This window comes from Hippichthys cyanospilos, chromosome 8 (genome assembly GCF_059441005.1).
Source record: "Hippichthys cyanospilos isolate Australia breed blue-spotted pipefish chromosome 8, RoL_Hcya_1.0, whole genome shotgun sequence".
Lineage (NCBI taxonomy): Eukaryota > Metazoa > Chordata > Actinopteri > Syngnathiformes > Syngnathidae > Hippichthys > Hippichthys cyanospilos.
Window position 1 is genome coordinate 9,399,995 of NC_142376.1, and position 144,179 is coordinate 9,544,173.

At 37.1% G+C, this 144,179-nt stretch overlaps 5 protein-coding genes across 7 annotated transcripts; 3 read left to right on the top strand and 2 right to left on the bottom strand.

Moving 5' to 3' along the window:
• The first annotated feature begins 786 nt into the window (after positions 1–786).
• rin2a (Ras and Rab interactor 2a) lies at positions 787–25,614 on the top strand. 2 transcript variants are annotated; one of them, XM_088422073.1, is made up of 13 exons: positions 787–1,042; positions 1,137–1,219; positions 4,261–4,341; positions 6,127–6,224; positions 7,711–7,921; positions 8,351–8,462; positions 8,880–8,952; positions 9,494–9,585; positions 14,637–16,241; positions 21,297–21,605; positions 22,413–22,544; positions 22,852–23,015; positions 23,652–25,614. In XM_088422073.1, the coding sequence occupies exons 2-13, from the start codon at positions 1,157–1,159 to the stop codon at positions 24,042–24,044; spliced, it is 3,333 nt and encodes a 1,110-aa protein (XP_088278199.1). In that variant the 5' UTR covers positions 787–1,042; positions 1,137–1,156; the 3' UTR covers positions 24,045–25,614. The 2 variants fall into 2 exon arrangements, with proteins under 2 accessions (XP_088278199.1, XP_088278200.1); XM_088422074.1 differs by lacking the exon at positions 1,137–1,219.
• Positions 25,615–26,425: 811 nt separating this feature from the next.
• On the bottom strand, positions 26,426–78,234 carry slc24a3 (solute carrier family 24 member 3). The gene is made up of 17 exons (XM_088421567.1): positions 77,924–78,234; positions 61,287–61,412; positions 42,043–42,119; positions 41,264–41,338; positions 41,080–41,164; positions 40,323–40,426; positions 38,859–38,933; positions 37,657–37,682; positions 37,497–37,550; positions 37,257–37,384; positions 35,234–35,394; positions 33,427–33,667; positions 32,958–33,124; positions 31,143–31,257; positions 30,703–30,815; positions 30,151–30,216; positions 26,426–29,794 (listed from the first exon to the last, which is right to left on the bottom strand). Exons 1-17 carry the CDS (start codon positions 78,102–78,104, stop codon positions 29,645–29,647), a joined length of 1,944 nt encoding a protein of 647 aa, XP_088277693.1. The 5' UTR covers positions 78,105–78,234; the 3' UTR covers positions 26,426–29,644.
• A 10,121-nt stretch (positions 78,235–88,355) lies between these two features.
• LOC148420089 (antihemorrhagic factor cHLP-B-like) lies at positions 88,356–91,313 on the top strand. The gene is made up of 7 exons (XM_088421712.1): positions 88,356–88,609; positions 89,448–89,558; positions 89,621–89,705; positions 89,932–90,101; positions 90,207–90,323; positions 90,931–91,011; positions 91,085–91,313. Exons 1-7 carry the CDS (start codon positions 88,409–88,411, stop codon positions 91,250–91,252), a joined length of 933 nt encoding a protein of 310 aa, XP_088277838.1. The 5' UTR covers positions 88,356–88,408; the 3' UTR covers positions 91,253–91,313.
• Positions 91,314–91,678: 365 nt separating this feature from the next.
• On the bottom strand, positions 91,679–94,689 carry LOC148420090 (heme-binding protein 2-like). Its single transcript, XM_088421713.1, has 4 exons — positions 94,531–94,689; positions 94,238–94,376; positions 93,995–94,160; positions 91,679–93,839 (listed from the first exon to the last, which is right to left on the bottom strand). Exons 1-4 carry the CDS (start codon positions 94,657–94,659, stop codon positions 93,668–93,670), a joined length of 606 nt encoding a protein of 201 aa, XP_088277839.1. The 5' UTR covers positions 94,660–94,689; the 3' UTR covers positions 91,679–93,667.
• A 2,197-nt stretch (positions 94,690–96,886) lies between these two features.
• LOC148420091 (uncharacterized) lies at positions 96,887–115,183 on the top strand. Of its 2 annotated transcripts, none has more exons than XR_015866293.1 (4): positions 96,887–97,396; positions 98,448–99,524; positions 110,922–110,979; positions 112,443–115,183. XR_015866293.1 is itself a non-coding variant. In XM_088420648.1 (4 exons), the coding sequence occupies exons 1-4, from the start codon at positions 97,163–97,165 to the stop codon at positions 112,456–112,458; spliced, it is 1,374 nt and encodes a 457-aa protein (XP_088276774.1). In that variant the 5' UTR covers positions 96,887–97,162; the 3' UTR covers positions 112,459–115,183. The 2 variants fall into 2 exon arrangements, 1 of the variants encoding a protein (XP_088276774.1); XM_088420648.1 differs by having other exon boundaries at positions 98,448–99,513.
• Positions 115,184–144,179: the final 28,996 nt, after the last annotated feature.

The following is a 144,179-nucleotide window of genomic DNA, read 5'->3' on the forward strand; positions in this document are numbered from 1 at the left end:
CCTCTTTATACAATCTCAAGATCACCCAGAATACTACGCTTTTTGTCACACTGTAGCCACCTCCACAGGTTTTTCAATAGGGTTTAGATCTAGGGACGGGCATGCCCATGGGAGGAGCTCAATTCTATCTCTGCTGAACCATTTTTATGATTTTCTATATGAGAGTATGCCTCTGCAAAATAACTGAATTCATTCCAAAGTTTAGTCAGGGTAATAATACGTGATTGTGGAGGACACTAAGGCCTGCATAATTGGTGACCATCCAATCAAAAATCAGATGAATTTTGTGCCATCCAGCTCACCTGTGACACTAATGAAAGTAAGTATTTCACCATGGAAGCAATTAAAATAGACTAGCAGGTATAAATCACGTTCAAGTACCACTATGAACCCACATTTTTCAATGGATTTGGGGCTATTTTATTCCCTGTGTTTGTGTATATGGGTAGATGATTTTTACACGTTAGTATGATGGTTGCTTATTCAGATATTATAAGGGTCAGGCAGAATAACCGCACCTTTAAAATCACTTCAGGAGACCCCCCCCCCCCCCCCCCCCCCCATCCAAAATTGCATGTATATCCAACCAATTATATTGCATCGTTGTAGAGAGCAAGCCACCTTCAACACTTTTGATTGGTTGATTCTTTAAAAAAAAAAAAATCAAAATGCGACATAAGAAATCTTAGCCCAAACGTCATGACATCGCTGATGAGCCCAGTCAGCCGGAAATGAAAAATACATTTTATTGTGAAAGTGTCTTGGCGGAAGTCTCTGGGTATTCAACACAAAAAAAAGTTCCACAAAGAGGTCAACGTAGCCAAGTCTGGGGAAGAGGACCTAAATACAGTACAGTCCAATATAATGGAAAGAAGCAGCCGGCGGTGCGCCGCGATCTTGTTTACTTATTTGGCTTCGAGGAAACGATGTTAATTTTTTAACATCCATTTTGTAAAGCGACCACGATATGGATCCTTAAGGATTTCTTTTTCAGCTTCTTCTAGCAGTGGGGTTTTCTTCTGACAAATTTACCCACCACAGAGTAAGTATCTTTGAAATTCGTAAGTTATTGGTATGCTGACATTTCGTAAGTGGTCGTTGTTGTTTTTTTTCCCTCCATCCCGTCTTTCTCGTAGTAAGCTGTTGTTGCGCGGTTATGGCATCAAGGAATCCTGTGGGACTTGCTGTTCAACTTGCTACCACCTGTCTTATCCGCTGGGTGAAAACACCGTTTATAAGTGACGACATGGAACCATTTGCACGAGCTCATGTCTTTTTGCAAATTAATATTATTGAAAATGTCTGAAGACGGAATAAACTTCGCGTGCGTTCGGCATGCCACGAACTGCCTGAAACAGCACTAACTACCTACGCGACACCGATTGCGAATTTCTATAGCAAATTCGATCATTTGTTCCATCAATCAACATTCAAGTTTTAATTAACTTGAATTAATCTGTCCTACTGTTTCAACCGGTATTTTATTTCGTTAATATGATCATCAATCACGCTAGAACCATTAAGTCTCGACAAATGCATTTGCCAGAGCAAGTGTGATATTTCATCAGCAGAAAAAACCCTTCTGCAGTGTTTGTTTATTTGTTAGTAATGACCTCTGAATGTTTTCCAACTCAAAGAGCGATGTGTAATGTATTGTTTGCAAGGTAATTACACTGTTGTTTAAAATGACATTTCTGAGCCAAGCACATTTTCTTCTTCCTTTCATCCACAGACGCTGGTACTGTATTTCTCAAACACATTTATAATCTGCTCAGAAAGTCTCAAATCTGTTAATATTCTTACTTCTTATTGTTGGGTACCAAGGGGAGCAATATCATGACGTATGCTAACCCAAACCTTGGTCACAGCTCAGGTCACTGTTATACAGGTCACTACAATAACTTTTCTCTTTATACATCTTATATTATAGAATTACTCATAAACATGCCGGGTGATGTTGAATTCATATATGAAAGATGTTTCAATTGTAGTGCAGTGGTTTAGAGGGGCAACAAAATCATATTTGTCAGGATTTGAGTCAGAAGGTTGAGGTTAAAGTCATCTTGGACAAATGTAAAATTAGCAATTAGGTGTTGGAGGGATACTGTTTTGATTCCTGGCTACTGCCTAGGTGCCTTTCAGCAATGAACCAGTCTCAGTGTTCACATTGATGTCTCCTTGCATGCTTGCATGTGTGTGATGTATTTTCTGTGTGACGCGTCACTGTGACACAAAATATACCAAGTGTTAGATGAAATTCCCCTTGTGGGAATTCAATGAGTAAAATAATAATTATTTAAAAAAAACATTGTGTGCAATTTTTGATTGACTCATATAGTGTATGCACTGGATAATGTTCCTCATGTTATGCAATAATGGCTTTTTAGCCACTTATTCACCAAAAATGTTGATTTTTCAGGATCAATTGTTTAGCCAAACCACTTGGATCAAGGCTTGCTATATGAAAAGTATTGGAGGATAATCTTTTGGCTCAAGTGTCCTGTAGCATGACATTTTTTCCTTTCACATGCTAATAATTTAGTATCCTTGGCAATGGCCTTACCTGTTTTGGGTTTTCTTTTGATGTGATTGAAATGTGACATTTACCGTTTATGGTCATTTGTAGAGCACTATCAGATTTGAGTAGAGTGACATGACAGCAAATGTAACTCATTTAAATTAAATGAGCTGAAAAGGGAAAAAATGCACAATAACCTGACAGCACAACATATTTCTACCCAAATGAATAGTCCAAACATATAAAAAAAAAATGAGACATTGTCACATGTGCTTAATTGGCATTACTTGCAAGGATTTCTCGCAGCTCCGTTAATGTTGCTATCAAGCTCTTGCCAGCCTCCCTTTTTTGACCTGCTGCTCTTCTCTTCCTCCTCTACCTCCACTATAACCTTCTCCTCCTCGGCATTCACAAGTGAAGTCTGGGTTTTTGTTATAACAGACTGACAAATGCATATTGCAAAGCTGTGACCCATGTTGGCTTGAATACAACCAAGTGTAGTTTGCCTCTATTAGTGTATTATGGACTATAATAGACACATAAAGGTCATAGCGATGGCAATGCTATGTCAATTTTTTGGGATGTCAGTTGAATGCAAATGGCAGTTTGGGTTTTTTACCAGGGTGTCAATTTCCATGGATGTAGTGGTATGCCTGATCAAAAGGAGTTTGGCAAATTGGGGCTTTTGTGAAAAACCATAGGGTGTGGCTGAAGGTGTAATGTGCAGTGTGAATGCTTCTTAGTTCTTTTAGGCCTTCCTGATGAGTAGGTGTTTAAATGGAATGGCGCTCATGAATTTTGCCCTGTTCTCATTAAAGGTGTGTTTTTGTGCAGAGCTTGAGGTTGTTCAATACCATATTTACCTTAATAAAACTAAAGACTATGTATACAATTGTGCAATTCAAATATATAAACTTTACTGTTGCCGAGAATACAATTCAGCAACTGCTGGCACAATGTTTCTTTTTCTTTGACAACCACAAGGCACTTCCTGGTTCTCTGACTGAGACATCGAGTCACATATACTGTATGACTCACACAAAAGGAAACACTTTTGGCTCCTGAACTCCCCAAATTCCCAGCACGTGCATTTGTTTTGATAGAGGTGTTAGTATTGCAGTTCAAAGTGTGGGGGTATTTAGCGCTGCTCACTAACGGTTATTTTAACCATCTATTAATGTGTCAGTTATTTATTTATTTTTTAATTGATGGTTTAGATCAGATAAAATAAAAAAATCCATCCACATTTGTATATCTTTATTATAGACAAGCAGGGCATTTTTTTAAAATTAACTACAGAAAATTCACTATCAAATATTATGATTCAGTCACTGGTTTGGTCTATAATATAGTTTATTAAGGGTGAGGGTACTCTACATGCATACATGCTAGTCTCTAATTGGCTGTAGTTTATAAGGTACTAACTACAGGGGATCTTTTTTTCGTGATGCATGCAATAAAAGGCATTAATTGACAGATGCTGATCATGCACAATATCCATGGAAATTGTCTGATCGTAATCAGTGGCTGATCCATCAACACAACATGGATTTACTGGATGTTTAAGTACTCAATGTAATACAAAAATCTCTTTATATTGCACTTTCACAACAGCTACACCTGTAACAAAGCACTTTACAAAATGTAACACTAAAATCTATGTATTAATACTGTACCCAATTGTACAGATACTGTAGCTTTTCCACTCTAATTATTCTGGTTTAATTTTTCTTCCACAATAGTTGTCCAGGAGGTCCGACAAGATGTCCACCCCTAACATCCACCAGTCCTACAAACGGGAAAAGAAAAGCAGTTTCTTCAAGGTACATGTTGGAGTATTACTGCTATTTTTCAAAAAGGAAGTGAGTTGGAGTCTAACTTGGTGCTTGTTTCTCACCCTGTTTTCCCGTTGGCTGCATATTTGCTGAAGTGGGTTGCTCCACTCAAATGTTTTTCTTCTTTTTTTTAAAAAATGTTTTTATGCATTTTTCCAGAAAATCCTTATATGGCTTTCACTTACTCTTGGTTAACACCAAGTAATATCAAACTGTGTGAAACTAATAAGTACTGATTGGAGAATGATGCTTCATCTTTGCTTCATGAAAACGTTGTAGTCGACTTTTTAAATGGCACTGATTGTTTAAATGAAGGGGTTTAAGGAATGTCAACAGTGTATTTCCAACTCAATGTTGAACAGTGTGCCAAGAGAGGTAAAAAAAAAATAGAGCTGGTTCATGAAGCTTGTTGAAATTTCATTTTCCCATTACTACTAATTAGGCGTGACTACATTCCAAGCTATTACTGTCACTTTGCTTACATTTACCAGAAAAAAAGAAACCATTGAATCTATGTAAACCACATTTTCAATTGCATTTACTGCAACGGAACACAACCGTTCTGCTGTTGGTCTTTTTTTTTGTCCTGTTAGTGGTCCTGGTAGGCTCTCATCCAAGAAAGGCTTCTGCAGTTCTAGCAGTTAAACTTGGTTAGCATATACCAGCCTGAGTTGGTGTTAAAAATAAATAAATAAATAACAGCTACTTGTATTTTTGCTCCAAGTTAGAGGTGTGCCCCACCACCGGAAATTGTGTCATTATTTTGGGATTCAAACAACCATCATTAAGATGCCTGGCAGAGAGGCCTCTGTTGGTCAAAAAGTCGTTGCAGGAGTAGGGTAACTATCCTGTCTCACAACAGTCTAAACCCAGCTCACAATTTGAGAGTGAACAAGCCCCAACACTCGGTGAATGCCTGGATGATTGTTGTGTTATTCATGCTAGCCCAACAGAAAAATTGCAAGATTTTACTGGGAAATGAAACAAATGATTTCACACTGTCAAACAGAAAATGTTCGCTGTAAGTCTAAATTTAAGGAAATAAAGCATTCCTGTAAAATGAAACACAAAGAGGTTGGTACTGATTTCAAAACTGCATTTCTCCGGGTCACCATTAATGTACCTCTGACTCATGTTGGTCATTGTTTTTTCTTTTTTCTTTTGTGGAAACACTGATATCCTAATTCTGAATGGCTTTTGTTATTAAATCCTTTTCAATCGATTTTTCAGTTAAAATTACTATCAACACACATAAATATAGTGTTTTTTTTTTTAAACATGCAACTAAACCCTTAAAAGTGCATATTTAAATACAAAGAGCACCAAAGACGTAAATATCCAATTAACAGCCACAAACACGTCAAGCCTACATTTCAATACAAATTTGTTTTTTGATGCTAGCAGCTAAAAAAGGCTGGCACTTCAGGTTAAACCACACAGCCAACTAAGGCACCATTTATTATCTTTTTCTTCATAAACAAATGATATGGTTGTCTCATGGTCATGTAATCACAACAAGAGCTAAAATAATGGTTGAGTCTTTGAAAAAAATGTCCTTGAGACAATACGCAGTTTTACTATTTAATTGCACCTTTAATAAAAAATTCAGATCTTTTTATTTCATTTTAACAATATTTTTTAATAATCGTTTTAATTAAAACAAAATGCCGGACCAGGTTGCCGGACAGCTCGACATGCCATGCTAACATCTATTAACTTTTTCCTTGTCTTTGCACTTCTTTCCATTAATGTGTTTGCTTCATTTTTTTGTAGCTGATTGAATCATTTGCCTTGGAAATTGGCACTTTGAAAAAGGAGATGGGGAAAAAGCCTGAGATAACAGAAGACCACAACACAGATTCAATGCATGGGTGAGAAATTCTTTGGCTGTCTGATGTTGTGTACTACAGTATGTATGTAAGGGCAGTTGCTCTCATACAGTGCACTGGCAGAATACAGACAGTAGAGAGCACAATTGAGAGTTTTTCATGTGTGCTAATATGGAAAAGAGAGATGATCACCAGATGTTTACGCATTTATGTCAGTCTAGTTTTTTTGCTTGAATCATCCCGAAAAAAATGCTTTAGGAGGCAACTGTTAGTACCCTCTTCTTACTGAAATAATTAAAACAGACAAAGGTACAATAAATGATTGAAAATAAACTTAAATGTGACCCAATACACAAAAACATATTTTGGCCCACTCTTTTTTTTTTTTCACACTGCCATAGATGTCTCATTGTTGGAGGGGTACCTCCTTCAGACAAAAATATTTTAGCTTTTTGGATCTACTGTATCTTAAATGGGATTAACAGTAGATGAGGGTTTACCAAAGGCCACTTTGGTAAAATGCAGTCATAATTTTTACCTTCCATTAGTGAATGCTTTTAAGTGTTTATTTATTTATTTATTTATTTTGATCACGTTAGAGGACTCACGACTTGAACCTTTAATTTAGCTGTGACATCAAGCAGTGCAGCAGATTTTTGCTCCAGTGTCTCCAATGTCTCCATGATCTTTAAATTTAATTATATTCAGCATAAATGGAAGACATCCTGGGTATTTCCTGGAGCAGTTTGCTCATGAGAAGTGGACCAAAATATTTGTTGTCCTAAGTTGATTCAGAAGTCTCGCAGAGAAGTACAAAAATGGAAGGAAATTTGTGGCCTGTTTTCCATAAATTCATTCTTAGTAAAAGTTTATTTTCTGTTAGTTTTGCCCTTGTCAATTTCTGGATTTGTTTTTTCTTTGTTCAACAACAGTTTACTAGGAATTTATTTATTCATCTAAAATTTCCTCATATTTTACCATATTTAAATATAGTAAAGGTTAAAAAAAATCATTAGCAGGAGGAGGAATATTGTCCAGAGCTTTGGAGAGTTGAGCTCTTAGTGCTGTTATAATCAAAAACAGATTAACAGATTGTTTTTCCTCTTCAAACTTGTTTGGGCCTGTTCTTGCACTTTTGATGAGACAAAAACGTGTTTATCCAGTCGTCCTTGTGGAAACAAAAACCCTGTGCCTGGATTTTTTACCTTCGGCTATGATTTAAAATCTACTGGGAAGAGGTCCCTTAAATTTTCTCAATAAATATTTTTGTTTTTTGGGATTAGTACCTTCTTACTGGTATTGCCCTCCGAAAGTATGGGAACAGTGAGCTCAACTCATTTATTTTTGCTGCTGTGATTTGGAATGAAGCTCAAAAGATGAATATAACATTAAAATCACCCTTTGCACCACCCTCCTTTACTCTTGTGCTCGTTTATTTTGCTGTGTGTGCACCTCTTACATGCTCCCTGTGGATGATATACTGTACATACACCCTAATGCAACTCATATGATATTGTTTGTTTTTCAGGATGGGTGAAGAAGTAGGGGGTCTCTTCCTACAAGCATCGCCCTGTGCCGACATGGGGCCTGGACTGGCAGGAGTCAGAGATTCTGGCTATGACTCTCTCCATCGGCGACTCAGTGTTTTGGACAGATTAATCAATACACATTCCGTGTGGCTTCAACTTGATCTAAGCCATCAGAATGCTGTAGAAAAACTACAGAGACATGCACCTGGGGTAAGGAACTAGTTCAATACAATATGCCATGTTAATGTTAACTTTTTTTTGAAAACAGGATAATAGTCAATATAATCAAGTTAAAAACAATGTGTGTACAAAAATATGCGAAATGCACACAGGTCTAAATATTTGCCGTAGTTTGCGAAATGCCAGCTTAATTTGTACTTCACAAATCCAATATTAAGCAGAATACCTTTTTTCGACCGGTTGAGGCACGTAGACCCTATCACTGGCATTGGGTGGACACTTGTACCTCCCAAGTTGGCACTTTTCAGTAGATACCAAACATTCCATGCTTCTTCAGTTGTTATCACTACATTATCAAAGAGACAAGCATTTTCGGTACCTTTGTAATTAAAACAAAAGAAAAAGGAAACACTGTTTTACTGGATCTTTTGTTTGGATGTTTCTTCCTCTGGTCTTTAGACATTTTTAGTGAGGAAGTCATCAAGCCTGCAGAAAAAGGTCATATCATTGCGCATGGACAAGAACTCCACAGTTCCTGTGAAAGACTTTGTCGTCAAAGAGAGCCAATACAGTAAGTTTAAAGACACTGCAAGACGTTCTGGTTTGGAATGTGACTGACATCAGTAGAATAAAACATCAACACTAACATCAGTCAATGCTAGTCTACAATATTGACTGATTATAGACTATTATCTTGTTAGAGGGGTGTTTCCCTTGCAATGGTGCTGAAAGTTTCATTGAACTTAAATAAACCACACAGTGTTTTTGACTTCTGTTCTGTCTAGTTTATGCAATCGTTTAAACAAACACAATATGATCTGAAGGCCTGGCCCCAGTTCTGACATATCTCTGGAAAGTCTGTTGCAGGCCACAAATTTCCAAGAAATGTCTTTAGATAGCATTAAAATATTAAAGTCTTGATTGCATTTCACTGTGCCCTTTGATTAATTTCCTCTTTTGATCAAACTGTACTATTGCTGTCTTCTAGCTTTCTCTTTGGAAGGATCCGGCCTAAGCTTTGCAGACCTGTTTCGTCTAGTGGCTTTCTGCTGCATCAGCAGGTAAATCCATTCTTCGGAATTACTCATGTTGTTCTTGCTGTCCTGCTTTTTTTTGGAGGGGGGATGGGGGGGGGCAGCTCATCTTCTCTCTCGTTTTACTGCGTAATAAGCTTTTTTTTTGTTTGATTTACTATTATTAACTCAAGACTGACATTGTAACACATATACTGATCTCCTAAAATATCAGAACATCCCTTATCAGATCTATCTTCACATATAGGTTGCGAAATGTTTAAGTCTGACATTGAAAGACAAATATAATCATGTATAGATATAATTTTCTAGGTACTGTGAATCATTACTTCAATAACATGATTTTTGCTAATAAGAATTTTTAGGTAGACAGGACTGAATGTGTTGTGATACTTTCCGGGATTGGCTCCAAACACTTTCTCGCTTTCATTCCTGTGGGTTTGTGGGATGGTCAAAGCTAAGCAATGCTCAGCAGTGACTCATATGGTTTTTTGCTACAACTTGATTATTCTTTTCTCTCATATGTAGGTTTGCTACATTTCATTCCGCTTGTGTTGCTTTTTCTCAGGGATGTGCTTCCCTTCACCTTGAAGCTTCCAGAAGCCATCGCTTCAGCCAAAACATCTGCTGAGCTTTCTGAGGTTGCTAAACTTGGAGCAGGTGTGTTTGTTTTTATTATGTTTAGTTTACTTTAATTATGTTTTATTGCCATACAGTATATCAAGAATGCAGTAAGTGCTGGAAATGGACACTATGATATTAACCATTGTGCAATATTTTTGTACTTTGATCTTGACAGGAAGTTAGTTTCATATCAAAGAGAAAGCATTGAAAGAACGCAATAGGGAGCTGAAATCTTACCCAGATGGTGACCAGAGATCAACATGGCACGATCACTTAGTTATCACACTACCAGGAGTGTGCCATCCCTTGGCTAAAATACTGCAACAATGTGGAAGAAATTGACCCAAAAATGATCAGAATACTGCACAAGTGTTAAATATTTTCTGTTATCTTGGACTACAGACAGACATGTTGTTTTTAGTTTTTATAGTCTTACGGCTCTAATATCAGCACACATGCCCAAGGTGCAAGCTTCCGCAGCTTTTGGGATTTAGCCAGAACATGTTGCGCCATACTGGTTGTTCCAATGAACAATAAGTGTTTTCTTTTACATGCTTGACAATATAGTGGCTAAAAATAGACAAAATGTTATGTCTGCCAAAAGCAAGTCTAAATTGTGGTGCAGGTGGTGTCACATGATTTTGCTGTATTTGAGCCAAGTGCATGCAGATTCTGCACTCCGAGCATGTGTCCCACTAGAGGGGCTCGGACACCAATGCCAACTTCACAGCAGCCACATTTACATCATCCACAATTAGAGATCTTGCAATCCCTGATAGACATACTCCAGTCAAGTAAATCGTGAGCCTCTCCTGACCTTAATTTAACGGGAATGAGAGGAGCCCCTTTAATTGGCATGGATGCAAGCCAACTGTGTTCACGCCCTTAAGGGCATACATCCGTTACTAATGATGCGTGAAAATACCAAAAGAAAAACTTGTGTTGGGCATGAAAATACGATGCTTAGCAGCAGGGAGAGAGTTAGCATGCTAACTCTCCTCTCTCGTATCAAGTTTACTAGCATTCCAGGACTAAATGACTCAGACAGAGGGACAAAAGTCTTGCCGGCTCAGATCAACAGGGTATTGAGTCAGAATTGGGCTATTGTCAATCTTTCCCTCTCTGCTATAGAAAGTATTTTTCATAATTTAAACGTTTATTACATCTGTAAAATTGTTCCTTACCAATAATTATCTTGTTTTTCTTCTTAAAATGACATATTTATTTGGGAGACCAGAATGAAATTTCTACACATTTGAAATGTTCAGACATTATTGTACTTTGTGCACTGACAAAGACAACTCTGTGACGCAGAAATTGCTGCGTGGAACTCAACACCTCAAGAGTGACCTTTCTGTCTATTGAGGCTCACAGGCTATGACTCAGTTCACATGTAAATCTGCCAGACTTCCTCCTGCTGGCCTCTTATTAAGGTGTCCAGTGTGACACATGCTATCCCATTCTTTTTTTAATGTGGTTTCTATGGATTCAAATGGCAGATTTTCCCATTCTGTGACAATGGTGTGGTTTGTCACAGTGTATCTAAAATATATCTAAAAGGAAGCTCTGATGTACACAGACAGGTGTGTATGTATGAAAGGTGAAAAGAGATTTGTGTTTTGGGGAATCAGATCATGTGACGCTGTAGAGAGGCTTATTCATGAAGGCATTACCAATCAATTTTGCCAGAAACCAATTCGTACACCTGAAGTTTTTTGGGGGGATCTTTTATAGACGAGAGTCTACAGTCAACCAGTGTGTTCTCTACCACATTGGAATATTATTAGATTACAAGTATTATCTATATCTATGTTTTGATGTACCTTAGATAATGTCCCTGAACAGAACTTGTTTGACGTTCATTGTTGTTTTTTTTTTCCTTTTGGTATTTCTATGATCTCAGACAACATGACGGCAGAGTCTTATGGTTCAAAGTCAGAGGGCCTGGCTCATCTTGACCTGTAATGTCAAATCACCTTACTAGACTTTAAAAGTGAATGGAAGCCAGTCAAATCTTTGTCACGGACCATTCTTGAAAGTTCATAGGTTAAGATCTGATTTTTTAAATTGGGGTCTTAAAAATCCATGCTAACTACCATCTACGAATCTGTGGACTTTTGGAGCTTTGATGTTTACAATTTGCCTTTGATGCAATTGTTTAAAGTACAGCACCACACACCAAGGCTACTAAAGTCTTAAAGATAATCACATTCTGATTTCTGATTTAGATTTAGAAAATATCCCCTTACATAGCTTGTTCAATGTAACTGCCATTCCACTGTTTAAACAACACACACTGAAAGGGACTACGCCATTCTAATATTCCACCTTAAGGAGATACTATCAAAGCTATACTAACAGCTGTGTAAACGGTGAATGCCAGGATAGTGGGGCAGAGGAATCAAGTTTCATCAAAGGGCAGTTGTATTTAACCTTTGATATACTGTGTGTAAAAAGGCAAAGGCTCCTAATTCCTAGATCTTTTATACAGTTTCTCTCTCTTTCTCTTTTTTATGTTTGTATCGTAAGAAGTGGTTACCGTATTTTAAAGTGACTTCCATCCATTAATTTTCTCATCCTTTGTAGTCATTTATTTGGTTATTAAAAAAGTACGTTTTTGGTCAGCAATTCTTTTGCATGAATTCAAGCAGACCATGGCAAAAACCTAAAACTAATTTGTATTCATTGAATTAATTTTGATTGAACACGCTAAGACTAAACTATTAAAAAGAATATGGTTTATATACTAGTCAAAACGTCAAACATTCTTTATTTTTATGTACTCTGAATACGATGCTAACTTCAACTATGCAATAAACATTTTAATAAGAACACAAACAGAAACAAAGACATACACATCTATAACGTAAAAAAAATAGACATGTCCAAAAAGATCACTATTGTGAGAGATTAACACCGAATCATTTACCTTAAAGCTAAAACATGTTCACATTATAACTAAAAATGGGGCAAAAAGATAACAAGGTTTTCTACAAATCCCCCTTTAGGATCAATCTTCATTAGATCCCCATCTTATGTACAGAGACACTGCTTTGAGACATTTTTTCAACAAAAAAAAGGAAACATGAACAAGGAAGAACGAAGAGAGAGTGGATAGTAAACAAGTGTAGCGTGGGAGAGCAAATGGGGGTTGGGCATGCGTCATTGAAAGAACTACAGTGAAAGACTTCTGAAAGGGAGGGAGAGAGGCGGAGATACTCTGCTAACATCCCTCCCAAACACACGAGGGATTCATCACAAACATAGTGTTGGAGTTGAGTAAAAGACAGTCGAGTTTCATCTTGCGCGACGTAACCATTTTACCCAGTCTAAAGGTCTTGAGATTTTGGACCCAATCCCATATAAACGTCACATCTGTTTGTCGTCAAGCTTCAGGATCACAGTGAGTGTTGTTGTCATCTTTTTTTCTCTAGTTGGAAGGAGTTGCTCTGTGTCTGGTACTCACATTGTATTGTCTACGTCAGTCTTTATAGTCCTCATTATACATCCTAGGCACAAGCAGAACTTTAGAAGGTTATCAGTATGGGAGTCCATGTTTGCCAAAGGGAACAGCTGTTGTTTTAGTCTTCATTTATAGAACATTGAGTCAATCCTCATCAGCATATGCTGGCCTTAGAAAATAGGTAACACAGTAGAAAAATATGTTGTTGTATGAAGATAATAAGTTTTATAGCTTTGAAATTTTGTTTTCTGAAGTCTTTTGGAACTTTGGCTTTCTAGTTCCTTCATAGATCCTGTACTTGCATATGCAGTTAGTCAGCAGAAATCTGCTGATCAGTATACATTCCAGAGCCATGCATTAATTGGCTTCATCTGGCTTGTGTGTGCATGTGGAGAAGTTCTTTACACAGATGCCTTCAACACTTGTAGTTATGGGACTATTAAGTATAATCTTCTGGTGATTTGTGTGTAATTCCGTAAACTTTCATTGCACACACCCTTTGTTAATGCCACAAACACAAGGTCACAGAAATACTTCAAACTGATTAGAAAGAAATAATAATTTGTTATCATTGCTCTTGCGCCCAAATAAATATTTGACATTTAAGTGACCCTCTGCAACATAACTGAGCCTCTTCTTTGTTTCACTCCATGTAACTTTTCTTTCTAATTTTTGAAACTGGAAATGGCTGGCTAAGTTGAGAGGTTTAGCAGTTCTAAGAATTCTCTCAAAGCAGCGCAGTTCACTATTAAGAAAAAGTATAAGAAAATGCGGATCAATAAATCCAACTTTGTATTTTTGTCCTTTGCTTATTGAGTAACTTTGTTGCCTTTCATGTATTTGTGACTTTCTTCAAAGGCATACTAATTTTGAAAAAATATTTGATTTGATTTGAATGTACATTGTGCAATATCAAATACTCTAAATATCTTTGACTGGAGCTTCGTTAATTGTAGTTGTAACTTAAGTCAGACATGTAGAATTACATTCTGAACATAGTGTTAGGCTTTGTTCTGAATTATGAAGCTGTTCTTGATCAATCAAAGGCATAGCACTCTTGTTCATATCAATTTACTTCTTGATCCAATAAAGAGGCTAAATTAATTGATCATCAAATTAATCCCTACCTATTTTGATTATTAACTGTTTAAATCCATGATTTATCCTAAAATTGTCAAAATCCTCTGATTTCAGCCTCTGAAAAGTAAATATCTGATTTCTGTACTACATTTTTTTTTAATTTGTTACATTTACGGGTTTTATTTTTAATTTCAGTGATCACAATAGCAATTTAATGAAACAAGACAATATGCTTTTCTAAAACAGCGTATGTCCCGTTCAGCAGTTTTTGCTCTTTGTTTGCTTTGTTGAGTGTTTCTTTGATGTCTTTGATCACAAAAAGGACAACGAACGTTGGTTGAATTAAGCCAGTTGTGTATGGAGTGACTCGGTGTGAGTTGTGGCTCATTACAGCTCAAACTGCTTTTGAGGTATATTTGAAACGTATTTTCTTCGGATCTTGACCTTAGTACCAAATTCAGTGTTAATTTTTGTGACGCTAACATTTTTATCACATCAAAATCAGTGTCACTTGCTATAATAACAGTACTTTTTCATCATGCAGGTTTGTGGGACACTGAAGTGTGCCATAAGAGGAAAGGTCCCTCCTCCTTCTTATTTGGAGTCACAGCTCCTGACAGACCACCTCCACCTGGTCAGCGACCGCTCTCAGTTGCCCCCACCCCAGGCCGCCCCCGGCTACATACTCGCACCCCTTCCGAGCTTGAGTGTTGCCAATCTAATGGAGCACTCTGCTTCATCAATCCACTGTTCCTGAAGGTTCATCAACCAGATAGTAACCACAGCCCTGAATTGAATGCTTCTGGTCTGAGCGATAACATTCAAAATCAAAGCCGAGAAAAAAGCACATGCCACTGCAGTGGTGACAGGGCAGCAGGTTGTAACTGTCCTATCAGTGACAGCGGACAGTCACGTGAAAATACATCTTTTAGCCTCGGCAGCGACACAGAACTACAAGGTGAAAAGAAGCAAAGCGGTGAAGACGCTACGTCACGGTCTCCACCGACACGTCCACCACCACCTCGCTTCACAACACTGCAATCGGGCCCTCCTGTTCGGCAGCACAGTATGCCTGAGAAAATTTCCTGGATCAATCTCCCCAAGGAGAAGGTGGAAGAAAAGGAGCGTAGCAGTAGTCTCTTGTCCCGTCTTGGTTCCTCTCTTAGTATCAGCCCCTCATCATCCCCTCCTAAGAGACTCAACATTAGCTCTCCTATTTCCATCCCCAGACCATCCCTCCCCATATCTTTATCATCTCTATCCTCCTCGCCTCGAAAGGCCAAAGCCTCAGCAGCGTCCTCCCTGGAGGATGCCCAATGTCACTTGGCACTAGAGGACCAGACTATTGAAAAGGCTCTTCTTAAGGCCAAACTATCCCAGCAGAACAGCGGCAAAGTTTGCACCCAGCCCTGCAGCAGTCTTACAGATTCCTCCCCTGTGACTATAAACAAACAAGCAGCGGTGCAAGGAGAAGGGGGAGGAGAAGGGGGAGATGAAAGCAAAGGGGTTAGCCAGCGTCTGAGCGACATGAGTCTTTCAACAGATTCTTCAGACTCCCTAGATTTCTCTCAGTCGTCAGCTTTCTTCCTTCCTCCTCTACATGACCCAAGTCCACCTACCGTGGCAGATTTCAACACGCACCTCCCTCTTTCGCTGCCCTCGTCTCATCTTCTTTACTGTAGCATGGAGGAAGACGACGACGAAGAGGAGGATGAAGATGAGGAGGAGCCTGACTATGGCGTCGGCCTGGAAAGCGACCAGGACCAAGACCAGGACCTGACAATGATACCGCCCGGGCACAGGGTGAGACGAAGGCCAAGTGCCAGTGCTTTGGTGCTCCAGAAAGCACTGCGGGGTCATCTGCGCAAGATGAGCGGCGTTTTTAACTCACTGTTAACGCCTGAAAAAAGAGCCATTCGCAGAGTGGTTGAATTATCCAGAGATAAAAGCTCCTACTTCGGCTCGCTGGTGCAGGACTACCTGAGCTACATGGGCGAAGGGGCAGGAACCCCAACTTGGCAAAACTTCGCCTCTGGACTGGAGCTACTTCAGACTCTCCGTCAGTTTATCACACAAATGAAAAGTTACCTGCGACAAAGCTCAGAACTGGGTTTGCCCATTGAGAGCCTCATACCTGAAGACCAAATCGGTAAGTTTGGGAATAAGTCTTGATTCTCTCAAAATGATTGTTCTCACCAAGATTTGACAATTTGTGTAGAGTGGGAGAATGTGTCTGAATGTTGTAAGGCAGTGGCTATCAATCTTTGTTTCATCATTTGACCTGTGAATATTTTTTTTTTTTTTGTCAAGTACCCCCGACCAATGCAGGGCAAAACCAGAAACCTGGATCGCTAATGATAATACCCATCTGTATACAACTAAAGAAACTAAAGGCACAGTATTGTACAAAAGAGTTACTATACGTTTAGGTATAGTATAACAAGTTGCTTCATGTTACAATTAATTTGCTCTTAATTTGAAAATATATTATTTCTTTCACAGCATTAAAAAAGCTTGCACTTACACCAGGGATATTTGAGGACCACTTTTCTAAGACACTGTGTGACACTCAGCATCTTGGAAAACAGAATAATGCTTTTTGTAGGAGTATTGCTATTGTCGTCTGGATGGATGTGCTCTACTTCTCAAACTAACCTCAAGTTGTTGGCTTCAGACTGCAGTAGGAAAAGTGGTAGCTATGGGTTAAATGGATGGATGATATCTTTGATGTCCATAGCCGTCGATGGCAGTGATGATCAACTCTCTCAAATTTCTCAAATGCTGATTTTCACATTTAAATGCTTAAAAATGTATGAATTCACTGACAATTGTTACCATAATTATCTTCGGTCTTGCTTGTGTTTGCAACATTTCTACAATGTAAGCATAATGACCTCATTGTCAAGAAGGAGGAAGTTTGGGCCTGACTTTTTATTGCTTGTAATGTGTTCGCATGCTAATGTGTAATCTTAGAATGTTTCAAAGTATGATTACTTAGAAGATACATTGATAGAGATAATGTAGGTCAGCCAGAAGGAATTGCTTGCAAAAAAAACTGGTGATTTCATGTTGACAAATGTTTATCCAATGCAGTTTGCCGTTCTTAGAAGGCCATCTCATCTCTCTCTCTCTCTCTCTGGTTCCCACACACACCTATTGAAACAGCTGTGTGAACCATTTGTGTTGTGGCTGCTTAGACCTTTTTTACAGATTGCCAAAGAAAGAGCATGAATTTTTACCTCAAGCGAAAGAAACAGATGACAATAAAATTGACTCAAATGTTTCATTTTTCGATTTTCAATTCTGAAGTTTTGATGAAAGCTACTAAAGACGGTGTTTTATTTACAATAGGTGTTATGCTAATGTCTGATTTAGAGGTGTATTTGAATGTGAATGACACACTTGGAACTCTTGGAGTTTTAGTTTGTGGAATTGTTGCACAATATTTTGTTGTGATGAGCCCAGCTGGCCCAAATGAATCCAAGATGCAGTTTGCCAAGGCAAGTAGTCGTACTCCACCTCCAGTCCTTTCATACAGACACACTAGTCAGAGAGAGCATTTGAAGCAAGGCCCCTCCTGTCTCTTTTGCAGTCTAGAGTTGCTGACTCTCACTTGGCATTTTTTGTTAGTGACTCTTTCTTTTCCTAACCCTTTTTCCAGATGCTGTCCTACATTTACTCCCCATATATACAATCAGAAGCATTAATGCTGTAAATGAGGATTTTTTTGCTTTTATTTCTTGCATTTCACAATTGAACATAAGTAACATTTTTGCATGAAAAATAATTGCATGGTTGTTTATTAAGAATGTTTGGTTGTTCCTATTTTGTTTGAATTCCATGGATCTCTTTGGAATGAGGATGATTAGTGTGCTGAAACCTGCGAGGGTGGGGGGTGGGTGGGTAGAATAGACCTCCTTGTTTTATACTCTAACTCACACAGACCGATGCATTTAATCTTATGAACCTGCATTTGTAAAAACTACCATTATTGTTTGGAATCTATGGATAGATTAGATAACAGTTGTAATACTGTATGCTGATATGAAAGCACACAATCCAAATGTCATCATAATGTTTTTGATCCAAAGTGCACCATAACATAAGAATGCTTTAGTTGCTTGCTTTTTCTTGTCTTCTGAAATCTTCAGGATTTTGTACTCTCTGATGCTGTAAATTTAGAACACTGCAAACACACACGCGTGTGTGTATATATATATATTATATATATATATATATATATATATATATATATATATATATATATATATATATATATATATATATATATATATATATATATAATTTTTTTTTTTCCAAATTGTGATCTGTGAGTATGTAATACGTACTGAATAAGTTTGTCATCTACTTACAGTACATGTAGAGATGCCAATCCTCCTCGAATATTTCCTTAACTGTTGACATGCAAACAGTACACAACATTGATGTGTATGCTATATGAACAATACAAAAAATGTGCATTTTCTAGCTATAGTCAGTATTCTAAACACAAAAATATGTCTGAATTTTCATTGCTTACTTAGTTTTAAATTAATCTCTCCATGGGCGTCAGATGGTCTGTTCACTTCAACCTGAATTGTTGTTGTTTTTTGACCTAAGGGCAGGTAGAAATGCTATTTTTAAGGCTGTGTCACTTCAGGAGGAAGTTAGCAATCTCTGTATCAGGAGAGCTTTGACAGATCCCAGAAACGCCTCTTCTCTTGATTGCAATAGGCTATTTTTAACCCCGAAACATTGACTACTTGTCTTGAGTGGGACTTGCAAACACAAGTCTATATGTATACGTGTTTACTTCCAATGTGTACAAAAATCCACATGGATTCTCTAATACATTATGTATTGCACCCTAAAATAATGTATTCCAGACTTAAACTTTACAACCACAAAGTCTTTTTTGAATTATACACACAATTTTTATGTTATGTTTACATTTTAATAATTTGAACTCCAGCATACCACTACAAACAGAAACCACTTTAAAGTACAATAATATGAAAGTGCAATAAATTAAACTAGCTCTGAAGTGTACTAGTCAAGAAAAAAAATCATAGAGAAGAATTAAAAACAAAAAACAAAAAAAAACACCAGTTGCTCTGGAGTAAATGTTATAAGTAACCATTTTGGGGGAAATTTATTTTATATAAACCAAGACCAGTAGAGCTCAGACTCACCTGCCAAACCCTTCTTCTGGAATTGCGGGTAGGTTTAAAATATGCTCTGCGGGTGCAATGCTTCACTCCCATCGTTTGGAAACTCAAAAGCAATATTCACATGTGCTGTTCAGTTGTTATAGTGGCACAAAAATGTAGTGCCAGAGCCCAATGTGTCAGGCAGAACAAGGCAAGCAAACAGTCTCAGCACAAACTTCTAATTGCTTTATAACGTAGGCTGCATTCAGAAATGAATGCCTTTCTGAATATTCTCACTCAGGGTGGTTTTACCCTTTGGCAAATTCATACCTTATATGGAAAATACCTTCTCAATCACCCATCCTTAGGTAACAGCCATTGTGCTGGTGCAGTTCAATACAAACCACTTTTCACTGGCAGCTGTTAATTCAGTTTGTAGTTGAATAAGAAAGCGAGAATGCGCTGTTTGTGTAAGTCGTGCACATCTATCTCGCGAGAGCTTTCAGTTTAGCTGAGGCAGCAACAGAAGGAATTAAAAATGTAAGATGATCATGGTGGAAATGAATGATTCAGAGAGACAAGAATGGATAAGTGGGATTTATGTGATTCACCGATGAAGTCTGCTGAGTAAGAATTAGCTTTAGCGCATGTCGAGGTAAAAAATAAAACAACTGACTAGATCCTATTCTGAAGAGTAGAGTCAGCAACACAAAAGATGCACACGTTCCTCCTTATTCAGCACTGCTGCGGTTTGGTTTCCATCCTGTCTGGATGATATCATGGCATGTGTTCGTCAAACTGCACGAGTTGAGATGCAAAGAAAAAAAAAGTGATGTTGGCACGTTCCTGTTTCACATGTGCTTCCTTCCCTTGCTCTCTTTTCCCTTCAGTTCTTCCTCCCACGATGACAGTCAGTTTTAGTTTGTCTGAGCTTCAAGTCGGGGAGAATAAGTTAAGCATGTGACAGCAAAGGCATAATGTAGAGTCATGACCTGACCTTGGCTGCTTTGACTTCTGCTTTTGCGGCTAATTCTGTACATTAGACCGATAAGTTTGGTTTGTTTGTTTGCTTTTCTGAAAAGGGGGGTTTATTCTTATTGGTATTTGTTTTTGTATCGGTGGATAATTGAGTACCATAAATTTCGGACTATAAACTGCAACTTTTTCTTAATGATTTAAGCCTTGCGCCTTATAGTTCAGTGCAGAGCATCTGCAGTTTTTTTTTGTTTGTTTGTTTTTTTTTACTAGCCACCATGGTGGCCACCAGTAAAGCTAATGTGTGTTTCTGTTCAAGGTGTCAATTTATGGAGCATCTGTTAAATAGAACTGAAAAGATGTGAATCAAAGGTTAATCAACATTTTCAGAAAAGGGTTGAAAAATATAGTATTAAAAATATCAATATTGTATTAAAAATATAAAAATGACATAAGTGTTGAGTAAGATATTTTATGAATGTTTCAAATTGTGTACAATCATTGGTTGTATACACTATATGATTTATGTGCAGTTTTCAAAAAAATTCCAGTGCGCTATATAATCCAAAATTTACAGTGACTTGTATTGCTATTGGTCTGGAAAAGTGGTATTGGACATCCCTAATTTTTGCATTACATAAAGATTTTTTCCAACTGTATTTACTTATTATGCATATATGCAAAGATAATGTTTTTGCCTTTAGAATTGCGTTTAACCATTGTTATTGCATTTACTTGTATAATCACTCTCATCCATGCAAACTATAAATCCATGAAGATCGTCAGTCCTCTGCTTCAAGTAGCAGGAAAAAAACATAAGTAATTTACACCCTCTTAAAAATTGTAGAATTGCCTGTAAATAGAGATAATACTCAAAAGAAATCCAACAACAGGCTTTTTAGTGAATTAATCTTGATTTGAAAAAAAAAAAACATACTATATACATGGTTTGTCCTAAAAAAGCAAACTGTTTTTTTAAATCGATTTTAACAACATATTTAGAATATAAAATAATTTTTAACTCTTGAGATCAGCGTAAAGAAAGAGCATTAAGTTGAATGATTTCCTTCTCTTTTCAGATCACGTCTTAGAGAAAGCCATGCACAAGTGTGTCCTGAAGCCTCTCAAAGCGATGATTAGTGCCGCTCTGCAGGAGTTCCAGGTGCGCAGTGGGGAATGGCAGGAGCTGAGGGAAAACATGACTTTGGCCAAAGCTCGCCAGCCACAGGAAATGGGCGTGGAGGACACGGTGCCGCCTGATCCGATAGCTATCGAGAAGATCAAGTACAAGTTTCACACCATGTGCAAGCTGTATTCTCCGGAAAAAAAGGTCACCATGCTGCTGAGGGTTTGCAAACTCATCTACACCATCATGGAGGACAATTCAGGTAGTGCGACTTCACTCCTAACAAACACGCAAAACTGAATGATGGGCATCATTGCTGCAAACGCAGAGCTGCCGAGTGTTCTGGAAATCAATAATTACTCGTTAACAAGTCATGACAGCTCAGAATATTTATTTAAATAATTATTTGACTGGAGACAGGGAACACAGCTGCACCAGTGGCTCCCTTATTGGGCAAGCAAGTCTGCCTCATGAGTTAGCCAGTCTGAGGTCAATGGTCGGTGTGTTGCGCAATTCTCGCTACCAGCTTCCTTTCCAATGCTAATCACCGTTTGGGTATCTCAGGCGGCTTGTGACGTCAGTAAGCAACACAGAAGGGCTTGAACGATTGAAAAAAAAAGATCTAATTGCATTTTTTTGTCTTCATTGTGATTTAATAGCTCTTCCCATGTTTTTATCAGGCAAGCAACAAATTTAAAGATTAATAAACAATATCAAATGTATCATGCTTTATCTTAATTATCTCACACACACACACAGACACATATATTTATATATAATATATATACACACGCACTCACACTGTATAAAAAAGCCCACCAATTGAAATGAAGAAGAAAAAAACAAGCCAATTGTCAATTTGATTATGATTAACTTATCAGCCCAAATCCTGTGACAAAAGAAAATGTCTGGTGTCAATGAAAGTTGCAAGATCTAAGAATCATACCGGAGACTATACTACAGCTTAAGTCTAAATGTGCTAAAAATGCCTGGCTACATTTGGGGGTAAAGTAAAACGGTTGGAAATAGATCAGATCCTGATGTGTGCCTGGGTCTTTGTGTGTCTCAGGCCGTCTGTATGGTGCCGATGACTTCCTGCCGATGCTGACCTACGTGTTGGCCCAATGTGATTTGCCGCAGCTGGACAATGAGATACTTTACATGATGGAGCTACTGGACCCCTCGCTGCTTCACGGAGAAGGTGTGTTTACTTAACAAAGGAGGTGGGGGGGGCGGGGTTAGCTTAAGTAGACTTTTGTCCTTATATACTGTTGTCAGCTTGTCAAATTTACTTTTTGCTTTATCACAACAATATGTTTCTGTGATGTCAAAAATTGAATTGAGTAAAGGAAAAAAAAAAAAAAGGAAAACAAAATCAAGTTGCACTTGTAAGACAAGGCAGAATGTGAGCATTTAGAGGCAGTTTTGATCACTGCCTTTGGAGCCTGTAATTTTCTGTCCACATATATATACAGTATACAGTAAGTTTTTTTGTTTCGTGGTCTTAGGTGGCTATTATCTGACAAGTGCATATGGAGCGATGTCATTGATCCGGAACTTCCAGGAGGAGCAGGCAGCCAGGGTGCTGAGCTCTGAGACCAGAAATACACTGCACCAGTGGCACCAGCGACGTACCACATTGCACTCTGCGCCATCCTTTGATGACTTCCAAGTAAGCCAAACAGGCTCTGTCCTATGCTATATATTGAGCGGCCTGCCACGCGTTGACTAACTCGCTAAGATGACTGAACGTCACAATCGCAAGCGCATTATACCGATTATTACACTTTCATTAAACATGCAAACATGTTACAATGGCAAAATTGCACCCTCTAGTGTTCATATTGAGAAACAACAATTCATGCGCGTGCATGAATGCGAGTGCCAATAAAGAAACCGATAACGTAGTGGGAATCAATACAGAGAGAGGAAATGAAGGCGCGCTTGTGAAGATTGGCTCTATTCATTTCATTTTGTGCTTTTTTGGCAACACGAACTCTCTGCTTTTTAGCCACAGGTACATAAGAAATGATGAATTTATAACGATTATACAGGCTTCCTCCCACACTCCAAAGACATGCATGGCAGGTGTATTGAACATACTAAATTTACCTTAGGTCTGATTGGGTGCACAAATGGTTGTATGTTCTAAATGTCCAATTGATTAGAACGCCGTAAATTAATTTTAAATAATGCCCTGAAAGGAAATGATGGTCAATTATTTTGCAATCCATTTGTAGATGAATACAAAACAGCCTTCGTCATAAAATCTTGTTGTATTTTTTTAACGCTTTATTAATTCTCCCAGAATTACTTGCGAGTGGCGCTACAGGAGCTGGGCAGCGGCTGCACTGCCAAGACCCTCCCGGTCGGACCCTACGCCACGGCGGAGGAGGTGTGTCAGCTGTGCGCGCTCAAATTCAAAGTGTCGGACCCCGGCAGCTATGGCTTGTTCCTTTTGATGGAGGGCAGCAGCCAGCAGCTGGCAGGGGACACCCACCCTCAGAAGATCAAGGCGGAGCTCCACAGCCGCCCGCAATCTCCCCCCTTCCATTTTGTTTACCGCCGCCTGGCCAATCGCGCCGCCTCACCGGCGACGCCGCTTGACTCTTCACCCAGCAACGAACGCCAAGCCAACTCGAACCTCAGTTCCGAGCCGGCCGCGCCCTCCCCCGATTCCGACCTCAGACTGTCACGTTAACCTTATCGGGAGGATTACAGGCGGACTTTATCCCTCGCGACACGGTTCGCCGAGAGCTGGCGTGTCCGTCAGAGCTTCGGACTGCGGACAACGACTTCTCCTTTTGGATGTCACGCTCGACATCCTGTGTGTAGAAAGTCTAATCAGACAAGACGAGATGGAGGAAGACGGCGGTGACAGAAGTGAAAGTTTCTCCGTTGCTTCTTCTTCTGTGAACCATCTATGACAGGCATCACTTTTTTTTTTTTTTTTTTGCTCAGAGAGCAAAATCACGTTGTTTTTTGGGGGGTTTAATTCTATTTTCATTTTTAAATAACGATACGCGTGTCAGCTTTATGCTAGACCTAGCCGCAATGCTAGCACGAGATGTGGATTCTAGATCTAACCGCGCTATTTAAGTGAAGGTAGAGGGGAATTTAATTTGAAATATGTCACCGATATTATATCAATATTCAGCACCTTGTCAGTCAATTGTTTTGGGTTTTGTCTTACAGTTGCTGGTAAACTGTTTTGAACCCTGATTGTTGTCTTTGATTTAGAGACACCTAGTGGTGATGGAGGTGCACTACCAAGTCCATAATATTTGCACAGTTTAGTGTTCGATCAAGGAAAAGGTTGGGAATAAAAAATGTTTGATGCTTTTTCCTGCAATCTTTCAATGTAAAGACTTTGATTTCTGTATTTACTCCCAATATGCTGTGCATAAACTTGACATTTTCATCCTCTTTTTTTCTAAGAATATAATGATTCATAGAAATGTTTAAGAAACTGTACTTCAATATGAAATCAATGATTGACACGTAATAACTTTTGTAACAGCATTTAGATTGTAATGTCTATAATATAGGCAATTCTGCCAGTAATATTTGTTTTATATATTAACTAAATACTCTCTTGACACTTTTGGAGCAACGTTGCTATTTTCCTCGTCAAACTAAATAGTGGCATTATTGCAGTTATGAGATGATCTCTGCTACTGAAAAATTGTATTTGTAAAAAGCTTTTGAACATTTTTAAGGCCAGTTTAATCTAAAGCGTCTTGTGTGCTTTGAGATGGTGAGAGTCTACGATGAATGATGGTGAAGACAAGGTCGTTGGGAGACATTTTGAAGGACAAATGCACGTCTGGAGACAACAGAAACGGACACATTCACGTTCAGTATTAAGTTAGGTACTGTTTGTTAAAACTACTTGAAATGTGTTTCTTTATTTTTCCAATACTGGAAGTTATGTCAATTTACAGCACAAACAAACAAAAAAAAAGAAAAAAAACTAACACTATGCCTTGTTTGAATTGTAAAGTGCTGAAAGAAATCTAGCATAATTTTTTGTAGCACACCATGCTTATTTCTGGAATTGTTGACATTTTCAAATTGAATTGCTACATTTTTTTTTCAACAAAATTGATTTATCTCTTCAAAAGTAAATACTGTATATTTAACTGCAGGGATTTTTCACAGATTGCTTTATTTCCTATAATGTTCTTTGTGGTGTAATTTTTTAAAATTTGCACCTGAGAAAAGCATTTGTGGCCATTTAATGCTATAATAAAGATTGTTTTGCACAAGTAGTTTAAGATGAAATATTTAAATTACAATGATGTCGCATTGAATCTTTCACATTTGTAAGTCGCAAGCTGTGCTGGGTTGAATTTAAATGTTTAAAATACACACTTTCCAAGACTGAATAAAATTGAAAACAAAAAGCATGACAATCAAGACGTTTTGAGTGTGTACACTTAAGCATCTAAACACTTGTAAATGTTGCCGCTCCACGTTTCTTGCTCAACACAATTATTCATGTTTGATAGGGCTGTGCAGATTGAGCCGATAATCACGAATATTAATCACGTTTGGTCAAACATGTCTATGTATTGCCCTTTTTTAAAAATAAATAAGCAGTATAAACAGTATAAACTAAAATATATAACGCAAAGAATAATTATGGCAAAAAAGACATAAGGCAGCACAGCGAACTTACTTGCTGTGTGAAAGGCAATGAAAACAATGGAGCCTACTTAGATCCAAGCACATATTTACTTTTAAGCTAATTTTAATTAGCAGTCAAGATGCCATTTTTCTTCATTTCAAACTGAATTTATTCCCAATTTTTTGCCAATTAGAATTTTCAAAATGGGTCTCAATTGACAGCTAGTACACTGTATATTAGGAATCTGGTGAGAAACTCGATGCCATTTCACATTGGTAAATAATATATTAGGGTGGGAAAAGTCGAAGCTTTGGTGATGCAAAAATTGGCCCCTGGAGGTAGGATGAAAAAGCGCTTGATTTGACATGTAGCGTATCCAGCTTTTTTTTCTTGGGTTCTCCAGGGTTAAGAACCTCCACAATTGATACAACGAAAGAATAATGCCAGACATGTTTAGCTGACTTGAGCAAATAAATATTTATTAATGCTCTGGTAGCAAAATGATCTCTAAAATGACATCTGAAACATCTAAACACAAAGTAAAGCATTCAGTTGAAAAGTTCCTTGTTTCAGAATCCGTAACCGCTTGCACATGTACACAAATGTATTCTTCAAATAGCTCTCCACTTCAGTCCCACTACAACCAAGCAAGAGCATGCATGTCTACTGGGTAACAGTTTGAAATAAATCCAGTGCCAGGAATGAAGTTTAGTTCCCTCCAAATATACATTAAGAAGTACTATAAATAATTTATTATATTGAACATGAATCTCCATGCGAGTAAACAAATAGCTTCAGAGATCTCACAGACATCAAAACAAAGGAGTACAAGGGCAGCCTACATTCTATGAAAATATATTCAACAAATATACATATGGAGACAAAAATATATACATTTACACCTATTATATACATACGTATCATACATCTGCAATATATCATCTATGTGGGTATCACATTTCAGAAAATCAATGACAACATTTTGTTTCAAAACGAGCATTGGAATGGTGGTTTGGTTAGTTTAAAATGTGGTATATTGTTTTGGTTTTACAATTATACTGTATTATAAATAGCAGCTGAAAAAAACTTTTTTTTTTTCAAAACAAACCTGTAACAATTGTTGTATGATAAAGTGCATGGTATAAATATTTTTTTTCTATAAGAATCTAAAACTAAAAAAATTCACATACTATTGATAATACTAACTATTCTGACAAAGATTGGAATGTGCACGTCTTTGATCAAATCAAGAAAAACGACTAAATAATCCACACTTCTGGGATCAATTCAGATTTTTCTGAATTATCAGTGCCTCCCATTCCATTTTGTATCCCATTTATCGTTATGAAAACACAATACAATCGGTATTAGTGAAATATTGAAATACAGTACTGTAACAATACTGGAAATAATATTTTGCTATAGGACAAAAACAGAGAAACATGGTGTCCACAAGCACAAATTTCTGGTCAAATATGTATATATATATATATATATATATATATATATATATATATATATATATATATATATATATATATATATATATATATATATATATATATATATATATATATTAGGGATCCTCAGTGTCGTTATAAGTTATATCTCACATTAGGCAGGTATATAAAAAAAAAAAATGCAACCAGTCGGTGGTTGCAATTTGATTGTTTAGGTGCCAAACGCATCCCTGCAAAACAGTCACGTTTGAAATAATCCTGGCATTAACTGTTTTTAAATGAAAAATCAGCTGTTAGGTTTCCTATCACATATAAAACAACACTGATCCTTTCTATAACTTTTAAATTATAGTCTTTCGTATTTAAAGCGGGATATTAAAATTACCATTATTATTGCATTCTTTATGTTCTCCAATAAGTTTAAACCCTGTTTTCCTGTAATAGCACAATTGACTCTGCTTGTAATAAATAAATAGGCATCACTCAACAAAACAAAAGAAAAATAAATAAAGAAAAAGAAAATTGAAATACAATTAGAAAATACCGGTAATTGTTTTTTATAATGACTGATTCAAAATAGAACAAATAAAATAAAATCCCTTTATAAATCAGAAACTGATTTTTTTTTTTTTTTACGGATACTGTGCAAGAGTCAACAGCTTTTAACAGTTGTGGAAGTCTTTTAAGGAGTAAGTGCGAATATTGAGCCTTTTGTGGACTCCTGTAGTGGAGTTAAAGTCCTCAGGATTGTTCACAAACATCCATTTGACATGCTCTAAAATCTAGTAAAAATATTCATTTAGAACAAAGCCACCAAATTGGGACAAATCCAAACGTACAAAATACAAAGTTTCTCGACAAAAAAATAAAGTCATCAAAGTAGGATAAATGTCCTGATGTATATTATTTTACATCTAAAAGCGGGACATCGATCTACCCCCCCAAAAAATGGCTCGTCAAATAATGCCATCAGTGTTTTTCTCTCTATTTACGAATCTCTTAAAGGAGCAAAAAGCAGCAGTAAGTCATTTTCTGTATTTTGCGACTACGCTCACTCTAGCAGTGTTCTACTAGAACACGTACCACTCAAAAAAACTGCTTCATCTTACAAGGAAAATGCATCCCTATAATCAGCATGGAGCATTTGGAGGACAACAAAGACTCACCTAGACCAAAAAGGGTCTGCCTCTGAAGCAAGTTTATGTTCTACAGTGCAAGCTATTATTATTAATATTTTGTTTCCTAACACCAACACGCGGTGCGTCTAAATCAAGTCATTTAAAAAAAAAACACCCAAAGCAATTGTGCTTGTCGTTACACATCTGTAAAGAAGTGTTTTTCTCCTAAGAGTGGATTGCAGCGACCCTGGCACCATAAATACATCTTTTGAGGGTTCTGTGACCTCCAGAGGAGAAATGTGCGTATGACACCAATAAATAAATTATGAGCCATCCGGGGGCTATTTACAGACAACTATTTACAAATGGGAACCAAAAGCTTTCCGTAACGCTCAGGAAATCATTTTAAGTACAAAACCTAGGTACATGAGCTGCGATGTCGAGACTATAAGATACAAAATATGACGAGATAGTAACGTTTCGGTGTGTTGTTACGTAGTTTTGATGTGATAAGACAACGGTATGAATTGTTGGTCTGTTATGAACAAAATATAATCCGGGATATGCTTGGATAATGACAGCTGAGACATGGTCTCATCTGCAGTAGAAATAGAGTCCTTCGGAGCAGATGCCAGTTTACTGACTTGGACTCAGATCAGTGCCGCGGTGCCAAACTCCCCCACTTCCACTCGTGTAACACGTTGCCTACAGAATGATTACCGTCGGCCTAAAAGGAAAAAAAAAAAAGTGCTTTCGTCCTTGGCGCCGTCTCGTCGACAGTCACTCGCTCATTCTTATTTCTTCCCTTTAAACGTTGATAGATAAAACGACAAAATAATAAAAGTGACATTTCCACTCAAGAATGCACATCAATCTTCTCGTTAACTCATTCCACCCCAAAGACTCATTTATACGTCTTTTCAGTGCCCGGCGATTCATTTTTTTTTCCCCAAACATTAGGCTAAAGAAGGGTCTGAAAATAGCAATTTGCAATTTCGGCTCTCATTCTGGTACACGGCCATCTCTTTCGAATCCAAATGCCACGTCTCATTTGAAAGTGTGTGCGCGTATCTGATGTGTTTGCGTGTGCGTCTTAGTCATCCCTGCAGGTGGGCAGGTTGACAAAGGTGAAGATGTTGTACTCAATGAGGCAAGAGAAACACAGGAAGACGGAGTAGAGGAGGAGACACATGAGACCGAGGCGCTTGTCCAGTGTCCACTTGTTAAGGTGAACTCCGATGACCTAAACGCACAGATAGTTACATGAATCATTAGGCCATCAAATCTCTCTCTCTCTCTCTCTCTCTCTGTCTATCTATCTATCTATCTATCTATCTATCTATCTATCTATCTATCTATCTATCTATCTATCTATCTATCTATCTATCTATCTATCTATATCTATATCTATATCTATCTCTCTCTCTCTCTCTCTCTCTCTCTCTATATATATATATATATATATATATATATATATATATATATATATATATATATATATATATATATATATATATATATATATATATATATATATATATATATATTTATTTATTTATTTATTTAGACTTTTTTGGAAGTAATGAGATGCACACTCACCGTCAGAAACACAGACCCCAACAGGAGCCCGACAGAAAAAATCAATCCCTTGCTGTACAATTTGATCTGCAAGAAAGAAATACTTTTTTAATACGTGAAACGTTACGTACAAGTAGAAAGAAGAAAACAAACCTCACAATTGTCAGGCAATTATTAGCAGAATTCTAAAGCCATTTCTGAACGAAAATGAAATATTACTAAAAAAAACAGCTTTAATATTTTATAATGAAAAAACAGTATTGCGCAATTTACCAATACATTACTACCGTCAATCTTAACGAGATCCAAAATGGGATTTAGCTCTCTGTCCCTTTTGAAAGATGGTAAAGCTCAATTTCAATCGTCAAAATCGTAATTACTGTCATTTATGAATTTGTTACTTATAGTGGTTTTAGTTTCGCATCATATGAAAATCTTGTTCATATTTAACTTACTGAATTTAGAATTATATCGCACATATAACAGTACAATCGGCTCTCTCAAACAATAGCAGTTCCTCCTTTTTTCTTAAAGTATTGTGTAACCACATTTTGATTTTTAGGCGGCGCTTACGTCAGAGCCGTAGTTAATGGCGAGCGTCTTCAAGGCCCAGGGGAGACCAAGGCCCACCAAGATGTCAAACACATTACTACCGATGGAGTTGGACACCGCCATGTCTCCCATCCCTGCACAGAGCACAGAGACAAATTCCTAAGCTGATGGAGAAACATTGAGCAGAAAATGGAGGTTACAAAGAAAGCGCGGACAGCTCGTCCAAGGTTTCAAATGTTTGACTGATATCCCAAAGAAAAGGTGACGAGATAAGAGCATAAATTGAAGCGGAGTGATGGAGCCCAGAAATACAGAACTGTTTAAATATTTGATGACAGGAGCTGCAAAAGCAGACATCAAAAGATAGTTGAAGGACCCCTGTTGAGATATGTCCCTTCACCACCTCCAAATGTTAACGTGAGGAAAAAAAAATTGACGTGCGTATGTGTGTGTGAGACCACCTTGTCTTGCTACTATGAGGCTGGCCATACAATCAGGGACGCTGGTCCCAGCTGCCAGGAAAGTGATGCCCATGATGACATCGGGGATACCAAGAGTGAAGCCAATCACTGTTACCTGAGAAACACATTTTTTTCAGTTAAAACCAACAAAATGCTGTGCTTACTGCAAAGCAACTTTCATAATGACGACAATGATTCATATTTTTTCCAATACAAAAGTACTTAAAGTAAGAGGCGCAGTACAATTCAAATCTCGCCATAGTGAGTCAGAGGGAGAGGATTTTTTTTTTCCCACCACATTATGTTGCCACTTGCTAAGCATTGAGTTCTCGGTGATGTAAACAAACACTTTTGGAGCGAGGAGGAAACAGATTACATTATTACTGTGGTGAGCGGCATGAATATAATGTGTTTTATTGACGGAAGAAAGTAGGGCTGTCACTATCAAATCGATTGTCCGATGGACCTTGTAACAGACCCCGACTATGCACACAACCCATTGCATTTTTAAAATTATATTTCATTTATATTTTAATTTATTACGGTTGAAGATGACTTGAAGAGAGCCGATATAAATACTCATTGTTTATTATCATTTGCGCATGGTGATTAGATGCTAACAACATTTTCCAGGCCAATTGCGATTTGTATTAGCATACTAGTGATTACCATTTAAGGTTAACAAACACTAACAACTATTTCATTCAAACCTACATAAAATTTTATGTAAAGTCACTTACTGACAAGTCAACCTGCTGCCTGTCAGCTACAAAAAGGTCAATAACTTCCTGTTGGCATTCTTCCTCTGCTTGACTGCCTTCTCTAATTTGAACACCTAAAACTGAACAATTACAGATTGATTGCAGTGACTCTTATATTCTTGGATAATGCAGCCAAGGGCTTTTTGGTAAATTCAAAATATTCTTTTTCTGTGCTGACATTGTCTATAATGAAAGGACAATAAATTATAGATGAATATGTGTTTTTTGGCACACAAACAACAGCCAATCGGGCAATAGGTGACAGTCAAGACTGTTTAAGTGTGACAACAGTTGAATTGCTGCTGTGGTATAATTCCCAATAATTTACTATTAATTTAGTTTAATTTTGTCACATTTTTTAATTGGAAATAATTCAAAACTTGTGATTTCTTGTGTTTTCTTTTTTTTTTTTTTTGGGGGTGGGGTCTATTGCAAATTCCATTTTTTTTTTTCATTCAAACATGTTTCCAGCAACAGAGCTTGAGGTGGCTCTTTCAGTGGCGCACACCCAACTTGGTCAACGTTTCCCCTAGCTCTAGAAGAGCAAGAAGCAAAAATTATGTCTATTTCCATCATGAAGTTTCCAAATGTCATGGTCTCAATTGGGGTGACACAATTAATGCAACCCTTTTTGCTAATCCAGGTAAATGGAGATAATGCGAATGTTTCAGAAACCCCTATTTTGTCATTAACCCGAATATTGACTGCAGGTATATATGGTCAATGTTTCATCTGACATAATTGAATAGCTCACCAGACACGGCATTATTTGCGCATTATTTGCGCTTTGATGTCACTTTTGGTCTGCAGTTATAATGATTTTACTCTTACATTGAGAAATTATTCACTTTAATTTCTATTCCACAAATTTTATATAAAACCAAAGTATCAGCTTTCTACGTGTGCTGGCACATACAACATAAAATACAAAAAAAGTATTGGTTTAGTTCTACTTAACTCCATTGAATTTGGTTCCAAATTTTTAAACATGTAATGATTCTCACTTCACTATTGGAAAAACGGTTCACTTGGGCATACATTTTGAAACTCTCACCATCCAAACCATGATGTAGGAGAAAGCAGCGATCCACAGGGTTGAGGAGACGAAAGACAGCATGAACCAGTTCTCCCAGCGAGGCGTTGAGCAGTTGGGAACAGTGAAGTAAAGCAGTAGACACAGAGGCCAGGCCAACAACCACTTCAGTTTGTTGCATATACCGGCTGCAATACAACAAACGTTCCATGTATTATATTCTTTCAAATTATGACAACGTCACAGGAGAATTAATTCCAATTTAGATTAAACATGGATTTTTTTTTTCCATATTTAACTTGATGAAATCTTAGTTGGTAGGTTGCAATCACAGTGTAACTTCACGCTTGATAAATGATGAGACTCTCTTGTTGGATTGGAACTAAAAAAGTACATGACTCAATGCATTATTTTGTTGCCAAAAAAATAACTGCAGTTATTGGATGGATGAATGGAAAAATGGAATAACACAAAGATCTGTTTCAGCCACCTGGACATTGGAAGGGCACTAAAGGTCCTTCTCCATCTTCTTCTTCTTCCTCCTCATCGTTTTCGTTATTGTCATTGTCTTCGTTCTCCGTCTCATTTCCCGCCTCGTGATCCTCGCGCCGCATGCTGACACCGCGTTCCGCTCCCGACAGCCCGTTTTCGATGCTCCGCTTACTTGTTCCTTTCAACGGCCCATCCGAGTCGCCGTTGGTCAAAGTTCGTGTATTGATCAGACGCTGCCTCTGTGCCCAACATCAGATATTGGTACGACACGTTGTATTATATTATGTTAAAAAAGTTGAAATAAAAATAAAAAAAAACCTCCATGTACCATTTTTTGCAGAATTATCTAATGTTACAACTTGTGGCTTATAGTCTGGTGCTGTCTATACTACATGACAAAAATAGATTTTGTATTAAATTTTTGATGTTGCGGTTTATAATCCTGTACATTTCAATAAATAGAAATTTAAATCTTATACTCCAAAAAATAAAATAATAATCATTCACTACAGGTTGTCTTCTGTTTTTGACAGTGTTTCACTCCCACTGTGGATCTACTTTCATCACACTGCGTCATAATATGTAATTATTTTACACTGATACAATAGTACAGAAATAATTTGAATAAATATTTGTATATAAAAAGCAGTTTTTGGTTGTAAATATAAAACAACCAAATTAAAGTGAAAGTGGCGGTAACTAAAGTAACGCGCCTTCTGTGCTGCTCGTTATAGTCGTCATATCATACCAGTCAAAAGTTTGAAATGAGAGTTTAATTAAGATCTTTAATTAATTGATCTAGTTAATCTCTTTCTATTTTCATCTAAAAAGTGATGGGTAAAACCCACAACCAACATTTTATTTTTTATTTTTTGGGGGGAATACGCTTTATTATTGTGGCTGAAAGATTGATATACAATAACAAAACTGTGACATCAGTTGTAACTTGTAACCATTTACATTTTGCTGCATTTGAGACAAGTCCCAAGCGCTGGTGCAACCTTTGGTTTCGACCGTCAGGAGGAATGGTGCTGTTTTCTTTTGTCACTAAACAAATGTTTAGCGAATAAAAATAAAATAAAACCCAAATTAAAATTGACCATCCTGTTCATTGCACACTTCAAAATCATGATGTTTTAATCTAAAACATGCTCTCCTATTTTCATGTCTACACTTTGCCCTCCCACCCACAACAGAAGCCAATTACATTATGCCCAACACAATGACAGCCAATCAATGTCCACTTAAGGATGTGATTGACTGTGATTTATTTTTCACCCCCCAACAACTCAACACAAAAAGCCTGATTCATAAAAACAGATCTAATCAGCATGGAGAAAGCATAAAGCTAGAGCTTAAAAATGAGACTGACGTGATTAAAAAAAACACCAACTCTGACTGTAATTAATTAATCACAATTAATCTGTGACGGCTCGGTGGAAGAGTGGTTAGCAAAGTTAAGGGGACGAGTGGTTAGCCCAGTTCAGGGTATTCCCTGCCTACTACCCTCAGACAGCTGGGGTAGGCACCAGCAAGCCTGCAACCCTTGTGAGGACAAGCGGCTATAGAAAATGGATGAATGGACAATTCATCTGTTAAACTCATACCCCTATTCAAAAAGAAAGAAACAAAGGGTGTTTCCAAACTTTTGACTGGTACTGTGTGTTAGAAGACCGTCGCCTTCTTGGAAAATGATATGAACAAACACTTTTTGATTCAATGGGTATCAAAATAACGTGCAGAAATTCAATTGAATGTGGAGTTGTGTGTGTGGCTTGTGTGTGTGTGCGCCGTTGTGCCCCTACCTCAGTAATGAGCATTCGGGATGCCATGGTGAGGCGTGTTCTCGGGGAGAAGTGGCTGGTGATCATGATTCTCATGCCGGCCTCTGAGAAAGACAGCTGGTGGGGGTACGCCGAAAGCAGCTCGTCAACCATCAGCACTGATGTTTTCCTGTGGCGGTTAGCTTCAAGATACAAACACGTGCATGTGCATGCACACACAGTAAATCCATGTAATCGCAGTACATTATATACACTACATTGTATATATAGTTGGCGTAATACTTGTAATCATGACTAGAAATACACTGATGTTTGTTTTTTTCCATGGCCAGTACCAAAACTGATTATTGTTAAGGAAGGCGTTAATTTTCTATAAATGGGAAAATATTGGCGCCAAAATAATGAAAAAAAAATCAAACAACTCATAATTTGATAATCTCATTCACTAACAGCTCATTTTAAGTGAATTTTTGACTTGCATAGTGGTCAATGGCGGATAATGATTAAATTTTCTTATTTTTCGGACTATAAGTCCGACTTTTTACTCGTTATTTGAGCTCTGCGTCTTATAGTCCAGTGCGACTTTTCTGCGTTTTTTTTTTTTTTTTTTGCTATCTGCCAGGAGACATTACACCGGTCAAGCAAATGCGCGTATCTGTTCAAGGTGTCAATTTAACTGTAAAATAGAATTGAAAATATGTGAAAATAATGGCTGTGCTCTAAAATTGTTTGAAAAATATATTATTAAAAATAATTTAATCAAATGTCTAAACTGAATAAAATCTTGTTTAAATGTTTGTGATGAGTATATTTGCTTTACAGTATATATGACTGTATTTGTATATTTATGATTATTTATATATGAATTATGTGCAATGTGTTTATATTTTTACTAAAATAATTTTTCAATCTTATTCAATCAATTAAAGAGAAACGATCCTATGGAAGTACTGATTTTGAGTTTTAACTGCTATTTAACTGTTGACGTTATGCTGAAAATATTCATCAATCCATCCAGTTTCTATAAATATGTTGGGACTTCACTCTTTTGAAGAGGATGTTGCTGTTGTTAGGCAATTAAGAAATAAAAATAAAAAATTGAAACATTTCCATTTAGCATCTTTCTGCGTAAACATCTGATGTTATGAGCTGCGGCTTATAGTCCAGTGCGGCTTATCCGTAACAAAATTGTTTTTTGGCTCAATTTTTGCTTCTATTGGCTAGAAAATATGGTACATTGAGCCAGCCTAGTAGTCAATGGTTTTGTTATTGATTTAAAATGCATTTGAATGCATTTAAACATGTGTTTGTTAGTTTCATTAGTTTCCTGAACATTTTAAAAACTAGTTTCTAGATGTGAACAATACTGGCCGTCAGATTTTTAATGAAGGCAGACGTCGGTATTTGTCAAAATGCAGAATATCAGAAGATAATGGGCTCTGCCGATTATCTTTTAATCCCTTATCGTGACCCACCAAATTATTCTGCTATCAGTCACCCTACCCTACTTCTATTATCCTGCTTACAACATACACCAAATAAACCGAACAAACGTATTGGTGTAGCTGTTCAATATAATAAAAAAAATTGGAAATAAATGCAGTATAACAATTTTTCTTTCATTTTCTCTCAACAACAAGCCGGCAAATTAAATGTAACTTAGTATGTGGACCTCTCTAAAGTCTGGACACATCACTTAACTCAAACCGCCCCTACTCCCAATACTATGTTGAAGTGAATTGGGGAGCTTCATTTTGACGAAAATAGTGCTTTGCTGTTATAAACAGAGGTGTTTGGACATCAGACTTCACTATTCACAGCATGACATTGTCTCTGTGAGGTTGTGTTGAGTCACACAAGTTTGTGTGCGGTGCTGCACATGTGTTGACACATGCAATAGGGAGTGTTTTGTACAGTGACAGCAGTAGATAAGTCAGTTAAGATGAGTGCATGAGCCGATGGCATAAGTCGACGCCATGTTAGTTTAAGAATGTCACCTAACGCCACTATGTAACAGCTACAACTTTCATCAAGGACCTTATACCTTTTTTCAACAGGACGGCAGTTGCATCGGAGCCGTCGTCGACTTCACCGTTATTAGCGGCTCCATTTCTTAAACTGGATGAGTTCTTCTTCCTCCTCTCCAGGAAACGAACAACGTGGGAATTGAGTCTGCATAACGACAACAACAAAAAAAACACTTAAAACTGAATCATCATATGGCGAATCTTCAAAATCACTTGAGTTTCATCTGGCTTCATATGTATTTCAGTATTCGGCTTACTTCATTATCAAAATATAGACGAAATACATCAGAATCAACGTGAGTGCTTCCCACCTGAAAAGCATAAGAAATCAAATCAATTGTGCGAACATTTTTTGGGGATAAGTAAATGAAAGACTGGTGCTTAATTCTGATGACCAACAACATAACTGACACTTACCAAACCACTTTTTCATCATATATGAACTAAAAAAAAGAAAAGAATGGAATATAGTGTTAGGTCGTTGAAACATTTCATTTGGATATGCATGAAACAAATAATGCCGCAAAATCTTTAAACAAGTAGCACACGGATACTGTCTAACGATTTTCAACAGGGCTAATTTGCAACATTTCATCATTCCCATTCTGCTCACTAAATAGACGCTTGAAATGGTTGAACATTGTCACTTATGGAACAGGTTTGTTTGTGAAAATGACGTTTACACTAAAAATATTGAAAACTGAGAAGTGATCGAAGATGTTATTTTGTGCGGCTTCCAACAAATTCTGGGACGGCCCAAAATTAGGAGTCAGCGTGATTCCACACAATGTAAGGCGAGCGTTGTTACAGTTCCTAGCTTGGTTTGTCACCTTTGGTTATCAACTAAAACGGTGAGCAATTGCCACCAAAATCCATATGCACAACTCCTACCCTTGTATACTTTAACCTGTAAAAAAACTGTCACGGAATTTAGGATCTTCTGACAGCAAATGTGAGCTTACTGTAGATGAGGAAAAAATATTACCAGGTGACAAAATCAGAAATATAGTGTTGATCGTTGTTATGTTTTTACACGTTGAAGAGGACAAGCGTGTGTGAATTTTGGTGGCGATTGGTCATAGATTTCAGACACTTAGGGATGTTTTTGATACAGAAAGAGAGCGGATCTCTGGCCTGTATGCTAACTCCTGTGGCTAACTAGCTAGTACAGCTAGCTGTCCACGGCCTACCACCCAGGCAATAATCAAGTACCAATACAACCAAACTAGCGGTGAGACAAAACTATGGGCCGCTGGTACAGCGTTAGCATGATTATCTTAGCCCATCGCAAGATACTTTTACGATGGCCTAATCATCATAGCAAAGCATATTGCTTTAATCATTGATAAAATATTGAGGGCAACATAAAATCAGCTGGAAAAAAAGTGTTTTTAATCCTAATAATAACAAAAGTGTTTTTGGTCAAATAAATACTAAATATAACCTGTTACATGCAGTTAGCTTTAAGTCCCATTGTTTAGGTGTGTGTTCATTTATTGTCTTTACGTCATCTGCCAGAACTAGCCTCACGATCGATGGGTGTAACGTGATCGATACATTGAGCGCTTCTCATGTAGCACAATCAAATTTTTGTCATATGACTTAAAGTAGTAAATTACCACAATAAGAGCAGAGATCGAAAGCGTATAGTAGGTAGAGTCTCTGAGCAGAGGCCAGCAGGACAGACGGATGGTCTGGGAAAAGAACGAGAAAAATCACAATATTCACTGGCACTAAAGTTTTGTTTAACTTAATAATAAAACCGTAACATTATTATTGATAATCATACAGCTAATACATATCGGAATATAACGGAATAGTCATGTTGAGTAACACGTTCTTTCGGGCACTGACAGTACATTTCTAACGAGATAAACAAGGCTCTGCGTTGCTCTTGCATAATGTGTAATCTAAATAGGAAAAACATTCTTGCAAGTATGTTTCTCCGTTGCTCGTGGGATTAAAGGGGCGGAGAGGGACAGGCGGGATTTTCTGAGTTGTAACACGGAATAGGGCTGAAAACACTCTTTCCTTGTGAACTGTGATGTGCATTCATTAAAGAAAAAAACTTGCCTGTGGAATGAAAAAAAAGCAATAAACAAACAAACAAAACAAAACAAATGACCGTTTTTTTTTGAAGAACAGATGTGATGTCAGTGATGTTTGCTTTATCCAGTCCATTTCTCCTTGACTCAATGAGCTCAATTATTATGCTGGTGACAATTGAAGGCTTTTATTACATCTTTTACATTTTGGGAATGACCTTTCCATTCTCCTTGTTGAACTTTTTTTTTACACTCATTGCCCTCATCTGGAACTGTCTTCAGTGAGCTTCTAGGGGAGTAAATGTACTATCTCAAAGGAAGCTTGATTGCCTTACAAATGAGCCTTCTCAATGAAAGCCATACAAAATTTCACAGGGATTGTAATCACCTCTATTGTTTTTGTCCTCAAGATCCTTATCTTCATTTTGCCTAATACATTGTAAATTATTGCCTACAAATTGCCAATTATTAATGTGCTTAAATTCTGGTAACCAATAATAGGTTTAATTATGAGAATGAAAAATTGGTACAAAACATTTAAGGGCTTGGAGAAATGAATATGATGTTGACCAAGGTCAATATATCATACCAAAAAGTTTGATAGAAAGGATGAAAGGAGAATTTTTACTTTGAAAATTGAGTGAAGTTTTAATGCTGTCTAAAACTTGAAAGGCACATAAAGGTTTTGGGGAAAAATCAATAAATCGATCAATCAATCATTCAATGATTGATTGGAGAAAAATCTTATTCAGGGATGCAATAACAGGGTGCGAGAACTCGACTGGCCTGCCAAAAATGCTTGACACATTGTAAAGTGCAAAATATGACAACTAATCATGCACATCGGGCAGAAATGGAAAGGAATTAAACTCACGATACTTCAATAACTAGTTGTTGAAAGAAAGGTGAACTAAAACAGTGGCAAACATGATCACGTTCTAAATTGAGAGAATGTATGCAAAAAAAATAGCAAAAAACAATACATTTGAACAATTTGAAGATGAAACATATTTTGTTACTAATAATAATGTACTTTACCTGCATAGCAAATATCCCACATACTCCAATAATGCAGAGGATATTGAAGACAGCTGAACCCACAATGGTGCCAACACCAACATCCCCTTTGGTAATGAATACTCCTGCAAAGCAGATGTATAAACAATGTTTATTGGACGTGAACAAATATTTGTTTACTTTGTGAGGTCAACCTACGAGGGGCTGTAAGTTTGCCATACAGTTTTTATTCTTTCAAATATCTGTCACATTTTCCGTTTATTATACGGTCTAAAAATCTAAAAGTGACTGAGATTATAGGCCTTAATTCTTGCACAACCAGTTGGTTTTGACAAATTGGATTTCTTGCTCAAAGTTGAAAAACGATGAATTCTAAATGTTCACGCTGCATCACATCTGTAGTTATACTTACCTTGAAAGATATGTGGAAACCTCATTATTTACAGTAAATTTAACATTTATCGTAGTGCATTATTTGATCATTTTGTGATCATGTTGAACTTTCACCATCTGGGTGAAATTTCAGCTCTCTTGTGTCTTCGTTCAATGATTTCCTTTTGATGTGAAATGCCTTTGATGTAATAATCCCATAAGCATGGGACAGAATGCTGCACAATGGTTAAAATACATGATTTTGTACAGTATAATGTGCTTGAGACTATTTATTGAACAATTTAAAGCATGCAAAAACACTATCAGTTTGATTTAGTGATTTTTCAAGATTCAATCATTTTTATTGATTCATGGGTGCGCATGTTTTCGTGTGTGTGATTGTCACCTATGACGGAGGTGAACAATTCTGGCGCTGAACTTCCTGCAGCCATGAAAGTTGCCCCTGCAACATCCTCACTAAGATGAAGGCGCTAGAAAAAAAAAAAGAAGCAAACAATATGAAAGAAAGATGTGATGGCAAATTTTTGCAGCAATTCAAAACTCTTTCGAAACAATGATAAATCAATTACCTCACAAATCTTGTCCAGCGAGGGGACAAAGTAATCATCGCATACAATGGCCAAGGCATAGAACATATAGACTGCCTGCAAAGACATAACCACGCACACATATGCATGAAATTATTTTCACTCAATTATTCAGATTTATGTCATCCTTCATATCTTTTGCATTTAATCAAGATAAGACGTTTCATTTTACCTTTGGAAAATGATAACGGAACCAGTGATTGAATCAGTTTCAAAAGATGAAGCGAGCACATCATCAATTCCTCCTGTGTAATATGGCTTGTTTTTAAGACGTTCTTTATTCACTAACCAATACAAAATAAACAGCAATGCTTTTAAAATATACTCTAAAAGAGAATGTAAAATTATTTTTTATCCGAATATTTGATTGTCTGTGCATGTATGTATTGATACATTTTACATTCTCCTCCCCTGTAGAGGGAATCAAAACTCTTGTTGAAACACATCTACATGCTTTAAATATCCCCTTTTAGAGGGCACATCATATATGTACATATTCACAGAATTATGCAACTAAACACTCATGAGACATGAGCACGCCATGCTTATTAGCACATTCTCTTATGTTTTAATCATAATTACGCCTTTAAAGCTGGCGAATCTGCAAGTGATTTCTAGAAAACTACACTGTTACTTCTGTGTCTTGAAACTTGAAACATGTTAAAAATACAACCTACTATATACAAAAAAAGAAGGAATACTTTGATTGCAGATCAATATTTTATTGTGTGTAGAAGCTGGACAACTGAAAAGACACTCACACAGAGGACATGCAATCCCACGGCTCCCTCGATGCGCTCTTGGTTTGTGAAATAGTCTCTGGGGAACTCGTGAATGGCTGCACACAAAACAGAGAACAAAGAAACAATGGGGAGGGTGCTATTATTTTCAAGTACAAGACAATATCCATACAAACATCACAATGGCATAACAGTAAGCCTTAAATTGTGATATATACTGTATATTTATGAGGAAAAAAAATCATCATAATATTTTTTTTATACTGAGATGATCTCAAATAAACTCCAAATGACTGTACAATCAAATCAAGCAGTGTGCCTAGCAAAATTATTGTGCCTTTTTTCACATGCATTCTATAGTTTTATGTGGTTCTCTACTCAAATAATAATCTTGAGCATTTCATTAGTGGCTAATGCTTCTTGTTTTCTCCCCCAGCTGTTCACATCTCTATCATTATTTAGTGACCATCCTTGAGAAATAGATAAATGCATTACGTAAAATAAAAAAAAAAAAAATCATAGAGCCCCCTTTCCCACACGCACACCTAATAATTCCATTTCTTCATTTTGATGACCCCGATGATGAGCCTGTCCAACCAGCTAAAAAGGCAAACATTCAAATTAAAGCAAACTTTTTTTTCTCAGAGCCATATAAGGAAAAATGAACGGATGGAAGGGTCAATTTGAATTTTTTTTCTTACTTAAATTATAAAGGCTGTGAAACACATGATATATTTTGGGGTTTCAAGACGCAATGAAAGTTTAATACATAACCACTACAGTCTTTATTTTCAAACAATGAGCACCATCTGGAGAAGTAAAACAATATCACAAGTGCTTCATGAGGCTTTGTTTTCTCATCACTACTAAACAGAGCAAAACATGGAGAAAACCAATTTTTCTTGAAAATATGTGTTATTCACCTTAAAGGAACCTGCTCGGTATTCTCTCCTGCTTTTTATTTGTTCCTGTATACAAATCTAAGAGATTACCAACACTGACATTTACACATGGTTGTTAACGTTTGGTGGTCGGTTCTCGCGGATACATTGAATACATCGTTGTCTGATATCAGAGGCCATTCCACGGATATTCCATGTGCATACAAGCAGTTGGGTTAAAAATAGCTCCAGCCCAGCATGACCCACCCATGTATGTGTGTTTTGTGTGTATTTGGAATTTGCTTGGCTAGCTCCACTATGTCGACTTAACTTGCTGCATGTTGGTGTCTGTGTGCGTTTATATGCCTGTGTTACAAGATAGCAACCCAATGTGCAGTGACATTCTCTCTCTCTCTCTCTCTCACTCTCTCCGCATCGCCGAGAGCTGGTGAGTCAGGCGATGGCACCTGCAGCCTGCCTTGTGTGGCCGGAAAACAGGCTCTCCAAATGAAGTGTGAACAGCAAAGATGAAAGAACAAAATGAGGGTAGCAGTGAGAAGCGATAAATAAAAATGAAAGGAACCTCAGTCGTATGGAGTAGCTACTGATATATTAAAACTACAAAGTCAGCTGGGATAGGTTCCTGCACATCCATGCCCGTAATGGTGGATAGGTAGCAGAGAAAGAGGATAAATGGATGAAAGGTTAAAAAAAAAAGGCAAATACGGCAGGTAATTCTTACATCACATCTGGGTGGACTTGAAAGTCAACAGTCAACTTAATCATTCTTTCAATGGTTTGGGCCCAATTTTTTATTTTCTTCACTCTAAAAACAGTTGACTCAAAAATAACCAGGTTAAGAGTCGAAAAAGAACCAAGTGCTACTTGAATTTGAACTCATCTTTTTTTTTACAAAAAAAAAAAAAAAAGGTTAAAATTTACCCAAATAGGATTCGGTCGCCTTTTGACCAACAATTGAGGTATTTCTTACCCAACAGATTTCAGACTGCAGCAGACAAAGTAAATATATATTATATTGGTTTCACGTGAAATTAATTACAAAGTTGTATTTGTTGGTGAATTTTACAACTTAAACTAGCAAGAATTTGGTCCAGACACAACAGTTTTCGAGTACCCAACCCAACTTTTAGGGTTAAACAATTAAACCAAAACAAATGGATCAAAATTAATGACACACAATTAGGGCGGCAAAATTGATCCCATTTTAATTGCGACCACAATATATGTGTACATCAGTGGGTTTATTGATGTTTAAATGATGTTTCAATGGTTTAGAAAATAGCCTGTATTGTACACAATTAAGGTGACGCAACGCCCAGTAATGCGTACGCGTGCTGCTTCTGTATATGATTTCTCCAGCCGTGGTGTTGATATTATGAGGGATATTTATTCGAGTAGGACATCACTGAAGGCCTAAGTGTGAAATGCATGGACCGCCTCTGATATATATGTATACCTGGGATTAAATGTCTCTTCTCTTACACAACTTAATAATATGTCAATATGTCTTAAGGATTCATTAAATTTTAATGCAATCACTAACTTGCGGCAGCCAATATTGTGATTGCGATTGAAATTCGATTAATTGAGCAGCCCTTATTGTGTGTCATTCATTTTTATCGATTGTTCTGGTTTCAACGTGTAACCCAAAAAGTTGGGTTATGAATACCGAAATTAATATATACTGTAATAAGATTAATATATATAAAAACTGACAACTGATTACTTACCCTAAATTGATTGGTTAAAGCTTGTTGCAGTCTAGAGCAGAGGGAACACACAAACTAGTCATTGTGGGGTGTCATAAGTTTCTTTCATCTTAAGTTCATCTAATTTATTGATTTGAAATGAAGACCGAACAGTTCAACATTTGCTTTTTGTTCTCTTTAACAATGTTTTTTCAGACTTGTAAATACTTTTATTTTTTTTGTAGGATGTCTGGGGTTTAATTTGATGTTGATGACGGTAGTGAGCGATGGATTGACCATTGGCTGATGGAGCAACGGACCAACGATAACCGTTTCCTGCTTGAAAAATGTAGGACTGACGATGATGGAGGGGAGGGGTGCACCGACGACTGACGGCAACAAAAAACTGTAAAATGCAGACCTCTCGCTCTCTGACCATTTCAGTGAAAACTACTTACATTACCAGATAAATATAAAAATTAAAGCTATACTCAAACTTAAGGAAACTAAAGGTAATTATGTCCATTCTATAATGTCAATGACTGTAACAAGAAAAATATTCACAATAAAACTGGTGCCATGGTTTTTATTACACTCAAGGATTTTATGGCGTAATTAAGCCCTACAGTTTTAGATTGAAACATATATAAAACTGTCCAAAACTGAAACTGTGCAATGCCTTTCACATCTCATAAAGATTCAGTCAGATATAAGCATCTGACAGGATTTAGGATTATGGTGGAGGATATTTAAACAGGCCAGCAATGACGTAACCTTCGAGTACTGTGCTAATCTCATTAAGTATTCTGTGAAAAAAAAATGCATGTAAGTGAGTGAGTAAAACAAAAAGCATTGTATAATCTTTGCGGTTACAAATGAAGGTGGGAAATGAACGGGTTTTACAGGATCTCATGCTTTATCATACAGCCATTTCTATAAGTATATAATCTGATAAAACGGTATTAGATCATCTCCTTAAGGCTACTAAGAGAATGATGTGTCACCCCAGGGGAAAAAAAAAATCTCATATTGGATGTGCAGATGTGTCTGAAATGGAGATTTGTGGGCTCCCAAGAAAAAAACACAAGTGTGTCTCTGTGTACTAGAATCAGCTGCTCTGTTGGAGCAGTTTTAGAAGAACACAAAATGTCACAGGGGCAGGATGGAGGACCCAAGAGCACACGCAGACAAGTATGTTCAATGAATGAAAGTTTATTGACAGGACGGGGACTTTGATGCGCTGGCGAGGAGGTTGGCAGTGTAGCGGGTAACTGGACACAGTAAAGTTGAAGCACAAGTGATTAAGGGAAATTGGCAGGCAATCGGCTAGTCGGGGGGCAGGCAGAGTCGATACACGGGCAAACAGACGGGATGGAATGCTGGAAAACTCGCTACGGCGCATGGAAATAATCTGGCAAGGGCGGCGAGGAAGAGACCGGGTTATATATTGAGGTAATTAGCAGGAGCTGTCGGTGTTCAGGGCTGATTGGCAGAAGGGTTGAGCAGGTGCGGGTGAGGCTGGAAATGAGGTGGCAGGACTGGAGGATTGTGACAGAAAATTGCCATTTAGTTTTTGACATTTTAAGAAAAATGCAACATTAAAAAATGATCAGTGATTGTTGTTGTTTTTTTTTTGAGTAGCGCCATTTTGCATGTATTAGTGGTATCAGTATTCTCGTTTTTCTTGAGTTAGCTGATTGTTACTTGCCTTAGTTTTGATTTTAACAGGTGTCCATATTATGAATATTAACAGCTGTCCAATAGAGTTGACTGTGTATTAACCTGATTCTGCTTAACACCAACCCCACTGATAAAGCAAAAACATTTTACTAATTAACCCTCAGGCACAACAGTGAAATGAAAACCATTTCAGGTGCCTTGCTCATAATATCAAGCGTGTGCAAAGCAGTAATAAGAGCAAAGGGTGTGTACTTTGAAGAAACCATAATATATTAAAAAAAAAATCGTTATTTCATCAGTTTTTGTTAGGTACTTCACACATCTTTCATGCCTTCAGTGAGAATCTTCAGTGTAAATAGTCATGAAAAAAAAAAACATGAAATAAGGTGCGTCTAAAATTTTGGGCTGTACGGTAAGAAAAGATTTTTGTCATGGTCAATAAATAATTTCAAGATTGAACCATTTATCAAAATAGTCGTGAGTTGCATCCTGTGTGAACTGATGAAGAAATCTGCGGTGAAGGAGTAAAGTCAGCTGCCAAATCCCCAGCTTCGTGAGATCAACGTGGATTGACCCAAGCAGAGACGGGCGGCTTGTCACTTCAGGGGCAGAAACAACAGTCAGCCCACCCCCCTTGCATAATACTACAAGCATTACATAAGAGTTGTGTGGCACTGATACAGACACAGACAGAAAGAGAGAAGAATCGGACAAATCCTATAGAGTATTAAAGGCGTAATGGGAGACCTTAGTGTTTAAAGAGCAACGAGGAAAAACACTCTTCATGGAAATGACAGATGGTGTTTCCTCTATCCACAATAAGCACGGTGTAACAACTGTTGAGACACACAGACACACATGCACACTTACACTGTAAACACAATAAACAGGATATACCGTAGATCTCAAATGAGGGCCAACTTATCAAGAACGTTTAAACTTTAAGGTGATTTGACATCAGTTCCTTCTACATTACCCTTATATCAATACATTAAGAAGTTCACTGTCCTACTAATAGCTTTCTATGACATGCATAAATTAAGCAACAGTGGTATTTAAAGTGGTACTACTTGAATCGTTCAACAGGGAAACAAATCAAAAATATACTTTATATGATAAGCATATTTTTTTTTAAAGCTGCACAAATCCTGCAAAGTTATTTTGTGACCATGAAAAGATTTTAATCTGATTGAAAAGCTATGACATATGAGGTCCCTCATGGGTCAGAGACAATTCTGTTCACCCTGTACAAAGCCATTAATAACATTTGCGTCCATTACAATATATACATACATACATATATATATATATATATATATATATATATATATATATATATATATATATATATATATATATATATATATATATATATATATATATATATATGTATTTTTTTTTTTTTTTTTTTTCGCCAATCCACAAAACTTCTGCGGCTTGAAATATATTGATTAAGTCAAACTAAACCTGCCATTCTTTGAACGCAAATGAGCTGTCATTCAAAATCCGTTTGGGTCCGTTGACCGGCACTTGATTCTCAGTTTAAATATGCCATGTGCGCAAAGTCCAAAATATACTGGGTGAACATTAAACCGCTTATATCGAGCCTTTAGATAAAAATTCGTAGTCTACCTTTTGTCACCAAATTGTCGATTGTCTTCCGGCATCTTTTGGCTTTGGACGGCACGATCTGTCAAATTTCCGTACACGCTAAAAGATGCTTGAAACCTGCACCAAAATCAAGATGTTCTAGGTCTTATGTCAAGCATACATGGGCTTTTCAAAAATAAAATTGAGCCCTAAGTTCAAAACCTTGGTGTATTGAAAGATTGGGAACTGACCTTCAGCAGTCATATCAAATCAATCACTAAAACAGCCTTCTACCAGCTGAAGGACATATCCACAGTGAAGTGTTGCTTGTCCCAAGCAGACCAAGAGAAACATCCATGCTTTTATCTTCAATAGACTTGATTATTGTAATGGCCTTAAAAAAATGAAAAGCATTGAACAGCTGCAGCTCATTCAGAAGGCTGCTGCTGGGTTCTGACACCAGAACAAAGACATCAGAGCATGTACTCCAGTATTAGACGGCTGTAGAAAAGTTGTTTGTATGTGCGTGTGTTTGTGTGTACCGAAAGGCTGTGGGTTTGATCCCCTGACCATCAAGACCATGTCTAAGTGTCCTTGAGCAAGAGACTTAAACCACAGTTGCTCCTGATGCTGTGTCATCAGTAGGCAAATGACTAGTTAGTGTAAAGCACTTTGAGTACCTAAGGTAGAAAAGCGCCATATAAGTGAAAGTCAATTTACCATTTACCATTAGGAGAGTTTGTGTTCTTTGGCTTTTTAAATATGATTTGAATGAATAAATCGCATGCAAATAGTTGAACAAAGCTTTCTGGGCTGGGCAAGTTGGTGACAGCATTCAAGTGACCAATGTGGACATTGCAAAGTGAGAATCTTACTTTGATTGGCTTTTCGCCAGAAAATGCTAAATGAAGTTTTAAAATTCACCTCAAAAGGCATTATCTAGTAAACTAATCTTAGCAAAAACTTGTTTTTTACCTGTAGTGTATGTGACACATGACATGTGGTCAAATGTTAAAAATGGATGTGCTGGAAGTGATGATGGAATAGCCAGAAGTAATGACGGAACTGCCTTTACCATTTTACAAACATACCGACGATTACAGTCTGGGTATAATTCCAAAAACGAAGGGCGATGATGATGGACGTGGGTCTATGTACCGACGAGACTGTAAAGGACTGACCCCCAAAAACAACATAAAATGCCCATCTCTGGTAGAGTAAATACATCCACCTACTTACAGCATACCATCCACATAGCATCATGGAGGTTCAGCCTTTAATGTACTGCAAACTGTCTTTACATCATACGTTATTTTCTCTGAAATGAAGAGCTTAAAGTGGACACATAAGGACAGAGAGGTCAGAGGCTATGTCCAAGGGAGATGCACAATGTGCACAATGAAATCCACAACGCCAGTTTAAAAGCATGCAACTGCAAGGCACACACTAACAAACGGACGCACATACACATAAGCAGCAGCATGTGGTTGCATTTATTTTCTGCCACAAGTTAAAACTATGCGGGTGGTATTACCTAACACATCAACCATTCGTGAATGGAAAGAAAAAGTGCAGAATGGCGAGAGGACACACAGGAAGAAAGATTCTCTATTTGTGGGGTTAACAGTATTTCTCCTAACTCAATCCACTCAACATCAGAGATAAATGACAAATATAAACATGTCTACAGTATGTAATGGGCCCTGAAACATTTGCTGAAAAAAGAAAAAAAAAACCTCACTTATCGCTAACGGAGTAATTGAGATCAAGGCAAAAAAAGACCCAGAACTGTTGAACAGTTAAGGTTGGCCTCCACTTTATTTGCTTTTTATTAGCCTGAGGGCACAATTATCCGTAGACTGCGGACTAAATGAATACAGAGTTAATACAAGTCTGTCTTTGATCCTTCTGTGCATTTCACAAAAATAGACAAATTAACACATTATAGAACCTAATTTGTGATGTATGGTCCAACTCATTAAAAAAATCCATTTGGCTCTCATTTTTATATGTAGCTTCTGAAACAGCAGCAAAACAAAACCATTTGTAGCTTCTGGAAATCTCAACAGAAGCACTTTTCAAAAACAACAGCCTCACAGTGATTTCTGCCCGTAAATAAATAGCAAATAAATCTCAATCTAAGTTATCAAGCCTTTATTCTGTGAAGACACAGCACACAAAACATTCGAAAGTGCTATTTCCTTATTGCTATTCCTTATTCCAATGGCACATCATAATCATGGGTTAATCATATATATAAATGTATATATATATATATATATATATATATATATATATATATATATATATATATATATATATACATATATATATATATATATATATATATATATATATATATATATATATATATATATATATATATATATATATATATCAACAAATAAATACGAGACATGCCACTTTTGTCGTGCATGGTTTCGTAGTAAGCAAGCAAGTGTATTCAACTTGGTTTCTTTTGTCTCTGTAACAGTGAGATGACATAGTGACACTGGATCGATAAAGTGCACACCATATGTCTCTGATCAATTACTTTTATGGCCAAAATAAGCTCACTGCTGCTGCAGGTTGTGTAATTAACCTAAGTCTCTCTCGCTCTGTCTCTCTCTCTCAGCAGTTGTCTCCAAGGAGCTCCCCAAGCATAGATAAGTCATATTCAGGGAACGTATCTATTTCTGACTCAGGAAGCAGTAGCAGAAGAAAGATCACCGGGAGAGAAAACTTGAGAAGGGAGAAATAAATCATGCCCCACAGAAAGCTGGGCCTATTACAAGTAAGCAATCCAGTGTGTGAACACAAGAGACAAAAGCGAAAATCTTCTTCTGAGGGATGTGAGTGACAGGGGGAACTGCATTGTGATGCAGATGGAGAAAGCTACACACTGAAAACCTGTTGCCTCTGTGTTTGTGTGCGCACGTGCTAGCTCCAAGCTAAAGGTTACATGGTAATAGTGGCATTTAATCAGAGAGGGAGCAAGAAATCAGATCATGACCCGTGATGGTTTGGGACTTATTATACAGGAGACACAAAATCAACATAATCTTTCTTCAGTGTGTCACCTGAAATGACGACATGTGTTACGCAGGTATGGTCCTAAAGATTTTCTTGTTCAGCTGTAAAGATGTACTAAAATTGATTTATTGACTTGGGAGTACATTTATATTTAAAAGATTTCTTACAATACATTTTGGATTATGGGCCCTGTTTTGGTAGATTGGCCCTAATGCACAGCGTGTAAAAACAAGTGTGTTTCCATTTTGGTCTCAGCGTGAGTTTACCATGTGTTGCCTGATAGAAGTAGACATTTCGTGTTAAAACATGTGGTCAAATGTGAGAAAGCCGAGGCAAGTGCAGTCCAGCAAGTTTGTGAATTTGGCTTATCAAAAAAAAAAAAAAAAATCATTTGGTTTACACTGGAAGTCATGAACACAATTCAAACCAAGGGTCACAGGGCATAGGAATTAGTTGGATAAACATACTTTGTGTGTGTGTTCAATTTACTGCATCAATTCAAGTGAGTCCATTTCTGCTTCCGCTATGTCAATGGCTGTGTGTGCCTCTCACACTGAATGTATAGCATCTGTGTTCACTCCCACAACGGCGCAAATGCCCATTTCTAATTGTGATGAATATAATTTACAAAAACCCTCCAACAATATGCGTAGTTAGACCACGCTTTGTGCCAGACTTTGCACTGAATATGAAAATAAGACCCTATGTCCTTAACGTACAATTAACATAACAATCCGTCAACCGCCCTGCTTTGTCTGTTTTTCTTTTGTAATCCTGCTCCCTCAAATGTTTACACTTTCCAATCTCTGCAACCTGCCATACACAAATGGTTGAGGCCAGTGGTCCTTTTATAAAACTTGACATTGATTTTTTTTTTTAATTATGTGCCCTGTTTATGCCCTTGAGTGTCTCTTTCACTATTTTAATGTCCTTTTTTTCATCTTTTTGTATTCTTTGTATAAGTGTAGTGTGACTAGCAAGTAAAAATGTCATTGCTCAGTGCTACTTTTATGCTTTGACTGTGCATATGGCAAATGTAATTCTCAAATCGTTTGAATCCTGTGGAGATGGAAGACATTTTTCATTTCATACGACAAAGTACTTGTAAGCCAGCACCTGCACTACTCAAGACTCACATGTATTGTCGCTGATGCATTGCAAGCGCTGACCCCAAACCACACACATTAGCCTGTGTCTTCATCATATATTTAACATGACTAAACAGATGTCCTTGATATTAATCCCATCACACAAACACACGCACACACATCACACAGCATGTTACTGACAGTAAATGATGCTTTTAGCCGAGATCTGATATGATCTTGGTTTTTATCCGCACTACACAGTAAAGCATGACATCACTCTCTTGAGCATACACTACATGTCTGCTGCGTATCATTTAGTTCTAACCTGTGAAACCCTCACCTACCAAAAGGCTGACAAGTTGAAACATGGACATTAAATCTTAAACTAATATTTTCTAGAATATTACATTTAATAGTTACGCCACAGAACAATAACAACATACGTATACCAGTTTTAGCTTGATGATTTAGAGCATGAAAAACAGCTGAGCATAAACTAAACATCATTAATAAACCAAGCAGGAAAGGAAAGGAACATTTGGGTTGCTTCCATTTCAGCGATTTCATAATCTTGGCATACTCTTCATTCATTTATCCACTGCTTTGTGCTTTTGGCTGCCATGGAGTAGGCGAGTGCTGCCAAACAAGTTGATTTGACATATCACAGTTGGGCAGTGGGCTGTGCGATGAAGGATTTGAGAGAGAAACACACAACTTGTATCATGTGGCAATGATGTAGATGACACATCAACAGCGCACAAGAGAACACAAAGTGAGCAACAAATTCGTGGACTCAGGAGACCATGATGATAATCAAGCACATTCACACAATTTGTGAGAAATAAGGCATAGTGTCAAAAATCCCTGAATAATTGCCATACGCTACACACATACAATAATTGCTATCTTTGCAAATGTAATAACCTATAGATGTCCGAAGATGCTTGCAAACCTTATCAAACAGAGGATCATAAGACATCAACACCACGTTGAAGATGTACAAGACTGGAGCGGAAAAGTGTGGCCTTTGGATTTTAACCTTTGACCACAAACCCATTCATGCATTCAGTTATTGTATCAGAAATTGTTTATGAACAACTGTTTTTAGTCGTTGAATAAAAGTGATAAAGTCATAATAAACACAGTTCACTGACAATCACTTCCATAGTTTAGTATTAGCTAGCGCAAAAAAAAAAAAACACACTAAACAAGATATAAGTTGGTTAAGAAGCAAAAACATAATATCAGTTTTGCTTGGGCTATGAATGTGGTGCATTCAATGACCCCCAACAAAACAGTTTATCTCCAAAACATCTCAGACACCATCAATGAATTAGACCTAACAATGACAAAAACAAGATTTAGTGATAGTGCAAAGTAAATAATTGTATTTGCTTGGCCAGAGCACAAAAACAATGAATAATCATTTTTAAAAATGTGATTATCAGATGATAGGTTCGAAAAAAAGGATCAGGGGGTTACAGTAAACACTGGCCCAACTGAAATGGAAGAATTCCGATATTAAATAACTTGGCCAAAAATTACAATATGGTTCGAAAAACTAAGCCGTTTATACTCACAAGGGTTGCAAGCTTGTTGATGCCTATCGCAGCTTACTTTGGGTGGGAAGAGGGGGACATCCTTTTTAATCATCCCAGCAAAGATCACCACAATGTCCCTATGTCTAAAAAGGACGCTTCTTTACTAGCAACATGTACACCACAGTATTTTGTAGCTATAATTAGAACCAAGGAGTCCACTCCAAAGCTTTTGACTTGTTCTACTACAGTAAAAAAAAAAAAAAAAAAAAAAACATTAGTTGTTGCACTTTCAATTTTCAATGACATACTTCAAAAACATCATTTGGTAAGACATGTCACATTAATTTTTATGGAAATGAAGCAAAAAACGTGTTAGGCTAATTCCACTTCCATCTACTGGGACTTTTACTGAGTTCACACAGTCGGCATAAGGCTAATAGCAGTGTGGCTTAACAACGTTATTTCAATCACCGTGAAATCTTGGTGACTGACCTTTTCCGGAAATAATTATTTGACTGCCTGTTCGAGGCTCATTAGATCAAGTTTTTCAGTTTTGAAATGGTGACATCCATGCTGATGTTGAAGAAGAGAGAGAGAGAGAGAGAGAGAGAGAGAGAGAGCGAAAGCAAGAGAAAGTAGACTATATGGCATGTTTAAACTGTATTTTGTAGTCAGACAAGTCATCAATGTCCCCATAAACCTGGTTTCTGGATTCTACTGCTGTGTACGAGTATTTTGTCCAGTTTTTGTGTCACAGTCAGAAATGATCACGACGAGTAGTCATGTGTAAAAGTGTTGATTCTGTTAAGTGATACTGAGCACTGTTTTGGGGTTTCTACTTCCTGTTTTCCTTCGATAACACTTGGCTTTATTGGGTTAGCTATCTCAGGCAGGTTTCACTTAATCTTCCGTGATTGGTGTCGCACATTTCAGTCCCATGTATTTATGCGGTCTGACAAAAAGGAACCCTGAGTGATGATGTAGAATATGCTTACATTAGCTTTAGCACAAGCCCGCTGACTGGTTAGCAACTATAAGGTTGTCTGTGGCGATTAGAACATGTTCATGTGTGTTATGTGTTTTATGTCATTTTATCATTTATATTTAAGGAAAACTGTTTTTTGTTGTTGTTTTTGTTTTTACTTTTGACAGTGTTAAAAATAGATTGCTTGATGCACTGCATCAAGTAGCTATTTTGCATGCCCTAAAAGAGTGACCAAAAAAATAAATACATGCATAATAGTTTTGTAAAACGCACTGTTATATGACAGTGCGGACACCCACATAGGGTATATACACATGTGACACAGTTCATTGGTTTCCATGGCAGCAGGGGGCCGGGGTTCCATTCTTAAAGCTAAAAAACACAGAATTGCCTGATCAGCACGATGGTTCAAAAGTGTCTACTCTCTTTTCACAGACATGGCTGCACACAGGCCACCACACTGCTTCGCTCTCGTTTTTCAAGAAATATGATGGTATTATATGAATGCACACATGTTTTTATGCATGTTGCATGGCCATGTGGGCAACAATTCATGCTGAATTGTTTTGGGGGAACATTTACGCCCTTGGTATATGATTCAGCAAAGTGAAAAGGCTAGTTTGTATTGGTGGCACAATTATTTTCATTGAGCCTAATGAATTCCAGAAAACACTGAAATGACTAAAAGACAAAAAGTCAATAATTCATTATCGTTTTGCTATCTTTGTCCCCCCCTTTTTTTTATCTTCACTATATCAGCATCACAAAGTGTATTCTTTAGAGAACCAAATGTGTCCGAACAAGAAGAACAAAAGAAGGGCACAGGAGACACTCACCTCCACGGTAATTTCCTCAGAGGGCTCTACACTGACAACAGATACTATACACTCAATTAGTTTTGCTTCTGTGTGTGTTCAATGTCAGGTACAAATCCAAAGGAGGAATTGAATTGCAGTGAAAAAAAAATCCCACAGTGCAACACACCAAGACATTTTTCTTTTTCATATGTCAGTTAAAACACACAGCTACAGTTAATTGTGAAGTTACTGTGCATTAGGCATAGCTGGTGCTAGTATGGATTGTAATTAGGGATGAGAAAATAACAGGTACATTTTGATCACTTAATTACAGTCATAGTTAAAGAGTTGTTTTGATTGTGTTAATTTAACTTTTAATCGCTAACATTTTGCTTTCTATAGGCTGAGGAGATTTGTGTTTATGCATTGGGCTACTAGTGTTTGAATTGGAGGGGATTGGAAAGCTAAGGTCAATCACAGCATGAAGTGGACACCGATTGGCTGTCACTGTGTTTGGCATAACCTGATAGGCTCTTGTAGTGTGTGGGAGGGTAAATTCTGGAAGTGAAGGAAGACATGAAAATGGAAGAGCATGTGAGAGTTGAATGATATGAATGATAAAACCAAAACAAATGTATACTAGTGGACACAAATAAATAGAGTGGAACAGGAAGATTATTGTGCACATTGTTTACAATTTTAATCTTTCATTTGATGGACTTTTTTTGTGACTAATATGTGATGGATCAGTGAAAATTTTTGATGTTGGAGATGAGAAAACTCAGTTCAAATAATGATGGATTGATGATTGCAATTTGATTGAAACTGACAATGACAGATGGGAGCCCTCGAGTAATGATGGACGGCGAATGATGGACAAGTCAAATTCTGTACCTCTTGTGAGCAGTATGATAAAAAGATTGATAATGGTTGATCAGTTTGAGTGGAAAAAATGCTTGGATGGTCATGAAGAAATTCAATTGAAACCAATGATTATCCAGATGTGTGCCTGAGCTGGAGAAAAAAAAAAAACATCACACATTTAAAACTTTAAACCACTTCTATACTTGGATACGCTAAATATTAAATAGCTTCCTCTGCCTCATAAAAACTCCGTTCATCCGCATGTCTAAGTGGACATATCCTCAAAGCAAACTTAACTATTCTGTTCACCGGGATCGAGAACTGGACATACAGCTCGCAAAATATTAAAGCTGGAGCTACAGCTGTGACTCACACAGACCTTAAAAATAGAGCTATAGAAAAATAAGTCCAGCCTCTTCCTCTCTCACCACTGCGCTGGTAACACACAGTCACAGTGTGTGGTGGGGATGAAAGCGGGATCAGTGAGTTGCAATGCTTTTCGACCTCGAAGTATACAGAAGGAACCATGTTGACAAAGGGGGCTATTTTTGGGTGACTGCTGTCACATGGTTTCATATTTACAGGTCAAAAAATTGTGCTAAAATAACATCAGCTTTCCTCTGACGTGTTCAGGTGGAAGCTCCGTAAACAAATTGAAAATCACACTCAAAATTGTCAGTGCAGTTCAATTCAATTCATTTTTATAGAAGAGGGTCGATTAATGACTCAATAAGTCTAAATCCAGCAAATAATGAATCCTATTGTGCTGGACAATTATGGCCAAAATAACAATCATGATTATTTTGGCCAATATTGAAATCCCGTTTATTAATCACGATTATTCATCATGTTTGGTCAAACATCTCTATTTATTGACCTTTTTTTTTAAACACGCAATATTTATACATGTCTTGATACCTAATATTAATAATATGCTAAAAAAAATAGCTGAATAAATAAAACAAATTCACATGACTTGGAAAAAAACTTGGCAAAAAGGGCAACACAGCTAACACGATTCTGAGTGCAAACCAATGAAAACAAATAAACCTTTGAAACCAAGTACATTATTTATTTTTAGCAAATTTTAATCAATTAGCAGTCTAAATGTCATTTTCGGTCGTTTCGAACCATATCTATTCCAATTTTTTGTGAATTGGATTTTTCAAAATGGGTCTCAATCGACAGTTGGGAAACAATGCCCCCTAGTGGTAGGATGGAAAAGTGCTTGATTTGACTTGTAATCAAAAAAGTGCTTGACTTTTTAAATGTTAATATCGCAGAGCATCAGCTTAATTAATCGTGGCGGCCAATAGTGTCATCGCGATTAAAATTCTATTAGTTGTGCAGCCCTGGGTTAAACTTTGATATGGCACTCATGGATTTTTGTTACCCTGTGGAAAGCCTACACACTGCTTTATGAGTGCAGTGTGTGTTGAAAATGAAAATGTTATATGACATCAAATTGAACCAATGAGTCACCCTGAAATGACGAGAGTGAAAGAAAAAAAGAGAAAGAAAGAAAAGTAAAGTGAAGTGCTTCAGGAACCGGATAGAAACAGATTAAAAGGAGTTACGTCTCAAGAAAAAAAAAAGAGCACTTTGAAAATGCTCTTTTTAGTGCAGGAAAGCAAAAAGAATCCCCATTAACGTAATTAGTGTTTCCGGAGACAACACAACTGAATGGGAACAGCCTATAGAATGCCTTCTAACATTATGCATTTAATGCAGTGACATCACACACTCAAATGTATCTGTATCTTGAAAAAGAAAAAATGGAGTGTGCGTGCAATACAAGTGTTGTGTGTTTACAATGAGATCAAGACAATGCTTGGCAAGGGATCAGCCTTGTTCAGCCCCAGGATCCCACATGGAAAACACTCACACTCTCTGTGCCAAGGGAACAACACGATGGTGCGCAATAAGAGAAAATACAACATAGGTCTCAAGAATTACACAGCGAGGGAGTGAGAAGCATAATACAGTATGTGCACAGTGTTATTGTGACCTTCAATGAAAGTGTGTTCACAACTATACTTTTGATTTTCCTTGTATGATTACAGAAATATTGATGGGTCTATTAAGGCCTATGAAAAAATGGGGATTGAATCGGATGAATCGACTTTAAAAATAGGTGGACTAAATATATCCACCTCGAAGCTCTGCTGTCACTGTTTTCTTGCAGATGCAGTAGTGCAATGGCAGCCACAGAGAAAGACCTCCCCAACAAACAAGATATCACAAGTTTGGGATTTTTTCCAATTAAAATAGACTGACAAAAATATAGCAGTTATTCGACTGTTGACAAACTTAAAAAGGAAACACCATTATGCAAAGACCATCTTGACATACTGTGTCATTTGCTGTCTTGGTGCACCACCTAGTGGCCGAATGACTACTCCTATTTGTGTGCTTAAAAACAGATCTTGATCTTGTCCACGATGGGTTTTCTTTAAAGTAAACATAAGCAAATGGAGCTTCCCAAATGAAAGGAAAGAAAGTTGTGAACTTCCTAAAAAGCACTGTATTATCCAAGAAAATAGCATAACACTAGAAGCAATCATTGGTAGCTTGTTTTTATGTTGAAATTAACCAGTAGAGGGCAGTCCACCATAAAACGTGCCCTGCCAGCTTGTCAAGAAGAAGAACACTAACAGGAAGGCATTGACCTCATTGTAGCTAATATGCAGCTCCACTCTTTGGATTACTTATGGAATACTGTTGAAGCATAATCTGTCAGTGATTGTAAACAATTACATATGTAATGTACAAACATCGGGAAGGTGTGACCTGAATGTTTGTTGACCTTAAACAGTAATCGCTAATGCTGATCACGATTGTTAACCATGTAACAAATTTTGCTGGTGTCTAATTAAAAAAAAAAAAAACAAACAAAAAACTGTACTGCTGTGTGCATACAATAATCATACAACTAACTAAACATGGGGCTTTGAGCTACTAAATCTAGACATTCCGAAAGGTTACATTCGACCAAAAAGCGGGTAGTACATGTAAACTTGACATCTTGATCAAAAGAAAAGGCACTCCTTCAAGCATGAATTAAACAAAGCGGAAAATTGATTGAACATATGTGCTGAAGCTAATTGGTAAATTATATCATTTATTTAAATGCTACTTATTATATGATCATGCTACTACTAATCCCCATGATTAATATTGTTGAGAAGTTCTGTGAAGATAACATGATGGGTTTGTTTACCAATTGGATCAGATCAATGCTGGATCATTCCAATGTTTGTTTGAACTGTGCGCAGGTGCTCCATTTTTTTTGGTTGGCACCAAACCTCGATAACTGAGCCCACACCTGACCAAACAATCTCAACTTTGATTAAAGCGGTTCGGAAGTTGTTAATATTAAAATACCTTACAGAGAGAATACTGTACATCGATATGTGTTTGTCTTGAAAACCTTTTGTCAGTTCTGGTCCTCTTTTAACTCCTCTCTTGCTTTCTTTATCTTTTGGATTTCAATGCATGTGAACTGTCCTAGTATTTAAATTGCTTGCTGGTACCTTTAAATGTTGCGGGACAATGTAGTTGTCGTAATGTAGATGTGCAACAGCTAAGAATGATCACACTTTTCCAAGCACCGCCTCTGTCTTGTCAGATCCAATCCAGCTTTATTTGGAGAGCTCTTTAGGAAAATACAGCTAACCAACATGCTTAAGATAAACAGAAGATAAAATTAGAGCAAGGAACCTTCATTTACGTATGTTCATCACCACTTGAATCAAATATGCAGTACTTGATGTCAACCTCAAAGCAATTGATTGTGAAATTAAATAAAACATATATCTGTGATCTTCAATCAACAGCAGGAACATGCTAGTAGATAAATGGTGCTGTAACAACATTTGGAAAAACAAAGATGGTGCTCAGCTTGCAATTATCCAATGAATATATTTCAATTAGCTACTCTGCCAGTATAATCAAGCTTGTCTTCAAGTAAGTAAATCACAGATTAGTAAGACACGCAAACGTATGATTTTTCCATTCTCCGATAATAAACATTATTTGGCTATTATGCTAAAAGAAACTGAAATGCAGGAACATATGGACGCTTAAGAATTAAGAGGAAGAATTAAGAGGAGCAACTAAAGCAGGGTTGTCCGAAAAAAGGAAAAAAAGATTTTTCATTTTTCTGCATACAGCCTTCAGAGGAATAGGTTTGTACACCCCGAACTGACAGTTTATGTTCAAATTCGAACAGTAAAAATGTCAAGAGGACCAAAATGTCAAAAAGCCATAAAACCAGTCTTTTATTAAGCAGTGGCAGATGCAAGGAATGCAAAGAGAAAAATATCCGATGGCGGTCTTTGGACTGTTCCTACCAGGTCAGCTCGGAGTTTCTGCTACACGGGCAAATGCCGTAGCCTTTCTTACACTGTTGGCCCGGAGGCAAATCCTCTTACAATGGAAATCGAATAACCCTCCTTCATTTAGGCTTTGGATCGAAGGGGTAATGTCAGCGATTCCATTAAAGAAGATGCGACACAACTGGGTGAACCTGATAGGTTTATACGAACTTGGACCCCCTTTAAGGAACACGTGGAGAACATGTCTCTTTCATGGAAATAACCTCTATCCTGCGACCAGCTCTTTTTATGCTGTGGGTTAGAGTTAGTTCTAGTTTACAAGTCTCAACAGAAATGCAATATGTGGGATATTGCATTTCTGTTGAGGCTTGTAAACTAGCACATTTGTCTGCACTTCATATCAACTATGTTGTCTGTTTAAATTGAAAATCTATGAATAAAGGATGAAAAAAAAGCATAATAAAGTGTGTGAAACATCGCTACAAAACGAAATGTGTCGAAATGTATTTGTTTTTGCCATGTGAAACTTCGAAAATATAACTGAGGAGCACTGCTGTAAAAACATCCAAGCAAACAAACCTCCAAATGGTCCTATGTAGAGTGAAAAGCAACCTCTATAGCAAAAACAAACAAAAACCTGCACTTAAAAACTGCACTGTTTTACATAGTAAAATGACAACTGAGAAATGAAGCAAGAAATGAAGCACAATTCAAAGTAACATTTAAGAATCCAATCCACAAGTATTTCCGCTTGTCTTACCAGGTTCGGTACAATTTTGGTCAAGCTCTGAGAAGAGCTTAGACTGGTTGTCATAGTAGTCCTGCAGAAGGTGACGACTCTCCCACCTTGGCTCTTGCAGTATTGCGGAGGTTGAAACGTGGTGTGCTAAGAGAGTCAGAATGGAGAAAATATAGAGGAAGAGATGAGTGTTGATCATTGCAGAATGAATAACTCTGTTTTATGAATAGCATGCAGCCTTGAGTCGAAACCCCATCAAAAAAGAGTGACAAAGGGTAAAAGACATTTTACGCTTATTCATTAACCGCAAATATACGTTTGCTAAAGAAATGTGTTACTAATCACTATCTTTGAACTAGAATATGTGCGTATTCTGCAAACAAATTCAGAACATCCCCATATTTCATGAAAAGAAACAAGATTGAAAATTTGATAGATAAGCCTTAAAAACAAATGTCTAATACTGTATATCTTATCCACAAGATGTACAACAAATTGAAACTGCAGTTATTTTATCAAATCAATAATATTTCGAACAATAATTTTAATTAGCCATTTGCTAATGAGCTGAATAATGTTCTAATATACATTCACACTCCTGACATTAAAAAGAACATGTATATAGTACCTGTCAAAATTTTAGAAACCCCCTCAAATTCTTTTTTTTTTTCCATTAATTAAACATTTTCCTGAATTGTAGATTATAGCATTCCTTCATTATGTTGCGGCTCCGTTATTGTGGCTTTACTCTATTGCAGATTTATATTAATCACAACAACTTTTTCTACTGCAGGTTTACGTCACTGTTTTCTTGCGGATGTCTGTGACAACCACCCACTGCACACACGAAAAAAACGATGAACCGCTCACAGTTTCTGGTTAATCCAAGGCTTTACCGTTTTCCTGTTGATCAAGTACACATTACAAAATTTAACTGGGAATCAGCATTCTGAGAAAAAAATCCAAAGAAACTTTTGCAGTGTAATATTCTGGTTCAAAGTAGTCATTTTCATAGAAAATAGCGTTGAAAAATGAGCTGGCACCACTTGGTGAGTCCCTGTGGTTGTGACCTTTTCTGGATTTGCTGTAAAATTTGGTTTTACAAAGCGGTCCCCTCCTATTGACCTGTACCTATATGTTCTGTGTTCAGCAACCTTTCTGATGTAAACTTATTGAAATAGAAAAAATGATGAGGAAGTTATGGACATTCAGGCCAACTGCCACTGCTGTATTTTTTCCCCATGTTTTAAAATCACTCCCAAATTTGAATATGCCATCTCATATGTGTGGGATGGATGGCCCTATTTGGGGGTAAATGGGCATGGATTATGCAAATTTGACATGGTGTCATTTAGCAGATATTGGGATTCATCAACATGTGCACAGGGTTGTGTAGAAAATGAATCAGTCGATGATCAGCTGATGATTTTAAGTAAACACTTAAGTTGAGTACAAACATTCCTACGCTTTTATTAGTGAATGAAGCCCATTGTTTCTGTGTAAATAGAACATTTTTAATGTATGGCGAAAAGTCACATTTAAAATGCATCTATAGACTCCTGCGGTTCGTCTGAAAAACATGACTTTTTGTGATGACCAATGAAAACCACAGACAATGCCCCAAAGAAAACAAATAAGAAAATAACAAGTGTAATAATCAAAGCAAATATGTCAGTCATACCCAACGAAATTGCATTTAACTAGCTTATTTTCAAAAAAAAAATGCCATTTATTATTTCTCATGCACAGAAATCTCATTGACCACCCAGACACAGACTTTAGACTAAGTCCCTGTGTTAATTGGCATTCCGCGAATACTCGGAACCCTCCCTTTCCCCACTGAACAAAGAGACATGACATATGCACGTTGTGTCACCACGCTTCTGCAGTAGCACTCATATGGAAGCATGCAGAGCTCTGCGAGACCAATCATTCCAGTTCATTCATGTAGGTCACCGTATTCACAAGCAGTCCCCTTCCAATCCATCTCCTCTCTCACCATTCAACAGGCCTCAGCATTGGCGTAGAGCTTCCGGAAATAGCACCACTCCACACTATATTTATCAGGACATGATAGATTTTGCAAACACATTACAGAACAGAATGTTTCAGCGCAAAATGCTTTGGAGGGCAGCCACGGCACTATCCGAGTAATGATGGAGATTCCCGCGTACAAATATTTACTTATGGCTAAAATTATACCCACAAGCAGCGGAATTCTCATTTCGTCCAGTTCATTCCTGGCTCTCTTTGTGAGTACCACTCAGATTCCAGGTATTGTGATGTACATCTCCAACACCAGTGGGAGAATGTTACAGTCATGCAGTTATGCAATGCCAAGGAACACCAATGTTTGGCTAGGGGCCAATAGGAGTGGACCATTTGGTGAAAACGCAAATTTTACAGGGCTGTGAGAAATGTTACGCCACGAGGACCCACCAAGAAGTGATGTTGATCTGTTCAAGCTTTGTTTTTTTTTTTGTTTTTTTTTCTGCAGTATTTTCTAAGAAATTCACCATTTTGAAATGGGAAATAGAATAAAATCCAATATTTCGCGGCTAAAATTTGGTTTGTGTTTTTCTCAAAATGGGTGTTTCCAGAGCTATGGAGTTAAAAAAAATCATTGAAAAATAAAACGAAAACAAAACAAGATTTTGACCTAGAGTTTCCATGACATTTTTTCTTTATGTACAACGGACAAAAAAAGCACAAAAACTATAATGTCACCAGTTTTTTCATTTCTATTGGCTCATGCCGATATGGCATATATATAGAGGTTTCAAAGAATATTTTAAAATAATTATTTAATAAAATGAAGTGCCAATATCATTTGGACTTGGCCATTTTATCAGTAGCTTGCATTCTTCAAATGTTTTGAGAAATGCTCGTATTTAAAGAATACCAGATTTTAGGGAGGTCACTTTTGGAATTCAATCTTCTAGAATGACTAATTTAGTGGAATTTAGAAATGCCAATTATAGTGTTATTAAGGGATGTAAATCCTTTGACTATGAGGCTAATAGAATTGTTAAATATCATGAGAGCATGACCTATTTTCTGTAATCTCTCTATGTTTTTGCTGTCAGTTAGTATGAGACTAGCTGATTGTGTCATTGTCTGAAGAAAATCACAAGTCACAAGCATACACTGGTTCTTACATTGTATACTGTTCTACAGAGCGAACCTGAGGGTGAAATGTGCCAAGCTGCATCAGCGCTAGGCTGCTCTAGCATGTAAACAAGCATAATGTCCTCTTGCTATACTGTATGTTCTTTTTCTTACACTCAGTCTTCCCTATGACAAATACAAAAGACTGCAATATGACAAGATGAAGGTAAAAGAAAAAAAATCACAATGTGTGCTTGCCAAACTCACGAGATCCCTTTAAGTGGAAGAAAAATTGCTTTATTTTGGAGTCTCAAATTATGATAGAGATTGTACTTGAGAAGATTAAATTGGTTTTAAAAAAAAAGAAGAAAATTACATTATTGACCTGGTTTTGATGCATTTCGTATTACGGTCCTCAACAGGATAAAACAGAAAGACACACACACACACACACACAAAAAGCTAAAATAGCATGGATCCTCCCCCACTCCAACCGAAGCCATGAAGAATTGCGCTGTCATTGATTTGAAGAGGTCTGAACCTAGCCACAAGAAGCAATAAATGTGCAAATTATAATCTCCATGGTAAATATACCCTTTCAGCTCATTTGAGACTTTTTTTCTGGTCATAAATTAGCACTGAAGCAAGACAGAGCACCTTACAACAGAAGGCCAATTGTCCTCTGTAGTATTGTATTAGTAAACCCAGACAATAAATTCAAACATGGAACTAAAACACAAAAAGAATTCATGCATGTATGTAATTTGAGTAATTTCTCCGTGCATGTATATATAGTGTTGTACCTGCGTGACTCACCCACCTTCTCGATCCAAGCCAACCATGCAGCACATGCGCATCAGATGTATATCAACAAAGAAAGAAAAATGCTTCTGAGAAAGCTTTAATATCAAGGGATTTGCTAGTCCACATATTTCTACCAATCCCGCGCATATTCTACACTCACTGCATTCTTTCACCAACACATTGTCCTATATCGGCCACAGTCCTATGTGTATAGGTCCAAGCCGACCCCATAACGTCAAATAACACGGGCGCCCATCGCTCCTCAATGTCATCCTTAATTAGCTACTTCATCTTCATTAGTGTTCACTGACAGATGTGGTCATGCATGAGAGAATGTGTAGGTACCGTACATGTGTTCACCGAGATGCTTTCGATTCCTCCGCGATGTCAGAGGTTGCGTTTGGCGAGTGTGATTATATGCATTATCGAGGTTTGTGTGCAACACCGTCAGCGGTCAAGTTTCATCTCATGGCTATCAACAGTAGCTTCAAATATTGTGCATCGACGGTATATGGAGTTAGCTACATCACTGTCTCAAGAGAGAAGAAGAAATAGGCCACGTTGGTGTGCAGCATGTACTGGCCACTAGAAAAGATGCAATATGCGATAAAACATCTGGGAGGTGAGCGTTATTAGTTCTGTTATTAGTTGTATAACTTTGTCATATTTGCATTTTGCCACAGTTTATTTTTTAAGTGAAAAAAAGCTTTCTTTCTCTGATGTGATAAGCTTGAGTAATGATGATACTGTTGACAATGTGAATCAATCTGTGTTGCGTTTTTGACACAAGCTGTTTCATCATTTGGTTTTGGCTTTATGAGATAAGATTATGCCCAAGATATGACTTCTTATGCCATGATATTCTGCTGTAATATTACTTGCCTTGAAGAGGAGTTTATGGAACATTACATCAAAATCGATACACACCTCAAAAATGAAATATAATCATCAGAATAATCAATCCAAATAATAGTTGCTTGACAAAGCTCCAGTTATGGCAGGCATCCTATCCTCTTCTCTGTCTCTCTTTAATCCTATTACTGAATGTGATAATTGATCAGGTTAGCCATGTGTTCAGAAGCTCAAGCACCTCTAATGAAAAAACTAAATAGAATGGATAATACTGAGGCCGTGATCAACGGTGAGCGAATAATCATTCATCAATGAAATCTGAATTTACACAGCAAGTTTTCATTTCAAGTCACGGCCTGTGTCTTGCAGTCTATGTGATTTGATGATGTGCCACACTGAACATGTTGCTCAGTGTCAAGTCCAGGTCAAATGACTTTTTCACTCATTGCACAAATTCGACCTTCTCAATGCACAATTAGGATTTGCGCTATATGAACAGCAGTTTTACTTAACTTAAGATTCGGAAAGGTTAATCTGGTGTAAAACTAATATATAATGTAAAGCATCTAGCCTACTGAGGGGAAAACAGCGGTGACTGTCTGCGAAGGTCATGGCTCTTTTGATCTCGTCAGGGTGCATTCAAGGTCGCCGCTGTTGACTAAAATTTCATCAGAGGTTGTCAAAATGTCACTATGAATCACCAAATGTTCACCTGTAGAGCCCCTATCCCGCTCAGGGGCAAATACTGGCGAATGTCGCCAATGGTAGTGGCTCTTTTGACCTTGTCTAGGTGCATTCAAGGTCACCAACGTGTCACCAGTTGCAAGGAAATTTTGAACAAAACAACACATTCAAAATTGTGACAAGAGCAGGAAAAAAAACACTGAAATATTGTTATATTTATGAAATATTTGTGAAATATTTGTAAATATTTGGCAACCTTTCAACAAACTTTGAGCAACCTCTGGTGATATTTTGGGGAATGTCGATGACCTTGAATGAACTCTGACTGTTCAAGTGCCACTAGTTTTGCAGAAACTTGCCAACATTCGCTTCTCAGTGGGATAGGGGCTTCCTTGGGACGAGAGCATGAAAATATGAAAAAAACAAAAAACAAAACTGTTTGGCAATCTTTTGGCAACCTCTTGTGATACATTTTGGTGACCTCTGGTGAAATTGTGGCTCATCCCAAAAAAATTTGGTCGCACCGACATTTTTGTTCAAAACCCTTGTGAGAAAAAAGCAGTAAAAAAAAAAAAAAACATAAAAATTGTTGGCAAACATTTAGCAATCGCTGACGACACTTTGACGAACATTGGTGACCTTGAATGAATATCTGCAGGAGTATAGGTAAATATGCACACAGACTTATTGTCATTTCATCAACATATTATTGTTAAAATACTGTACAGGTATCATACGGTATTACTCATCATATACATAAGCTTATTTGTCCTTGTAGAAATAGGCAACGATGTTAGCAATGTCATTTTATGCCTTACAGGATGTACTGTATGTACCGTATAATCTACTGCTCATTCACTTCGGGTTAGATGTATTGTGCATTACATCCCCATGTACTAGTGACATGTAATGGCAATAAGGTTGAATCTGAGATGATTGTTTGTAATCATATCTTATGGCATAATAAACAGGGTCAAATAATGGTCAAAATTGACATCACACAATGGATCCTTGACAGATGTTGAACCTGCAAATCTTTCAATCATCATTCTACAATCACTGGGTACTAAGAGAGAGAGAGTGAGAGAGAGAGAGAGAGAGAGAGAGAGAGAGAGAGAGAGAGAGAGAGAGAGACAGAGAGAGAGAGAGAGAGAGAGAGAGAGAGAGAGAGAACATTCACACGCACATTCGCACCTATGTGCAATTTGGAGTCGTCAATTCACATGTTTATGTAATGTGGGAGGAAGCTCCGATACCCAAAGGAAACCCACGCAAGCACACAGGGAACATGCAAACTAGACAGATTACTTTATTTTCATTAGCGGATCAAAATCAGAACGATACCGTCGCCTATTACTTTTTATTTTTTAACGCAGAAGAAACCTGTAGTTCTCCTTTTTTTCTTAAAACGGGCTTTACTCATTACTCATAACTTATATGCCTCTCCCCAAATGTCTCACACGTATAATACATACTCACACACATGAAAGCAGACACAACCAGATGGCTGAATTCACTTCACCAAAGAGTATGATTAATCAGATTGGCATGATTAAAAGCTTAATGGGTTTCTGTGACCGCGCTTAATGCAGGTGAATTGCACTGTGATCGTGTTTTCATTGTTCAGGTGTACAAAAGGGCCGTGCGGACTAATCTCTGTAGGGGAGCTCTGTGTCAGTGTCTGCTACCTGAAAAGACTTTTACTAAAACTAAATTAAGAGACAAAATGCTCTGATTAAGATAATTTTTTTGCCCCTGATTTGGATTCAAACTTGAATGGTATCATGAATCTGTGGCTGAAGAAAAATTCAATACAAAGGTTTCATCCATATTAACATGGCTCAACTGAAAAACTGCAAAGTCATACTACAGCTGCGGTGGGTGGCAAGATAAATACGAAAGGATCCAGTTCCTGTATCAAATGACACATTTTTCTTGGTTGTTTTGGGATGTTGACCAATTGTGAGTATAGTGCAGCTCCATACTCACAAAGAATATGAGAAAATGCAATTGAAGCACAAACAGTGTAATTTTAAACACATTTATAGGACAGATGTATGACAATGCCAGCTGCGGGAGCTTATGGGGGGTTTACACAAAATTGTCTGTCAGACAGAAACATAATAATGGGTTTTGTGAAGGGTCTGCAATGCCATGGCTGGTAATGATAAACATGACAGACCACAAATCACTGCAGAACTATCTAAATAATAAAATAAAAATAAAATAAATATATAAATAATCTAAATAAAAAGAAGCTAGAGCTCAAGTTCATTCCAAAACGTCCAAATGTCACCACAGAAACCATATGTTCACATTTTATGGATGACATCATCTGTTATCCCTCCACTTGAAGGACTACAAACCAAATTTCCCCAAATTCTCCTGAGTAGCGATTTGTATGAGCAGAATTTGGATTAGAGCGTGAGGGAGCACAGAATTGTGAGCATAAGCGATTTGAGCAAGAGGAATTGCATAACAACATATGAGCAAGCGAGAGATTCACAGGCTTGTGATCAAAGCTGCTGGCATTCGCTTTGACAGCTGGAGGGCCCTGGACGCAAACTCAAACTCAGAGAGGAAATAGGGAAGCAAGCGTACACTTGATTAAGACCGTCATTGTGCTCTCTTTGAATATTTGTCATCAATGTGCAGCTTTTTAAGCAGCTGCATAAAAACTCTTGCATGTACTAAACATGTACTCAAACACTGAAAAAGAATAATATTCAGAGCTATCACAAGGTGTGCAAAGATGAACAATCACTCACACTAACACACCTAGGGACAACTTTAACTGTCCCACCCACCCTGCATGTTGTTATAATGTGGGAGGAAACCAGAAAATCCAGAAAAAAAAACACTCGGGCACGGGGAGAACATGCAAACTCTCCACGAGAAGGGAGGACCTGGAAGCGAACCCACAATCGCTGAGACAACATTTATACTTATTACAGCATGTATCAGCGGGGATAAAAGGACTTCCTCTCCAGTGCAAGTAGAGTCAGTGAGAGCCTATAGCGTGTTTTTCATCATCAATGAAAAACAGTTCCTAATGAGGAGATTACTGTTCCTTCACACCGCTCTCATAAAACAAGCAGATGCGTGATTTTCTTCAAAAAACACAAGAAATGTGGTACTTACTTTAGCTGAAAGTTGAACGTGCATTAAAAATAATATCGATAAATATTAAATAGAGATAAAATCATGGCTTGCTTTTACATGGCTGCTTCTGAGACAGGATCACTAATCAGACTACAAGCTAATGACCTATAATGACCCACTCCGTGAAAACAACAAAGGAGTTCATCAGAGTCAGGAAGTAGAAAGCGTAAGACTGGCATAGTCAATCAGCAGACATAAGCCTTAGAAAGCAGTGACTCATAAGCAGGGAGAGTGCTGCCAGAAAATTATCCAATTTCGCTTCATTAGTCTGAAAATGTATATTCTAATAACTATAAATAAATATTTCATCTATCAGATATGCATAGTGAAAGGCAGAACCATTAAAATATCTTCAATTAGATGGCAGAAGGTGTAATAAACTGTTACCATTCATACTTCAGAATGTCATGGCTTCCTGTGACTAAATCAACTTTGTGTTCATTTGAAGAGGCCCAAGTTTTACAGAGTGGAAATTGGGAAGAGGGGCATCAAAATCGTCTGCAGTTATGGAGTTCTTTCTTCCAGTCTTTTCTCATTTTATGTCACTGTGGATCCTAAAATACAGAGTGCAGGTGCAGAAATAGGGTTTGGATTAGATGATGGATTAGCCCAGGCGTATTTGGGGAGAGGGAGTGACTGAAGAGGGAGAGAATAGGAACTTCATGTGAAATTGAATACAAAACATGGTACACAGACACAATTGGTTTCATTTTGCTCAGAACATCCATCACAACCAAGCGCAGATCCTTTTTATTGTGTTTATACAATAGACTTAAGGATGAGTAATAGTGTGATTAAAAATAGGCAAGTAGGACACATTTACAAACAATTCTTCAATACAAACATTTTTGTGATAAACAAATGTTTTTCTTATATTCTCCGGAGATGACATGGGACACGAGTGCTTAGCTTTATGAAAGGCAAGGAGAATACCTTTACAAAGAGCTTATGTTGTTTCTGCAGGTATTGCTTTGTGATAAGCTTGTGTGTTAGCAATACGCTGCGCTACATTCTCGTGCTCTTTTCATACTTGTCAAATAAAGAATGACTGCAAATTTTCAACCGTGTCAAACACACCAGCTTTTTCTGCCAGCTAAGGACATGAGCAGTAAATCTTACACCATTTTTAAGTGTGCTTCAAGCCACAGCAGATCTTGGAGCCACTTTTCAGGGAAACAAATTCAGCTCGGGCTCAGTTGTTGTCATGGGTGAAAGTTAGGCAGGTGAAGCGGTGAAGCACGCTACCACTGATTTCTGTTAAGCATGCTTACCTGCGTATCAGTTATTTGAATCCCTGGCTACAAAGAGCTGCCTGGTATGGGCGGACACATGTCGAGAGGGTGAAAACCATTAAACTCCTCAGTAGACATATAAACTGTGACTAGGGTGACAAGCTATAGGGACCTCTTTAACTGGGACACACGACTTTCAGTTTTGTGTCCTGAGATCTTGTAGATTTTGCGAGCCCCATTATTTTGTCTCAATTTTAATGCATTGGATCACATCCCAAGGTCTCTTTTGCTTGTGTTTTGTTGTTTATTTTATCCAGCAAGCCAATAATTTAGTCCAAGGGGCAGCAAACTTTAACATTCAATGAGCCATTTCAACCCGGTTTCCACGCATAAGACAATAACTGGAAGGAAACAATTTATAAATCGTATGGTTAATTATTATTAATTATGGTAATGGTTTGAGTGGGAGTGTGGAAGCAGGTGGAACCAATTGGTTGTACCACAATATTTTCATTAAAAGAAGCAAGCAGACTGAACCAAGGTCTGAATCCATCTGTGTTCACAAACAGGGGCATTAAGATAAGATTTATTCTGTGTTAACAATTCTTCAAGTGCTCCAGTTTACTTACCTGTTTATCTTATTTTGAAACATCCGCTTTTAATCTAGAAGACCGCTCTGTATTTTCTATTTACGTTCTCCACACTGTTGTCAACGATTTATACGATAAACCAATTAACTAATCAACAATCGAAAGCTACTTGGAGAGGCAAAAGTTGACTAGAGATACATTCACTGAGCACTCACACAGAAGGACATTTCAAATGGAAAAATAATCACTAACTCAACACACCAAAGAGCAATGTCTTGTCCATGAGCACACCAATCTGAACAGCAGCATGTCACAAGTTGTATTGGCAGGTGATACAAATTTTACTAAATTGGCACAACACAGAGACTAGGCAAAAAAGAAAGGTTGGATCACCACGGTCAAAGCGCATGCTCTGTGAATTAGACACTCATTTTTAACTGGTTAGCGTTACACAAAAGCCATGCAATCCTTTAGTGAATCGGGCCCAAGTGTTTCCATTGTGTTTTACTGAGTACATGACTTATAAACATACTGAATCTTGAATCAGTCAAGGTAAAAAAAAAAAAATGTACGTAATCAGTATGAGTCAAGAGTCTACTGATTGTCTCACTGCAATTTTTTTTTTTAGTGGGACAAGTCAAGAAAAATTAGTGTCAATCAAAGGACTATAAGTGTATGCGCCAGGTGCCTCCTGCAGTGTGATATTAAAGGACAGAAGTGTTATATGCACACCCACAAAGCGGTACAGTGAAAAAAAAAATGCTTTGCGTGACTCACACCTGCAGCTACTTGGACCAAAGGAATATGGTCGCATTTTATGTAGAGTTATTTTAAGGACATCTTGGCTCCTGACTGATGGTCATGTTTTGCCCTTAAAATTTTCAAGTGCATTGAATAAATTTTCAGTTTTTGTATATATTTTTATTGTACTATGGAACTAGTTACACGTTACTATTACTATTCTTGAGTATTCTTTTGTGGCTGTTAAATCTCTGCTACACACCTTAGCCAATTTATCGGCAGTGTAGTGAAAATGATTGCGATGAATATTTACTTTATAAGCTAGGTTTGCGCCCCTAAATCTCCTACTTGCACATCTAATATTTCAGGTAAGGAGCCACTGTTTTAAATAAAAAAGTTGGTCTGTAATCCTGAACATTCATCATTCTCATTTCTGAGATCGAGCCTTGAATGTGAACTTTATATCATGTACTAACGACAACAAACATAAATAGAAGAGCTTTGATGTGCAAAGAGCTCAAGCAATCTGCGGCTACACATATCTGAACCGATTAGAGGATGGAGAAATTCCCTTGCTTTTGGGGTCTTAAAAATAATAATATCAGTCCAGGATTTTGTCTCATGGTCACAACACTATAAATATTTGGTTGATATACAAATATGGTGAGCTACAATCTTAGAAGCAGAAAAAATTCTTGCATGGGCCGAAAACCATAATGGTAATATATCGCGATTTCGAAAGTCACGGTTATTTAAAACGGTCCAAATCTGACAACCGGTAAATTTTCTGCAACGCGTCGTCTGCCTTATAAGGCAATTTGCAACCTACAGCGGGAGCTTCCTCTCAATGTTACTCATACTCTTTGGCTGCTACAGTCAATCATGTTCATTTTCCAAATGTTGTGCATTTATATTTATTTTTTAATATTATTGTGCATGGTAAATGTTTATTATTCTAACAGTTGTTGTATTATACATTTTGTTTCCAAATAAAACTGTTTATATAATCTAGAAAAGAGGCTATTTACCAAAAAAAATAAATAAAATAGAGTTGTTTTAGAGCTGTAATTTCAATACCGTGATATTTTTACTCAATGTTATCAAACAGTCAGATTCGGATATTGTCCCATGACTACAACAAATTAGACTTAACACTTGTGTAGTTTTTTTTATCCTTTTTCTGTCATTTTATTCCACATCTCGCTGTATTTTAGGCAATGGATTGCACACTCTTAGCCGCAACTTTGACATATTATCACCATCTGGGTGAAATTTCAGCTTTCTAGCGGATTCTATCAATACTGTCCCTTCGGTATGAAAGTCCTTAGAAGTAAAGATCAAAGGACTAGACAAAATATTGCCCAAGGGTGAAATATTCTACTATATTAGTGTTGCAGTAAAACCAAGAGCACTTGCATGACATCACGTGAGACGTCAGCAAATCTCTGAAGGATTAACGCCACAATATGATGATGATGACCATTAATCTGTTAATGGAACTCATTGTCACATAGGAAAGTTGGGAGAATATCTCTGTCCTGGCCCAGTCTAACACCCTGGCTAAAAAGACAACGAGTTGACACGGCTGCTCTGTTAAGAGGTTAATACTATTTTATCAGGAGTCTTATTTCAACTTGTACGATGATTGCCGTGCCACGTGTCCGGCACACGTCATTTGTTTGACGTTTTGCTGCAGTTGGTGGTTAACTTATGTAATATTACACTCCAAAGCAGCTTCATACCATCCATATTTATGTGCTTTTGATACCTGAGTGTCTATACCAGCGTTGGGTTTATTATAGGGCTGCACGATTATGGCCAAAATAATAATCACAATTATTTTGGTCAATTTTGAAATCACAATTATTAATCACGATTATTCATCATGTTTGGTCAAACATGTCTATGTATTGCCCTTTTTTTAAACAAGAAGTATATAAACAAGACTTCAAAGCATGATACTTACAAATAATAATAATAATAAGCTACAATAAATAAAGTAATAAAATATAGAGAAACAAATACTGTATATATATTTTTTTTTAACTTGGTTGAATTCAAAACAACGCAAATAATACTTATTTTTTTATATAAAAGATGAATGTTATAATCTGACGGGCGCAAGTGAGTTTAAAAAATCCAAGACAAGAACCAACAAAAAGCAGATGTGTGGCTCTGTTAAAGGCGATAATTTATGGAACAATTATGGAATAGATCTGAGAAAAAAAAGTGAATCTTATACTATGAAAGCAAGGTTTAAATAACTGTTTTTTAAATACATTATTTATGTATGAAACGGGATAGATAGAAAATGGTGAATTAAGAGGTGTGTATTTCTGTTGTTTTCGTTTATATATGACATATTACATTATTTTACTATATATAATTTACCAAGTTTTTAAATATTATGCAATAATTTAGTGAAAGCAAGGCGTAGGACCCGGCAAGTTCTTGAACTCCTTTAGAACACGTAAACTACTGAACTGCTATATCTATTATTGGTGCTTTTTTCTTCTTTAATTTTAGTTTTATTTATTTATTAATGTATTTATTATTTTACTTCTATTTGTATTGAGTTTATATGGTCAATACCTCAAATCAATGAAATCAGTTGTCTCCGTTTGTCTTTGTGGCTGCGAGGAAGGTGACACCTCGTGACGTCACATCAGAAGCGTGCGTCTCAGCTTTCTGCTAATAAGCGCGGATGCAAGAGACCGTGTGCGCAATTCCGTTGGAATTGATGTGAGTTGTAGTAGCAGACAAACCGTGAGAAAAGATAAAAATAGACTGTTTTCATTCTAGTGATAATTATCTTAATTAAATGAACTTGAAGTATAGTCCATGAAATCGCGGCACGTATTTGTGCGTGTCTTTTTCATGCATGGAATAGTAACACATCTCATCTCCTTGTTTTCATCTCCTTCACCTGCCTTGTCTCGCCCTATTTATCACATTCAAATTCCGCCTCACCCTGTTTCTGTCTATTCCTTCCACATCTCCTTTATCCCACTCTTCCTTCTTTCATAGCCTGAGCTGTCCTCACATGATCCCGTTCCTCTTCACAGCACCCATGCACTCTTGTCTGTTTTCCTTTTTGTCTAATTCTGTTCCTCTGCTCTGAGTCCCAAGGCATTGTCAGAGCAAAGTGCTCCATCTGTGTCCCCCCCAACCCATACCGCTATTAAACACAAAGGAGGAGACCCAGCAACCAAAGGTTTCAGTTACGTAATCAAGTACTGGGAACACTAATGCTCATACCAAGCAACTGTTAATGGCCTTTCTATACCATGACCATTTAGTTGTCTTTCACATTTGTCACAGATGGATGAAGAAGGGACTTGAGTAGCAAAGTTCAGTGGCATTAAAACAGTGGATAATTGCAGCTTATATGGCTCATCCCCCAGGTCATATAGAAGCTTTTTGTCATTTGTGTGGCTCGCATTTGGATCGCATTTGGCTTTTTATTCGAAGAAGTGAAGTCAAACAGAAGAATGGATTGGTGGACTTTACCAGCATAGGGCTGTCACTGTTCAATCTTTTTAAACATGGTTCTGATCGATTATTCCGTTGTAGAATGAGTATCGTTATTCCCTTTTTTTGCCAAAAATGAAGGCCGAAAATATGGGTGCGTCCTATAAACGTAATCTTTGATATTTTTTTTCTTTTTAATTCAACACTGTTTGAGGGAGAACAATCTGTCAGGCATATAAGCTAACTTTTAATGCACAAATGTGCGTTTTTATATCAGATGTATTCTTATGTACAATAATTACCGTAATGGGAAGAGCTAGAGGGTGGACGTCACTCTGCTGTTAACAGCAAGTGCCTGTCGCAGCAAACAGCAGCTCGTGTTCGCTGAGGTTGTAATGGCATTATTTTCAATAAAAGAAGCGAGCATACAGAACCGCCGTCCGAGTTCATTCTTGTTCCGGCCATCCTGTGTGGAGCTCGCGTGGGTTCTCTCTGGCTTCCTTCCACACTCCAAAAACATGCATGGCAGGTCTATTGGACACTCTAAATTGTCCTTAGGTGTGATTGTGTGTGTGAATGGTTGTTGGTCCCTATCTGCCCTGCAATTAGCTGGCAACCAGTTCAGTGTGTCCCTTGCCTCCTGCCCGATGTCAGCTTTTTTTAATTTAATTTTTTTATTTGTTTGCACACTTAATTTTAATGATGCTGCCTTGAATGAAAGGAAATAATGGGTATCAAATCACTTAATTTTGTTTTCACATAATACAAATATTAGACACAGTTGTGACAAACAAGCCAAACAAGCAATCTTGCGCAACAAAAAACAGTCAACGCTCGAAATACTGTATCTGTAAGTAGAGCAGGACCATGTCTGCGGCTGCTGACATTGTAATAGGTAGTGACAAGCGACTTTATAGCCACTGTTGGATCCTCGAACTCCCAGCGATCCTCAAAATGATTTTTGGTACATTCAAAATAGTGACAATCGTTAAAAAAAAAAAAAAAAAGTGTAAGTATCAATGGGTACCACCGAAATAGTGTAAGACTGTGTTGCTGCTTGCTGACCGATGGCATTGAGGTGTTTTCTTTTGCATGTCCCGGGTACACTTGACAATTTGATGACTGAAAGCAGACTAATATTTAGGCCAAGCGAAACACACGGTTGCCCGTGTTTACTCCTACAGCGGTGAAGATTGGCATTTCTAACTGTGCTTGTCTCCAAAAATACCAAAAGAAAAAAAATCCACCCACCAGTTTGACCACGCTTTGTGCTAGACTTGTGCCGGATGCAGAAATAAAGCCCAGACTAGATCATTTTTGTAACATGCATGTTTTAAGACTGTGGGAGGAGAACAAAGCTCACACAAAATACAATATATTGTGGCAGGACTACTGCCATGCATCATAATGGTGAGTGAGGTAACCTTAAAACATTACAAAAAGATGCCAAAATTGAGCTTTTACTAATTTCCCAAGAACTGGACACTTTTTGATTCTTGCTACTAAAGGAAATCCAATTAAGACAGACATTCTCTATATGTTAAAGGAATGTGAGCAATATTCACAGGGGAGCCAGGTATCCTCTGCACGTAGCCAGATAATGGATTGGTTTTCTTTATTAATGTTTGATTTGTAAACCATATAGCTATAATACCTGTCTGAAATGTTAGTATTTTTTTTTTAAACAGACACATTTCAATGAAAACATTGCGTATTTTTTTTCAATATGACCTTTCAATTTAGACAAACTACACTCCTGTGCTGTCAGGATAATAATAATTATAATAATAATATTCATAATAATAACTTATGAAATTAGTGTAGCTAAGTGTTCAACTGGCAGACCCACGTTGCATGCCGAGTTCATTAAAAGTGAATGCAATGTGATGTTAAATATAAATCCGATTTAAATAAAGCAAAGATTGGAGAAACGTCATTCTCGAATCCACCCTTTGGATTTGCTGCTCTCATGTAAGCATTGCCCCCCAAAGTCCACACGATTCGGCTTTCTTACCTTCTTTCTGTGCAACATTCTTGAGCCCGATCACGAGTCCCAGCAGAATCCCCATGAAGCACATCTGTACGGCGAACAACTCCTTTCGCTTCCTCCGTCTGCCTTTACTCTTCCGCCGGCTCAGCATCACACCTACTCCTACGGTTGACTCAGGCATCCCCTCTCCCACCACGCGGGCCATGGCGCTCTTCTTTCGGCGAGCGTTCCGGCAGGTCCCCGGGTGGTGCAAAGGTACGAGTATGAGCGGCGGTGAGGAGGAGGACACCAACAGATGAGCTATGAGTGAGATGGAGTTACTCGGCGCGGGCAGATGTGAGCGACTTGTCAATAGACTCTGACGCCAGACGAAAAGACTGCATCCCTTCTGCATCCCGTATAGACCTTCACAATAAAACAAAACGTCCAGACAAAATACGATTTTGCATTATTACGAAGTAATGTAACGTAGAACAACAGCATACACGTATACATCGAAATACAAATAAAATAAAGATTGTGTATATATATATATATATATATATATATATATATATATATATATATATATATATATATATATATATATATATATATATATATATATATATATATGAAAATGTAAAATAAATATTGAATATATAGAATATATAGTATATTGATATATTCCAATTCTACTGAAAATTATTTTTAAGATGATATGTAGCGCAGTAGCTCAAAACTTATTACAACAATATGAATGTTGACAAATTGAAATCCCTAGTTTAAAAAAAAATAAAAAAAGAGTTTAATGTTTTGGCACATTTGTATTTCTGCATCTAATGGTGCGGATCATCCACTAAACCCTTATTTCATACAAGATTACAATTTGGCTGCTTATCTTTTGGCTGCTGGGAAATGGAAAGTTGAGACCTTAAAGCAGGGGTTGAAAATTCTGGCCCTCAGTTCAGTAGAATTGGAATAAATAAATCCTGCATGTTTTCCAGTTTTCTCTCTCAAACACACCTGATTCAAATGATTAGGTTTATTTTCAAGCTCCACCAGAGCTTGTTAATGAGTGAATGGTTTACAGCGAAAACTGGAAAACTTGCAAGACACTGGCCCTCGAGGGCCGGAATTGCCCACCCGGTCTTAAAGGGACAATGTGTAAGATTTAGACCGTTTTTCATTACGGAACCCCATATTGCCACCCCCCATATAATATAATTTTATGATAACTAAACCTATGATTATTTTTAAAACATACTGTTGGTTGTTAAGGACACATTTATTTGCATTTTTTTTTAAATTTATAATCATTTAATTTATCCTTTTTAATGAAAAATTGTCTAAATCTTACACGTTGTCCCTTTAAGGAGGTTGGAAATGGATTTATGCTAAGCCCTGTAATAAATAATGGAAACAGGTGTCGTACAATAAAACACAAGCATTATAAAATTGCTTGCTGAATTGGAACATTAGTTTCAGAATGTTTAGTTTTTTTTTATCTCAGAATTTGGGACTAAGAATAGTGAAGCGGGGTAAGTAAAGTCAGCCGTCGTTACGACATGCTGCGAGAAACAAATTCAAAATAAAAGCATGCCAAGGCATTAGCATCCAGATATTTTTGGGGAGGGTAAAGTTTATTTTGAAGTTTGATGGCCTTCTCACAACTTTTGGTGGTTTACTGTCATGCAGAGCAATAACACACAGCACATTCTCCTGTGTACTTTTTTTCATATTTCTATTCTTGCATCTGAATTGAAGACATCCAATTCCATGCAGGTATTTTTTCTCTTTACACTTTCATGACTCATCACTGAATTGCTCCATTTAGAACAAAATATCAGATCATACCTAACCATTATGCTATGTCACATGAGTTCAAATGATTGTTCAAACCATATATAAACTTGCTAGAAAATCAATACATACCAGCTAACTGAAGCAGAAAGTGTTTCATGTATGACTCATAGAGACACTCGATAAATTTTTGATGAATTTACCTTGAAGATTGTCTCATTGATGTGTGACTTGGCTTGTGAATTCAGGTCACTTAAGCACTCATGCAGTGTATAAAACCTTCAGTGAGGAGTTTGAGGAATTTATGTGTTATCTATTGAACCTTTTGGATGAGGTACCATTTTCCCTCAATCTAAGAAAAAAATGTTTTTTTGATTGACATTGAGACCCAGTGAGCATCATTGTATTCAGAAAGAATTTTTAACCTCAATGTTGATTAAGAAATAATCCAGTTTCATTTAAAATTAAAAAAAAAAAAACGTCCTAAAGCTATTCCATTGACGTCAATGTATTATTAAGATTTTATTTTGAAGTTAGTCTTAGTGTTGGCAGTTTATTCCATTATGAAGAACTATTATTGTAACATATTTGGTTTCTAAATGATGGCAAACACTCCAAATAAAGTGTAAAAAAAATAAAATGATGATCTGTTCCACCACTAGTCACAATCGTAAATACAGACCCTTGACAAAGGTGACAAATAAATAAAAATGACATTCTTTAGCTGGTATTTCAAACATTCTGAAACCATCTTAATTGTTCTGAAACAGTCTTGAGCGCTTATCCCACTGAGATGTAAAGACTTGCAAGTGTTCATGACGGTTGCTAAGTTGATGATTTAAGACAGTCCTAAAACATTCTGAGCATGTTCAAAAATGTCCCTGTGTAACGAAAAACAATTAAAACAGGTTCGCAACCGTTTCAGATTGTCTTAAGAATATCTCAAAAACAGTCGCGTCCTTGAGCAAACCTTGACAAATCCCCGATCTTAAAGCCGGTATCCTACTGAGAGGTGAAGGATGCCGATTGTCCTCCTGCTCTTGTGGCAGGGAAATTTTGCTCGTCAAAATTTTGACCACTGTAACATCGATCATTCACCCTGAAAACATTCTCTTGCACTAAAAGGTTCTTTACTTGATTGGGTTAAAAAAAAAACACACACACAGTGAAACATCAACAACCCTTTTATTTTTCAAACAGAAAAGCTAGCTCGGCAAACAGAAAGAGAAGAAAGCGAGAGGTCGATGTTTAAAGCACTTGGGACTTGTCATGGCCAGTGAAATTGAACTGTCACAATTGATCTGCAGCTGCAGTGGAGCGCCCCACGTGACAACGCTGAGACATCGCGTCTCATGTGGTAAAGCCTTCGCACTAATCCAGTTTTCTCCTGTCCTTGCCGGGGTGCGCAATGCCAGCATGGCGGCAAGGCTGAAGACTTGCGTGCACTCAGCCGCACATGCAAACACACTTTGTAGCTGCTCAGTAGCTCAGTTTTAACAATAAATTTAGTTTGATTAATTTGACCAAAAACATTAAGATTTATCATACAAGTGTTAGCGAAAAATTTCTCAACGTATATTTGTGAATTGTCGTTTACAAACAGGAACTTTTTTTTAGTTATGTGGGTGTTCCTGCGCTGCAAGTGATTAGCGCATTGCTACTTCACCTATTGTCAGAGAATTGAAAGCCAATTCAAAAACTTGCTGGTATAACTATTGGAACAAGCTATTTATGCAAGAACTTGTTCTAATCCAGTTAGTATCTACTTATGACGCCATTGAAAAAGGGGTGCTATTGTTAACTTACTTACATGCTAGCGTGAGTCTTCTAGCATGCTATTGTTAGCATGCTAACGCATTAGCAGGCCTTCATTGTTGAATTCAAAAGGCATTCATGGCTTGTAATTATAACGTAGTTTCCGTAGTTATCATAGACTACTGTATTTTCTACACTATAAAGTGCACCAAATTATAAGGTGCACCCTCAATGAATGACATATTTCAAAACATTTTCCATGTATAAGGCGCACCGGATTATAAGGCGCACCATCAATTAATGAAATATTTTAAACCTTTTTCAATCACAATTTAGTAATTCTCAAAATAATAACAATGATAAATCAAATAACTATAAACTCTCAATAGCATAATAACTCAATGTCAATATGAGCAACCTTGTTCAACTGTGAACACACAAAAGAAACAAGTAAAGCTTACTTTATCAGTTCATTCCACATCTACAAATCCCAATCTCAATATTGATCCATATATGAGGCACACCTGATTATAAGGCGCTCCATCAGCTTTTTAAAAAAAAACTACGCCTTTTAGGTGCGCCTTATAGTGCAGAAAATACGGTAATAGCAATAAATTCCTTTTGGAAAAAAGAACTTCTTGGTCTAGTCTCGGTAGTAAACCGGACATACTGTATGTTTGATCAGTGTTGCTTCTCATCTCTTTGATGCATTGTTACTCGAGTCCTCCTCATGTAAATCATTCCAGAATTTAATGTTGATTTATGGATCACTGTTGCTGCTTTGTGTCATGTTTGACCGTAATGATTTGACTGGAGCATTTAAAAGGTTTTGTTTTTCCACAGCAGCATGATTAGATGAGATTGAAATTCAAACGAGACAGAGATCGAACACTGTTGGCACATTGCGGTGTCACTATTTAATACTTATTTTAATACATTATTTTGAAGTATTCAAAGGGTTGAGCAACCTAAAGGCAGTTTTTTAAAGGCTGTTTACTTAAACCCTGGCAGTCATCTTCTACACGTCCAATCCAAACACATTTTTCAACAGTCACTGATAGCCGCAGCTCATAATTTAGAAGGAATTTCCTGGCTTTTAGTGTCAAAGTGTTACGTAAACCCAAAAGAGATATATTTTTTTTCTACTTTGATACAATTTTTTGATATCATCAGATAGCACAGCAGTGGATACAATAGTTGCAACTTGTGCTGACAGGAAAGGTTGTATTAAAGAAATCAGAGTTGCTTTCTGGATAAATAATCCCACCCGCTGTAAGAAGATTACAGAGTGTTTTGTTAAAGGTTTTTTGTATATTCCCACAAATGTGCACACACATGCACACATAGAGATACACTGTCAAAGCAAAGACTTTTTTCAGAGTACATTACTGCAAAAGAGTGTGTGCAAATTCTGTCAGAAAAAAAAATGTTTAAAGGCATAAACTATAAACAACTGAAATATTAATTTGCATCAACATACAAGCTGTTCATCCAAATATTCACACATTTTCTTTAGTATATGTATTGTGGTCTACGTCCCAGACGCACGTTGATAATTGAGTGCATTCATTTCTTTTTTTGTAAAATTAAACATTTAAAAATTGCGCATTAAGGCAAACAAACCAGTATAGAAAATTATTCAAATTTTATTCAACATCACTTTGACATCCATACATAATTGCCTGATTTCTGAGAAAATAAAAATTATTTAAAGTTACATTTTTAAAAACTAAAATAAATGCAGTACTGCTACCATTACTACTAATTTTTATATTACTAATACTACTACTAATAATAATAATGTTATAATAAATATGGGCATTGATGAAGTTTTACTTCAAAAAGCGCAACATCTTATTGGAAAACATCTAAAAATTGCGCACTTTGCAGTCAGATTTGGTAGATTTGTTCAACAATCATTGTATTAAAGGACCAAACAAAGCTATTACAAGCTTGCTTGATAGGAAATAGTTACTGAAATGTTTGATTAATCGTGCTAAATATGGAAAGCTTTGTGATTAATTAGTTTAAATATTTTAATCAATTAACAGCACTAATATTCCTGCATTGTGTTCCTTCAATTTGTAAGTATTACATACATTCATTTGATTATTTTTTTAAATTTAGAATTTTTTAAATACACACATACACACATTAACAAACAGTCTTGTGCTCTGTTTATTATCTAGAATGATGATAATGGAACTCAGTCCAATAATGAAGCACCCTTTTACAGTTGGCGATTCCAATATTGATGCTGAAATAAAATGTATGAAATAAAAAAAAAATAGATTTCTTTGGGGAGGGTACAGGAGGTAAAGACAATTTCTCCTACCTTGCTAAAAAGCTGTGTCTCACTTGCTTAAAAGAAGTCCATTTTCAGCATGTTTGAAAGCTTACAGTCTTTAAGTCATCCTTCAAGAAATGTGCCACAGTTTAGGAATTTCTCTCCTCCACAATTCAATTCATTCATTCAAATCCTCCAGCATTGCCAAGTAATGCAAACATTTTAACTCCTGAGCATATGTTCAGCCATTTTTTTTCTTAGCTTTGTGAGTGTAAGTATCATTACCCAAATGAGTGGCAAATCTGCCACAACAGCGTCAAAACCGCATCGCTAAATCATGTCACAGATTCTTTTTGACCTATATTGAGCGATGCAAAAAAGAAAAAAAAAAAAGAAAATTTGGATTTTGATGGCATGGCACCTTCAAAATACTTTTAAACAAAACTGTCTAAAATACGTTGAAAAGTCCGCAAGATGAATGGCAGGTTAGAGACACACACAAGGTGCAATTGTGTCCTGTCAAATCAATTGTTAAGTCACTGCTCTGCATTCCCCGAGTTCCACAATGTAGCCAAACCTTCCCTCAGGACTTTCCCCACGGAGGTGATGATATATTCGTGCAGCCAAGGCTAACTATTCATTGCTATTTTGGGCTCAGAACGGTTTGGAAAGCCAGGTCAAGAACAAATAGGAAGCACAAGGAAGTCAGTGAGGATGAAACTGGGTAGGGAAAGAAATGGAACAGGTGGAGCGCAAGACATCAGTTTACTAATAGGCATCTAAGGCAAGAGTTCAATTTATTGTCGTATTTACCGTATTTTCCGGGCTATAAGCCGCACCCGCATATAAGCCGCAGCAGTAAAATATGAGCATAAAAAAATTGTCACGGATAAGCCGCACTGGATTATAAACCGCAGATAATAACATCAGAGCTTTACACAAAAAATGGTATATGAAGTTTATCTTTTTTTTTTAGTTATTTATTTTTTCTGTAATTGTATGCCAACAGCAACATCCTCTCTTTAACAGACTGAACATGCCTGCATGTTTAGTCCCAACCTATTTGTATAAATTGGATGGATGGATGAATATCTATTCGTTAAATAGCAGTTCAAAATCCAAATCAATATTTCAATAGCGTCTTTTTTTGGTCTCCATTTGATTGATAGTTTATTTTAGTGAACATTACCTATTATATATATATATATATATATATATATATATATATATATATATATATATATATATATATATATATATATATATATATATATATATATATATATATATATATATATATATATATATATATATATTAATTACGTATTGTTTAAACTCTTTTTGTGCACAGCCATTGATTTACATCTTTTCAGTTCTATTTGATAGCTGTTCCATAAATTGACACCTCAAACAGATACACACATTTCTTTGCTGGTGGCTAGCAAAAAAAAAAAAAAAACACAGATAAGCTGCACTGGACTATAAACCTATAAACAGCTTAATACGTTTTATTCTGTATTCCATGCTTAAAAACTGTGAATTTCATATAAATTAGGATGAAAAATGAACTGACACCACTTCTCTGTCTTTGACATCGCTCTACCTAAATTCTGCATAATTCTCAAGTTTGTTCCAATAGGCCAAACACAAATTTACATCCGTCCAGGATGATTAAATGTTTATCTTAGATTTGACTGATATATATACTGGAATACGAATTTACCACAAAAGCTGTATAGAATACAATACTTCTGTGCAGCGTAGTAACACTGCCGATAACAGGGCACAAAATGTTTCTTGGCCTCTGACTGAATGCCTCATGGGGGTTCAATTTTGTGTTTTGTTTTGCTCATACAGAATATGCAGGGAGAAAATAAGAAAGAAATACAGCACGACTGACAAATCTGCTTTTCTGCTCATGCGAGTTGACTAATCCTTTAGCAAGCCTGATGTGGGCAAACTAATGCCATATAATCCATGCAAGTCCACTTTAACACCGTACACTTGCAATGGAAAGGCAACTTGTACAGGATCACTTACTGTGCAGTAGCATACTGCTCTCTAACCACCATCCAAGCTCCATGTGCACAGATGCATGCATTACGTTTTCTTTTGGCTGTTGGTCACAAATTAGTGTGACGTGACAATATTACATAATCAACAGAGCAGATGGTATACTAGTACAGTATCGCTTTCCACCATTTCAAACACGACGGAATGCCATTTGTATCCTTTGTCTAATTCTGTGACAAATCGCAGGTTCATGCACTCTTTTCAAGAACATCCTGTATCATCCATATGAACTTCATACATTTGCCATTATGTTCTTCATACTCGAGATACTGTTCACGCAAAAGGCAGCCGGCAGTAGAAGGGATGAATGGTTTGTTTGAAGGATTGAAATATTGCTTTTTAAAAATCTTATGGTTACTTGCAAGAGGGAAATGTTTCATTTTAAGATCCTAACACTTGGCTTACTCAAGCCAAAAATCTCTTATAAATGCCAATGTAGACTTTTCCTAGAAAATTGTATTTTCAGATCAAATCTACAGCAGCCTCCATTATTACCATATTTTTTCGCACTATAAGGCACACCTAAAAGCCTAATTTAAAAAAAAAAAAAAAGCTGATGGTGCGCCTTTCATCAGGTGCGCCTTATATATGGATCAGTATTGAGATTGGGATTCGTAGATGGGGAATGAAGTGATAAAGTAAGCTTTACCTGTTTCTTTTGTGTGTTTACAGTTGAACAAGATTGGTCATGTTGACTTTGAGTTATTATGCTATTGAGAGTTTATATTTATTATTTGAGTTATCATTGTTATTACTTTGAGAATTACTAAATTGTGATTGAAAAAGGTTTAAAACATTTCATTAATTGACGGTGCGCTTTATATTCCGGTGCACCTTATGGTACGAAAAATACGGTAATCATGTGTCCTCATGTTTTGTACATGACAACAACAATAACAACATTAATATATAGTACGTTGTGTTGTCGAAACAACTAGTCCGTCGGTGGGTTTACTAAAAAATAAAAAGAATTAACAAATTAACGAATGGATAACTAAAGAACCAGTTGATTTTTTTTGATCGTGTGATTTTGAGCCTTCTTTTTTCTGGTCAGTAAAAAAAAAAAAAGAAAAAAAAGAAAAAGAAACTAAAGCAAAATAACCAAGTCCGGAAAAAATAAACGTAGGAAGCACCAATATTTCCTTGGATGACCCCGAGTGTAATTGGCTGGATTTCTCTATATATGTAAAAATAGCGCTTCATGTATAGCTACAGGGTTACACCCTTCTTCACTGCCCAATGTGTTATAAAAATGAAGAAAATGAACCATTTAATGAAACAATATGCTGTACGTCTGCTTGTGCTAGATAGAGCAGGCATGTGCATGCACGCATGCAAGCAACACACACACACAGTGAATACGTTAACGTTACATTCACAGCACATTCTCCTCCACAGAGCAAAGTGTATTAACAAGCGTCCTCCCCCAGGGCTGACACTGACATCTCCTATCAGAATCCCTTGTGCAAGAGGACACACGCACACACAAACCTTTTGTTGTTTTCAGTGTTGGGAGGAATGCATTGCAAAAGTAATGTAATTACTGTAATATATTACTTTTTGCTGTAATGCGGTAGTGTAATATATTACACACAAAAAAAATAGAAATGTCATACTCGTTACAACTCATTAACGCAATGCATTACGATGCGTTTTTAGCCTGAAGGTGGCGTTCGTCAAAAACACCGCAGCAGAATGAATGCAGCGGCAGCAGACGACAGGTTGAATATGTTGACGTACACAAGATGGACATACGGCCATTACTTTCAGTTCATCAGAGATAAAAGCAAGAAGAATATTTTAGTTAGGTGCACTTTGAGAAAGACTGTTCAACAGTTATATCTATGACTTGATCTGCATGTGTTTGGCTTGACAAGGCGGGATCTGGACCGATGAGTGATGTGAGCGTCAGAGAGTTGTCTGGCTGTTAACAGATCAACCCAGGGGTGTCCAAATCCGGTCCTCAAACTGCAGGATGAAACACTATTGTGTTAGGGATTGAAAATGTTTTATGCCTTTATTTTGTAAAGTTTCATAGGAATGCAAATTGTCATATGTGACATGGGGTTTTGAGCAAATCAGCCATAAGGAAAATCGATGAGTTCTTTGATCTATCTTCTGGAACTGCTAAATGAAATGCACAATGAGAAGCCATGATAACTAAGATATGGCTGGCAAGTCTTTTTTTCTCCAATCATAAATGCTTTTTGTTGGTTGGGGAGAACAACAACAACAACAACAAACTATTTCACAGGAGAAAATTTATTAAAAAATAGAGGGCTTGAGCATCAAGTGTTTATAATCTCCAGAAATGCTCCATGTTTGTTTTGGCTAATCCCTATCACTGAGTCAACAAAAAGTCTGTTTGTTATTTGCATTGATTTTCCTGAATATTTCTGAAATCACAGCCAAAGATTACAAGTCCAAACCTCATGACCCATTTCCTCCTCGGTCATTGCTTGTTAGGAGCCCCTTATCCATGTGACGGTTACAACACAAGTGGGTTAAAGTATGTGTTTGTATACCCCCGCCCACCTTCTGGCCGGCGGCCATAAAAGCCCAGCGGCAGGTCGCCTGAACTGTGCCAGTTGCGGTTCCTGGTCTTCCTCACCATGGGAGCTCACCTGTTGACTGTTCTGCTGATTTGCGCCGCGGCCGCTCCAGGCCTCCTGGGGGCGCCATCCCCGCCAGCGGTGACGTGCAACGAGGACAGCGCGGAGGCAGCGGCAAACTTTGCCGTCCGACACATCAACGAGCAGCACAAGCACGGCTTCAAGTTCAACCTGCAGCTCCACTCCAGCAAGTATGAGCAGGTTAGTAAGCACTATATGAAAATGACACTTTATATTAGTACACGTATTTCAGAGGAAAACGTTGTTCTCATTCCAAAACAATAATATTCTGCCCTCCAAAAATGATACATTTTTCTTGTAACAAAACTCACAAACAAATGGTATTTTTATAATTATTATTATTGTTACTATCATTATTAATAATAATAAAGTTGGGCTATGATTTTTGGGGGTAAAAATTACAACAGTTTTGTTTTATTTCTTAAAAAAACAATTTGGGATTGGATACTCTCATCTTCGCCTTGAAAAAAGATTCATTCTTCTTCTTAGACTTCCAAGAAGCAAAAATAATACAATAATTTCCTTGGACATTTTTTTGCTTTTGTTCTTTGTTTTTTTTTTTTAGATTTCAATTATTTACAACAATTTTGTTTGATTTCTTTTTTTATTTCTTTGGGAAAAAAAGATTCCGTGATTTACAGGACAGTATAGCACAATTTTAACCTCTTATGCTTACAAAAAAAAAAGATACAATAATTTTCTTACAAAATATTGTTACAAACATAGATTACATATATAATATATATTAACGTTCTTACACACCAGTATAGCAGAATTTTAAAATATATGCCTACAACAAACAATAATAATACAATCATTTTCTCAAAAGAAATATATAGATAGAGAGAGAATTATATTTCTTAAATCTTAAAAAAATATAACTTTGTAAAATGTTCTTCCAAAAATATACTTGCATCGATTAATTTTGTCTTAGAGACATTGTTTTTGCTTCATATCATAATTTTTGGAACTATTGCAAAAACATTTTTTGTCTTTACTTATTTGTTCACGCACGCAGGTAGCAGAAGGTTGCCACATCGACCTCACTCTGATACTGAAGCAGACCCAATGTCACGTGACCAATCCCAAACCTGAAGACCAATGTGAATTCATGATGCAGTCCGAGCGGGTAAATAGCGCTCAGTTCTTATCATATCAGATAGGTCACAGTCTAAACGTGTTTTTTTTTAGGGTGCGGTTGCTACCTGCAGCAGCAAGTTAAACGTGTTGGGAGGCGTGGCCTCAGTCGCCAGTCACAGCTGCGAGACCAAACCAGGTCAGCACTCTTGAGCAATCATTGAAAAATGTGTCTTCCAACTTTGGAACTTTTGTTTCGTTTTGCTGCTGTTTTGCTCTTATTGGTGGCATCAGCATGAAAGTTAAAAAAAAAAAAAAAAAAACACAAAATACATGCTGGTCTTTGTGGGTTTTTTTTAGGGGGGGTGACCTTTGGCTTGCTTCCTGTTTTTGTGATGGTTCTTAATCCTTTGGTCCCTGTGCAGTACATACCAACTCTGAGATGATGACCATTTGTCCCGACTGCCCCATGCTGCTGCCTCTCAATGATGAGACGGGCGTCAAGGCGGTGGAGGAGGCCGTGAAGAAGTACAACCGGGAGAGCAACCACCTCTATTACTTCGCCCTGATGGAAATTTCTCAGCTGACGAGCGGGGTGATGACCGTCTTACCATAGATTTTTCCTTCCGCTGGCTGTGTGTCCCTGCCGATGTCCTTGTCAACATGGTTGTGTTCATTCTTTCCCTCCTCCCGGTGGTAGTACATACCAAGTGCAGGCATGAGTACTTGGCCCAAGTTTGCACTTGTGGAGACTATCTGTCCCAAAAATTCCAGGATCGTCCATGAGAGCTGCACGCCACGCTGTCCGGACCGAGCTGTGAGTTGAGCTTTTCACGCAAATGGCTGGGAGAAGATTTCAACACATTCAAAGACCGTCAAAGAGCAAAACGTGCTTGGCGATTCATGACTAGGTTCTTAGGAGGATTACAGTTTGATTTTTTTTGGTTAACATTTTTGAAAAGCCAGAAATGAATTTTCAACAAGTTATGGATTAAGGACTTTGAACGCCCCTTCGTAACAAAAAAACAAAACAAAAAACTATATCGTTGACTGACATACCTGCGAACCTCTTCTACTTTTACTCTAAATGGCGATGTTTGACTGTATCAGCATCCATGCTTTGACAATCTTTCAGAATTTGGTCCTGTACTAGCTTATTGGGGATATGTTGAAATCTGTCAGCCAATCAGCTTGGGTTCAGGATCTCCGTCATGATCGAGGGAAGAACACAGATGGAGTTTCAAAAGTGTTTCGATGGACTCTTTGAATTTTGACATTGTTCCTGCTTATTTAGACAAAAGTAATTCTTGATGTGGTTTTGTAGTTGGTTGTTGCCATTCCAATACTGGAAAACATGCTTAGGGTTTTGCTCCAAGCTCCAATTTAGTGTTTATGACATAAGTTGATATATTTTTTTTTTTAAGCATCACGTATTTTGCAAGACCTCCTACTCAAACGGAGATGGACAATTGGGAGAACTTCAGTGTGAAATCTATCTACCAAAAGTAAGTTGACAGCAAAAATAAAAGCACCAAATCTTATGCACATAGAGCACCTCACTGTTCCCGTTTTTTGCAGAATACGGATGCACTCGCACCTGGCGAGCAGGAGCCCACATGCGGTCCAGATTTCCACCACAGTCCGGAAGGTTCCGCCTGTACAGCGCATCTGAGCAGCCACGAGCCGGCAGTCCACCAGATTTGTCCTTTCCCGCTTGCCTTACCATTGCCACAAGTGCCTCAGTAGATGAAAATGCAACGCAAAGCGAAATCATCAGTGTGCCGTCATTAAAAAAAATATGAAAATATGTTTGACTCCATCTCATCTGTGTTCCTATTTGTGGGATTGCGCATTTGACGCTAATGTCTGTTTAGAAAAGAAAACAAATACCACACTGTGTGCTGGTGGTTCTTGGGTTTCTATTTGACTTTTGGCAGGGTTCTTCATTCTTGGCTATTTTTTTTAAAACAAATTCTTTGGTAGTTCCAAACCTGTTCTTTAAAGGGACAATGTGTAAGATTTAGACCGTTTTTCATGATGGACAGCAGGAGGTGCTGCAATGGCAGTCTCTGGAGAAGTGCCATCCCCCATGTAATGTAATCTAATGATAACTAGACCAACAATTATATTTAACATGTACTGTTGATCATTAAGAACAAATTAATATGCACGTTTTTGAAATTTATAATCATTTAATGGAGAAGTACTGTAGTTAGATAAGAACAATACTAGAATCAGCATTTAGCAATATCTCAATTTTCAGTCTTGATAACATAAACCTGATTTTGTATTCACCACAATATTGAACCACTTCATATTATATTTCAAGTGTACAGCAAAACAATAATGGCTTGATCAACTGTTGTTTACATCAACGAAATAAAGGGGTTTGGTAACAATAATACCCCATTGTAATTATTTATCACCACAAGGGCTGTCAAAGGTAAAGTGTTAACTTTGAAGAATAGTTTCAATCTGATAAAGCTTTAAAAATATTGACATTCCCTTGAGTGCAGCGCCAACTAGTGGATGCATGACATCATGCAACTGCAGCCCCAGCCAATACTGCATCTTTTACTCTATGCGCTTTATTTTTATTTTTTTTTGCATCGTCCATTCATTGAAGGTGCACTTTATAATCCAGTGTGCTTTATAGTGCAGAAAATACTTAGTTAACCTCAGTTCTAGTTATTTCTTGTGGCAGTTGAACTTTGAGAGAGAGCGTCACCGGCACAAAGACAAAAGCGTAATATGGTTTGACGTGCTTGATTGCATGCGATTATTGTAATTAATTATAGTTAAAAAAATAATCTCTTGACAGCACTATTAATTCCATATGACAATGCAATTATGCATGCATTAAAATGATGTAGTTTTGTAGATTTGCGTCACCAGGCCTTGAGTTTGACACCTGCGGCACAATCTATTGGAGAGTGAATATGCGACATATTTTGAAAATTGGTTACAATGATCCTTGTCTTGTTTTTAAGATAGGCTGTTTTTCCTTTTTCATGCCTTTTGCAAAACCTCTTACTCCCACCTTATACAGCATCATGGGGGACCTTACGTACCAAATATATCCACCAAAAGTATGTCCAAGTACTCCTACTTTGCACATTGAGTACCAAGACAAAGTTGAGACCCACAAGGATTTTTTTAGCAATGTCTTTCTTTTTAACAGATATTAGCATTGGCCTGAAAATTAATTTAACAAGGATTTCTCTTTCTTTCTTTCTTTCTTTCTTTCTTTCTTTCTTTCTTTCTTTCTTTCTTTCTTTCTTTCTTTCTTTCTTTCTTTCTTTCTTTCTTTCTTTCTTTCTTTCTTTCTTTCTTTCTTTCTTTCAAGCAACTTAAGATCAAATTGAGTAGGCATTTGTAAATTGGATCAGCAATGGACTCTTTGTTTAACCAATCAAATTAACCTCCTGGAACAGCAAAACGCAAAACTGCATCTCTGGTGGCTAGAATGTAACCAGTAACCACTGAACAGATGTGATTGCAAAACAAACAAAAGACTGCCTCTTATGGGCATCTGACTGGTGCATTTGACTGGGAACTAAAAACAAACAAACAAACAAACAAACAAACAAAAACACCTTAGTGTATTTTCTTCCAAATGTTGAAGCAACGTCATAACTGAGTCTATACTACTCTCTAGTGGTAAACACCTGAAGTGGAATTAACCAGGAAAGGTAACTTAACAGGATCAAATGTTTTGAGTCCGCTCCAAAAATCATTTAATCTCTTTTGGGAGGCCATGAGTTAATGTTGTTCTGTTTTAGAGCAAACAGGCTAACCAAAATAAGGACAAAATAATTAATTAACTAATTAATTAACTCAATGACCTGCTTTGATTGTGTAATTTACCTGACAACATTTGAATAAGGGGTGCACTGGTACCTATTTTTTTCCCCATTTAAAGCACTGTTTTTTTCAGGTAACATGTATTTTTACCTTTAGTTTGAGTTAAAAGAAATATAGTGGCTGCGAATTCAATCTAAAAATTAAGAAGGTGGGTTATTAGGAGCATCATCAGCACACATGCGTGCAGTGGTAATCTTCGTTCCAGCAGCACATCAAAACAATTAAAAAGTTAGGAAAAACTGAAGATGATATAATCCAAAGAAAAATGGCAGGTTTACAGTGTCCAGTTAAGGATGCTTATGGCGCAGGAATCCAGATTTCATTGTAGCGCTTCATATCCAAAGTTGAGTTGTAAGCAGCCCCCAAATAGTGGCCCTCAAGAAAGGGCACGCTTGTTTGATTCAAAAGGTTTTTCAGTTGCGTTGCGGTATTTTCTCCCTTTTCCAAGCTTGGTGGTCCTATGAACGATCTGATCAAGATTTGGAAAAGGAAATCTGTTAGATATCCGGAGGTATCACCAATTACTGTTTGACTTTTTAAATGCTGCATGCTCTATTGTCTGCTTTACATCATAATTTCCTCAATTTTGACTGTAAGACTCATCATACTTTTTTTTTTACTTACCTGACATGAACAACACCCTCAGGTCTTGTTTGTAGCCACACATTTGTGTCACTGATATTAGCTAGTTCAGTTCCACTCGGAAGAAACCAGGACATTGTTGCATCTGTTTGTTCTTTATCTTTAATGACGGTGATTAGGACAGGCCAGGTGTCAGGCACAAAGAAACCTGAAGGAATGCAACTTTGTGTTATGAGCCAACGTGGAGAACAAAATGGAGAAAACTTCAGTGTCTCATAGCTATACCTTTAGCCTTCTGTTTATCACGGAAACTACTCAGTCTGAAATGCGCGGCCATCACATCAGCCGTGTCATGGTTGTTTTTTATTTGAGTGGTAATCCAATGCGTTTGGACATAGAGACGGGTTTCAAAACCCTGTTGGCTCTACAAGATAAACATATTGCAAGTAAACACATCCGGTTGGATCATACCCACCCAAAAAATATCATGAAACATTTTACAACCACACGACATAGAATTCTATTGGATAACAACAATATCATATCATTTGAGAGTCATTTAAAAAATGGCATCTTACCTCATTTTCTGGAGAAACCACAGAATAATCAGGGCAAGTTTTTCCTGTAGAGCAAATTCCTCGATTGCTCTGTGTTTTCTGCAGAAACACAAGAACAAGCAATAACAGCACAAAATGTAACTTTGCCATCCTTGTAGAATGTGTCAAAACTGGATGACCAAGCTTGTCCAGCACTGCAATATTATAAGATATGGGTGTGGCCAAGCATTGCCTGAACAAAAAAGTGCACCTCCTGCATACTTTGTCAAGTTGAGTTCTTATATATTTTAATTGTGTAAATGATGCGATTATACCATTTTACTCCTGTATATTTTGCCATTCAATTTCTTCGACATTTCTTGACTGATTTAAACCATTCCAATTTCAATGTTCTAAAAATCCATGCTTTCTGAGGTAATATTTCCCCATTCAAAATTCTAAACATTCTGCTCATTGTGATCCCATGGAGATCAATTTTCAACACTCATGTGAACATATAAAAATTTCCATCATTTAAATTTTTTTTCTTGTTTCTCCAAAAGAAATTGTTTTTATTTTACAGTTTTTCTACCTTTAACTACTTCAACATTTCCCAACTTCCCTTTTGAAAAGACCTCTGGACTTTTGGATTTGTTATTCTCACTCCAAAAAGTCACACTTTTTCACATTACCCCCATTTGATACCTAAAAATCCCCACTAATTTTCTATGACAGTCAACATTCCAAATCACACTTTTTTTTTTTGTTTTACATTCAGATCATTCCAAATTTGAACTCTTCCCTACCACCAATTTTCTCTATTAATTTCATCATCCAAACAAGTGTCAATGCAAAACAGAAGCTTCCTGTGCTTCAAAACATTTCAACAAGCCAATCCACAACCTAATTTAAGAAGTTGAAATACTCCAGGAATTTGTTGTATTTCATGCTAGAGCGGCTGTGAAAGGAAGGCACGAACTAGTCGGAGCAGTTGTATGAGTTCACAGAATGGCTCTCTTTGGAGGTTCTGTTCACAAAGGGACTCTTCATCAGTGCTAACTGTATGTAAATATATAAACATCACTCTTGTTAAAAAAAAAAAATAAAATAAAAAACTTGTGGCTTAAGTTTTTTGTAAAAATTAAATTGGAAATATTCTTGCATTTTGGAGGGTGTGGCTTTTACCCCCCCCCCCCCCCCCCCAGCTCAACCTGTTCATGTCATATAGGGAAGGGAAAATGATCTTGTGTCTTGATTTGGTGTGTACTTTTCGTTATCACCTAGGTCTGAAAACAATGACCGTCATCTAAATTTATAGGATAGTCCTACCCTAGTCAACAATATTTTGGATTTTAGTGGCAATTATTGTGAGCTTTTATCAGGCAAAAACTATCACCTCCACAACATTTTTATAATTGTGTATTTTTTTTATAATTTACAGGCTAAATTGAATAAGAGTTGCAATGTGCTTGTGAATTTTAATTGTGATAGTCATTTTCAAACTAAAGTCCTGTATTCATTGTTATCCTCTTCCTGCACACATTCAAACTTTTGTTATTTTGTGTTTGTTTTATTTTTTGTATGTATTTGTTTGTTTGCTTTCTTTTTTTTTTTTTACTTGGGAGTTTTTGTTTTTGTTCCGTCTTTGGCATTCTGTCATTGTCAAATTTGTCTTTATGAATGCACTTTTGGGTTTTTGCTTGTGAGTCCTGTATTTTATTTTTTTTATTTGCAGTTGTGTTTTTTCTATAGCAATGTGTGTGCCCAGATCCCGATGACAAGATTGCAAATCGGGTCCGATAACATCATTTTCAGTTGATCAGAATCAGGGTAAAAGTACAGGGGCAAGAAAATTACATTGAATGATTTTTTTTTTCTTTTTTAGGTGCTAAAGTACACAGATATTGCCAAAAGATAAACAAAAAAAATATGTGTGCTAAACGCAACATGATTTTACGGACTATAGCTGGAAAACAAACAAAAAACACACACTAATAAACAGATCCAATGGAGGAACTTTAATTGTGTATAAATCGTTAGATTCTCAGTAGCTTATTCGAACTCGGGTGGGAAATAAGTAGTCGGAACAGCCCAATAATGTTTTCATTTTTGTTGTTGTTGGTGATCTTATTTGTTGAGTTTTTTTTCTGTACCGTATGTACTATGTAGCCTACATACAATACATGAATTGTGCACGTCAAGGAAATGGAAGAAATGCTGCTTGCACTTGTTGTACTGTTACATAAACGACACCAGATGGCGCACAAGGAGAGGCAGCAACAGTAGCGCATATAGCGACTTCCCGACATAAACGCACCGGCTCATCCTCGCTCTCTTTGCACCTGCAGCCTCCCCCTCGGGCGCTCCTCTTCTCTGCGCAACGGCGGCGGTTGGTGGACGCATGGAGACCTTAAGCACCTGGACAGAGACCTGCACCAACCGCCAAGCCGTTCGTGGTGCCTGGCTGAGAAAGACTAATGGTGCTGATACTATGGTATCACATATAGAGCGCGGTGTGGTTGACGGAGCCGCAGCCACCTGAATGACAGCGATTAAAATAAATAAAGAAGGGAGGGCTGGGGACCCCGATGCAGACTGGGTAAGAGTATAGTGTAGTCCTGTTCTCTAGAATTCTTTGGACAGTACTTTTTGGCCCTCGTCAGAGTTGTAAAGGATGGAGAAAAGCACAGCGCACAAGACGCAGCAGCCCAAAAGGGCAGACAGTCACGCGGACGACATTGCCAAGGTAACCGATGAGGAGCTGCTGCTTTGGGGCAAAGACGAGCTGGTGAGACGCTTGCGGAGGACCGAGGCAGAGAAGAGAGGCGTCATCGTGGAGCACGGGAACCTGATGCGGGAAGTGAACAGAAGGCTCCAGCAACACCTCAATGAGATCCGGAGTTTGAAGGTGAGATGGGATGGGGCTGAATAGGTAAAAAGGCTTATGGGCCAAGTATATTCATTATAAGTAAAATATAACATTGGATTGTGGAGAATCAGAGGCTTTTTTGTTGGAATATGGTATCTTTTTATAGATTACTATAATTTAAATTACTTTTTATTTCTCTTGCACACACAGTATGTTGTCACAGCTTGAAAGTATTCTCAAATTATTCCTGTTTTTATAATTATTTATTATGATGTCCAAGTTTTTTTTTTTTCCCTCCAAGAAACGTAGTCTGTATGATATTAATGAAGGAGTAGAATGAATCCCAGAGGCGTCACTAGGCTTTATGGGCAGGGTGGGGTGGATAAGCCCCCCTGAGATGCAAAGAATGTGAGTGGATGTAGCCCACTGGCATACAATTAATACCTAACAAGTAACAAAGACAAAGAAAATGCTTTATCAGCACTTTTGGACCAATTTAACAAGTACATGATACTATGTATAACTTATGTGTGCGTATGTGTGTGTGTGCGTGTGTGTGTGAGCGTGCATGCATGTTGTCACAGATGGGAGCTGGCTTAGCTATACAAAAGTACATATGCATTAATCCAATATTGAGCAAATTGCTCTAGGTCAAACTTGTTATGGAGTATCTGCTGCTCAATGCTAAAATGTTTTATAATGCTTTCTGATGTCACAAGATGTTAACCTATTGCCTGATTTAATGCATATCCTCCCATTGGTCTGACCTCAGTCATTCACCTCAAATTGAATATAAATATATACAGTATATATACAGTCCCAACCCACCCCCAAGACCATCACAATGGTGAACACAGCACGCACACTATTCGTTCCAAACTTGCGCAGTGGGCAGCTGTCCACGATCCAGGAGACTTGGAACCCAGTGGCTTTTGATCACAGACAACATTCATTGCCATTTGCCCACAGCTAAACAACCTTCACATTAAATACAACAACAACAAACAATTCTTCTGAGGAGCATGTAATTAATCACTCATTCTGATCTGTGTATGAGCTTCCCTTTCTTCTATCTGTGCCCGAAAACCAGGATGTGAACCAAAAACTGCAGGAAGATAACCAGGAGCTTCGAGACTTGTGCTGCTTCCTAGATGATGACCGTCAAAAAGGAAAACGGGTGACACGAGAGTGGCAGCGCCTGGGTCGCTACAGCAGTGGTCTGATGAGAAAAGAGGTGACTATCTATCTGCAGAAACTAAAGGAGCTGGAGCAACGGCAGAATGATGTTATGCGAGATAATTTGGAGCTGAAGGAGGTTTGCCTCATGCTCGAGGAGGAGCGGGCCGCAGCTACTGCTTTGGGGAGAGGCGGTAGTGGGCAAGAGGGCTCCGGCTGCAGGACTTCCATCGACAGTCAAAGCAGCCTGTCGCAGCTGGGGGGAGGGTTACCTACACCTGGTCTGCTGCGTGATGTTGGTGATGGGAGTAGCACCTCCAGTACAGGAAGCACTGACAGCCGTGATAACGCCCAGCACAAAGCTCCATCTTTGGGTTCCAGCCCGAGCCCTGGATCAAGATGTGCTCCCCTGGAACCGCCCAACAGACTGGCAGATATGTGCGATTCCACAGGCAGGAGGCATAGCTCCACTCCGGACTACCACACTTTTCCCCAGCCGTGCCGCCCACGAGGGGGGTCCCTCACCAATTTGGATCCTCCAGACTTTGGAGGACACAGTCCAGAAAAACATAAATCTCCCAAGAGACATCCATGCGACTCCCACCGCAAGACCTGCATCTCTGACCGACTTGCCCAGAAGCAGTTATTAATTTTAGGGCAAGTATCAACATCGTGTGGGAAGGGAATGGCCAAGTCCAGTCCGGAGTTGAGTCAAAGACACCGTCCAGATAACGCAATGGGGGCAAGTTGTAGGAGCCCTGAAGCGAAGAATGCAGTCATGGGAACACCCGAGCATCTAAGAAAAGGAAGAGTGATAGTGGGCAGTCCAGAGTCTATACGACACCACCATCACCATAAAGTCAATCCTGGGATGGAATACAGCAAGGGAGGAAATAGCGGAGGCTCGCCGAATCGGGGTGCGGTTCACAGAAGGGCTGCTGGAGAAGAGATGTCCCCACAACACCAGAGTCTGTACAACGGTAGGCACAGGGTAATATTCATTTGTCTTTAATTTCACAATTGAACCTTGTATGATGTTATTTTATTCTTTTGAATGGATGTTAGGCTAATTATTGCTGTGTTCGGGTCAGTGTACAGTGGAACCTGGACCCCGGATTTAAAGAGTGATGTGTGATGCTCAAAAGGAATGAATCTGATTCAGTCTCACAACTGATGGAAGGTCCATCAATTCATCAGTCCTGACTGGAAAATTGTGGGACTGACTCATACTTGTTGGACTCTGACAAAAAAAAAAAAAAAGGTATGCATTGTGTGTTAGCTCATGGAAGGAAAGACTGTCTGGCAACAATGTTGCGGCATATGTTGTCCCAACAAATAATTTTCCCAAGCAAATTATTTCCTTGCATTAATATAACCAGCCTAAACCAATAACACATTTGTATGCCGTTTTTCTTGATAAACCAAAGATATATTACCTTCTGAGCACCACAGGTACTCTTTAATGGACGGAAAATTCAAATGTGTTTGCTTCTGTTTCAATCAAAACATACTGTAAACACACGTACAGATTGTGCTGGTGTTGTCATAGACTTACAGTAGACCAGTGCCGGGTCATGCGGATTTCTATGTGAAGGTGGTCGATCAACTTTTTTTTCCACATACACATATACGAGGGGTGTATGAAAAGTTTTAAACATCGTGTGTAAGAAGCTTTGATGTATGTCCCAAACTAAAGAGTTCTTCTATTCTGGGATGAAAGCGCTTCAGTGCTGAAGTCAAATAAATGATGAAAAATCTTATACTGTATTCGTTAGTTTTTCTCATGCTTAAGAGTTTTCATGCACCTCTCATACATTTAAGTGTTAAGTGTATTTTTATCATGTACAAAGTAGGACTTCTGCTTTGACCCATCTCAGCAAAAATACACGGTTTCAGCACCAGGGGAGCAGTTTGAGTTATTGGGGATTGCTCAAGGAAAACACACTCCAGTATCAGTGATGTGCCCGTTTGCCTCGAGGGGTTGAATTGAACCGGAGAGATACAGTAGAGTAGTCTTAGAGTTTTCTGTGGGCACTGTGGCTTCCTCCCACACAAAAACATGCATGGCAGGTGTATTGCACATACTAAATTGCCCCGAGGTGTGATTGGGGGCGTGAACGGTTGTTGGTCTCTGTGTGCCCTGCAATTGGCTGGCAACCAGTTCAGGGTTTCCCCCCCGCCTACTACCCGAAGCCAGCTGGGATAGGCACCAGCAAGCCTGCAACCCTTGTGAGGACAAGCAGCTATAGAAAATGGATGGATGTTTGATAGCACTTTTTTTTTCCTGAGACAGATACCAGTGCGAGTAAGTTTGGAGTATTCACTGATCCATACTAGATAACAGCACCACTAATACTCTTGGTACACAAAATTTCCAACCAAAGAACAATGGCAGATGATTTAAAGACCTACCTATTCAAATGTATATTTGCATTTTTATGTTAAGAATTAAGAGAGGGTCCAATACTAGAATCAACTTTCATCAGTACCAAAACCTTGAAATATGGTGTTGGCCAGATATTTGGTAAAAAGAATCTATAATACTGTAATGACAGTCATTCATCTGTTGTTGTTTTCTTCTTTATCAGACAGTAATAAGGCTTATAAACGCTAAAATTTGAAAGCAAAAAAACTTTAAAATCTTAAAATTTCTAAATTCTAATCTGGCATGTTTTCTTTCGCCTTCTACAGTGTCTTCAGAGTGAAGAAGGCGAAAGAAAAAACGCCAAAATCTGTCAAGTTAGAACCTCTTAGACATTTTAAGATTTTAAGGTTTTTTGTTTAGAATTTTAAAGTTTTTAAGTCTTACTTCTGTCTGATAAAGAAGAAAACAACAACGGATTTTAAACTATAGACAGAATGAAGGTTGTTCAAGGACAGTCATTCATGTTTGTTCATTTGCTGTTTGAATCATTGAAATAATGTCATGTTCATGACTATTAGGATGGATGTTAAAACTAACCAAAAACATAGATTACTTAATTAATCAAAAAATAATCAACAAATTAATCGAATATTACTCAGAAACAATCACTTGTTGGAGCCATACACTGATTTTCTACACTGCAAGTTTGAACTATATTTCTCATTTGAAATTCAGTGATGGCAATTAAAACACTTTGTTTTTTTAAAAATTCAATTTATTGAATTGACAAAATAATCATTAGCTGCAGCCCCAGATGAAATTCTATTTGAATCATTTCGAAAAGCCTACGCTGGAAAATTTCAGAAGTCACGTTGAAATATAACTCTTCTGGTTGTAGAATTAGGAAGGTGAACTCAGAACTGTGAGGCGGATGTGCTAACTACTCGACAGCTGCGGGAGTGATTGTGAAAAGCCAATTACCAAGTTATTATTTTTTTTTTTAATTTTAGCTTGTCTGAACTTGATTAGGCTGAGAAGATTGTGGAAGCTGACTCTACGCCTTAGAGGATGCTTTATTAATTAGTTTTCTTCAAAAGGATCAATTCACACTTTAACTACAGTATTTACAAGAGTTTTAGGTTATTTTGATAACCTTAAATTCAAATACAAAGACAAAACTTATATTCTGTAAATACTGTAGATGCAGGTATTTCCATCTAAAAGTTAAACCAAAATTTATGTTTATAAGTAAAAGCCTGTACTATATTGTACTTTTATTTTATTATATAAATATATATGTAAATTTGCAGTCTATATAAATAACTGACAGGGGTGAGGGATCGCAAATAAATAATTTTCAATAATTTACTTCAGCCTTAGTATGTTTTCTTTCATACAAAATTGATAAGCCATTTGGCATTGCATTGGGGACATATAGCATGCGTGATTTAAAAAAAAAATCATTCATTTTGTATAATGTTGTTCTGCAGCATATGAGGAGGTAATCTAATTATGCAGTATTTTCGTTCTGGCTAACAACCCCCTCGATTCTTAATTTCATCAGAGTTTCAATTTAAGTGCTCTCAGTTTAAACATTTAAATGCTTCCCTAGTACTTCAAAAAAGAGATCCATTCCTTTTTTTTTTTTTGCACCAGGTTATGCTACCATAGGTTTTCTCCTTTCCAGGACTTAGTGTCTAAAATACAGTAAAAAGGACATCTGTTGTGTCGTGACGAGACAAAGTCATTTAAAGTCGTGTCACAGGCATAATTGTGGAAATCTGTGCTGTGTCTCCTGATGAAGTCACCAAGTTACAGCATGTAGAGATTAAAGAGAGCTGAACATAAATTGAGCCTTGGGGACAACTCTATTCAGTTCATAGCTCCTACATGAACATTCATTTGAACTTTCAGAAAATGTACTTTTGCTAAGGCAGGAATGAAACCAGGAAAAAAAGAAAAAATAAACTGTGATAAACAAAGGTCATTTTGCTCAATTGGGTCCAGCAATGGAAGCACTGATTGAATTACTGTATTCTATCTAGTCTTAAAAAAAAGAAAAAAGCCTTGACTTTAATCCTAGACATTATTAACCCATTCACTACCACTGACAGTGTTTAACGTCAAAAAAAACATTTGAACTTGCCACTGACGACCCCCAAATCCACTTTTAACTGGGCTGGCATCAAATGGGCTTACAGTTTCAAGTGCAATGCATTGTAAAATGTCATTTTTATTTAATTGTGATGATATGTTTGTCCTGTTGTTTCTGCCTGTGTGGATAAATGCTGCTTAAGAACGGAAAAAAGTCGTTGGGTTCCACACACAGAAACAAATCAGAGCAGAAGATTGCTGGTGCTAATTAAGAGTTGAACATTTTGATTGAGTGAAGCTTTCATGTAGAGATAATAAGACTTTGATTGCAAATGCACTGTTAGCTGTTTAGAGAGAAATCTTAGTTTTAACACAACCAATACATTTTCTAGATTCATTAGCATGTCTGGTATCTGCTTTTGTGAAATCACGTAAAAAAAGCAAGAATTTCAGGACAACTAACCTTCTATGTTTAGCCTCGCTGTTAGCTTGTTCTGAAGTTGAACTTTGGTCTCAATCAGCTGCGGATCAACTCGCTCACCTTCACCGCAGAACCAACACGGATATGACTTTTGTTACCATGACGACCACACATTGCAACGATGATGAGTGATCTGCTGCTTGCAGAAGCTTCAACCAAGACGCTGAAGGAAAAAAAGTGACATTTATAAACACTGTTAAAGAATGCATTGCATTTTCACTTATGGATTTTCTCACAAAGCAGCTAAATTGTCTTGGATGGAGACAGCTGAAAATGACATCACATGTACTCTGAGCTCAAGTAAAAAACAATCATAGCACAGCTTGAGAGTGTCACATGACCTAACAGAAAACAGGTGGAAAAAAGAAAAGCCTTGAGACATCAGCAGGTGCAATGCCATTTTCAGTCAGCAGCAAGTACCAATATGTGTTGTCAAAGATACTTTATAGTTGTAGAAATAGTTGTGCAAAATAATTATGAAATGTATATAGACAAAATATAACATTTTGACTGCTTAACCTGGGCTCAACAGAGGTGGGCATTTTACAAATTTTTGCTGGTCCGCCAGTTATTGTTATGTTCAGTTGGTATTTGTGTTGTTATTGATTTTTTTAATTGTCGTTTTGAGTTGTGGGGTTTTGATAATGTGTTCACGTTTTTGTTCCCCTCATGTCAGTGTCTCATCAGTGTGTTTGCACTTATCTGTCCATGTTAACCTGCTTTTCTTATTTTGGCCAATTGGCTCCCTGTTCCAATTGTGTTTTGTCCAGGTGCTCCTTGTTGTCTCGTCAGTTTTGAGTGTGTTTAGTTTCCCATTTCACTTCTTGTCGGGTCGTTGTCAAACTGTCGCTGTTGTTATGATGTTATAGTCCTGTGTTTTCAAGAGTTCTACTCAAGTCATTGGTAGTAAGTTTATTTCTGAGTTTTTTTTGTTAGTTACTTTATATGCGTTTTTTTATCTTTGATTTCTCTTTTGTCCTATTCATATTAAATTATTATTTTTTTGAGCGGAACTTGCCTCCCTTGCTTCCCTGTGTATTGGTCCACATCCCGACACCTCTCTCCCCATAATGCCACATTATAACAGTTATTATTTGTCGCTGCCCTGGGCCTACTTCCATCATTGTCATGCCGCCATTTTCTCAAGCCGAACTACACTGCCATCATCAGTCCATCGTGCCGTCATTACTTTGTCAGCAAGTGGAGGGCATTTTACAAATTTTTTACTGATTTATCAGTCAATGTTTGTCTGTAAAATGGGCATCCGTCAGTGATTGACTGACAGGATGCCCACCTGTTGAGTGATGGATATAAAGTTAAAAAAAAACAAAAAACTATTCTATACTTTTCTTTTTAGTTTCTTGTCATTGGTTGCAAAACGGGTGTCTATGAATGACGGACCCATGGACTCTCCGCCAAAGGTGACGCATGACCCACTTCTGCCTTTAATTAGTACAAATCATTTAGGTATGCATTTTGCTCAGAGGCGGTCCATCTAGACCAGGGGTAGGGAACACTGGCTCATCTAGAGCCGTATCCTGCCTATTTTCGAACTCTTTCGCTTTTAGCATATCGAATTCAAATAATCAGAATCATTATCAAGCTTCAAGAGGTTGCTGATGAGCTAATCATTTGAACCAGATGTGATTGAACAGGGAAACACTGAAACCAGGCAAGATACGGCTCTTCAGGAAGTAGAGTTCCCCACCCCTGATCTAGATCGATGGACTCCTCGTCGGGCTGTTACTGCTGACAGACATCAGTTTTGCCAATAAATGACGGAGGATGAGAAACCTAAAAAAGAGGGGGAACTAAGCATTAATCGAAAGTGGGTTTTAATTGGTCGTTGTAATCGTCAACAGCAGAATTGGGTAATCCGTCTGGGACTGGAAGATGTCGGATATTGCCCACAAAAGACGGACCAGTACAAATGCCCACTTCTGGTGGTGATGAAGTGATGACGGAAGTAAGGGTAAAATAAAATGACGGACTGACGGATTGATGATTGCAGTTAGGTTCGGCTTAAAAAAAAAGAATGGTGGATTGATGATGACAGAAGGGAGCCCAGAGTGAGAACGAATGATGACTGACGATTGAACAAACATCTGTAAAATGCCCACCTCTGGTGGGAACAAAGTGATGAAAGGTGTGTGGGTGAAATACAATGGCAGACAGATGGAGTGACCATGACCATTGGCCACCTCTTCTCTTTCAACAACCCAACGGTCGAGGAAGACGGCTGCCCCCCACAAATTTAGTCTCAGGTGTGCTTGAGGTTTCTTCTTTAATGAGATTTTTCTTTTCCTTGCCAAGTGCTTGCTTGTGTGATGTTAAGCTTGGTTCAGGTGATCATTTAATGAGTGGTGTGGCTCAATCAGACCATCTGTGAATTTCTCTGAGACAACTTCTAAGTGGTAATTTGGCTCAATATAAGTTGAATTGAAAATGTAGTTAACGTAGGTAATTCACACACACACACGCACTGTGGCATGGGCCAGCCATCTATTTCGACCATGTTCTCATTGGCTTTTCTGTCAGAAGGATCTGGTTGTCAGATCACAGCTTCTTCTTTCTTTTTGGAGGGGACTTTGAGTCCAGCACCCAGCTTCACACATTTTGTGATCCACTTTGGTCTGGCGGGCAAACTACTTCATCACTTTCATCAATTTTTCTTGTACCACTCCATGAAATTGTCCTTTTATTTAATTATGGTTTCTTAAAAGACTTTGACATTCTAAAAAAAAATTTAAAAAAAACTCTGGAGGTGCAGTGTTCTCTCGTTTCTCTTGATGGCTGCCTTATAAAAAGTACCTGCGATAAGTGAACTTCACAAAGTAGAGGTTGAGTTTTTTTGTTGTTGTTTATAATATGTATATGGTTTTTCGTAAATGCTTTTGGATTTATCATATTTGTTTTTTCTTCACAGTAGTAAACTGAAGGAACAGGTCAGCAAATAATATATTTTTTTCATACCCTAACACCAAAGGGCCTCTGTACACTATGCTACATCCTCCATACAATAATCTAATCTACCAACAGCAGAAGGCACATACTCGAGCAGACGTGACCATCACGACTTCAGCTTTGTTAGCAGTTTTGAAACAATGGATGATTTACATAATTGTGAGGTCATTCTACAGGACCAGCATACGTAAAGCCAGTTAAGGCCATATCTCACTGAGTGTTCAAAATTTCCCTACGAAAGGAAAAACTTTGCGAACACATTTGAAACCAAATGAAATGAAAGCCCGAAATTCGCCACATTTGCATGGATGTAGCTCACTGAGACACGAGCTTAAGATTTCCTAAAATGTGCTTACTACTACTCGTAATCTACTTTGGTTCTTGGAAAAACATCCTCAACTGTGAGGTGCTGCATGTAAATTGTCAAGAACAGTTCCTAAAACAAAAAAAAAATCTATTGCTAAGAAGAAGCTATGTTCTCTTCTCAAAAAGAATAAGGATATGGTACTATTTTTCATTCAAAGTGGTATGCAAGCAAGCAATAAGCAATGAATTTGCTACATCCTTGCGTAGGTACCCCGTTAATTGGAACGAAAAGCTGCTGGTTGAAAGAAACAAGTCTCAGGGAAAATAAATCAAACAGCAGAAAAGGGAAATGGAGACAGAGGAACATGACAACTTCTTCATATTTCATTAGCACACGTGCAGAGAAGATACAGGCAGAGTCAAGGCCATAGAGAAAGACGAGAGGTGTATAAATTGACAAAATGTTCGGTGGAATTGCTGTAGTGCATTCAGGTCTCAAATTCTGCAGTAGCAGGCAGGCTTAGTTCTGGCCCAGTACAGTCAGCAACAGAAGCAGTGGCAGCAGCAGTCAAATTGCAAGTAATTTTTACATCCACTCTTCTCATCAAGTCTTTTTTTCAATCTGTTTTCAAAGCAAATAAAGAAGCAAAATGCTGATTTGGCTGACGTTGGGCAAGAGGCATGGGCCACCTTGGATTAGTTGCCAGGAAACATACACAAACAACTTTTTCCACTGACATCAGCATTTATAGACAATTTGAAACCTTCATTTAAGCCAGTGTTTCTCAACTACATTTTGCCAGGACCACCGTAAAAATGAGAAAACTCCGCCCCAGTCTATGCACTGAATATAAATAAGATTATTATTGATGAAAATCGTTTAAGTATACCTACACATGTATCCTTTTTAACATTAACTACAGAAAAACGCAATATAAATCAACTTTCAACAACTGTTAATTATTTTTATCGTGTTTATATGGGTTATAGCTTAGTCTAAAACGAAAAAAAAGAAGCAAGTGCACCAAAGTGCCTGAAACTAAAAGAAAATGATGAAAATTATTACTTTATTGCAATTACATTCCGCATGACAAAAACAAAGCCTTTTTCCTGGGCTCATCTGCGCCTCCCCTGGCATCACCTCGCCAGGACACCTTGTTGGTGTCTAATTCATGTGTGGAAGTTAATAAACGATTAATATTTTTATCCACTAATTTCAACACACAATCAATCTTAGTAAATAACGCAAATAAATATAATATAGATTTTTGTTTTTTGGAGAATACTCAATTATTTGATGAATAATTGATTGGATATTTGATTTTAAAAGTATTCAATAGTGGCAACCCTAATGAAGATTTCATTTCCCTTCTGAAAATGCCTTTTTGTTGTACATTGTTTCTCATTTATCCATCATCTCCTTTGGGTGGTACATTTTTGCCAGCAGTAACCATAGTTGACACAGCCTTAATTAGGCCAACCGTAATCAAAATGCAGCATTTCAATGAGGGCAGATGCAACCAGTTTTTCTTTTGGACAGAAGCAGTTTACAGAGAAATTAAGAGCTTGTGTGATTTGTGATTTAGCTGTAAAGTCACTATTGACCTGGGAGCTAGCTTGATCATAAGATGGTCAATTACAATGAGATGAGAAGCGCATAAATAAAGGCAAGTCAGGTATATGAATATTAATGTCTCTAAACTTATTACATTACCCACAAGGTTAGCAAATGGCAATTTTTGCGGCCTTTTTTACATGGAGCTTTGTCTGCTAGTTTTTTTTTTTTGGGGCTTGGGTTTGTAATATAATTCCGTGTGTGCGCGTCTGTGTGTATAATCAGATGTCCTGTGTTAAGTACCGCCCTGCTAACTAGGCCAACAGCTGCTTCCCTGGTCATTTATCTCCAGTCAGCTTTGATGCCCCCTTTTTGTCCTTAGATTTCAACAAAGGGACACCTTGCAAAATGAATATGTTAATATATACACCATGACTATGATAGCCTGACCGAACGCACACATTTAGATGTTGTTGTAGGGATATGTATACAAAAACTCAAGTGCCCCGGTGAATGCTTGAAGGCTCCTTTACAGTATTAAAATGGTGTGAGGTTTTATAAGTGTCATCAGTGCAGTATTGGGGATTTTATACAGCATTCGGTCGAGCCACTGCTCTGTCCCTTTGGTGTTAGTCTTTGAAAGCCAGGGGATGTTAGTGATATTTGTGCCTGTGTGTACCCTCTTTGATGACAAATAACCCATCTCCAATTCACGATTCTCTATCCTTTGCTCGTTGTCTGAGCAAATAAAAATGCGGAACGTTTGAAAATAGGCACAGGAACTGTACACTTACAAACACCCTCTCATCCTTCATCCATCCACCCTTGTCCATCATTCTTGCTGACATGCACAGTGAGTGAAGTGAACCAGAGGACACAGTTGTGAATCAGCCCTAGGGCTTGGCTTTCAGTGTGTGTGCGTGCTGTTCTCGCTTTCCCTCTCTCTCTCTCTCTCTCTCTGTGTGTCTCTCTCTCTATCTCTCTGATAGCCTGGGCCGTTGGGATGCTGCTGGAGGTACAAGCAGGTCACTGTGTGAACGAGGGCATATTGAGTTTAGGAGAAGAAGAGAATAGATGCTTGGCGCTGCACACAGTTTCTGTATGTGTCATTTCACAATATGAACGTTCTTCTTTCTCTAACACACATGGCAAGGTCTGGTATTGTGACAGGAACAGTGATTGGACGAAACGCACATAGGTAGCTTAACTGTGATGCCCATGAAGCTTGTCACATGGTCGGGTTCATAACTGCGTTGAGATGAACAGACGATCTAAGAATAGCTGAGTGTTCCATCACGATCTGAATTTAGAAATAGGAAACCTTTTGAGGTTTCATTCTCTGCAATGGCCATTTGAAGTTTGGCAATTTTTGGAGAGGAGGTGTTGGATTGCCAAAATTAATACATTAATAACATTATCTAGCCATTTTTACCAGTTAAACAAAGGGCCCGGACGATTAGTCATCTGGATGATTAAATTGGCTGATTTTGGCTCTTCAAACATCTGCCAGACATAATTTGCCTGATTATTTTAACTTTTCACCTTTACCTCCAATAATTTACAGCAGTTGTATAGAAGTCACATTTGAGTCATCATTTATTACACATAAATCCACTTAATACTGTATAACCTTGTATCCTTAAAAATATAACATGAGCATTTTGAAAGTTTTTGATCAGCTCATTTTTGATCAGGTCATTCTGCATTCAAAACTAAGCAAATTTTGTTTTTGTTTTTTACAAATGATGAGCAATGCAAGGGAGTTGTGCAAAAAATAAGTGCTGAAAAAGACTAAATAAATTTTTACTTTAATATACTTTTTTAGTTAATCTACAGTTAACACATTCATTGCCATTCATGTGTTAACTCGTTTTTTTGTAATCCAACTGTTTAGTGCCCTTCAAGAGTTATGAGTAAATGAAATCTATACACAGTATGAGATCTTATATGGTCCCGAGATGCATCTTATTCATTTGTGTCCACAAGAGTGGACCTTTCTTATTGGTCTATATCTGTTAAGTTGTTTGCGCAACCCAACTGAGTCCTAGTGTGCTCATCAGAGGACATCCTTGCCTTTTCACTCTTGTGTGTTTAGGTAGGATGCAATAATCTTTGCATCAGTCAGTGGGTGGTTAGTATTGTTCCATTCCCCTTCAATGCAACTTAGATCTGTTAGTAGATTAAAAAACCTTTGTTTTTGTGGTTGGAATTGCTATCTTACCACACAGCTGCAATGGTTTTTAATGAAGAGGATGTGTGTTAGTTTAAAAATAAGATGTTTACAGCCTGACACAGACTGACACATCTATGGGATTGTCACCAAAGGAAAAGACAGGAAAGAAAGACCGGGAGGGAAAATTGCTGCCAGTGGCTGTCCAACTGTGACAGGAATCAAGGGGGATCGACAGAAAAAGAAAGTGTTTCATACGAACAACTGGAGCTACACGTTTCAATGTGTGTACCACGTGCCTGTGAGAAGGTCGGATTCACAGCCATTAAAAGACACTCTTCATATCCTTACTCCAATGATTGACATTTATGCAAATATGTCTACAGTCTGCTTTTACTCATGAATAATAATGTCATCAAGGCTGTCATTGATAATCTTGCTTTTTTTTTGCAGTTCTGATATCTGCTGGCTGCTGCACCAACTCCTGCAGGAGCGTAAAGCTTTGGGACAGGTAAGCCTTTTGTACAGGACCATTCAAAATGTTAGAAAACTCACAGGGTCTCAAACACATGAAGAGGTCAAGAAATTCAAGCTATTAAATATTAAAGCTGCGCAGCTTGGAGCTGAAAGTCATTTCAGGGTTATCTGGGCAAAAGCTGTCTAGAATCTAAACATTTGGGTTTGATTAACAATTATTTGTTTTCCAAATGAATCCATCATCTTCAAAATGTTGATGACTTAAGTAGTAATAAATAATTGAGGATTTTTGTAAATGAATGAATGTTTCCAAACTTTTGACTTTTAACTCTCTTGAACAAATACCACAAAAATTATGGATTTTAAGACAGATTGTACTTGTTTTTGTTGTTGTAATTAATTGTTATTTGTTCCTCGAAATGTGCTCAAATGAATATCAAAAGAATCCCCACCCCCACCCCTGATGACTTAGGAACTGAATAACTATCAAGCAATTAGTATGCAATTATTATTTCATTAGGCAGTTAGGTTCATTCAAAATACATTAGAGAGCTGAGTTTGGGAGTGCAAAAACAGGAATGAAAAGCACCCGTCCTTGATAGATTTGTTTCTATTTTCAAATACATTTATGAAACAATATTAATTTGTCTATTAAGGCCCTGAAGCAAAACTGTACAAAAATGAATATAATACTGTTACAGATCCTAAAGGCTTGGAATGCCAGATAGCAAAAAGATGTTGATTAAAGTGTATATTTGGCAATATCCTAATTGTTTTTGGACGGGGAGTGAGTTCCCTGTGATCTACAATTTTTGCTCCATCAAAATGAATTTGAGAAATCTATTTAGTTAATTAAGTTTTATAAGAAATACATTTCTAATATACGATTTGCTCCTGTTGACAATCTATATGTGACCAAGTATTTTGAGGCATCTTTATACTAAATTGTAAACTGACGATGTCAAACAGTTTTTATTAAAAAAAATAAAAAAATAAAAAAAAACAACAACAACTTGCTCATTAGCAGGTTACACTTTTACCTAACATTTTTATTCATCCATTTGGAGAATTGTTGTGGTCTGTTTACACACCAAACACAGGTTGGTAAAGTGATAGCTTCATTTTGATAGTAATATCAGGTTTCAACTTTTGTCATTTAAGAATTTAATATGATTAAACTTTAGAGAGTACAACATTTATGCCACCCTTTACTTTAACCCTCATCAACGAGTGTGTGTGGCGTGTGTGCATGTGTGCCACTATAAGAGGTCACCCTGGTGTGACTCTGGTTTTAATGCACTGACCGCTGGTGAGTGATGGTAAGAGGTTAATATTTAATGATGAAACATTTCCTAATGGCAGAATAAATCAGCCTCCATCTTTACCTCGGGAGTAAAGATCCTTGCATTCTGCTGACCAGGCACATTAGAAGCTCACAAGTCAAATGTTACATGCATGCATATGCAGTAATTGCACATTTTCCCCTGTGTCTTCCAGTTTTGATGGCGCCTGACCACGCATGCCTCTTGATCGGATGATGCCTGACAACACACACTCCAGAGAAAGAGAGTGGGAGAATGTTATTAGCACATGTATGGATGGAAGGACATATGGATCAATGCACAACTGAATGGTTAAATGGTCGTGGCATTCTTAATTAATCAGTGGAGGTTGAAGGAACAATTGCCCTAATGGCTGCTGCTGTCCAGATTTGTTAATCTTTTTTTTTTTTTAAACCTCCCTACATATGTGTTCCTACGCATATCATCATATTCCTACATGATAAGATAGGTAACGAGCTAATTTCTGGGAGAACACAGCGCCACAAGACATCGCCAACAAATGATAAAATACAATGCTTACAGTGTTGTGATAATGCCAGTGACTACGTTTATATTCAGTCAATATTTTGGTCATAATAGAAATTTGGTTTCTGAAACATTTGGAATAACTCGTTTCTTGGCATCGACGGAAAGAGTCACACATGTTGATCGTGAAACCCCGATTGAAACCGTGACGCAGGGGTACCGTCAAGACACAAATAGACGTCAATTCCACTTTTTACTTCCTCCCATCAATAAAACACATTATATTCATAGCACTCACCACACTAGCACTCACTCGCAGGCGGTTTGCTCCTCACTCCAAATGTGAGGTTCTGTGTTGCATCTGAGTCCACAAAAAAAAGTTTTATTTTTATCCAAATGAAAATTCAATATTCAATTTGAATTCTCTACAGGATATTGGAATACCAACAATACTCAACAGCCGCAGCTCTAGATTATGTTTTTTTTTTCTTGACAAACTGGGAGTATTTGGGTTTTGAAAGGGTGATTGGCTGCATGTAAACATAATCGGTCTAAGGATAGTGATTCACATAGCTAATTTGTACTCGCTGGCACAGGCAAATTCCCAGTCAATGCTCCATTCACAATTATCCTGGGATATACAAATTATTGGTCAAGGGAGATTGTAGACATACAGCACAGGTGTCAGGTCAAAACCTCGTCATATTTTGGGTAATTTCACTTTAATGAGTTAATGGGTGGATATTGGCATATTTAGTCTCAAATATTTGAAACGTAAACATTTGTTTTATAACTTCACACATATTTAAGATACAGAATAGAGTTGACTTAAATTTTGACTAAATTAGAAAACAAAGCACATTAAAATGATTTTTTTCTGCTAAATGTGGGTCCTGCAATTAAAGATATATCTAAATCTCTTTCATTTATAATCTTTTATAAAAGGTTTGGTTGTAATTACTAAGTGTGACTAAAGGAGATGTGGCATGTGGTACATTTTGCCAAGCGTCAAACCCAAAAGCTGGTACCAGTGCAACATGAAAAGAAACATTACTCGAATACAGATCAAATATCTTTTACATACTTTTGGAACAAAATAAGCTAACACAAATGCAAATGTGCAATACTTGGAGGCAGCAACGTGCGAGGTTCATGGCTGTTGAGACACTGACAGTCATATTTATAAAGTGCCAAATAAAGTAGTAAGGCCATCCTACAAGAAAAACGGGTAGGGAGGCAGGGGCAATCCACTAATTTTCTATTGTATTCTTTGAGCAAATCTATTAAATCTATTTGAATATATCTATTTGAAGATAAATGTTGACATTTGCAAAAACCGAGGAACAATTTTGAAATATATTGCCGAAACATAGCATTGATGTCTTTTTCACCTTCTCATTTACTTTGGGTGGAAGCGGGGCTAAAACAATGCCAGATGATGCAATCATCCCTCGGGTATGAGTCGTTCCTCCTTCGCTACAAACAAACACCATCACTGGCTCTTGTTCTTGACCTGTGTCAGCTATGCAGACAACTAAATTAGCATGGAATTATTTAGAACTTAGATTACGGCACCTGCCGTTAGCTCACCACCTGTGGTCCACAGAAGCAGTGGGTGAGGCTCTAGTACCATTGGTGTGTTATCCCAAAATTGGGAAGAAAATGATGATTCCAATAATTTGTGGTAATCTCTATTCATGCAGCATTTCAAAGTGATTTATGTTTTGACTAAAGCGCCACAACTTAGAATGATGTAAATTTTATTCTTTGTCAAGAGATTTATAACCTGCTAATACTGAGTATGTGGATTCCGAAAGACAGTTGTTTAAAATTAAGTATTTGTTGTAATTTGGGAATGGATTTCTATATTTTAATAAAATGTGATATACTATACAAGCAATACAAAATAAATTCATCTTCATTTTCAACCATGAACAAGTAGAATAACAGTATATAATCAAAACACCTGAGGAGTTCAGATGTTCAGATGTGGTGGTCAAGTAACAGACTGGAAATGAATATTAGCCTATTTAGTGAACACCAGCATGGCATATACACAAACATAGAAAAGCAATGAAATGATCCACTTCTGAAAAGTATGGAAAAAGAACCTTGGAAAAAAAAAAAACTATTTGTGGTATTATGTGAGATTTGTGACAGGAATCTCAGGTTCTGCAAGAGTTTCTTGTGGAAGTGATACATTTTAATGCCTAACAACACAGAAACAAAAACATGTGATTATATGTCCTTGCTATATAACTGTTTACCGTGTGTCTCATTTTCATTGAACATTAAACGGGCAGACCTATAATATCAGTAGTATTAGAATAATAAATCAACAATAGTACTGCAAATCTGTGTAATTTTATATATATAGTATACCATAAATTATTATTTTTGACTCCTCACTATAAAGTATTACCTATTATATCCAAAATTGTATGTAGAAACCAATAAAGATGATTTTACATAAAACATGAAGTTTACCTGTGTTATTTGTTTTTCATTAATTTGAATGAACAACTTATGAAGCTCACATTTATTAAAAAAGCTCACACTTATTAAAAAAAACACATTTATTAAAAAAAAAAAAAGGATGTATTGTATTACAGTTGCTCATATTGCTGTAAGAGAACAGTGTCAACAATCAAAGAAAAGTACCGGTAAAATGATAGTGTAAGTCAACAATATTGCTACAGGAACAGCAGTAAGAAGACAAAGCCTCCAAAATATTTTATGAGATTCATGTCTGCCTGCAGCTGGTGTGTGGGTGGAATATGTTGCTCTTGTACCCACAGTTATAACCAGAGGATGTTATGCTCCACATGACTGTTTTACATGAACAGATTCAATTCATTAACTATCACGAGAAGCTACAAAAGTACTCAATAAGATGCAAACCTCTGTTAATATGAGAAAACTGTGGCCTGCACACCGATACAAAGAACTCAGAAGAACAGTTTTGATATTTTTTTTAATATAATAAAACATGTCCTCCTGCCCAAGTTGAATTTATGAGAGAGCCGACAAGAACAAAAATAAATAAGTCCATTCCCATGAATATATGTGGGAAAAACTGAGTTATCAATAAGAGAGACTGGAGACAAAAACATAAACTGAGTCAAAACTAGACCTTTGCAAAAGAAGAAGTGATTTGCCTTTTCCAAGCTTAAATAAAAGAACTTGTCACAAAGGGTGTGGTTTACAAACTTACAAAAAGGAATCCACCCGCATCCAAGTAACTCAACTCTACCAACTGGGCAAGGATCTATAATTGATTATACAGAAGTTGTTCAACCAGCTCTGTTCCTTATCTGAACAGAATTGGCTCAATTAGCTCTGTGCTTGACTCCCCCACAACAAGCATGCTACCAAAATTCCAATACCGTCTTTCCACATCTTGACAATTACTACATTATTGATTACATGGCTTATTGTGTATAAATGAGATAATTTGTACATGTACCATCAAAAATCTTTTAGGATATGACCAACAACTGTAAAAAAAACAAACAACAAAAAAAAGTTAAATAAACCTGGGCATTTTGCTTCGTTGTGGGCGTGAACGCAGCCGATAAGCTTCACCATTAATCAAAGCGGCTCTTCTTATCGAGAAGAAAATGATGAGACAAAGTGCACTGTAAGCACGAGTTCCACGGATGATGTAAAGCTGACTGGGGAGACCTTTGACCCTGATCGTTCATTTCCCGTGTGTGGCATTGATCTGAGACGAGCTTGTAATGTGCCGTGGAGAAGAGCATGCTTCTTACAACAGTATACTGTATGTAATCCAGAAGAAATGCATTCCAGAAAGTGTGCTCCATAACTTCAGGAAACTTGTATCCTCTTTTGCTCCTACTGTATATGAGTGAATACACATTTTATTGTTTCAACAAATAATTAAAGATGAAATCAAGTCCAATTTTTTTAATGTTATATGTACCCCCCCTCCCCCCATTTGTCAAAACATGATATTTTGAATGATAATGTATTTGTGAAATAAATGCTTCTATAGTTGTTAGGGCAGCACTGTAGTGCATGTGGCTTACGCATCTGCTCAAGTTGCTGAGTTCAAATCTATGCCCGAGTCTTTCTGTAAAGACTGCATTTGGGAAATAATTCAAAATTTAGAGTCAAGATGAATTTCTTTATATTGAGATATTCATTTTCAATGACTAGAATGCAATTTTTCTAGTTAGTCTGTTTGGTCAAGAATGCTTGGCACATGAGGCTAATAAATAAACAAATCTCACAAATAAACTGCAGTACACATATCAACAACACATGATTAGATTTCCATACTTTTGAATTGTACTGTATACACAATGTATACTGTATATTCACAATTATATAAAAATTGTGCCTACACGCATGGCTGCCCCATCAATAAAAACTATAATATGCGTGTGTTTATGAAAATGAGCAGCTATTTTATTCATGCATGCAGCTGCTATTCATAGAGTTAAAAAAAAAAAAAAAGCTTGAACTTGGCTTGGTCGCTGTGAGAGAAATTCATACTACAAATATTTATTAGCTGGAAAGATGCCAAAATTTTGAATAGGAACCAACTAAGCAGTGCTTATCTGAAGAGTAAGCATGAATGCACCAACCTTTACATCTGATATGCGCTCTCTCTCTTACACTCAGTTTTTTTCTTGATCATAGCAAAACATATTACAGGCAATAAAATACCTTGCTTCACTGTTGGGCTGCCTTTGTTCTATTTTTGTGGGTTCACCATCTAGCTGTTGTTACAATAACATGATTTAGATGAACATTGAAGTTCATAAACTACTATAACAATTCGTAGTAATGTTTTACATGACAGCAATATGGTAAACAATTGCTCAATATATCGTAACTGGACTGTTTATGTAAAATATTCCCACAGGTCAATGCAAGTGATTTAGTTCAGTAAAAATAACAACAACAAAAAAAAAAACACAGGATATAGTGAATTTCCCTTTTAGGTGTGGTGTAAATGCTGAGCCTGAGACATATGTCACTGTGCTGCTGAGATATTGTAATGAAGATGCATAACCCTGGTGAAAACATTACTGTATATGGCAGCGATTCCATCCATCCATCGATCCGTCCATTTTCCGCACAGCTCATCCTATTCAGGCTCATGGGGAGAGGAAGCCCCTCAGCTGACTCCAAGCAAAAACCAAACCTCACTCTGAATTTGTTGCCAGTCGGTCACAGACGGATGGATGGATAGATGGATAGATGGATAGATAGATAGATAGATAGATAGATGGATGGATGGATGGATGGATGGATGGATGGATGGATGGATGGATGGATGGATGGATGGATGGGTGGGTGGGTGGGTGGATGGATGGATGGATGGATGGATGGATGGATGGATGGATGGATGGATGGATGGATGGATGGATAGATAGATAGATAGATAGATAGATAGATAGATAGATAGATAGATAGATAGATAGATAGATAGATAGATAGATAGATAGATAGATAGATAGATAGATAGATAGATAGATAGATAGATAGATAGATAGATAGATAGGATTTGTTTTGCAGAAAGTTAGCATTACCTAAGTTCTAAGTGGATGAAATATTTGCCCCAAACTGAAATAAATCACAAAATGGACAATGATACTCTAGTTTGGTCAGCAGCAATATTATCGGCACTCAGCAAAAACAAAAAAAATAGATGTACATAACAAACAGCTGACAAAGAAGAATGTATCCCTTATGTTGAACCATACTTGTTCACTCAAGATGTTAGTTTCTGCCATGCGGTATGGCCAGAAGTTAGAAAAAAAAAAAAAAAACATCTTTCAGTGTAATATATCCAAAGTTGCAATAAATCATCAATCATTCAATTTAAAATCATGGCATGTACTGTGCACAGTCAACTCACCGTGGTTTACTGTGAAACAACCAATCATAAAAATAATGGGGAAAAATGTCATACTCAACATTTGTATTAGATTGCTGCAAATGCCCATTGTTTCTTGCAAAGCTTAAATCATCCTCATAATGTAATAATGTTCTCTTTCTGTCTCTTTGTTCTGAATGGTCAGTCAGAAGTAGCAAATGGGCAGCGAGGCATGCACCGTGTGTAGACACACATCTTGTGCACGACTCGCAAGCATACGTGCATGGACCCACGCGAGCACATGCACTTAGGCACACCTTTCTGCCTCATTGACTGCACTTGTTCTTACATAATAGACTACTGAGCCATGATCAACTTCTGGCAACATCACATTGTAGCTTGTTTGCTTGAATTTAGTAGGATTTTGCAAAGAAAGTGAGTTTAGAGGCTCACGTTCAAATCCAGCTCGCCCCGGCCTTCCTGTGTGTAGTTTGCATGCTCTCCCCGAGCCCGTTTGGGTCTTCTCCGGGCACTCTGGCTTCCTCCCACATTTCAGAAACATGCATGGCAGGTGCCTGGATACTCTAAATTGTCCTTAGGTGTGATTGGGTGTGTGAATGGTTGTTTGTCTCAGTGTGTCTTGGGATTGGCTGCTAACATTCAGGGTGTCAGCTGTCCACTGCCCTAAGACTGCTGAGATAGGCACCAGTGAGTCAGCAAACCTAGTGGGGATAAGCGGCTACAGATGATGGATGGATGATCTGGATAATGAACGCAGGAGAACCAATATCTTCAATATTTTAAGAAGAACTTGTATAGATGTATCTTGTGCTGGTTGTTTTCTAAATCATATGAAATCATTAATGTGATTTACAAACAAACAAACAAAAATGTTGTGGACAGCAGTTACAAAGATTTATAAATCCTGCACAGGTTTTAACAATGAGGCTGGGACTACACCACCTGGTGCCGTGAATGTGAAATCACTTAATTTTATCACGGTATCGATGTTTTGATATATTGAAAGGTCACGATTTGATGATTGTTTATGTTTATTGTTGTTTATTGTTTAAGTTTACATTCTAATGACTAACATATAACAATTTGACTATTTTACATTTCTTATTTATAACAATGACTTTAAAGTTTTCAAAGTCAAAATGTCCTTCAATTCACATGAGTGCGCTGTTTTATTTAGAAAAATAATGTACACTCCTTACGTAAACCAGTTAAAATGTATGCTAGCTGTCGTTCATAGCTCACAGAAGTCATTGTGCCAGTCAGCCAATCATCAGTGTATTTCCTCTGCCATTGTCACTCATGCAGCCAATTGGGTGCCTGTATAGAACAGCGATTCCAACTGACACACTGAGAAAAAATTAAATTTAAGAAGAACAACTCCTTATTTTGCAACAAAGACCATGCTAATAGTAAAGCGTTCTATTACTGTTTTTTGTTTTTGTTGTTATTGCCTACTTTATTATTTGCTCGATTGTGGAATGTAGTCTGTTTGGGGAAGTGAACAGAATATAAAATTTCTTTGTGTAATATTACTATGCAAATGACAATAAAACTCTTGAATCTTGAATTTTTAATACAGTGAATAACATGGAAGTCCTACTTTCAGTTTTTTTTTTTTCCCCATCATCATTTGGCTGGCCAGATATATACAGACATTGGTGACCCCTGGCTTGAGGGAATGTGTAAATTATGTGCGTTCCTCTGAATATGTGCATGAGTGTGTGTAGTGAAGCAGCTGCGTATATGTGTGAAGAGCTAGCTAGCTACTTGTCAGTCTGTGTCAGACGCTTACACTGACAGGCTACAGTCTCAGCTACCAAAATAGTGCAGACTCCCAACAGATACTTCAATGATATGATGTAAGCTAGTCCAGATACTAAAAGATAAGTCTTGGGCAGTAGTGATGGATGCTCAGACCATGAACTCTCAGTCTAACTATATTAATTAATCATGGTCAGGTGCCCCAAATGAGATAACCAGATGTCAACGTCCTTGTGTGGAGAGACACAGAAATTGCAAAGCAACCATTGAGTTCTGGTGGAGAAATAGAATACAAATTGTACAAGAAACAGCAAGGTTTATAGATCTCCACAATGGAAATATTTGCACTACTGTCTCGCTTCCCCACTGAGCCCCCCAGCATAGAGACACAGACTGTTGACAGGCAGTCCATTTATTTTTGGATTTTGCTCCAGACCATAATGGCAAAAAATGACATCAAATGGAATCACACAAAAAGTCCTAACAAATGATGTGTCCTGGCAGGTGCTGCAAATGCTCAGCAGTCATTCATCTCTCCTTTCTTGTCTCAAACCAGCACTACTGAAGGCCATCGCCCTTCTAATGAAAAAGAGAAAAGGAATCCGCTGAGCCCATCTTCATACCCTACTCTTTCCAGAAACTCACAGCAAATAGCACCCATCTCCAGAGTATTCCTAGTTTTAAATTAGATAAGGTAGGGTAAGAAAATGCTCACTCCAGTAATCCTGTCAAGAGGCCATGCGCAGTAGGCTACCAATATGATCTAACCTATTGTCAGTGTTGGGGCTGTACTTCCATTGTGTTTATTTTTGTAAATTGTGTCCCGAGTGAGCACAGTATCAGGTCCTGGTTGGGCCAAGTTCCAATGGTCCCATGAGTGCGTATTGTGAAGAATGTTGCAGCATCACTGTGTTGCATGGCTCAGAGACATGAAATCAGACCACAGTGATCATTTTAAGATGGATTAAAGCAGGGGTGTCCAAAGTCGGTCCCCGAGGGCCGCTGTCCTGCATGTTTTCCAGGTTTCTTTTCCTGACACACCTGATTCAAATGATCAGCTCATCAGCAAGCTCAGCAGAAACTTGATAACGATCCTGATCATTTGAATCAGGTGTGTCAGGAAAAGAAACCTGGAAAACATGCAGGACAGCGGCCCTCGAAGACTGACTTCGGACACCCCTGGATTAAAGCAACACTAAGGAACTTTTCATCCTTCATAGAATTATTTTCATAAACATTGCCTTCCAATTAGTTGAATGGCACTTTTGCCATGGTGTAAGGACGTTCGTATCACTTTTACAGGCACTAATAAGTTTGAGGAGGGTGGCAGGTACCCTGCCACAAAAAAGTACAAATTTGCTGACTGCTATCTGTCACTTCCGGATTACAGAAGGCATCCAATTCAAACGTCTCCACGTGATTATTGTTGTCATGACAGAACTTGCAATAAAACATAAAATACATTTTTTTGTCTAAGACAAGTGTCTTAGACATGTGTCCCAAACTCTGCCATGTGAATAACCGCTATCCTTGGCTATATGACACATCACAACAATCAGTGTGAAATTTCTTAATCAGACAATGTACAAAGCACTTCCATTTAAACTCATTGAGCCAATTTGAACCCTTAAGCAGTATTTTGACCATTTTTGGGTTATTTTCTTCCACATAATTTTCATAGCATTTTAGCTAAGGGATGGTTGTTCCTGGTAGTGTAATAACTTAAGTGGTCGGCCATGTTGAACTTTGAGACAAATGTGTCAGTTGGTGAGGTGTGTGTCAAAACAGTTATGCACGTGATTTGTTTGGCGTGTTTAATAACATGCAATAATAACAAAATTTAATAAGGACAAAGAAATGCTCTGTTCCAGAGTGAAACACAGATCATGAAACTGCTTGAAAATTGAAATATCAGCAGTCGAAATAGTCTTCCTATGCACACCCTTTCAACCTTTTTACTATCTCTAAATTGTATAAAACTAAAAAAAAAATTGAATGAAAAAATGAACTCCAATCCCCTATCGCTTCTGTACCGTATAACAAATCCCAATCAGCCCCAAACCCATTTATATCACCTACTGAGGAGTAAATATCCTAAGTGACGTATAAGTGAATGAAGCCTCTTCGAACAGGTGCTTTGTTCATTCAACACCAAGACAGATGAGATCACATTGTTCTTGTCTCGCTGCCTCTATTGACAAAACAAAAGCTATTTGATTGCAAGCTCTGTTCATTTGCATTGGACACGTGGAAATGAGATTCCAAGGTGATGGATAGGCCTTGAGCTCCCAGCTATTTAAACAGCCTGATGGAAGACGTGTGGGTCCGCATTCCCAGAGTTCCACTTCCCACTATCACTATAGCAATCGCATCTCCGAGTAATTGGCTTGGAAAGGGAATTGCCATTCCAGTGATGTAATGCTGTAGCCCTGTGGCGGCGCTTTCTATCAATAGCTTAAAATTTTTTCGATCAATAGCTTTAAAAAAAAGTGCATAGCGGTTTCACCTGTAAATGACAAAGAAAAATTGCGTGTTCACAACTATCTTTAAGTGTGGTTCAAAATACGAGCAGGGCTTTGCCACATCCATTGCAAATTGTGCTTTTCTTTTGGTTATTGGCTATGCAGACATATTTTTATGATTTTCTTAAATTTCATTTAATTGTTTAAATTAAGAATCCTGCTGTTCAATCCCAGGTACTTATTTTATTATTTTATGAGAAAAAAAGTTGCGTCTTATAGTCGGAAAATATGGTATATTTCTTTAATTTTTAATTTCAAGTATTTGGCTGGAGGTTAAATTGCTGGTACTACATTAATTGAATACCAAAGTAATCAATTACTACAATTACTACAAAGTAATCAATTCAGAATTTAAGTAATTGATTGTTTTTTGGTAATTATGTACTAAAGTAATTGATTATAATAGGTATTTAAGTGCCAATGTGAAAAAAATATTTACTAAAGTACCTAAGTAATTGATTACCGTACTTGAGGTACTAAAGTACTAAAGTAATGATTATTGTATTACTTGAGGTACTAAAGTCATTGAATACTTTAGTACTTAATCACCTAAAGTAATCATTTACTTACTAATTTATTTAATAAAAAAAAAAACATTTTAGAGCCTCCTTTAGGATAAAGAACATAAAAAAAAACCAACAACTTGGGATTGCATGTCTGAACCATTTAAAACAATTTAAAAATATGTCTTTGGGATGGAATGAGTTAAATGCACCAATAGGGAGCAAAGTAAGTACTGTCTATTGTAATAAATATCCCCCTCAATAAATTTACAAAGTAAAATGAAAGGTCTTATGGCAGTGTATTGCATATGAAGAGTTTGATTCTGTTCATTCTGAAATTACCATATTTATGTTATAAAAAATGCAAAAAGAAGGGTTCTAACACAGTATATGTCACACGGGGTGAAAAGTCAATTCCAAATGTGGAAATGTCATTCCGTGGCACAGATTAGAAGAGGAAATTTCAATGTGAGCAGAATTAGGGAGCGTGAGTGCATGACTCAGCACTTTCTCTTCTCATTAGAAGTCTCAGTGTGTATGCAGTGCAGTGAAATTTTTTAAGGAAACTTTTCCACTCACCTTGGCCAAGTCGATTCTCCAGTCACAGAACTATGCACCTTAGGAAAATTCTGGTCTTTTCTTCGTCGCATTTTGGAATCCAAGCAAAATAAAGTCAAATAAGGCTTGTCAAGTGCCTGCACCTGTCAGCATCCGTGATTTAAGATGGACCTATACTGTGGATACAAGTGTCCAATTAATGCCAGTATACTGTATCAGACTTTTTTTTTTTTTATTGCTGCTGCTGCAGTGCAGAGCCTCAAATCACACATGAATACCTACCAGAATTTAAGCAACAAAGTCTGGTCCTGGCAATACAGAAGTACACCTATAAAAAACAAATAAAAACAAAACAAAAAAACATTAATACAGTAAAGTGGTTAATCAATTCAGTATTTTTAAACTTTACCTGCCATTTAAAAGAATTAGCCTGTGCATAGTTTTCTCCACTGGGAATTAAAGAAGGCCTATCATGCTTTACTTTGCTTAATACTAATCTACAAAACTCATATTTGATCACATATTAAAACCATTGATGATTCTAATAGTGTGGGACACAAAGCTTTAGTCTGTTTTTGTTAAGTACAGTTAGCACAGCACACTTGATGTATCGAGAAGAGAATATTGGCTTTACACTGGAAATGCATTTCAACCTTGTGAATCTTTACTGCTGTCAATCAATGATAACAAAGACACCAGAATGGCAGATGGTTGCGAGTCATATTGAAATGATATTGGCAAGGTCATATTACATTGATAAATTACAATCTGACTCATGTATCCCCGATAGTTTGTTCAAAATAATTTCTGCTTCGGGCGTGTGCGATGCCCTAATGTAGTAATGAAAGTATGGGTGCCTCAAGATGATTTTCTAACAAAACATTACAAGTTTGTATGTGAAAACATCCATCCAACCATCCATCCTGAACTGCTTGCCAGCCTGTTGCAGGGCACACAGAGACCAACAACCATTCACGCACCTAATCACACCCAAGGACAGTTTAGACAGACAACCAGTTTACAGACTAAACTGCACTTGTAATCACCGCTTGTGTTTTTGCTTCTCAGTGGAATATACCTATGAATCGTTATCAGCTAAAGTTCAACGGGAGGCTTGATGCGGCAGTTTTGCTGGTGAAGATTGCCATGGCAACCTCATCTCATTTGCATGATTAAAATTATTGTTTTTTTATTATCTTGCAAGGGCACGCTTGAATATCATCACCTTTGCGAAATATCAGCCAAAATCATTTCTTAGTTAAAAAAAAACCACAAAAAATACTTTGTATAACACTGAAAATATTATATTAATTGATTGTTTCATTTATAGTACAATTGTATGGTCTGTTTTATTTTTTTAAGTTGTTGACAATTTTAGCAAATACAGCACATGAAATTGCTGTTTGTTTTTTTAGGAAGGTGCATTTGCTCCATTGTATGCATGGTTCATGGTGCAGAAGAAAATGATTCCTGAGGCATAAATATGAAATTAGATCTGTACAGCCACCATGACCTTTTGTTTGCTCAGTTTTACTCGCACACTGTCTGCCAGCATGCAGGGCTGTTGCAGCTATTGCAGTAAAATGTTCTGCTGCTGTAAACATAAACCAAAACACTTGAAGGCCAACCTCCCATGTGTTTCACTTTCATACAATTTTATTCCCACTATATTTCTAAATTACGATTGTCTGCAAAGTGAATTGGTTTTATTCCTGTCCTTCTGGTAATCTGCTGGATTACAGCATGTGCAGCCTGGAAGAACTAGTGAGATTGGTTGTGAAACAAGAATCTCAACGTGAATGACATCTTGAAAAGTCCTCTTTGTGACAAAACATATTGTAGAATTTTTTGTTTAGTGTTTTTTTTGCATGATGAACGCATCAAACATCATTTCCCTGACCGTCATTGTACACCTAAAACCACACACTATGCATTCATTAACGTTTCAAACCAGCAACAGTTTTACAATGTTAATTTAATCATCACGAAAATACCTTTGAAACATCATCAACTTGTCATCTGATGAGAAATTTGAGTTCATAGCGCAGGCTTAAGAGCCTGAGAAAAACACTTTTCCTGATAGGTGTGATGGAGTAAGTAAAAAAAAAAAAATATATTAGCTGGATGCCAATTAGCAGTGATTGTTATCACTGATATTATCATGCTTATTGGCCTTGATCACATTAAAAAATCATTTGAATATTTGGTGTAATCAGTAAAGCTATCCATCAAATTCCATTGACTATATTCCGTGCCCCCATTAGCGTCACAGGTGAGCTGGAGCCGATTAAAGACTTTGGATGAAAGGCAGTTTCCACCCTGCATTGTTTGCCAGACAATTGCAGGGCACATTTAAACAAACAACTGTTCACAATCACATTCACACCTTTTGGAAAGCGGCAAAATCGTCACAAGCACAGGCAAGGAGAACATGCTAACTCTACACAGAAGGCCAGAGCCAAGATTAGAATCCTGAACCTCAGAGCTGTGAGGCAGATGTAGACTACTAATCACTAGAATGTGTGCCTCAAGCAGAAATGAACATGGGCCAACCATAATGCAGTTTATTTATTTATCTTTTAAGTGAAACGGATTTCAAAATGTGCCCTATGTGTCTTCGTGCAAAGACTATGTAATGGAGATGAATAACAAAGTAAAAACCTTTGGAAATAAACCAACCAAGGTTCCCATCTAAATAATGATAAAAACATAATTTCGAAAATTTTAAATTCAAGTGCACTGTATGTCCCACAGGCTCATCATACCTTTAGAGTGCTTGTTTTATTTTTGGACATGCAGTATTTAATTTAAGCCACCATTTTTTTTTTTGCATTCTCTGTTCTTACACCAATTGGTAATCTGTTTGGTCTGTAATAAAGCGACATAATTTTAGAAATTGTAACTAATCTGGTAGAATACTAGATACTAAAGCCATAATCCCATAATCACAGCTAGAACTACATTATCATAATTTTCATGTACTGACATGAAATGGGCCTCCACTTCACATGATTGATGTGTCTATCTTTCTTGACACAAATACTGCAAGTAGCCCATTTGGGTTATTGAAGAAATTCTGACCCCGACGGCCTCACGTCCATATCTCTTACTATTATCCGATTCTTTACTGCTCTCTACAGACTGTCACCAGCAACACATTCGGTGAGCTTTTACACTATGTTAACCTTTGATTCCTACCGTGCGAAATATTGACTCAGTGGACTGGCATCGAGGTGACGTCTCAGCGATTCTTTAGGGCCAGAGGGAGACTTTTATTGTATCTATAGATTTCCTCATACGTAGCGTTTTTAATTTGAAACAATAGATTCAGACTTCCATTTTTTTTTTTTTTTTCCTAAAGGTGACTAGCATCTTTTTAGTTTTTGGTTGATGTGGAATTTACATATGGCGAGTTTTTTCCGGGGGCGGGGGTTCGGATATCCTACAGAAAACGTGAATCAAAAATATCGAGTATTTGGATAAAAAAATAAAACATTTTTTTGCTAGGAGGAAAACAATTATTAACACTGAAGACCAAAAAACACATTTCCACTCAATTATAAATGAAAAGCATTTTTTTTTCAGTTAAGCTTTGCCCAACAGCACACGACTTCCTTTTCTAGAATGACATTTCATGACATTTCTCATGACATTTAGTTTGAAACACTGTTGCCAGCCAAAATCGCACGTTTCAGACAGCATGTTTCGTAAAAATGTGATCAGGAGGAACAGCACCTCTATCAGGCCAATTTTAGAGCCTGGGCCACTGATAAACAGCTAAAATCAATGTTAGTATAGTTGAATTGGTGATTGAAGGTAAGTTCAGAACAACAAAGTATTGTTTGCATTGGAAGTCGAGAGCAACAGATGCAGTGGTAAGTCTCATTGTGGTACTTTTTGTCAGTGTAACTTCTAAGTCAGCCCTGGGGGCTGGAGGTTGCTGGACCCCTGACCATCTGACCTCACCTAACAGTTAAACCAATGGTCAGGTGCCACATTTGGCAGAGTTGGACCAAAACATGTAATTTAAGTAGTAAAGAAGGAGATAGAGGGGTTTAAAGCAAGAACAAAGTGCCATATGGGCTCTCGCCATCTTGACCTCATGAGCAAGCCTGTATTTTCAGTAGTATGAAACTATAGAATAAATCTTTTTCCAACCAAGATGCCTGTGTCCAAGTGGTCTTCATTTTCATCAGCAACCAGCATTACCTGGCGGCAAATTCCGGAAGCGCATCTGGGCAAAAACCACTACAGGCGTTAAAGAAATTCATCATAAGAGTTTTTCTGACGTGTACACTAATAAACAGGTATCCGGTAACCGGAGGACTCATTTCCGCTTTTGATCAGTTACATTCTAATTTTAGATTCTATGACAAACCCGAATGCAGGTAGGCACCTAATAACTTAATCCACTGAAACCCCAGGGAGGATTTAAAATGAGGTGTTACCATACTAGTTTTTTTTTTCTCAATACACAACCCGTCTAATAACGGTCATTTATCAAAACAAATGACATAGGATCCATCCCATATGTGCATTTGCAAGCTTGTGCATATCTATTCCCTATAGTCACAGTCACTGCAGCCATCTGCTACTTTTGGCACAATTCAATTCGATTCTTGTGAGATGATGCATTAAAATTTGAATCACACTTGACGTTTCCCACTTCAAGATGCAGTACTGTTTCTGATGAATGGTTCACAACTGACTAAAGAGTTTTTGGGAAGGGGGTCATAGCTCAAGATGCCCATATTATTGTAAGTACAAAAAGGTTGATGGCCTAAAGCAAACGACATAACGGCAGTAGGAATTGCTTCCATTCTACTTTTGAATTACATTTTCTATTTGGGGTTATAGTTTTCTGTTTCCCCAACAAACTTATTTTTTCGACAAAAGGAAAGCCCCAACTTTTTCAATCAAAGCAGTTCAAGTTCCATTTTTGCTGCAATAAATATGTGTTTTTTGGGAGATTTGTATAAGCAGTAATAGGAAATTCGAGCGAGGCAAGTACAAGGCAAAGGTGAGAAGTGAAGCAGCTTGTGAGAACACAGCCTTCCACTTAAAAGGAGATTGGAGCTCAACTCGTTCTGCAGAGTGTGAAATAGGGAATACTCTCACAGAGAGGTGAGAAGAAGGAGGCGAAGATGAGAAGCTGATGTGAAAAAAAGTGGAACAGAAAATAATTCTCAAGTTTAAGCTAGGAATCTAAAAAAAAAAGACGTGAAAATGAGCCTTCAATAAATCATCACACATCTATAAATACTGTTAACTGGAAATGAAGCTAGATATAATTTACACAAAATTTAGACATTTACGTTATCACTAAAATGTTACCAAAAAAAATGATCCAATGCGACAGTTTAAACCAACGGTTCTCAAATGAGAGGATGTGTACCCTTGGGGGGTACGTAAGGGCACTGAACAGGATGGGTTCAAATTTTAAATGGGTTTTTGCAGGTATCAGCAAATCTACAGTAATTTAATGCTTTTTAATGCTGTGACAGAAACAGTAGAGCTGTCTTTTCAAATTAAGAGCAAATTAATTGCAACATTGTGTTTTAGTGACTTCTTCTCAAGACATCAAATGCCTTTAAGTTTTATATGGACGCGCATTGTCATTAGTGCCACAATTTTCCGGCAGATGAGCCAGAAATAAAACATGTTACATGATCTAAGTTTAAATTAGCTACTGGATCAGTTCTGCAAAAACACGAGGAGCTGACCAGGTGGTATAATAAGTCATCTGCATGCAAACTTACATTTGTGGTGAACAGGTTTCAATTTGAAACTAAGTGTTGCAGCTAACAATTTTAGTTAAACGGGCTTGTCTCGAACAACTGTTTTCACTCGTTTTTGTTTTTGTTGAAATACTCTTACATTTTTTGTGACATTAAACAACTCTCAAACAGTTGTTTCCAAGAGCATTTTATACTGTAGATCTCACTCTCAAACAATATTTTTTAGATTGCTAAATAATTTGAAAACCTTACAAAAATTACAGACCATGTGGAGACTGAACAATAATATGGATCTGTCAAAAAAAATAAATAAAATGATCATATTTGGAAACAAGATATGTCCATCCAGTATAACACTATATGACAAAAAGACAATATATATCTGCTTTTACTGTTGGGTCAAATGCAGAGGTAATGTTAACTTCACATGAATATATGTGTTTAAAAAAAAAAAAAAAACACACATAAGCATAACAAAGAGACAACGGAGTTAATGATTTTTTTTTTTAATGCTGGAATTAAAAACATTTGAAGATTGCCTTTCAGACAGGATGTATGGCTAATGTGGCTGCACAAAGGAGAATCATATTGTAGAAGAGAATTAGCTCCTGTTAACCTACGCTTGTATTATAATCATAAATTAAAAAAAAAATCATTATTTGATATGACAAGCAATTACGTATACGATTGCTGGTCCATTTAGTAGCTTCATCATACATCTATTCTATCCTAGTAGGGTTCATTTAAAGCATATCTTTGAACGCAATTGTATTCTTTACTCTGTATTTACTTATTGTGTGTCTGGTCTTAAAGACACTTCTAGTGCTATTTTTGGAACAATAATATTTCTCAATGTGGGTGTTGTGCAATTGTAAAGTTTGTTTGTGCATTAATCATCTTCAAGCCTATTCCCAAACCTCCAAAACTGTCATACTCACTAATCTAATTAACGATTTTGCACAGGCATTGTGTTCATAGCGGGAGTTATAGGAATCCTTAAGAAAATCTAAAGAACAAAATGGAACCGTTATCTTGCAAAAGAAACCATCGCTTCATTTTTGTAGTATGTTTAGGAAGGTCAAGTTTATTTGTAGCGCACAGTTCATGGACAAGGCAATTCCATGTGCTTTATACAGTTTCTACATAAAAATAGATTAAAAAAAAATCAATTTATGAAATAGACAAATAATATAATATTCCATGAAATACAATGATTGCCGTTAGCATAGTTGCATTTGGCATATGCACAGCTAAATAGAAATGTTTTCAGAATGTCAGCATTTAAGCATTTCTTTTTTTTTTTTTTTTTTTGCAAGAAAATCAAACTGTAGCCTCAGTTTGATTGGCCTTGATTTGGAAGACGTTTAGGAAACCGACCCCTGAGTTTCCTAGAACCCAAAAAGGTTAATGTGGTTCTAAAATGTCAGAGAAGCACTGTGGTACCAGACCTTGAGGAGACTTCAAAAAATGCAAGGCTGTTTTAAAGTGTATTCTCTGATCAACATTACAGTAAAATGTAATTATAGAATATTTTGGGGATTAGTTTAGACAAAAAAAAACACAAACACTGTGGCAACTAATATAGAAAGGCAATATAACATTACTTACATTAATATATTGTTTATCTGTTGCAGAAAACACTAATATTACAATAACATTAAATATATTAAAACAATTGATTCCTTGTTAATTCATAGTGTTTACTTGTGAGGAGAAAAGAAATTAAATCCATGCTAGTTTTCGATATCCAATGCCGTAGCTTGATTGCACCAAAAGCATTTAAATGGGTGGGAACGAGACAGAGGAGCAAAGTCCATGCCGCTTTCTGCGGCCAGCAGGCCATTAACAATGGAAATGTCAAATTTTATTTCCAAAGTCGGCTTTAATTAGAAAGTGTGTGTGCGTGTGTGTGAGTGAGTGAGAGAGAGCAAGAGAGAGAGACTATGCAATTTATTGGTCTTTATGTATGCTGAGCCGAATCTGAGCAGATCCAAAATAAAGACCTAGATGCAAGAACATGAAGCTGAAGGAGTTTTGCTCTGGTCAAAATGGCATGACTCCTTCTTGTGACTGCCTCCAAGTCAGGCCTGAGCTTATTCAGATACTTCATAAAACTCTAAAATGTATATTAACTGTCAAACAATGTTGAAATGTTGCCTGTAAGGTTATAATCGTTAATGAAAGTGAACAAAAAAAAAAGAAAAGCAAAGGTTAAAAAATGTTTTCTTTTTTTCATTTACAGTATATTTATAGCTGTACAATTTCAAGCAAGTACAAATTAGTGATTGTGAAAGGTTATGTCTCGATCTGTCATGTGGTAAACATGCAACCCAGTTCTTGACGGAAGAGGCCCAAATGCTAGACAGATAGTGTCAAAAAAAAAAAAAAAGTCCTTAACTTCTTTGCCCTTCTGACAATTGCATACAATACAATCCTTCTGTCCAACATAATTCTATTTGGTAGAATTACAAAGGCAGGGTCTATGTGCTGTCGTTTAACTTATCTTCGCAGAACATGGGGGCACGGTGGCACGCTTCGCTTCTTCTCATTACCCTCCTTGACTGTGCCGTTGAGAATCCCAGCCTTATCAATCAGGCCTAATTGGTTTGAGCTTGCAGAAAATACCACATTAATGTATTAACAGTCCTCAGGGGGAGAGGAGAAGGACGGTACTATAAAATGCGGTGGCTGTCCATGTTTCTTCCAGGGCTATCTTATAGCACGATGCTCTTACTTGGAGGTGATCACAAATGACCTGATGGCATTAAAACTAGGGTCTAAGCTTGAGTACACTAAAGTAGTCTACAGTTTTTCAACTAACCAGTAACTTTATTAGGGTGCACTCAAAAATTACTCAAAATGGAAGCAAGACTAGGAGTTTGTATAAATTTTACCCGTACCAAGATGACTTTGTTACATTGATATTTACTCGTCATTAACATTGATCCAACAGGCTTGTTCATGATCGGACAATGTTTAGCATTTTATGGAAAATCTGTGATGAGTTTATTATAATTTGCCGAGCGATCAACAATGTCATATAATTCTGCAAATTATATGCTGTATGAAAGTTTTGCATTGGATCGTTAGGTCTTTTATTTGCAGTAGTGATCATTTTCTGGAGTTGATGGGAATGCTTTTCTGTAGCATCAATTCATTGTTTGCAGGATTTAATTGGTGCTGCAAAGTAATTTAATTAGAATCTAGTAATTCAATTACATATATACATATTTTTTACATTATTGCCAATGTGTTGGTGTGTCTTATACACGATAACAATAAAATACGAGAATTTGACCCCGACATTAAGAGTGGATTCTACAAACCTTCACCTTGCATAAAACACCAAGGATAGACTCGATGAAAGTCTAACATGTTATTGTTCAGTACGTACATATTGTTCGCTGAATTCCACTGTTAATTTTGTTCTTGTTTGCTAGTCTATTTTGCTAGAAGTAAAAAACAACAATAAAAGATAAAGTCAAACTTTATCCAACTGCATTGTATTAATACTATATTTAGTGTGCTTGATAGCTTCAAAGTTTTAATCTTCCAATCTCAGCAGTCTAGGGTAAAAGCCAAGAGGGGTTTATGTTTCTCCTCCACCAATTTTCTTGGAAACCTTAACCATCTTCAAGGTGAGATGGATTTAAGTTGAAGGGACACTGGCAGCAAGCAGCTAATACTGCACATGGAAGGATCAATACTTGCTGCTCTAATGTCATTTTCGGTTAACGTGACTTATACCTAAGGTGTTAGATCACTTTGGCTCTATCAAACTATAATCCTCACACCCCTGACTGTACATAGAGCAACACATGTGCACACATTGGTGGACAAACACAAACATCCAAAACAAGGTTTCACCTTCAAATGTGCTGCCTATGTTGTGTTCGCAAGTAAACTGACAGTTCCGGTTTCCCTAACAATGCACAGCACATCCTTCCACACAGAAAGAAATAATATGCATCTTTATTCATTCTGTTTATATTTTATACAACATGCCTTTGTAATGAATGCATGTCACCTTTTCTTAGCGTTCATGCTCGTCACGCTCTCGTTTTGAGTACTTGTTGGTGGTACATTAAATGTTTGAAATAAAAAGTGGCAATTTTTCAACAAATGATTTGAAAGCTATATTCATTCTCAAATGACAGGACGTTGAATATCTCACATTATTTAGCCATTTCTCATCCAAGCCATTTCTGATATGGTTTAACCGTGATTTGCTGTAATCATAACAATGACTATATAAGATCATATTTCGCATAATTTTATTTTTTTTTACTGAGAAATTGTACCCATCCAATAGTAGATTGAAGAATGAAAGGAAATATAACACACTTTCATTCAAGCAATTACATTTGGAATCAAGTCAAATGCATATTTCACACACTAATTTATATCTACGTAAGGTGCTTTGAGCACCATATAATCTTGAAAGCTCTACGTGTCTACGTGTAACAAAGTCAAATCCAAAACCTAAAGAAACCATGACAAAACCACTGATAGATCCAAGTTCTTTGTCATTTTCCAAACATTTTAATTCTGTCCTATAATGTTTAAAAAAAATGTTTAAGACAGCAGAACAAAAGCTCCAGGGAAAAAAGAAACACACAAACAAAAACAATTGACAGATGCAATTGGCTGGCAACCAATTCAGCGTGTTCCCCACCTACTGCTTGAAGTCAGATGAGATAGGCACCAGCAAGCCTATGACCCTTGTGAGGCTAAGTGGCTATAGAAAATGGATGGACACTAGATAGACATTGATGATCTTAAAAAAAACTAATCATTTCATTTTAGTGGTTTTCAAACATGAACGATTTAACAGACATAAAACAAAGTCATCACACTTAAAAAAAAGGAGTAAATTGAAAACGTTTTTTTTTTCACTCAATAAGAGATCATTTATATATATATATATATATATATATATATATATATATATATATATATATATATATATATATATATATATATATATATATATATATATATATATAAAATAAAAATACTTAAAGGGTTGAGGAATAAGCAATGTTCATATAATGGCTTTGTCCCAAACTAGAATTGAGAATTCATTGCTAAACCCTTGGGTAAATATTTTCCTTTGTAAACTGTACTTTCTTTTCCTCTTTAATTTTCAAGAAAATTACGAAAACAATTCTCCGTTTTTTCAGGCAACTATTCCTCCACATTTTTTTTTTTACAGTGCACAATGCACAAACTACAAATGCTGTCACAAACCATGTTCATTCCCGTGCTTTATTTATTTATTTACATTGCACCACATCACAATAGACGCCTCAGGGCACCTGTGCACATGTAGCAGGTGTAGACCAATATTCTGACTTATTGAGAGTCCAACAGAACTCTGCTTGAGCAAGCACTCAATGATGACAGCAAAAGATAATCGGACACTGTCAGATATTATGATTATTATATTGTAGGTTTTGTATATATTTACATCCATAAAAAATATGAACTTTAAAAAAGCTGTATAAATACGACTCAATGTTCTTCAGCCGCAAGCTGCTGCATCACAGGAGTTGTTCTTCAGTTCCTTTAAGTGTCGATTTTTTTCAAATGACTCTGCTGCTATCTAGTGCCATTACTGAGTATTACAACATTGAATTTCTCATCCAAGAATGACGTTTTCGCATCATATCGGGTGATGCAATTTATTCATATTCAGTTTTGTATCATTATTATTATGGCTATAATTACTTTGCCAATCTATATCTTTTAAATCTCTTGGCTGATTCAGACCATTCCAACTACAATAAGTTCCAAAATCCAGGCTATTTGTTCTTATTCATAATTTCAAAGTTTTCCCACAGTTCAACATTTTTCAACACAAAATCCACATTTACTCTAAATGGGCGTGCCAAATATTTGTTCCCATTTGAAATTCTAAATGTTCAGCTGTGTCCATTAAGCTTAGCAATGATTTTCAACATTACCACAATACTAAAAATGAAATTAGACTCTCACCAACAATTTGCACATTTTTCACCAAGATCACGCTTCTCGTTCAATAGTTTTTGTACTTTATTTACTTCGAAATTACTCTACCCAGTCTCAGTTTTGTAACCTCAACACTTCCAAACAACTCGTGCCTTCCAGATTATCTTTTTTCATCATTCCAAAACTTCACACATTTCCATACATTCTATGTTTTGTATCACAAAATCGCTATACATTTCTAATGACACATTCAACATTTCAAATCAAATGACTTCTACTTTTTAACCAATTGTAACTGTTCCAACTGTCAACTCTTCAGCTTATCCCTGTGAAGATTTTTTTTTAAATGGCGACCATCCCTTTACTGTTATTATTTAATAAAAATTTGTTGTAGATAATCTGCATGTTTGAGATTTCCCCAGAGAAGGTGGATGAAAAGCAAACAAAATCAGTTTATGTGAGAACAGTAGGTATAGTACTCATACTGTATTGTATTTAAGAACAATTCTTAAATATAAACAATACTTAAATATAAAATCACTGTATGTCAGAACAGAAGGTACAGTACTCATACTGTATTGTATTTGACAACAAGACTTAAACATATGAAGAATTTTATATGTGGGCAAGTGGAGTGAAAGGCGGAGTCTAACTGTGCATGAGCAGAGATTTTTTTTCTTTTTTTCTGGCGACGGGTGTATTCCATAGACATACGCTTTTAGAAAGTGGCATATGCGCCATTATGGGAGTGAAAGTTCTCGGCTTGTAGAAGCAGCTCCCCTCATTGCCTGTGAGGCGCAATAATCTACATTGCAAAGTATAACAGACACGATTGCTAGAGTCCATGCAGGAGATCAACACCTGCAAATTAGGTTTGTAAGAAACCCCAAGAAGAGCTTCACTGGTCACTGTTAAATGGACACTTTCGACCACAGATTGAGTGTCTGCGTGTTGGTTCCTTCTGATACATGACAGTACCTAGCCTTTTATGGCTTGTGTATGTCAGTAGGTTCAGAATAATAGTGTTGATCCTATCAATTGCCTTAGTTTGGCATATGATTGCAAATCCAGTCTCCAGTGTATTTAGAATTTGGTGATGTTCATACTTCTGTCTTTCCATGTTTCCTTTGTTCTTTCCATCAACTCCACAAGCCTCATTTGCAGTACAAACCCCCATTCGTAGCTCTAATGGATGCCATGAATACCAAATTATTATTGGGTGGATTTACAGAGATCGTATTTACGTAGCCAATCTAGCATTCATTTGTCAAGCATCACTCTTCATTTGTGGAGCCCGCAGGACATGCTGCTGCCAGTCTCCGGGGGGCTGACATATGTTGTTTTGTTGTTTTGATTGCAATTACAGGATGTGTCTGCATATTAAAGAAGCAGTTGAACGTGGCCACTGCAATATAGCCACAGCTTAGTGTTTACGCAGGGAGAATGGAGAAAGCGGATGCATGGGGATGCTGGTAATCATAGGTGAAAATTTTGCATCACATAAATGTGAGTCACCCTTAATTTTCCTGCACTTTTAAGTTAATCATTGATGTTATAGGAACAAACCCAAATTTTAAATATAGCGCTTTTACAATTGGACTTTTATGGTTGCTTGGATCACCAGCAAGTTGTGAGTGACAGGTTAGTGTTATTATAATAAATTTTCATATGTACACGTCTTAACTAACAGTTTGAGCAAAAAGATCACAGCCAATCCTGAATCACTATCAAGGTATTTGGATAGGTGTATGGCCATTATCAGCTGCAGCATGTCCTACATAGTGAAACAGTAAGTTTACATGAGAGGCAAATTAAAACACTGGCCCAGAATGTTGCCACTGATTAAAAAAAAAAAAAAAGTCCACCAAGTTTACTTTTATATAGTGTTATTTGTAAATATACAATACAGTATTCTGCATGTATAAACAATATATTTTTGTGATATACTGTGAATGGCTAAAAGCACAACAAAATTCTAACAGGCCATTTAGTATGGGAATTATTCAGATTACAATGCAATATGCAGTTATATTGGAAAATGCATACTATAACTGTAGTGTGTGCGGGAAGAGCATGGTGTCATATGTGCAAAAGAAAAATTATGAGTTGTTAAAAGAAAACTTCACCTACTGCACAACAGAGGTGTCCAAGCCGGGTCCTCAAGTGCCGTATCCTTCATGTTTTGCAGGTTTCTTCCCCGACACACCTGATTCAAAAGATCAACTCATCAGCAAGCTCAGCAACAGTCTGACAAAAATCCTGATCATTTGAATCAGGTGTGTCCAGGAAAAAAACCTGGAAAACATACAGGACAGCAGCCCTCGAGGACCGAGTTTGGACACCCCTGCAGTACAATGATGCATTTTAATGTTGTTGTCCATCTGTTGATAGTTGTTTGATGAAATTTTAGATTTAAATTTACCAAATGACACTGACTTTCATGAAGCATATTTTAAAACCATAATACACACTGATGCAATGAAAAGCTCTATTTTTGAAAGTTTTTAAATATAGGATGTTATAAGGCCCACAGGGAAATGACATTATTTCATATGAAGGTAAACAAATCAATACAATAAGTCAAACTTTATTCAACTTCAATTCTAATTTAGCCCTATTAAGATGTATTTTTGCTATATGTAAACAGCTGGAGATACAGTAAATGTAAAGCAGGGGTCACCAAACGTTTTGAAAGTGAGAGCTATTTTTCTGAGAAATACGAAGGGCTACCAGTTTATGTGAAGACACCGATCATGTTAATGATTTTTCATAACAATTAAATCACACCTGTAGTAAATACGTAAATGAAATGTAATATGTAATGTAAATGTAATACACGTATAACCGTTTGTAAAATTCATAGCAAATCCCCAACGTTCTATCTCTTGTAAGCTATTTGCGGCCTATTCATGTGATCTTTGGGAGCTACCTGGTGCATGCGGGCACCACGTTGGTGACCCTTGTTGTAAAGTAATGTATTTTTTAAGACTTGAATGCAAAAATATAATTAGGAAGGAATCTGAATGATGACGAACAGAAAAGCCAGCATCCACACATAAGCTGCACCTGATTATAAAAGGATTTATAAATAAATTAAATGATTTCATGCGCACCTTACAGTCTGAAAATACCGTATAAAAACACACACACATTAATCTCGGCACTTGCTGTGATGTCCTGCATTTTGTCTTTCAGACAGTGAACTCTGTCAAGTCTCTGCGGTCCACCAGAGCAGCTGCCACCACCAGCAGTGAAATGAGTACACTAAGCGCCCACACACACTTCTGCAAACTTGCCTTATTAGTTGCTCCAGATTGGCTATCGAGAGGCCCAGATGCCTGTGACCTCCCAGCGCCCCCTAAATGCAGACTTATTGTGATTTAAGCATGATTGGCAGTGCTGGTTATTAATTCTAATCTTGGGCACATATGCAGTGTGGTGGGCAGAGGGCAGACTGTGGTGTGTGCCAGCCAGATGCCACACAGAGGCTAATTCACTATGACATGCTATCAAAGCATGGCAACACATATCCCACTTTCCCCTGACACACTATATGCTGCACAGTGCCCACACTTACAATGACACACAAGAAAGAGGAGGCGAGAGAGAAGGTTATACAGGATACTGTATACACACTTGAACACAAATCCACTTCATCTGCGCTCTGAGTCAAGCAAGCACTCTCTACCTTGAAGTGCATCGTTTAAATGCAGGTACAGCGTGTGTATAGCTAATCATGTTTTTTTTTTTTCTTTTCTGAAGACTCTTTCGAAGGTCCTGTATTTACCACTTAGAAGACGAAAGTTGCATGTAGGTGTATTTTGAAAATATGCTTCACGTGGGGGTAAGAGCGCTGAGATAAATTAGTTCTCATTTCTCCTAATACTTTCCGTCTTGGGTTAAAATGTCCCCAGTTACTGGAGCAATATCACAGATAAAATGAAGTCAGGTTAATCACAGAACATTTTTGCTGCTAACTCTTACTGGAATCATAGGGGATTGATTATGGCTGATGGTATGAAAATTGCCAGATATTCAAATATAAAATGCAAGATAAAATGGAAAACACACAAGATGGTGAAATGCGTGGGCGTTTCTAGACCAATTTGTGGGTATTTACGCTCTCCAAAATTGAATCCCAGAACCTCTGAAATTTAAGAAATGACTACATTTGTCATAGGTATGTCATGTGTTAACATACAGTACTTGGTTGAATCTTGAAAAATAATACAACAAACATAAATGAATCTTTTTCTCTAGCAAAGAAACCTTTCAGGTTGTCAGAGATTCTGTACTTTGTTTAGATTGTTACAGAATAAGCCTGCTGTAAGTCCGAGGCGCATGTTGATCCAAAGTCCAAAGTTTTACTGACAAGCTAGCCGATTGGATGCCCATCACCAAATAGTGTTAAGCACCTCTTTTCTAAATGTGTGAATTACATTGCGTTTAAAATGCGAAACGGCATCTTCACTCAATTGCATATGTTCAATCGCAGGTTTGAGTCACTATTTTTTTTTACATTTGTTTCAATAAAGGAAAAAAAAAGTAACCTCATTACATGGATTTCATTTATGATCATATCTATTTCAGGTTCACCTCACTATTTTTCTTGAAGTAATTTTCCTCCTTCTAAGTTGGACCAGATCAAAACATCTATGTATTTTTTTTTTTACGATACTAAATAAAAAATGGGAACAAAAAAAGTCAATCTCTACTTCACATATTTTGGTAACTACAGGTATTTTTGTTAATGTAACCATCGCTAAAAACAAGGGAACATTGTATATTTATCCCACCTCAGAATGCCTGTTTCATACTGTGAGAATAAAATGCATATTAAGTCTCTTTTGATTTCTGATTAAAAATGATCATTGTATTTATGGTAAACTTTTACGATCTGACAAAAAAAATATAAATATATAAATCTAAGGACCATTTTGAAATAAAAAATATCTGTGGCGTATTAACTTATTATTAACATATTATATTATTATTATATTATTGTTATTGTTATTATTCTTATTATTATTAACATATTATAGCAATTTGTATACATATTGCATATTTCATCGTGTTGACATTATGAACAAATCCTCACAGAGTCAAACAGTAAAGTGAAAATGAGTTGCGCATTTTTCTCCTGTAGGGGGCATTGGAATGCTATGGAAACACACAATCACAAGAAGCGGTGACAGGAGACAGCAATTTTGAATTTTGAGAGAGGCCACAAATGAGTCAATATTTGTTTTGACCCAACACACACACAAGCAGCACTGAATTAAAAAGGCAGCAGTTGACGGGTTCAAGCTGGCCAAATACATTTTCGTGCCAACTTTTACACTCCCAACACTTACACAGTCATCCTTGGGCTTCAACCTGAGAATCGTCCCGAATGATTAAAAGCTGAAGTATTCAGCATTCAAGCGGCGCTAGGCCCAAGCCCTGAATGAATAATTAAATGATGTGTCAAAAGACCTTTGTCCATTCTGTGAACTCGTGAGTATTGTTTGCTTTTCTTTGCCTCTATTTCTTCATGCAATTAGAAAGGAAAACTTCAAGGACCCCCAAAACCTATAAAGACGTAAATATAAAAAATACATGGACAATCTAAATAAAACAGAATGTAAATATACATATAATTATGAAAGTTAAAAACCCGAAACAAGGGAAAGGAAATAAAATCTGGTAAAGCAATGACACCCTAGGAAAACACTGATGGTTCAAATTTAAAGTTCTCTATCAAGCTCCTTGAGTAGAGCAAGAAATCCTCCAGATATTTGTATGAATAATGTGTGTATGGATGTATGACATTAAACACACACACACACACACACACACACACACACACACACACACACACACACACACACATACTGTCTGTTGCACCAATAATAATAATAATAATAATAATAATAATAATAATAATAATAATAATAATAATAATAATAATAATAACGTCCCAGGTACTGTAAACATACATATTCATACATTCAATATTTAGAGCATTTAGCCAAAATGCAAAGCATATCATCCATCTGTTCATCTCTTTGAGTGCTGCTCCTGCTTAGTTTGAGCGGGGAGCTTGGGGACATCCCAGATGAAAGAAGAACACAACGCCACTCTGGAAGGCCTTCCTGTCAAATACAGGGCTCATGGAGATACCGACAACCAAGTATTCCTGCTGTCATTCTCACCATCCCTGAGTGGAGAATGAACCCGCACTGTGCGTATGCATAGAAATTATGGAAGTGAACCCATACTACAATTTAAGTGACTAATAAATAATCAAAATCTTGAATACATTTTAATTGAGCTCTTGCACAAGGTTTTGTCACATTCATATGTCATTCCCGATCAAATATACTGTACCTATCCAGCAAACAGAAATTCTACAGTGCTCACTTATCTTGTCGGCACTCATTAAGTCTTAAGAGTCCACAGAGGTGCCATAGAAGCACGATAAATATAGGCTGACTTTTTAAGTGCTTGTCGTCTGATTCAAAAGCATTGTTGTACTGATGATTACTACGCACACCCTTACACCTAAGCACACACACGCACGTGCAGACACACGCGGAGAGCATAGATCAGCAAGGACAGACATTATTTTAGTATCATTACAGTAATGTTATTTTTATGCGAGCCTGACATATAAAAGAGGCCAAGGAAGCCAGAGTGAGCATAGTGAGAAATAAAATTGAAGCCAAAGGGACACACAATGCCTGAGGAGCAAAGAACAATCTTTCATTTATTCAATTAGCTAACGAGGCGAGGGAGCCAGACACAGACAGAGGATTGATGGTGGGGCAAAGCTTTCCTCAGCGGGCAAAGCTTACTCAGGACTTTTTTCCTTGTGTCTCTCTTGGCTTCTCTTTCTTTCCATTCATGCAAAAGGATGATCGAGAAAAGGGGAAATAAAAGAAGAGAACTTCAAGGTGACCTTTAGCAGCGGCTGTCTTAGCGGGCCAAAATGACAACTTTACAGCAAATCCAAAAACGCGTTCCTGGCATTCTTTCAAGATTTATTACACCTTATATCTCGTATTGTTATCGCATATGCATATCAACACAACGCAACCCAAAAAAGTAGCCAATTATCACAGTGATCCATTTCAAACAAGGCAACTAGAATGTAGCAAAACATTTTTATTATTACTCGCTTTTGTCTGCAAAACATCCAAACATGCAACACGGCTTCTACAGAATGCAGAAAAGAAGTAGACTTGCCAAACATCTAATTTCACCTTTTTATTTTGCCTATGATTGTTTAAAAACTCCCGAAAAGTGAGGAGAGACCATTAGTATCAATTTGAAAATATATTTTATATATATATATATATATATATATATATATATATATATATATATATATATATATATATATATATATATATATATATATATATATATATATATACAGTATATATAATAATAATTTGACCAGTGATGTTATACTATGAGTCATTTGGACATTTTTTATTTCATTTCACAACTGTATTTAATTAAGTGACTGCAAATGTATGCATTAATAAAAATAAATACATAAATGAACAAACTAAAAAAATAAAAAAACAACTACAGCAAGGGTAGGGAACTCCATTTCCTCGAGAGCCATACCCTGCTTGTTTTCGATGTTTCGCTGACATCGACACCTGATCTGATTCAACTAATGATTGCTATCAAGCTGCCACAGAGCTCGCTGATGAGCTGATCATTTAAATCAGCTCTGTTGTTAGCAGGATACATTAAAAACAGGCAGGATACAGCTCTCAGACAGCGAAAGTTTTCCAACTCCTGGGCTAAAGCAGGACCTTGAAGACTAGCTGTGCTGACTCCACCAAAGGTGAGCATTTTCAAAATATATGCCGGTTCATCATTCATCAGTGCCCTGGACCCCCTTCCGTCATCGTCAGCTGGCAATTTTTTTCAAGCCGAACCAAACAGCAATCTTAAGTCAGTCTTTTAAATTCAACCCATACTCGTGTTGTCACTATGCCCCCACGAGGTGGACATTGTTCATCTGTGAATGACCTTTGGAATGTCCAACTCTGCCCGTAATTGAGAAATAAAATGGCAGACAAAAACATCCTTTACGTCGCTGCTTAGTTTGTATTACTATTAGATTATGTATGATGGTCTATGTATTATTATAGACCCATGGACTATTCAATTTTGAGTCACGGGCAACTTCTTTGATCCCTCCCCCCAAAGAAGAGTTAACATTTCGCGCCCCCTCCCACTCGACACGCTGACTGTAAATAAGATTATTTGTATAAGTATACCAAAACCTGCATCTCTTTTAACATTAACAAAAGAAAAAAAATCAAAATAAATCAACTGTCAACAACTGTTAATTATTTTTTACATTGTTTATACAGGTTACAGGTCAGTCTAAAAGAGAAAAAATACATAAGTACGTCATAGTGGCTGAAATTTAATTAAAACAAACAAAAAAAGATGAAAACTCGTATTTTATTGCAATTACACTTCACAAGGCAAAAGCAA

Excerpts from the sequence above, each read along its gene's own strand:
- rin2a (XM_088422073.1), top strand. The coding sequence starts at position 1,157 with ATGGCATCAAGGAATCCTGTGGGACTTGCTGTTCAACTTGCTACCACC. Across the intron at positions 7,922-8,350 it reads TACAGAGACATGCACCTGGG|ACATTTTTAGTGAGGAAGTC; the intron begins GTAAGGAACTAG and ends TCTGGTCTTTAG. Across the intron at positions 16,242-21,296 it reads CATACCTGAAGACCAAATCG|ATCACGTCTTAGAGAAAGCC; the intron begins GTAAGTTTGGGA and ends TTCTCTTTTCAG.
- slc24a3 (XM_088421567.1), bottom strand. The coding sequence starts at position 78,104 with ATGGCCCGCGTGGTGGGAGAGGGGATGCCTGAGTCAACCGTAGGAGTA. Across the intron at positions 40,427-41,079 it reads ATTGTTCACCTCCGTCATAG|GAGTATTCATTACCAAAGGG; the intron begins GTGACAATCACA and ends TCTGCTTTGCAG. Across the intron at positions 31,258-32,957 it reads CCTACATCATGGTTTGGATG|GTAACAGTGATTGGCTTCAC; the intron begins GTGAGAGTTTCA and ends TGTGTTTCTCAG.
- LOC148420089 (XM_088421712.1), top strand. The coding sequence starts at position 88,409 with ATGGGAGCTCACCTGTTGACTGTTCTGCTGATTTGCGCCGCGGCCGCT. Across the intron at positions 90,102-90,206 it reads TTTCTCAGCTGACGAGCGGG|TACATACCAAGTGCAGGCAT; the intron begins GTGATGACCGTC and ends TCCCGGTGGTAG. Across the intron at positions 90,324-90,930 it reads CACGCTGTCCGGACCGAGCT|CATCACGTATTTTGCAAGAC; the intron begins GTGAGTTGAGCT and ends TTTTTTTTTAAG.
- LOC148420090 (XM_088421713.1), bottom strand. The coding sequence starts at position 94,659 with ATGGCAAAGTTACATTTTGTGCTGTTATTGCTTGTTCTTGTGTTTCTG. Across the intron at positions 94,377-94,530 it reads TGGTTTCTCCAGAAAATGAG|AGCCAACAGGGTTTTGAAAC; the intron begins GTAAGATGCCAT and ends TTTATCTTGTAG. Across the intron at positions 93,840-93,994 it reads GAGGGTGTTGTTCATGTCAG|ATCGTTCATAGGACCACCAA; the intron begins GTAAGTAAAAAA and ends AATCTTGATCAG.
- LOC148420091 (XM_088420648.1), top strand. The coding sequence starts at position 97,163 with ATGGAGAAAAGCACAGCGCACAAGACGCAGCAGCCCAAAAGGGCAGAC. Across the intron at positions 97,397-98,447 it reads ATGAGATCCGGAGTTTGAAG|GATGTGAACCAAAAACTGCA; the intron begins GTGAGATGGGAT and ends CCCGAAAACCAG. Across the intron at positions 99,514-110,921 it reads ACACCAGAGTCTGTACAACG|TTCTGATATCTGCTGGCTGC; the intron begins GTAGGCACAGGG and ends TTTTTTTTGCAG.